Source organism: Myxine glutinosa, chromosome 8 (assembly GCF_964187855.1).
Source record: "Myxine glutinosa chromosome 8, kmMyxGlut1.1, whole genome shotgun sequence".
In the NCBI taxonomy this organism is placed as follows: Eukaryota; Metazoa; Chordata; class Myxini; order Myxiniformes; family Myxinidae; genus Myxine; species Myxine glutinosa.
The window spans coordinates 102,878,820-103,022,998 of NC_136268.1; the positions used below are offsets into that span (position 1 = coordinate 102,878,820).

The window sequence follows — 144,179 nt, forward strand, 5'->3', positions numbered from 1 at the left end:
TCTTAAGGTTGATTCTAAAGGTTGATTCGAAAGGGTAATACTGAAGGTTGATTCTAAAGGGTAATTCTGAAGGGTAATTCTAAAGGGTGATTCTAAAGGGTGATTCTAAACTGTGATTCTAAAGGGTAATTCTGAAGGGTGATTCCAAAGGTTGATTCTAAAGGGTAATTCTAAAGGGTAATTCTAAAGGTTGATTCTGAAGGTTGATTCTAAAGGGTAATTCTGAAGGGTAATTCTAAAGGGTGATTCTAAAGGGTGATTCGAAAGGGTGATTCTAAAGGGTAATTCTAAAGGGTAATTCCAAAGGCTAATTCTAAGGGGCGATTCCAAAGGGTAATTCGAAAGCGTGATTCTAATGGGTAATTCTAAAGGGTAATTCTAAAGGGTAATTCTTAAGGGTAATTCTAAGGGGCGATTCTAAAGGGTGATTCCAAAGGGTAATTCGAAAGGGTGATTCTAAAGGGTAATTCTAAAGGGTAATTCGAAAGGCTAATTCTAAGGGGCGATTCTAAAGGGTGATTCCAAAGGGTAATTCGAAAGGGTGATTCTAATGGGTAATTCTAAAGGGTAATTCTAAAGGCTAATTCTAAGGGGCGATTCTAAAGGGTGATTCCAAAGGGTAATTCGAAAGGGCGATTCTAATGGGTAATTCTAAAGGGTGATTCTGAAGGGTATTTCCAAAGGGTAATTCTAAAGGGTAATTCTGAAGGGTATTTCCAAAGGGTAATTCTAAAGCGTAATTCTAAAGGGTAATTCTAAAGGGTATTTCTGAAGGGCAATTCTGAAGGGTAAGTTTAAAGGGTAATTCTGAAGGGTGATTCTAAAGGGTAATTCTGAAGGGTAATTCTGAAGGGTGATTCTAAAGGGTAATTCTGAAGGGTAATTCTAAAGGGTAATTATAAAGGGTGATTCTAAAGGGTAATTCTAAAGGGTAATTCTAAAGGCTAATTCTAAGGGGCGATTCTAAAGGGTGATTCCAAAGGGTAATTCTAAAGGGTAATTCTGAAGGGTAATTCTGAAGGGTAATTCCAAAGGGTGATTCTAAAGGGTGATTCTAAAGGGTAATTGTAAAGGGCGATTCTAAAGGGTAATTCTAAGCGGTGATTATAAAGTGTGATTCTAAAGGGTAATTCAAAAGGGTATTTCTTAAGGGTGATTCTAAAGGGTAATTCCAAAGGGTGATTCTAAAGGGTAATTCTAAAGGGTAATTCCAAAGGTTAATTCTAAGGGGCGATTCTAAAGGGTGATTCTGAAGGGTGATTCGAAAGGTTGATTCGAAAGGTTGATTCTAAAGGTTGATTCTAAAGGGTAATTCTAAAGGGTGATTCTAAAGGGTGATTCTAAAGGTTGATTCTAAAGGGTAATTCTAAAGGGTGATTCTAAAGGGTAATTCTAAAGGTTGATTCTAAAGGTTGATTCAAAAGGGTGATTCTAAAGGTTGAATCTAAAGGGTGATTCTAAAGGGTAATTCTAAAGGTTGATTCTAAAGGGTGATTCTAAAGGGTAATTCTAAAGGTTGATTCTAAAGGGTGATTCTAAAGGTTGATTCTAAAGGGTGATTCTAAAGGGTGATTGTAAAGGGTAGTTCTAAAGGGTGATTCTAAAGGGTAATTCTAAAGGTTGATTCTAAAGGGTGATTATAAAGGGTGATTCTAAAGGGTAATTCTAAAGGTTGATTCTAAAGGGTAATTCTAAAGGTTGATTCAAAAGGGTAATTCTAAAGGGTGATTCTAAAGGGTAATTCTAAAGGTTGATTCTAAAGGGTAATTCTAAAGGTTTATTCTAAAGGGTAATTCTAAAGGGTGATTCTAAAGGGTGATTCTAAAGGGTAATTCTAAAGGGTGATTCTAATGGGTGATTCTAAAGGGTAATTCTGAAGGTTGATTCTGAAGGGTAATTCTAAAGGGTAATTCTAAAGGGTGATTCTAATGGGTGATTCTAAAGGGTAATTCTAAAGGTTGATTCTAAAGGGTAATTCTAAAGGTTGATTCTAAAGGGTAATTCTAAAGGGTGATTCTAAAGGGTGATTCTAAAGGGTAATTCTAAAGGGTGATTCTAATGGGTGATTCTAAAGGGTAATTCTGAAGGTTGATTCTGAAGGGTAATTCTAAAGGGTAATTCTAAAGGGTGATTCTAATGGGTGATTCTAAAGGGTAATTCTAAAGGTTGATTCTAAAGGGTAATTCTAAAGGTTGATTCTAAAGGGTGATTATAAAGGGTGATTCTAAAGGGTAATTCTAAAGGTTGATTCTAAAGGGTAATTCTAAAGGGGCGATTCCAAAGGGTAATTCGAAAGCGTGATTCTAATGGGTAATTCTAAAGGGTAATTCTAAAGGGTAATTCTTAAGGGTAATTCTAAGGGGCGATTCTAAAGGGTGATTCCAAAGGGTAATTCGAAAGGGTGATTCTAAAGGGTAATTCTAAAGGGTAATTCGAAAGGCTAATTCTAAGGGGCGATTCTAAAGGGTGATTCCAAAGGGTAATTCGAAAGGGTGATTCTAATGGGTAATTCTAAAGGGTAATTCTAAAGGCTAATTCTAAGGGGCGATTCTAAAGGGTGATTCCAAAGGGTAATTCGAAAGGGCGATTCTAATGGGTAATTCTAAAGGGTGATTCTGAAGGGTATTTCCAAAGGGTAATTCTAAAGGGTAATTCTGAAGGGTATTTCCAAAGGGTAATTCTAAAGCGTAATTCTAAAGGGTAATTCTAAAGGGTATTTCTGAAGGGCAATTCTGAAGGGTAAGTTTAAAGGGTAATTCTGAAGGGTGATTCTAAAGGGTAATTCTGAAGGGTAATTCTGAAGGGTGATTCTAAAGGGTAATTCTGAAGGGTAATTCTAAAGGGTAATTCCAAGGGGCGATTCTAAAGGGTGATTCCAAAGGGTAATTCTAAAGGGTAATTCTGAAGGGTAATTCTGAAGGGTAATTCCAAAGGGTGATTCTAAAGGGTGATTCTAAAGGGTAATTGTAAAGGGCGATTCTAAAGGGTAATTCTAAGCGGTGATTATAAAGTGTGATTCTAAAGGGTAATTCCAAAGGGTATTTCTTAAGGGTGATTCTAAAGGGTGATTCTAAAGGGTAATTCCAAAGGGTGATTCTAAAGGGTAATTCTAAAGGGTAATTCCAAAGGTTAATTCTAAGGGGCGATTCTAAAGGGTGATTCTGAAGGGTGATTCGAAAGGTTGATTCCAAAGGTTGATTCTAAAGGTTGATTCTAAAGGGTAATTCTAAAGGGTGATTCTAAAGGGTGATTCTAAAGGTTGATTCTAAAGGGTAATTCTAAAGGGTGATTCTAAAGGGTAATTCTAAAGGTTGATTCTAAAGGTTGATTCGAAAGGGTGATTCTAAAGGTTGAATCTAAAGGGTGATTCTAAAGGGTAATTCTAAAGGTTGATTCTAAAGGGTGATTCTAAAGGGTAATTCTAAAGGGTGATTCTAAAGGGTGATTCTAAAGGGTAATTCTAAAGGTTGATTCTAAAGGGTGATTCTAAAGGTTGATTCTAAAGGGTGATTGTAAAGGGTAATTCTAAAGGGTGATTCTAAAGGGTAATTCTAAAGGTTGATTCTAAAGGGTGATTATAAAGGGTGATTCTAAAGGGTAATTCTAAAGGTTGATTCTAAAGGGTAATTCTAAAGGTTGATTCAAAAGGGTAATTCTAAAGGGTGATTCTAAAGGGTAATTCTAAAGGTTGATTCTAAAGGGTAATTCTAAAGGTTTATTCTAAAGGGTAATTCTAAAGGGTGATTCTAAAGGGTGATTCTAAAGGGTAATTCTAAAGGGTGATTCTAATGGGTGATTCTAAAGGGTAATTCTGAAGGTTGATTCTAAAGGGTAATTCTGAAGGGTAATTCCAAAGGGTGATTCTAAAGGGTGATTCTAAAGGGTGATTCTAAAGGATAATTCTAAAGGTTGATTCTAAAGGGTAATTCTGAAGGTTGATTCTAAAGGGTAATTCTGAAGGGTAATTCTAAAGGGTGATTCTCAAGGTTGATTCTAAAGGGTAATTCTGAAGGTTGATTCTAAAGGGTAATTCTAAAGGGTAATTCTAAAGGTTGATTCTGAAGGGTAATTCTGAAGGGTAATTCTAAAGGGTGATTCTAAAGGGTGATTCTAAACGGTAATTCTAAAGGGTAATTCTGAAGGGTGATTCTAAAGGTTGATTCTAAAGGGTAATTCTGAAGGGTAATTCTTAAGGTTGATTCTAAAGGTTGATTCTAAAGGGTAATTATAAAGGGTGATTCTAAAGGGTAATTCTAAAGGGTAATTCTAAAGGCTAATTCTAATGGGCGATTCTAAAGGGTGATTCCAAAGGGTGATTCTAAAGGGTGATTCGAAAGGGTGATTCTAAAGGGTAATTCTAAAGGGTAATTCCAAAGGCTAATTCTAAGGGGCGATTCCAAAGGGTAATTCGAAAGCGTGATTCTAATGGGTAATTCTAAAGGGTAATTCTCAGGGGCGATTCTAAAGGGTGATTCCAAAGGGTAATTCGAAAGGGTGCTTCTAATGGGGAATTCTAAAGGGTAATTCTAAAGGCTAATTCTAAGGGGCGATTCTAAAGGGTGATTCCAAAGGGTAATTCGAAAGGGTGCTTCTAATGGGGAATTCTAAAGGGTAATTCTAAAGGCTAATTCTAAGGGGCGATTCTAAAGGGTGATTCCAAAGGGTAATTCGAAAGGGCGATTCTAATGGGTAATTCTAAAGGGTGATTCTGAAGGGTATTTCCAAAGGGTAATTCTAAAGGGTAATTCTGAAGGGTATTTCCAAAGGGTAATTCTAAAGGGTAATTCTAAAGGGTAATTCTAAAGGGTATTTCTGAAGGGCAATTCTGAAGGGTAAGTTTAAAGAGTAATTCTGAAGGGTGATTCTAAAGGGTAATTCTGAAGGGTAATTCTGAAGGGTGATTCTAAAGGGTAATTCTGAAGGGTAATTCTAAAGGGTAATTATAAAGGGTGATTCTAAAGGGTAATTCTAAAGGGCGATTCTAAAGGGTGATTCCAAAGGGTAATTCTAAAGGGTAATTCTGAAGGGTAATTCTGAAGGGTAATTCCAAAGGGTGATTCTAAAGGGTGATTCTAAAGGGTAATTGTAAAGGGCGATTCTAAAGGGTAATTCTTTAGCGGTGATTATAAAGTGTGATTCTAAAGGGTAATTCCAAAGGGTATTTCTTAAGGGTGATTCTAAAGGGTGATTCTAAAGGGTAATTCCAAAGGGTGATTCTAAAGGGTAATTCTAAAGGGTAATTCCAAAGGTTAATTCTAAGGGGCGATTCTAAAGGGTGATTCTGAAGGGTGATTCGAAAGGTTGATTCTAAAGGTTGATTCTAAAGGTTGATTCTAAAGGGTAATTCTAAAGGGTGATTCTAAAGGGTGATTCTAAAGGTTGATTCTAAAGGGTAATTCTAAAGGGTGATTCTAAAGGGTGATTTTAAAGGGCAATTCTAAGGGTTAATTCTGAAGGGTAATTCTAAAGGGTGATTCTAAAGGGTGATTCTAAAGGGTAATTGTAAAGGGCGATTCTAAAGGGTAATTCTAAGGGGTGATTATAAAGTGTGATTCTAAAGGGTAATTCCAAAGGGTATTTCTCAAGGGTGATTCTACATGAATCGTACACTTTTCAAAATCCAATCTCACCCCTCCCCTCCAAATCCTCCCCATCACCCATCCCTTTAAAATCTCCCCCCTTGCCCCTTCCCTCCCCTCCCTCCTAAACTCCCCCCACACCCCTCCCCTCCGAGACTCTCCCTCGCTCCTCCCCTCCTAGACTCCCCTCTCACCCCTCCTCCTCAAAGCATCCTCCCTGCTTCTTCCCCCTTCCAACTTTCACCTTCATCTCCCCCAACCTTCTGCCTCGCTCTTCCCCCTCCTCAAATAACACCTCACTGTGCCTCACCCAATCTCCATCAAACCTTTTGTCCGCCCCATTCTTCCCTTTCTCCAAGCTATTCTGAAATCTCTGACACACCTTCAACAGCTCTCCCTACCTCTTCCTCCTCTTCCACATCTTACCCTACCCCCCTCCTGTTCTGGACCCGATGCTCCCCCTTCCTCTTCATTAACGGTATGGACCTCAAACATCCGGGGCCTTCACTCAAACGTGACTGACCTCTCCATACAGGTTGCTTCTGACAAACCAGATATGATCTGCTTAACAGAAACTTTCCTCCTTCATGATGTCTCTGATGCCTTGGTATCCCAGGTTACTCCCTCCTCCGGTATGATAGACCTGAGCCTCGTCCTGGAGGTGGGGTTGCTATCTTTATAAAAAAACTCTCTTCCTCACTCGCCCTCCACTGCCCTCTCTCCACCTCACCCCCAGGAATACCTTTGGCTACGGCTTCCCCTTCGCTCCCACCTTTTGTTCATATGTGTGTTGTACCGTCCACCAAACAGCGATGACTCCATCTACATCTCGCTGTCCGATAATATGGACCAACTTCTATCTACCCATCCCAACTCTCTCTTCCTCATATGTGGTGATTTCAATTGTCACCATGCCAGTTGGCTGGGTGTGGGTACCTCTCTCACCAGCCATGGCTCTTCAGCAAAGGACCTCTGCGACTCACTGGGACTGACACAATCTGTCAATTTCCCGACCCGGATCTCAGTCAACGGAGCATCTTCTCTTCTGGATTTGGTTATGCCAAACTTCCCTGAAAATGTCTGCTGCTCTTCTTCTGCTCCAATCGGCTCATCTGATCATGTGCTTGTCAAAGTGGACATCTCTCTGACCATTCTCAGAGAGCCTCCTCAGCGTCGACGAGTCTGGAATTTCACTCAGGCCAACTGGCACGGTCTTCAAGCAGCCATCAATCATCTGGACTGGTCTCCCATCTCTACCGCCTCTGACATCAACTCATCCTGGGAATTCTTTCAAAGTAAATTGCTCTCTCTCATGCACAGATTTATCCCATCTCGTCTTCAGTTGTCATACCCTTCCTCCCGTCCATGGTACACGGAATCTTGTGGTAAGGCTGTTACCCTGAAACAACTTGCTTTCGTCTCCTGGAAAGCAAATCCAACGGAAGGAAATCTCATTTCCTTTCACAAAGCCCGAAACAAGTGTGTGTCCACCCTCAGGAGAGCCAGGAAACAATATCTCACCGTTCTCAAGACCGAACTCTCTTATCTGTCTCCCTCTTCCAAATCCTGGTGGCGTCTGGTCAAATCTGTTTCTGGTGTTTGTTCCCCCTCCATCCCCTCCCTCACCTCAAACGGCTTAACGGCTGACTCCGCACGTGAAAAAGCTGAATGCCTCAACTCTGTGTTTGCCTCTAAATCTTGTGTCCCAAACCCATCCCTCTCTGTACGCACCGTACCCAGCTGCTCCTGGACTCTGTGTCCTTTCCTCCTGACAAGGTGGAAAAGTTTCTGTCAACCCTCGACTCTGATTCTGCACCTGGTTCTGACGGCATCAGCCCACGGGTCGTAAAATCATGTTCTTCCGCTCTTTCACTCCCTCTTTCTGTTCTCTTCACCCTCTCTTTTGCTCAAGGTCATCTGCCATCTGCTTGGAAATCGGCCAACATCACCGCTTTGCACAAAAAGGTGCTGACAAATGTGCCTGTATCCAGAAGGCTAGTCAACCAACGACTGGTTCAAGCAGGCTATCGTGCCAGGCGTCCCCTGAGAAAGCCACGCCTGACCAGACAACACCGCCAGCGCCGATTGCAGTGGGCCAGAGAGCACCGTCAATGGCAGCCAGGACACTGGAATCACATGTTCAGTGACGAGTCTAGATTTCTGGTCTATCGTCAAGATGGCCGCGTCCGAGTGCGCAGACAAGTGCATGAAGCCTACAACAAAGATTGTATAGTGCCAAGAGTCCAAGCTGGAGGTGGTGGGGTGACCGTCTGGGCTGCTTTTCATGCAGGGGGCAAAACTGACCTGGTTGTTCTGAATGGAAACCTGAACCAGTTCAAGTACAGGGCCATTCTGGAAGAAACATTGCTTCCATTTGCTCGTGCAGCCTTTCGAGGAAACTTTGTCTTCCAAGATGACAATGCTTGGCCTCATCGTGCTCGCATGATCCAACACTTTCTTGCTGACCGTGGTGTAGAGCATATGGAGTGGCCTGCCATGTCCCCTGATATGAATCCGATCGAGAACTTGTGGGCAGAATTAACGTGTCAAATCGACCACTTGGACCAGCAGCCAACCTCTGTGCATGAATTGCAGCAGGCTATTGTCACTGCATGGAAAGCGATTCCTGTCCAAACCTTGGCAAATCTCGTGAACAGCATGCCTCATCGTGTAAGTGCTCTCCTGAATGCTCGTGGGGGTTACACGAAGTACTGAACTGTAATTTTACTGTCCATAATCCCAGTCGTAATTTAACTTTTGTTTTTGTTAAAAAAATATTTGGCTAACGTGCAAAACAAAGAGATACTTCTGGAAAACGTACAGAAGTTTAACACAGTACTGTCCATGAATTGAGTTCGATATCAGTTTACATCACTTTCAAGGATCAATTTATTTGTTTCGAAATGTCAAATGTGGTTTTTGTTTCTTTCTTCTTTTTTTTTCTTTTTTTTTGTATACTGAATCGAGGCTCGTGAAAGAGCTAACATTTATTTCACAAACAAATCAACCAGACAAACAAAATATACAAAAAGAGGGAGCGGAAGACAAGATGGGGAGAGAAGGGGAAGCACACAACCACAACATTTGAGAGCAGGGAGAAGTGTGGGAGGGAGAGGGCTTGGCGGCAGGAGGCGTGGGAGGGGGGGCGGGGGGGGGGGGGAGAGGTATAAAACACAAGGGGACCGAAATTAGCGGGGGTAGAAAAGATCAAGGTTTTGGATGGGGGAGGATAAGAGATGGTGGTGAACAGCTGTTTTAAAGACCTGGAGGGTGGAGTGGGATTGAAGAGAGTGAGGGAGTTTGTTCCAGAGGTGGGAGAAAAGAGGAATGAAGGAGTGAAGGTGAGCAGAAAGTCTTGATTTTGGCAGTTTAACCATAAGAGGGTTGCAGGCAGATCTTGTGCGACCTGTAGGAATATTTGGGGGACAGAGCCCAGAGAGGGCTGGGGGGGCAAGGCCAGAGAGGAGTCGGTAGAAGACGGAAAGACCACCAACCTGCCTGCGGTGAGTGAGTGAAAGGCCCTTGGAGTTAGCTTCATCGTGGGAGATTCCAATGATTCTGAACGCTTTCGTTTCAACAGCGTGAAGACGGGCTAGGTGTGAGGCAGGAGCACCAGACCAGAGGGGAGAGCAGTATTCCATAGAGCTGCAGATGAAAGCCTTGTATGTGGTGAGGAGCTCAGGTGTGCCAAGGAAGGACTTTGCACGACGGAGGATGCCCAGTCGGCGACTGGCTTTGGAGGCCAGATTTGAAATGTGCTTTTCCCAGGAAAGATCATGGCAAATAGTGAGACCCAAAAGCTTGAGTGAAAGAACTTCTTGGAGAGGATTATTCAGAAAGTGGATGGGAGGGTTTTCCAGTCGGTCTTTTCGGAGAGACATCGTAAGAGTGTGAGATTTATCAGGATTGAAAGACATGTTCCATTTGTTTGCCCAGTCTGTGATTTTGTCCAGGTCTGCAGAGAGTGAGGAGGCTGCAGACTGCCGATCTGAGGGATGAGGAATGGAGCGGCAGATAGTGGAGTCATCAGCAAAGAGATAGAGAGGATTTTCCAGAGAGTCAGAGAGATCATTGATGAAGACCAGAAAAAGCACAGGGCCCAGAACACTACCTTGTGGAACTCCAGCCTGAACAGGAAGAGGAGATGAGAGAAACCCATTCAGGGCCACACGTTGACTACGACCAGAGAGGAAGTCCGCCAGCCATGCGTGGAGAATTCCATGGATACCAAAGGAGGAGAGTTTGGTGAGCAGAGCAGGGTGCCAGACCGTATCGAAGGCACGTGAAATGTCAAGGGAGACAGTTCTAATTTCCTGTTTGGCGTTGAGGACCTCCATCCATTGTTGAGAAAGCAGAAGCAGCATGTCCAGAGTAGAGTGACCAGGTCTGAAACCAAATTGATGAAACCAAATTGATCAGAGATCAAGCCATTGGAGAAGAGGAAAGATTTCATATCTGAAGCAATGATGGATTCCATGACTTTGCTGATAATTGGGAGAAGGCTGATTGGTCTGTAGTTGCTGGGATCTGTTTTTGCACCTTTTTTGTGCAAAGCGGTGATGTTGGCTGATTTCCAAGCAGGTGGCAGATGACCTTGAGCAAAAGAGAGGGTGAAGAGAACAGAGAGAGGGAGTGAAAGAGCGGAAGAACAGGATTTTACGACCCGTGGCCTGATGCCGTCAGGACCAGTTGCAGAATCAGAGTCGAGGGTTGGCAGAAACTTTTCCACCTTGTCAGGAGGAAAGGACACAGAGTCCAGGAGCAGCTGGGTATGACTGGGTACGGTGGGTACAGAGAGGGATGGGTTTGGGACACAAGATTTAGAGGCAAACACAGAGTTGTGGCATTCAGCTTTTTCATGTGCGGAGTCAGCCGTGTAGCTGTTTGAGGTGAGGGAGGGGATGGAGGGGGAACAAACACCAGAAACAGATTTGACCAGATGCCACCAGGATTTGGAAGAGGGAGACAGATAAGAGAGTTCGGTCTTGAGAACGGAGAGATATTGTTTCCTGGCTCTCCTGAGGGTGGACACACACTTGTTTCGGGCTTTGTGAAAGGAAATGGGATTTCTTTCCGTTGGATTTGCTTTCCAGGAGACGAAAGCAAGTTGTTTCTGGGCAACAGCCTCACCACAAGATTCCGTGTACCATGGACGGGAGGAAGGGTATGACAACTGAAGACGAGATGGGATAAATCTGTGCATGAGAGAGAGCAATTTACTTTGGAAGAATTCCCAGGATGAGTTGATGTCAGAGGCGGTAGAGATGGCAGACCAGTCCAGATGATTGATGGCTGCTTGAAGACCGTGCCAGTTGGCCTGAGTGAAATGCCAGACTCGTCGACGCTGAGGAGGCTCTCTGAGAATGGTCAGAGAGATGTCCACTTTAACAAGCACATGATCAGATGAGCCGATTGGAGCAGAAGAAGAGCAGCAGACATTTTCAGGGAAGTTAGTCATAACCAAGTCCAGAAGAGAAGATGCTCCGTTGACTGAGATCCGGGTCGGGAAATTGACAGATTGTGTCAGTCCCAGTGAGTCGCAGAAGTCCTTTGCTGAAGAGCCATGGCTGGAGAGAGAGGTACCCACACCCAGCCAACTGGCATGGTGACAATTGAAATCATCACATATGAGGAAGAGAGAGTTGGGATGGGTAGATAGAAGTTGGTCCATATTATCAGACAGCGAGATGTAGATGGAGTCATCACTGTTTGGTGGACGGTAGAACACACATATGAACAAAAGATGGGAGCGAAGGGGAAGCCGTAGCCAAAGGTATTCCTGGGGGTGAGGTGGAGAGAGGGCAGTGCAGGGCGAGTGAGGAAGAGATTTTTTAAAATAAAGATAGCAACCCCACCTCCAGGACGAGGTTCAGGTCTATCATACCGGAGGAGGGAGTAACCTGGGAGAGATACGAAGAAATCAGAGACATCATGAAGGAGGAAAGTTTCTGTTAAGCAGATCACGTCTGGTTTGTCAGAAGCAACCTGTATGGAGAGAGCAGTCAAGTTTGAGCGAAGGCCCCGGATGTTTGAGGTCCATACCGTTAATGAAGAGGAAGGGGGAGCATCGGATACAGAACAGTGGGGGGAGGGGTAGGGTAAGATGTGGAAGAGGAGGAAGAGGTCGGGAGAGCTGTTGAAGGTGTGTCAGAGATTTCAGAATAGCTTGGAGAAAGGGAAGAATGGGGCGGACAAAAGGTTTGATGGTGATTGGGCGAGGCACAGTGAGGTGTTATTTGAGGAGGGGGAAGAGCGAGGCAGAAGGTTGGGGGAGATGAAGGTGAAAGTTGGAAGGGGGAAGAAGTGGGGAGGACGCTTTGAGGAGGAGGGGTGAGAGGGGAGTCTCGGAGGGGAGGAGCGAGGGAGAGTCTCGGAGGGGAGGGGTGTGGGGGGAGTTTAGGAGGGAAGGGGCAAGGGGGGAGATTTGAAAGGGATGGGTGATGGGGAAGATTTGGAGGGGAGGGGCAATGGGGAAGATTTGAAAGAGATGGGTGATGGGGAAGATATGGAGGGGAGGGGCAAGGGGGTAGATTTGGAGGGGAGGAGTGATGGGGAAGTTTTGGAGGGGAGGGGTGATGGGGAAGTTTTGGAGGGAAGGGGTGATGGGGAAGATTTGGAAGGGAGGGGCAAGGGGGAAGATTTGAAGGGGATGGGTGATGGGGAAGATTTGGAGGGGAGGGGCAAGGGGAATATTTGAAAGAGAAGGGTGATGGGGAAGATTTGGAGGGGAGGGGCAAGGGGTTGGATTTGGAGGGTAGGGGTGATGGGGAAGTTTTTGAGGGGAGGGGTGATGGGGAAGTTTTGGAGGGAAGGGGTGATGGGGAAGATTTGGAGGGAAGGGGCGATGGGGAAGATTTGGAGGGGAGGGGCAAGGGGTTGGATTTGGAGGGTAGGGGTGATGGGGAAGTTTTTGAGGGGAGGGGTGATGGGGAAGTTTTGGAGGGAAGGGGTGATGGGGAAGATTTGGAGGGAAGGGGCGATGGGGAAGATTTGGAGGGGAGGGGCAAGGGGTTGGATTTGGAGGGTAGGGGTGATGGGGAAGTTTTTGAGGGGAGGGGTGATGGGGAAGTTTTGGAGGGAAGGGGTGATGGGGAAGATTTGGAGGGAAGGGGCGATGGGGAAGATTTGGAGGGGAGGGGCAAGGGGTTGGATTTGGAGGGTAGGGGTGATGGGGAAGTTTTTGAGGGGAGGGGTGATGGGGAAGTTTTGGAGGGAAGGGGTGATGGGGAAGATTTGGAGGGGAGGGGTGAGATTGGATTTTGAAAAGTGTACGATTAATGGGAAACGAAAATTTATTGCAAAATGAGTTTCTTGAGACCTTCGAGTCAAAAATACGTTTGAGGACGATGAAGGAGGGGTGGAGTGCAGGAGAGTTTCGGGAATGTAGAAAAAAGGAACTGTAAGAGATGGAATTTTTAGATGTAAGAGATGGAACTTATATTATAATTTGATATATATATATATATATATATATATATATATATATATATATATATATATATATATACACTGTACAAATATAAATTTGTCAGTGAGTTACTTTATCAAAAATATCCCATACAATTTACTCCCAACACATGGGGTTGGGAGGGTCACAAAAATGGTTCTTGTACCCCCACCTAAAGCTTTCACAGACTGAATTTCTGTAGCTATGAAAACAAGCCATTTGAGTGGGAAAACGTAAAAAGTTTAAAAACATACAATTCACAAAAACGTTTATTCATAAAAGACTATCTTTTCGAGCACAAGGAGACCAATGCAGTTTGTGGATTCGGTCCATAAACCCATATTACGCCACATCCATCAAGCTTCCCAATAAATACAAGCACCTCGAATCCACGCACACCAAGATGGCACACAAACAACAGCAACGCACAATGAATGACTATAGGCCTGGTCACTGGATAGACACGAGTGTCCAAGTCATATGAATCATCAGGTGGAATAAGAGCAAGTTACAAACCACAAAATAGACAAAAACACTTGCATTAGCACTTTACGTCGAAATGAAAAGCGCTCCAAGGAATCGAACGATTGAATTGCATTCAGTCAAACTAAATAAATATTTTCTTGTCATGTGTGCAATACTGACGGACAAGCATTTAAGCTCTTATACGCGTGTAGACCTGGGCTCACATCTGCCAAGAAGGTTGGACTGTATATTATTTATTTATTTACACCGATTCAAGTCCTCACAAGACCTCGATGACCCTGCTAATCAGCGATGGTGCTTTGTCCGGGATAGATAGTGTCCTGCCATTTTCTTTACAAAAACAGCACATCGTTATTTTTTTTGGGTTTACATATCTATTCTTTTCTTCCTCTTCGTAGTACTTGTCCCTCCACGTCCACTTCCTTCCTAGGCATACGAGAGAGCCGAGGGAATGGGTGCTTCGTCGGAGCGGAAGCCATAGGCCGTGGCTGGCCGTGGAGGTCCAGGTGACATCATGTAATTGTTCACAGATATGCTGCAATAGGTCACAGGGGCATGCGCAAAGTCATCACTCACAGGAAGTAGGAGCAGCAGCAAAAAAAAAAAAAAAAAAAAAATCAATCTTGTGTATCGGCAAATCTATTTCAAGATAACTTTATGAAGGACAAAACTTTGAAACACTTCCCCGTTATTTTCCCCAATTTTCAAACCACATTGCAGATGGAAACAGACAATACGCACGACTTCCTACTGCGTCTGTAAGCTACAAAGAGTTTCTCTTCAAAGGCCAAAAGAATTGTGACACTGAAATACCAAATACGTCAATAAATGTATCATGACCAGGTAAGAACCATACCTATACTTTCCTTACAACATTGGGTGGACCTCATACATCATGCACCAAGCAAGGGAGAAATTAATACTCTGCCCAGTGACACTACATACCCTCCCGAGTGCTGCTTGAGCACATCTCCATTCTGCAGGTAGTCGTCAAAGTAGCTTGGGCTGATGGAGGCCTCAGAAGGGACCAGGCCTTCTACAGCAAACATGCCAAGAAAGATATAACAATTATAACCCAAAATGGTGCATCGATTCCCAAGAGATGTTAACAAAATCGTTATTTGATGTTATATAGGCAACGTGCATACTTAGCTTTGGGTGTTACAAAACACTCCGAAAGTGCAATAAGTTTTGAAAATGTAAATTATTCCAAGAACGTAAATATATACACAAAGAATTAAGTTAAGCACCCCCCCCGTTTTTTTACAACCTCGCACATTACAAGTTTGTTGTCGTCAAAACAGTGTAATATACCCATGATATTGCTATATTTTCTGGAGAAGTGATATTATGGTCACATAAAAACATAACAATCATGCCGTTTTCAATATTTTATTCTGAATAATTTAAGGTGAAATTTTTTAGGAATTTTAGGCATATTTTCACCTCAATTTAAGTATGGAGCTATAGGTCCATCACGGACAGTGTGGATGACGTTTATGTTTTCTAACGTACAGTCATTGTTCTGAGAAGACCTCTAGCGATCTTTGCGTCAATAACGTGTGTAGGACCCAAGTGATCGGATCACTGACTCAACCCTACGTCTCATAGACCCTGTAAGCCGTCGTATGTGTTGCTGTGGCAGGTTGAACCCCCTCGAGCACGTTTGGGACATGTTGGGACGACAAATTGCGAAGATGGTCCCTCCAATAGCCAATCTGGATGAATTGGAACGTGCATTACATCGGGAATGGAACAACCTGCCACAGCAACGCATACGACGGCTTACAGGGTCTATGAGACGTAGGGTTGAGTCAGTGATCCGATCACGTGGGTCCTACACACGTTATTGACGCAAAGATCGCTAGAGGTCTTCTCAGAACAATGACTGTACGTTAGAAAACATAAACGTCATCCACACTGTCCGTGATGGACCTATAGCTCCATACTTAAATTGAGGTGAAAATATGCCTAAAATTCCCAAAAAATTTCACCTTAAATTATTCAGAATAAAATATTGAAAACGGCATGATTGTTATGTTTTTATGTGACCATAATATCACTTCTCCAGAAAATATAGCAATATCATGGGTATATTACACTGTTTTGACGACAACAAACTTGTAATGTGCGAGGTTGTAAAAAAACGGGGGGGGTGCTTAACTTAATTCTTTGTGTATATTTGTACCAAATGTCCCCCAATATTTGTACCAATTGTCCCCCCATATTTGTACCAATTGTCCCACATATTTGTACCAATTGTCCCCCAATATTTGTACCAATTGTCCCCCCATATTTGTACCAATTGTCCCCCCATATTTGTACCAATTGTCCCCCCCATATTTGTACCAATTATCCCCCCATATTTGTACCAATTGTCCCCCCATATTTGTACCAATTGTCCCCCCATATTTGTAACAATTGTCCCCCCCATATTTGTACCAATTGTCCCCCCATATTTGTACGAATTGTCCCCCCCATATTTGTACCAATTGTCCCCCCATATTTGTACGAATTGCCCCCCAATATTTGTACCAATTGTCCACCAATATTTGTACCAATTGTCCCCCATATTTGTACCAATTGTCCCCCCATATTTGTACCAATTGTCCCCCATATTTGTACCAATTGTCCCCCCATATTTGTACCAATTGTCCCCCCCATATTTGTACCAATTGTCCCCCCCATATTTGTACCAATTGTCCCCCCATATTTGTACGAATTGTCCCCCCATATTTGTACCAATTGTCCCCCCATATTTGTACCAATTGTCCCCCCCATATTTGTACCAATTATCCCCCCCTATTTGTACCAATTGTCCCCCCATATTTGTACCAATTGTCCCCCCATATTTGTACCAATTGTCCCCCCATATTTGTACCAATTGTCCCCCCATATTTGTACGAATTGTCCCCCCCATATTTGTACCAATTGTCCCCCAATATTTGTACCAATTGTCCCCCATATTTGTAACAATTGTCGCCCCATATTTGTACCAATTGTCCCCCATATTTGTACCAATTGTCCCCCCATATTTGTACGAATTGTCCCCCCATATTTGTACGAATTGTCCCCCCCCCATATTTGTACGAATTGTCCCCCCCATATTTGTACGAATTGTCCCCCCCATATTTGTACGAATGTTCCCCCAATATTTGTACCAATTGTCCCCCATATTTGTACCAATTGTCCCCCCATATTTGTACCAACTGTCCCCCATATTTGTACCAATTGTCCCCCCATATTTGTACCAATTGTCCCCCCATATTTGTACCAATTGTCCCCCATATTTGTACCAATTGTCCCCCATATTTGTACCAATTGTCCCCCATATTTGTACCAATTGTCCCCATATTTGTACCAATTGTCCCCCCATATTTGTACCAATTGTCCCCCATATTTGTACCAATTGTCCCCCATATTTGTACCAATTGTCCCCATATTTGTACCAATTGTCCCCCCCTATTTGTACCAATTGTCCCCCATATTTGGACCAATTGTCCCCCAATATTTGTACCAATTGTCCCCCCATATTTGTACCAATTGTCCCCCCATATTTGTACCAATTGTCCCCCCCATATTTGTACCAATTATCCCCCCATATTTGTACCAATTGTCCCCCCATATTTGTACCAATTGTCCCCCAATATTTGTAACAATTGTCCCCCCCATATTTGTACCAATTGTCCCCCCATATTTGTACGAATTGTCCCCCCCATATTTGTACCAATTGTCCCCCCATATTTGTACGAATTGCCCCCCCCATATTTGTACGAATTGTCCCCCAATATTTGTACCAATTGTCCCCCATATTTGTACCAATTGTCCCCCCCATATTTGTACCAATTGTCCCCCCCATATTTCTACCAATTGTCCCCCCATATTGTACGAATTGTCCCCCCATATTTGTACCAATTGTCCCCCAATATTTGTACCAATTGTCCCCCCCATATTTGTACCAATTATCCCCCCATATTTGTACCAATTGTCCCCCCATATTTGTACCAATTGTCCCCCAATATTTGTAACAATTGTCCCCCCCATATTTGTACCAATTGTCCCCCCATATTTGTACGAATTGTCCCCCCCATATTTGTACCAATTGTCCCCCCATATTTGTACGAATTGCCCCCCCCCATATTTGTACGAATTGTCCCCCAATATTTGTACCAATTGTCCCCCATATTTGTACCAATTGTCCCCCCCATATTTGTACCAATTGTCCCCCCCATATTTCTACCAATTGTCCCCCCATATTGTACGAATTGTCCCCCCATATTTGTACCAATTGTCCCCCAATATTTGTACCAATTGTCCCCCATATTTGTACCAATTGTCCCCCATATTTGTACCAATTGTCCCCCATATTTGTACCAATTGTCCCCATATTTGTACCAATTGTCCCCCCATATTTGTACCAATTGTCCCCCATATTTGTACCAATTGTCCCCCATATTTGTACCAATTGTCCCCATATTTGTACCAATTGTCCCCCCATATTTGTACCAATTGTCCCCCAATATTTGTACCAATTGTCCACCCCATATTTGTACCAATTATCCCCCCATATTTGTACCAATTGTCCCCCCATATTTGTACCAATTGTCCCCCCATATTTGTACCAACTGTCCCCCCATATTTGTACCAATTGTCCCCCCATATCTGTACGAATTGTCCCCCACATGTTTGTACCAATTGTCCCCCCATATTTGTACCAATTGTTCCCCCATATTTGTACCAATTGTCCCCCCATATTTGTACCAATTGTCCCCCCATATTTGTACCAATTGTCCCCCATATTTGTACCAATTGTCCCCCCCATATTTGTACCAATTGTCCCCCATATTTGTACCAATTGTCCCCCATATTTGTACCAATTGTCCCCATATTTGTACCAATTGTCCCCCCATATTTGTACCAATTGTCCCCCATATTTGGACCAATTGTCCCCCATATTTGTACCAATTGTCCCCCATATTTGAAGTCCTTTCTCACCAGTGCCATAGAAGAGCTGCGAGTGGCCCTGCAGATAAGGGTCCAGATAGTCATCGGCATGCAGGGCTGCATCTCCTTCAGAGGCAAGACTCTCTACCATCTCCAGCCAATGAGAGTTGTGCCAACGGAACTTCTCCCCCTGGATCTTCCGTGCCCACTCCTCATCATATTCCTATGACGGTGCACAAGAGTGAGCAACCCTCACAATATGACTGACTCACTTCCCCTAATTCGCCAGCTGCCTTCCTTTAAGCCGCACGATCTCAGCTAACTCAAAACAAAACGACCACATATTGGTGATCATCACAAGATCGTACAGGATTCAAGGGACCTCGATCACTGGTTCTGGCAATTTCTCACCGCAATGATGTCCAATGTGCTGTCACACACTTTCCGAATAGCCGCATTCTTGTCATGCATCAGGTCAATCAAATATGCAGGAGCTTCTGAGAATCTAGTCAAGGGCGACCATATGATTGGTTGGTTGTGCAGGACTGCACAAAATACTCTTCCAATACAAAATTGCGGTTTATTTTCCATAAAGTATAAAATATGTCTGCATGCATGCCCTCTCATTCATCCATTTGTCCCGACATGTTCAGAATTAAAACCACACAGGTCTATTACAACAAGCTCACATTGCTGGCTATCGTTTGGCCCAATTGCTATAAATTCCACGAATCACACAAATCCAAATCTAATCTAATCCGAACCTAATCCAAATAATCTAATCTAATATCCGCTTATCCCACATCCCCAATTCCACTCGTTAGCAATTCCAGGCACATACATGCATACCTCTACTCCCACACCCCAGGCACATACATGCATACCTCTACTCCCACACCCCAGGAACATACATGCATACCTCTACTCCCACACCCCAGGCACATACATGCATACCTCTACTCCCACACCCCAGGCACATACATGCATACCTCTACTCCCACACCCCAGGCACATACATGCATACCTCTACTCCCACACCCCAGGCACATACATGCATACCTCTACTCCCACACCCCAGGCACAAACATGCATACCTCTACTCCCACACCCCAGGCACATACATGCATACCTCTAATCCCACACACCAGGCACATACATGCATACCTCTAATCGCACACCTCCTCCACCTACATGCATACCTCTAATCCCACACCTCCTCCACATGCATGCATACCTCTAATCCCACACCTCCTCCACCTACATGCATACCTCTACTCCCACACCCCAGGCACATACATGCATACCTCTACTCCCACACCCCAGGCACATACATGCATACCTCTACTCCCACAACCCAGGCACATACATGCATACCTCTACTCCCACACCCCAGGCACATACATGCATACCTCTACTCCCACACCCCAGGCACATACATGCATACCTCTACTCCCACAACCCAGGCACATACATGCACCCCTCTAATCCCACACACCAGGCACATACATGCATACCTCTAATCGCACACCTCCTCCACCTACATGCATACCTCTAATCCCACAACCCAGGCACATACATGCACCCCTCTAATCCCACACACCAGCTACATCCACACTAATCCCACACCTATTCTGCTAATCCCACACCACCTATTCCCCAGCTGTTTCCATAATTATATTCTGAGTACACAGTTGAGGCTCATCAAAAAGAAGAGAAGCAAGAGAGGACGGCGAGTTACTTTGAGTTACCGCAGACTCAAGGAACTTGTACAGATATCTCATGCAGGACAAGTACTTAAAATTTCCATGAATTACAAGGCCGAAAGTAGGTAAGGGACAAATTACCACAGTATGTGGGGTTTCATCCTGGAATCCCAGCATCTTGATCTGCATGCTCAAATACGTTTTAAGGAAATAACATCTCCATTAATCACACACTCATGCATGAGTAACACTGGGATGGACATGTTCACAAGTCCTCCATCAAAAATCTGATCGCAGTACAACACGTAAGGTAAGCAGCTCGTAATGGATGAAATCAATAGGACGTTGAATAAGGTATGCTAACTGCCATGGCAAGCAAGGGGAAGCTGATGTTTTGGGCATTAACCCTTCGTTGGAGAAAAATGGACACTGGCCTTCACTAGCAAGACTAGTTCTTCATTCCCCATAGTCCAGGATGAGGCTCTTATCTTAATTCGCTTCTCAATGATGATAATGAGGACTAGAAGATGACATGTGGCATGTGGATGGCACCATCAGTCCAGTAGGTAAAGCCCAGGTGCTGCACTGTACATGCGTGTGCATATATAAATGACAGTGCCAGAGAGAGCAGGGGGAGCAAGGCCGGAGAGGAGTCGATAGAAGACAGAAAGACCACCAACCTGCCTGCAGTGAGAGAGAGAAAGGCCCTCAGAGATAGCTTCATCGCAGAAGATTCCAATGATTCTGAAAGCTTTGGTATCAACAGCGTGAAGCCGAGCTAGGTGTGAGGCAGGAGCACCAGCCCAGAAGGGAGAGCAGTATTCCATTGAGCTGCGGATGAAAGCCTTGTATGTGGTGAGTTCATCATCTTCATCATCAAGTTCATCACATCACATCACAAAGTTCATCATCTTCAGCGAGTTTTATTGAAGCTTGAATGGGAAGGTTTCTTTCATGAGTGTTGCATCACCAGCCTTTTGGGTAGCACTGCACAGATCTTCCGTTGTCCCTGTTCTCTGCTATTGTACTTGTGTGCTTCCCTCTCTCTCCCCATCTTGTCTCCCACTCCCTTTATCAGTTTATTGTATGTTTTGTGTGTCCGTTTTTTTTTTGTGATTGATGTATGTTTATTGTACGTTAGCTCTTACACGAGCCTCGATCTTGTATTAAACAAGAGAAAATTGACCACAGTGTGGTCACCAGCCGCGACGTGTAGAATCATGAGGATATCCGTTGCAATATGCGCTACCAAATTCGACCAGTCATTAAATTATACGCATGCACTAGCGTCGTTTTGTCTTTCAGCTAAATTTATTCTGGTTTCTTCAAACAAATCGCGATTTTAGTCCGCCATGTTCTTACCTCATACCAACGCACGTCCGAGTGTATGCGCATGCGCTATTCAATGATTACACCTAATTTGAGTCAAGTTCTGTGAAACGTGATTGATATGAAAACATTCATGTTGTCTTTGTTGCTAAATTTATTCTGGTTTCTTCAAACAAATCGCGATTTTAGTCCACGATGTTCTTACCTCATACCAACGCACGTCCGAGTGTATGCGCATGCGCTATTCAAAAAGGCACCCCAACAACAAGAACAACAACGCGGTCCTCTGATAGAGCTGCTCGTCGCAGCTAAAAAAAAAACCTAAAAAAAACCCAGCCCTCGATAACGAACATGGACTTCTCGATGTAATGCTCAAATTGTCGCTTCCTTTCAGGTAATGCAAGACTTTCAAAATAGCATTTTTAATGCTAACGAGGCCTTTTGCACATGCACTGCGTGTGTTTTCAGTGACTCGGTTCTGCTCACCGGGCATTTTTAACCTGCCGTTTCTAGAATGAAATCTGTACTTCAAATAGTCTTTTAAACATAATTTTCAGAATTTAGATGAAAGAGTGGCATTTTCATGGCGGTTATCCATAACTATCGTGTTCCTGAATGTAAATCGGACTCACGGAAATACCCATGGATGAGATGTGTTGAGTTGCCACCATTTCCTGTTAATGCAAGCTCGCAGTGGCAGTGGATCGGGGTTAATGCACATGCTCGCTGAGCATTCTGGGGCGGATCATGTCATTTTGAAAGTCCCGCATTTCTGATTGATCTAGTCATTAAATTGTCCCACACCCATTCTGATGGTCAACATGACATAATTGTATCCTTTTGAGGTTCTCATGTTGTTTGTGATGCAAGAATACAGGGAAAGGATACGAGTGTCTTTAATCAGAACGTCACGGGTTGCCTGATGAAAGATCATCTGGTAGAACACATAAATGATCTGGCAAACGATCTCATCATCTTCTTGTTTGGCTGTCGGGTGGGGGAGGATATCGTGGAAAGCGTTAGAAGAATATTCCGTCATTAGATCATTTATTGAGAAAACAAGGACATGCATAAATAATCCTCATGCTCACGCCAAGTAAATATCCACATATCGTTCATGTTTGTTGAGATCCATTTCTGTTTGAAATCGAGCTCTAGCCCTTCACAATGCCAAAGGCCACACTTGGTCACAGCAGAATAAATTTAAGTAAATCTGTCAAATGTTTTGCTCGTAATATTTTATTTCCCTTTCCATGCTCTGCTCACCAAGGACAACACATGATGTCACCTTCACCCTTTGTGCTATCTATACTGAAATACAAGATGGCAGAATTACAATGTTGGGCTATGGCTCAATATAGTACCATTGAGAAGATTGATGAGTAGGGGTACGATGCCCGCTCGTGCTAAGAGGGTAGCACATGCATCATCTGTGGCCAGGGTTCCTGTCAGGATGACTACCTCCAACACCAAGTCATCCTCAGCTTTTCCTACAAAACCACAAGGAACACAACCGAGTGATGCAGAGGAGAGTGTACCACCTCGAGTGCAACAAGACAAGGCTAAGTAGGATGTATGTACCAACGGAGCTGAGTCCGAGCCTCTCTTGCACAAACTCCAGGAGGTTGTATTCAGTTGCCAGCAGCTCAAAGTCTAAATCAGGAATGGTGAGGTTTGCCAGTGTGCCCACACACTCCAGCAGGAAATCTTCATTCCCAGACGACTTGACTTGAGCTGCTAAATCTCCCACAAAGTCCTAACAACAACACACACACCAGTATTACTAGTTGTTTACATACAAGGAGTGGAATGCAAGTATAACAAGAAAAAGAGCAATCAGAGATTGCAAACACAAGATCTGCCTGCAACCCTCTTATGGTTAAACTGCCAAAATCAAGACTCTCTGCTCACCTTCGCTCCTTCATTCCTCTTTTCTCCCGCCTCTGGAACAAACTCCCTCACTCTCTTCAATCCCACTCCACCCTCCAGGTCTTTAAAACAGCTGTTCACCACCATCTCTTATCTTCCCCCATCCAAAACCTTGATCTTTTCTATCCCCGATAATTTCACCCCAATTCCACTTTTTGAAATACCAACTTCTGACCTGGAAGTCCTTGGTGTCCTTGTGTTTTATACTTCTCCCACCCCCCACCCCCCACCCCTTCCCACGCCTCCTCCCCCCGAGCCCTCTCCCTCCCACACATCTCCCTGCTCTCAAATGTTGTGTGCTCTCAAGTGTTTGTGTGCTTCCCATTCTCTTGTCTTCCGCTCCCTCTTTTTATATATTTTGTTTGTCTGGTTGATTTGTTTGTGAAGTAAATGTCAGCTCTTTCACGAGCCTCGATTCAGTATACAAAAAAACAAACAAAAACAAACACAAAAAAAACCTTCGCCAGGATGTATTTTCAATGGTTTTTAAGGCTTTTGTGTTAAAACAAATATGGCGGCCGAACCACGTGACCGATGACGTCATCTTTTTTTTTTACTAAACTAATTTATTCCTAGATTATGCTCAAGAAATTTCATCTTGATCGGATGAAGTTTTGTACTTGTCGAATTATGACGTCATAATGGAGGCACTTATGACATCACTATTAACATTTTATTCCCCATGGAGAGTTCTTTACAATGAGCCATGTCTCAATTTTTTATATTCAGCGCTTTCGGAGATATAGAGGTGCAATGTTTTGGGTTTTTTTTCCAAGATGGCGGCCGAACCACGTGACCTATGACGTCATAATTATTAAAACATTATACAGGTGGAGTTGCACCCATGGTGAAAATTTCCTGTCGATTGGACCAACGGTTGTAGAGAAAATCATATTTATTCTGTGCGGACAAACAGACAAACAGACAAACGGACTCAAATGGCGAGGTGGTCTAAGAGGTAGAACACTCGCCTTTGAGCTGTCCAGCTTAGGTTCAAATCCCAATCCAGCTACAAATTCCAACACTGTGTTTCGCAGGCAGGGGCAGGCAAAGAGTGTGCCGTCCATCAGATGGATGCTAAACTGGGCACCTTGTCTGCAAACATCAGTTGGTGGAGGTTAAAAATTCCATGGTGTCCTTCACCAAGCGTGTGAAAGTTATCTCTGGCACCCTGAACAAATTCCAAATTCCTACTCTAACCTATAGGGGGCACTACATCAGCAGCACAGATGCCCTCCGAGGAAGTGATGGAAAACCGCAGCCAAGGTCTACACACTATAGAAGAAGAAGAAGCAGTGTATATTATTCCTTTACAATGGCATCTCAACTTGTCCCCAGTGCTTTGTCTGGGTGTGCGATGTTAGACTGCGTGCTGGAGTTCTCTTCCACTGAAAAACCCACCAGGAAAAGCTGCTTTGTTGGGCCATCATGCGCAGAGATGTTACGAATCATCTTCATCAGCAAAGGGTCCTTGAACCTCAAAGCTCTTTTCATCAACACCTTTAACCTGTTACCTGCATACCCAGAGCACTTTAAAAATCGGAGGCTAAATTACCAAGTGGCCAAGGCGTTAAACAAGGTGGAATGAATCCATTGGCATTTCATGCAAGGAGACCAAACATTCTGATCCGGGAGAACACTCACCCTCACAGACGACCTGAGCATTTCGTTTGTTCGCCGCGATGTTTATGCAAAGTGTAATGATCCGCAAGTCCACTTTGTCCTCCAAAGTCTCAAACATGATCTTAATGAGCTGCGGGAAAGTTATTATTTAACACTTGAGTTTCTAACTAGCCATTTCAGGGTGATCAAGTCGTTAAACAGAAAATACCTGCGTGGTCATGACATCACAATGCTCCAGCAACATAGCCAGTAGCAAAATTATATCTGTTTTGATTAAGGGTCTTGATCAGTTTAACCAAAGTCCCTGGATCCGCTCCTCCACACCCAGGTGAATAGGAATCATAAACATACCTGTGGGATGCAGTTGGTGAAGGCAAATAATGGTTTTGTCTGGTCATCCATGCTCAGATGGTACAACAAGCATAACACAACGAGTCGATGTGCATGACCTGAAACAAACACACAGGTACACAAAAATGTTTGTCCATCTTGGGCTCGACATTGGACAACTCAACTGTAGGATTAAGGGGGCTTTTAACTAGCCTACTCATTCAAAATTCAGTATTTTATTTGTTAGTTATTATTAGATTTTATTATTAGTTACAAATTATGAAATTTTACGAAATTATTAATTAATATTAAATTATTTTTATTTTTATGTTTTGCAAACAGACTGTGATAAAAATGTGAAGAAAAGCAAAAAGATTATGTGAGGGCAAAGGCTGGATGATGTAAAGAGAGAAAAACGTTGCGTCTCCTTCACTCCAGATTATACGAGAGGGAAAATGAAGCTCATCATGAAATGTGAAATGTAGCTAAATTAATACTTTCATAAAAGTACTTATTTAAATTAAAAAATAAACAAGAAGGCGTAATGCAGAGCACGATACTTGCAAAATCCACCCCCTTCCCCCAAAAAAGGTTGCCATTGATCCATCAAATTGTCCATTTCATCAAGGTTAAAATTGACGATCTTGATCAAAGCTTGGGTTAACAAGACAAGGGAAAACCAACTATTTTTGAGATCAAAAGGTCAAAGGCCAACTCTAGGTGAAAATTCTAAAATCATCAATTTTCATCTGAAAGGATGAAAAGTGATGATTTTTCAGATGAAAATTGATGATTTTAGAAGTTTGACCTAAAGTTGACCTTTGACCTTTTCATCTCAAAAATAGTTGGTTTCCCATTTCAGTGAGGCACTATGCAAATGCTGTTAAATTTTCAAGTCAATCAGATGAAAATTGATGGTTTTTCAGATGAAAAGTGATGATTTTTCAGATGAAAATTGATGATTTTAGAAGTTTGACCTAGAGTTGACCTTTAACCTTTTCATCTCAAAAATAGTTGGTTTCCCATTTCAGTGAGGCACTATGCAAATGCTATTAAATTTTCAAGTCAATCAGATGAAATTTGATGGTTTTTCAGATGAAAAGTGATGATTTTTCAGATGAAAATCGATTTTAGAAGTTTGACCTAGAGTTGACCTTTGACCTTTTGATCTCAAAAGTAGTTGGTTTCCCAATTTATTGACTCAATATACAAATGCTGTTCTATTTTCAAGTCAATCGGATGAAAAATGACCACTTTTTTGAAATACCAACTTCTGTCCTGGAAGTCCTTGGTGTCCTTGTGTTTTATACTTCTCCCACCCCCCCCCCCCCCTTCCCACGCCTCCCCCCCCCCAAGCCCTCTCCCTCCCACACATCTCCCTGCTCTCAAATGTTCTGTTTGTGTGCTTCCCCTTCTCTCCCCATCTTGTCTTCCGCTCCCTCTTTTTATATATTTTGTTTGTCTGGTTGATTTGTTTGTGAAATAAATGTCAGCTCTTTCACGAGCCTCGATTCAGTATACAAATAAAAATAAAAATGGCGATTTTAGAAATTTGACCTGCAGATGCCCTTCGACCTCAAAATCAATAGGCTTCTCAAATGTGACGACCTTTACAACTTGGTGAAGTTTCATGACGATCGGTTTAGAATGTGACCTGCAGGTAAGTGACAAACAGACAGACAGACAGAATAACAAACGCAACCGACCAATATACGTGAAAAATCTTCGATTTTGCAAGTAATAACGTTATTAAATACTGTATAGGTAATAGGATAAGTACCATTCTATAACCGGATGTCTGTCCATCAAGCTAAGGAGCCGAGCAGAATCTTTACCTACAGCTCACCTAAAAGGTCGCAGAGTTTGGGGAGGAGGGCAGCCTGAACCATCCTCGCACGAAGCTTCACGTCAAACGAGAGGTTGAGCAGCAAGCGCAGCGTGAGGTTCAGTAGATCTTCATGGTCACAAGGCACCAAATGCACCAACTTTTCCACCAAGCCCATCTCAGCCTGTCGTAGGGAGAGGATGGGATCCAGGCTAGGTTACGCTCCAGCACGAACCCTTACATTCTCGAAGTCAACTTGACTCGATTTCCTGTTTGTTTCACAGCAATTTAATCAAATAGTGGCACGCACGCATCACCTGCATAGCATAACAGTTGTACGAGTACTGTTAATGCACCACCAGACAAGTCAATAAGGTGTACTATGAGTCTTCAGTAAAAATTCCCTCGCGGTCCCCCTGTGCTGTCTTTCCGTCGCGGTCCCCCTGTGCTGTCTTTCCCTCGTGGTCCCCCTGTGCTGTCTTTCCCTCGTGGTCCCCCTGTGCTGTCTTTCCCTCGTGGTCCCCCTGTGCTGTCTTTCCGTCGTGGTCCCCCTGTGCTGTCTTTCCCTCGTGGTCCCCCTGTGCTGTCTTCCCCTCGCGGTTGTCAGCTCTTTCACGAGCCTCGATTCAGTATACAAAAATAATAATAATAATAATAAAATGTTATTGTATTTCCTGTTGAAAGAGTTTGACAGTTATTACAATGAGAATTTAATGGCAAAACAAAAAATATCTCCCACGGACAAAATGAGCCGAATACGAATTACTGAAGATCAATAAGGATGACCTTCATACTGTATGTAGTTGCAGCTTTTCCAGAAAGGGCCAGACTGTCGATCAATGAAAATTTCCTTATTCCTCATTTCTTCACTTATCTCACCACTGATGGTTTCCCCCGAAGTTCTTGATATTATTTATTTTACACAGGTATCGAGAATCATACATGGAAGAGCAGAACAACAAATGACCAATTATGTGATCGACAGATAAAAGGAGACAGAGTGGAACAACAAATGGACGCACCACGGCACGAGGAGAGGAAGTGCAGAAGGGAGAAGGTTTCAGCAGGTGTAGTAAACTGTGCTTCAAATGTCACCTGATACATTGCACATCGACCCAATGCATTTCAAATGCTTTTGTTGTACACATAGTCGAGGCTCATGGAAGAGCTAGTACAATTAATGGATCAGGACGTAATAAACAAGAATAGGATGCAAAACAAGCATACGTGGGGTGCACAGGATACACACAACAACATGCATTTTAAAGGCCATTTTCCCTGCTAGAGCGGGGGTTAGGATGTATACAGATAATGCATGGGGTGGACAAGATGAATGAATGAATGAATGGCATTGGGTGGACAAGATGGATACAGAAAAATTCTAAGAAGGGAAAATTGGAAAGCAGAGGGGTTTGCATTGGGTTAACGAGGGTAGAAAAGATCATGGTTTTGGATTGGGGACTATCTGAGATGGTGGTGAACAGCTGTCTTGAAGACCTGGAGGGAAGAATGAGATTGAAGAGGATGTGGAAGTTGATTCCATACGGTAGGAAAATAAAAAAAGAGGAACAAATGAGTGTAGGTGAGCAGAGATCCTAGACTTATGTAGTTGCCCCAGAAGGGGGTTGATGGTGAGCAATAAATAAACTTGGGTGAGTGGGAGGGGGGTTAAGCGGAGGAGAGGGGGGGGGGGGGGGAGAAACGGCACAGAAAGAGCAGAGAGTGCAGGACCAGAAAGGAAGCAATATAAGAGAGATCATTGACCTGTCTGAGATGGTGAAGTGATAAGCTCACAGACTCAGGTTCACCATGAGAGATTCCAATAATCTTAAGTTGAGCGAAATGTGCGGGAGAGGAGTACTCCCTCAAGCTGCGGATGAAGGCCTTGTCGGTGGATATGAGTTCAGGTGTGCCAAATAAGGACTTTGTACGATGGAGGATGCCCAGTCGGCAGCTGGCTTTGGAGGCCAACTTTGATCGGTGGGTTGCCCAAGAAATATCATGGCTGATAGTGAGACCCAGGAGTTTGAATGAATGAACTTCGTCAAGAGGATTAAAAGAGAGTAGATAGGAGTGTTTCCGAAACGGTCCTTTCGGAGTGAGTGAGAGTGTGAGATTTGTCAAGATTGAAACACATTCCAAGTGTTTGACCAGTTTGTGATTTTTTTTCAAGGTCTGAAGAGAGGGAAGAGGATGCAGCATGTCTGCCTGAAGGATGAGGGATGTCACCGCACACGGTGTAGTCATCAACAAATCGATAAAGGGTATTTTCCAGAGAGTCAGTGAGATCGCTGATGAAGATCAGGAATAGGACTTGGCACAGAACACTGCCTTTAGATACTCCAGCGTTGACAGGGAGAGGAGATGAAAGGATTCCATTGAATTCCACACGTTGGCTGTGAGAGTGAGGAAGTCGGTAAGCCATGTGTCGAGTTGGCCTTTGATGCGATAGGCAGAGAGTTTGGAGAGCAAGGCGGGATGCCAGACTGTATCAAAAGCACAAGATATGTCCAAAGAGACAGCCCTGATCTCATTTCTGCCATGGAGGGCCTCCATCCATTGTTGGGTGAGTATGAGCAGCATGTCCAAGGTGACCTGGTTTGAAACCAAATTGGTGATCGGAGACGAGGTTGTTGGAGAAAAGCTAGGACATCATATAAACTGTGATGATGGATTCCATGACTTTGCTGATGATGGGAAACAAGCTGACAGGTCTGTAGTTAAGGGGATCAGTTTTTGCACCTTTTTATGTGTTGTAGTGATGTTGGCGGATTTCCAAGCAAATGGAAGATGACCTCGTGCAAATGATAGGGTGAAAAGGGCAGGGAGAGGATGTGCAAGAATAGCAGAGCAGGATTTTCGGACACGCAAGCTGATGCCATTCATTCCAATAGCAAAGTCAGTCAAGAGTTGAAAAAAAACCTTCTCAGGTGCAAAAGACAGTCCATGAGCAATTGTGTATGACAGGGATGATGACTACTGAGAGCAAGGGGTTGGGGACGAGATTTGGAAGCAAACACAGAATTGAGGCATTCGGCCTTCTCACGAGCGGAATTGGCTGTGGTGCCATTTTAAGCGGGGGAACGTATGGAAGGGGAGCATACTCCGGAGATGGACTTAACAAGGTGTCATCAGGTTTTAGAGGAGGGAGACGAGTTTGAAAGTTCATTCTTAAGGTTGGACAGATGTTATTTTCTGGCTTTCCTGAGAGTGGACACACACTTGCTGTGGACATTTTTGAATGCACTGAGATTGCATTCAGTCAGATTTGCCTTCCAGGATGAGAAGGTAAGTTGTCTCAGAGCAACTGCCTCACCACAGGATTCAGTGTATCATGGGCAGGCAGAAGGGTGGGATACCTGAAGACGGAGACGGGGTGAACCTGTGCATAAGAGAGAGCAGATTTCTGTGCAAGAATTCTCTGTGGAAGAAATTTGTGTGACCGAGTTCCCCCTGCCAAGTTTTGGTTGAGATCGGAGATGAGTAATGAACGAATGTATCGTGATCAGAAAGACACCAAACTGCATATTTTAGCATGATATATGTATTATATATATATATATATATATATATATATATATATAGATATATAGATATATATATACAAATAAAATATATAAAATCGGGATTTTAAATTTTCATAAAAATATATATGAGATACCACGTGTACAACGTATCCAGCAGAACATAGCAAATTCGATTTCTTGCATCACAAGCCTCACCATGTCATTCTTGTTTTCCATAAAAATGCTCAGCTTCTTGAGGAAAGACACGACCAGGACGAGCAACTCTGGGTTGTCTCTGTCCATTGTGCGAACTAATAGATGCACAACGTTCTTGTTCCGCATCTTCAGTTCTGTGCGAGTGTCCTCGGCCAGATTTAGCAGCAAGTAGAATCCCACTGCTCAGCACACATACATGTTAGAAGCATGTCACACCATATTTCAGACACACAATCCCTCCCATGCTTGGCATTCATCCTTCGTGTGTCTCCTCTTATTCCATCACATGACATGACATAACATAACCAGGCTGAACAGTTTTTTTGTATCCCAATGATAGGCCGGATCTGGATTTGGACCTGAACCAAAATCGAACCGGCATGTTCTTGTCACACACCCAATCGGTCCACCAAGTTTCATCCAAATCCGTCCATAACTTTTTGAGATATCGTGCTATGTATCGGTTTTAGCGCTATCACTCAATGGTGAAGAATCACTCAAAATTTAATAATTCTCATATCCAAATCCATATTCAGATCTGCACCAAAATCGAATCGATTAGTCCAAATCCGTCCACAACGTTTTGAGATATCCTGCTATATATATTTTTGGCCCCACTCCCAATGGTGAAGAATCACTTAAAAAATTATACTAGCCGGATCCGAATCTTCACCAAAATCTAATCATTTCATCCATGTCACATACACTACCTATCTGCCAAATTTCGTCTGAATCAGTCCACAACTTTTGGAGATATCTTGTTCACAAACAGACAAATGAAAAATCATTCATAGAGCAACACTTGGCAAAACAGAACAAAGTAGAATGGCACTCAGTAGAGCATCCTTTTGACCTGAAAAATAATTTGTGGTTGGTTTCAGTAATTTGATATGCAAATCCTATTCAGTTTTCAAGTCAATCAGATGAAAATTGAGTATTTTCGATATTTGAAATGGTTGTTGACCTTTGGCCTATGTTGACATTTTGGCCTATTCTGATCTCAAAAATAGTTGGTGGTTGAATTCAGTTCGCTGAAATGAAAATTCCATTCAAATTCCAAGTCAATTGGATGAAAATTGAGGATTTCAGAAATTTGAAATTGTTGTTGACCTTTGGCCTATGTTGACATTTTGGCCTATTCTGATCTTTAAAATAGTTGTTGGTTGAATTCAGTTCGCTGATATGTAAATCCTATTCAAATTTCAAGTCGATCGGATGAAAATTGAGGATTTTAGAAATCTGAAAAAAGTGGTTGACCTTTCGCCTTTTGACCTCAAAAATATATACGATTTTGTCGGAGCACAAACTCTACCATTTGGTGGAGTTTCGTGAAGATTGGATTAAAATTGCGACCTGTAGGCAAGTATAAGTGAGCTAAAAGACAAAAACACACACACAAACAAACAAACACACACACAAACAAACAAACACACAAACCAGAGTGATCAACATACTTGTCCAAAAACATTTTTTGGCTAAGTAACAAACAGACAGACAGGGGTGAAAACATAACCTCCATCCACCTTTGGTGGTGGAGGTAACAACACAAATGTAACCCACCTCTTAGCAACTGCTCCTGCTTAGTGATGAGGCCCTGGTACTTCTTCACGTTTTTTTCATAATCTTTCCTCAACCCTTCGATTTCTGGTTCTTCTTCTGGTGCAAGGTGGTCAAGGTCCTGACACTCAACTAAATGATGTCTGAAAGTTGCAAAATAACCTTACCGCAAAAGACAATGTTGCCATTGGTTGATCTTGAAGAACACACAACACCCAGTACTAGACCGAAACAAAGGATATCGGCCTTGCGCTTCTTATTCAGCTCCTCACTCCACGAGTCAAAGCGCTTGAGTTCATGCTCGATGATGCTCATGCATAGGGCACCAATCTTGTAATGGGTCACAAGACCGTGGAACTGAGAAAAGCTGTTAAAGGACAATCAGAGATGATCATTTTACCCTCGCATTATCAGCTTTCACAGACTGCAATTCATGCAAAGCTCCACCATTAACCTAGTTAATCAAGAAGACAAAGTTTCTGAAACGAGATATTTTGCCGGTTGTGGACCTCAGCATAAAGGAATCAAAAGAGCCCCCACTTGAAACCCATGGCACATGATGAAATAATGCACTGTAACTAAAGGAGGGGTAACTTTACATGTCAGTTTCACCTGGAGAAACAGAAGAAGATGTAGATTATATTGGTGGCCAAGTCTAAACTCTTCTTGCAGTCCTCCCGAAGCACGCGCGCCAGAGCCCCCAGTGCCGTTTCTGTGTGGGAGTGAGGAACCTGCGCTCTGGTTGTTGTTCACCCTCTCAAACCCTATAGCCAATCAGGAAGGCCACTGCACAAGGTGAGTTGTGAATATGTACAAACCGTTTTGCAGAAGTTCCTCCAAGTTGTCCGGGTTCCTCGCCAGCTGAAGGATGAGGGCAGAGCCTCTGACCTTCTCCGGAATGTCCTCGTACAGAAACTCAACATACTCCTCGAGGTCATTCAAGTTGGCTACCTCGTCAATCTGTGCGAAATCCACTTCCCTCATCAAAAACAAGAATAGTCGCTCAAACTCACAAATTGGGCACTATATATTGGTATATATTGGTATATATTGGTATATATTGGTATATACTGGTATATATTGGTATATTGGTATATATTGGCATATTGGTATATATTGGTATATATTGGTATATTGGTATATATTGGTATATATTGGTATATATTGGTATATATTGGTATATTGGCACTATATTTAAATATCAGCAACAGAACTGCAAAGAATAAAACAAACTACATGTACAGTTGGTGCCTGGAGCCCTGACAGGATGGTGCAGAGGTAGCGCACCTACCTTTCAGTGGTCCAAACTGGTTTAGATTCCTGATCAATTTATAAACTTAAATTGTTGCTTCACAGGCAGGGTGCTGCATCAATGAGTACACCATTCGTTCCAATCGGTGGAAGTTAAGCCGTGGATCCATCTGCCGGCATGGTGGACGTTAAACATCACACTGCAAGTCTACAGGGGGAACTGCATCAGCAGCACGTGTGCGTTCCTTAGCAACAATGCATGCAACCAGAAGTCACGTGCTGCTCAATTTTAAAGAACCATTGCGGCTGGAGAGACAACCCACCTCGAGGCCCTCACAAGCTTGAGGGACCTTTGGCTTCATTGGAATTTTTTCTTTTTCTGAAAGGGAAACGGATAAAAACACAATGCAGGTACAGGTAAGACCCGTAATGCAGGTACAGGTAAGAAAGGTTCCACAAAGCAAGCAAAAATATATAAAGGCCAACCAAATAACGAAACTATTTTGTGAATTGTCCCGATTTGTTGTAGATTTCTGACATGCTTAACGTAGAACATCTCACTATAATTCACCAAATGTCTGTCTGTCTGTCTGTCTGTCTGTCTGTCCCCAGGTACCGCAAAAACGGCTCAACCGATCGCAACGATATTTTGGGTGGGGAATCCTGGGACCTCCTGGAGTAAAATAGGCTATATTGTTTTTCCAAATTTTTTTTCCCAATTTTCTAGTTTTTCCAAACACGATGGAATAATATTTACCGAAATGAACAGTGATGTGACATTTATTGAAATTCTACAAATACTGTTTAGATTTTGATGATTTGCGTGTGATATGATTCAACGGATGTTTATATGAATCGTTTAAAATAAAAAAGCCTTCAATTTCTGATATTTTACCTTTTCATTTGGGCCTCCCAATTGAAGCCCCGCCCATGGGGCGGGTACCGTTGCTAGTCCAAATAGTTCACAAAGAGCACAAAACCATAGACTTGCAAGAGTGACTGCAATGCGTGAGGGTTGATGAAGCATTTCGAATTTCCAGGTGAGGTGTATCTCACCTTTGGTTGCGGGTACCTCTCGACGGTTCTGTAGGTAGTACAGCAGCTGCTCAACCTCGGCGAGCTTGGTGGGGGGAATGAGTCGACATTCCTCCACCACTTTGACCGCGAGGGATGCCACGTCCGTGTTTGCATTCAGGCTCTTTAGCCGAATCCTTGAGGAACAGGGATGTACGAGGGGTTATTTATTAAACGTACATCCAATTTGTTAGGGTGTGGTTGTTTGTGTGTACAAGGTCCGTTCTTTGGGGCAAAAGAAGCATACATGATTGAACAGTCCTTCATACATGTATGTGTATGTGTATGTACGTACACCTTCTGGCATTCCTTCCGCTCGCCAAGCACTGGGTCTCCAAGCTCCCCCAGGATGGTTGCTTCAACCTCATAATGCACAATCAGCGCCTTCTCGGTTGGATGCACATCGATGTTCCCACCTTTGACCCTCCTGCATAGACACTCTAACACCTGACATGCTGCATCTAACGCAACACACCAAACAAAACACAACAAAGGAACTGTATATCAGACAACCACCACCAACACTACCACCCTGGTGTGGAATCATATACCCACATACCCATGACCACCACCATGGTGTATATCACACACCCACCCCTCTGTATGCATAATACACCAACTTCCTTCCCTCATCAACCAGTAGGGATTACCCCCCCACCCATCCCCCAATAAGCATCACCACACAACCCCCAGAATCAATCACTCCCCCCTACACCTTTAATCCATCACTCCCCGGTACACCCAGAATTAATCACTCCATCCAACCCCCAGAATCCAACACTCCCTCCAACCCCCAGAATCAATCACTCCCCCCTACGCCTTTAATCCATCACTCCCCAGTACACCCAGAATTAATCACTCCATCCAACCCCCAGAATCCATCACTCCCTCCAACCCCCAGATTCATCACTGCCCCGTACACCCAGAATTCATCACTCCCTCCAACCCCCAGAATCCAACACTCCCTCCAACCCCAAGAATCAATCACTCCCTCCAACCCCCAGAATCAATCACTCCCCCCTACGCCTTTAATCCATCACTCCCCAGTACACCCAGAATTAATCACTCCATCCAACCCCCAGAATCCATCACTCCCTCCAACCCCCAGATTCATCACTGCCCCGTACACCCAGAATTCATCACTCCCTCCAACCCCCAGAATCAATCACTCCTCCCTACGCCTTTAATCCATCACTCCCCGGTGCACCCAGAATTAATCACTCCATTCAACCTCCAGAATCCATCACTCCGTCCAACCCCCAGAATCAATCACTCCCCCCTACGCCTTTAATCCATCACTTCCCCATACACCCAGAATCAATCACTCCCCCCTTCACTTTAATCCATCACTCCCCGGTGCACCCAGAATTAATCACTCCATCCAACCCCCAGAATCCATCACTCCCTCCAACCCCCAGAATCAATCACTCCCCCCTATGCCTTTTAACCATCACTCCCCCATACACCTTTAATCCATCACTCCCCCCTACGCCTTTAATCCATCACTGCCCCATACACCCAGAATCAATCACTCCCCCCTTCACTTTAATCCATCACTCCCCGGTGCACCCAGAATTAATCACTCCATCCAACGCCCAGAATCCATCACTCCCTCCAACCCCCAGAATCAATCACTCCCCCCTATGCCTTTAATCCATCACTCCCCCATACGCCTTTAATCCATCACTCCCCCCTACGCCTTTAATCCATCACTGCCCCATACACCCAGAATCAATCACTCCCCCCTTCACTTTAATCCATCACTCCCCGGTGCACCCAGAATTAATCACTCAATTCAACCCCCAGAATCCATCACTCCGTCCAACCCCCAGAATCAATCACTCCCCCCTACGCCTTTAATCCATCACTCCCCCATACACCCAGAATCAATCACTCCCCGGTGCACCCAGAATTAATCACTCCATCCAACCCCCAGAATCCATCACTCCCTCCAACCCCCAGAATCAATCACTCCCCCCTATGCCTTTTAACCATCACTCCCCCATACACCTTTAATCCATCACTCCCCCCTACGCCTTTAATTCATCACTGCCCCATACACCCAGAATCAATCACTCCCCCCTTCACTTTAATCCATCACTCCCCGATGCACCCAGAATTAATCACTCCATCCAACGCCCAGAATCCATCACTCCCTCCAACCCCCAGAATCAATCACTCCCCCCTATGCCTTTAATCCATCACTCCCCCATACGCCTTTAATCCATCACTCCCCCCTACGCCTTTAATCCATCACTGCCCCATACACCCAGAATCAATCACTCCCCCCTTCACTTTAATCCATCACTCCCCGGTGCACCCAGAATTAATCACTCCATCCAACGCCCAGAATCCATCACTCCCTCCAACCCCCAGAATCAATCACTCCCCCCATGCCTTTAATCCATCACTCCCCCCTACGCCTTTAATCCATCACTCCACCCTACGCCTTTAATCCATCACTCCCCCATACACCCAGAATCAATCACTCCCCCCTACACCTTTAATCCATCACTCCCCGGTACACCCAGAATTAATCACTCCATCCAACCCCCAGAATCCATCACTCCCTCCAACCCCCAGAATCCATCACTCCCCCGTACACCCAGAATTCATCACCCACTCAACCCCCAGAATCGATCACTCCCCCAACCCCCAGAATCCATCACCTCCCCCAACCCCCAGAAACCATCACCTCCCCCAACCCCCAGCATCAATCACTCCCCCCTACACATTTAATCCATCACTCCCCCATACACCCAGAATCCATCACTCCCCGGTACACCCAGAATTAATCACTCCATCCAACCCCCAGAATCCAGCACTCCCTCCAACCCCCAGAATCCAGCACTCCCTCAAACCCCCAGAATCAATCACTCCCCCCTACGCCTTTAATCCATCACTCCCCCATACACCCAGAATCAATCACTCCCCCCTACACCTTTAATCCATCACTCCCCGGTACACCCAGAATTAATCACTCCATCCAACCCCCAGAATCCATCACTCCCTCCAACCCCCAGATTCATCACTCCCCCGTACACCCAGAATTCATCACTCCCTCCAACCCCCAGAATCAATCACTCCTCCCTACGCCTTTAATCCATCACTCCCCGGTGCACCCAGAATTAATCACTCCATTCAACCCCCAGAATCCATCACTCCCCCCTACACTTTTAATCCATCACTCCCCCATACACCCAGAATCAATCACTCCCCCTTTCACTTTAATCCATTACTCCCCGGTGCACCCAGAATTAATCACTCCATCCAACCCCCAGAATCCATCACTCCCTCCAACCCCCAGAATCAATCACTCCCTCCAACCCCCAGAATCAATCACTCCCCCTACGCCTTTAATCCATCACTCCACCCTACGCCTTTAATCCATCACTCCCCCCTACGCCTTTAATCCATCACTGCCCCATACACCCAGAATAAATCACTCCCCCCTTCACTTTAATCCATCACTCCCAGGTGCACCCAGAATTAATCACTCCATCCAACCCCCAGAATCCATCACTCCCTCCAACCCCCAGAATCAATCACTCCCCCCTACGCCTTTAATCCATCACTCCCCCATACACCCAGAATCAATCACTCCCCCCTACACCTTTAATTCATCACTCCCTGGTACACCCAGAATCAATCACTCCCCCCTACGCCTTTAATCCATCACTCCCCCATACACCCAGAATCAATCACTCCCCCCTACACCTTTAATCCATCACTCCCCCATACACCCAGAATCAATCACTCCCCCCTCCGCCTTTAATCCATCACTCCCCCATACACCCAGAATCAATCACTCCCCCCTACACCTTTAATTCATCACTCCCCGGTACACCCAGAATCAATCACTCCCCCCTACGCCTTTAATCCATCACTCCCCATACACCCAGAATCAATCACTCCCCCCTATGCCTTTAATCCATCACTCCCCCATACACCCAGAATCAATCACTCCCCCCTACACCTTTAATCCATCACTCCCCCATACACCCAGAATCAATCACTCCCCCCTACGCCTTTAATCCATCACTCCCCCATACACCCAGAATCAATCACTCCCCCCTACGCCTTTAATCCATCACTCCCCCATACACCCAGAATCAATCACTCCCCCCTACACCTTTAATTCATCACTCGCCCATACACCCAGAATCAATCACTCCCCCCTTCACCTTTAATCCATCACTCCCCGGTACACCCAGAATCAATCACTCCCCCCTACACGTTTAATCCATCACTCCCCCATACACCCAGAATCAATCACTCCCCCCTACACCTTTAATCCATCACTCCCCGGTACACCCAGAATCAATCACTCCCCCCTACACCTTTAATCCATCACTCCCCCATACACCCAGAATCAATCACTCCCCCCTACACCTTTAATCCATCACTCCCCGGTACACCCAGAATCAATCACTCCCCCCTACGCCTTTAATCCATCACTCCCCCATACACCCAGAATCAATCACTCCCCCCTACGCCTTTAATCCATCACTCCCCGGTACACCCAGAATCAATCACTCCCCCCTACGCCTTTAATCCATCACTCCCCGGTACACCCAGAATCAATCACTCCCCCCTACGCCTTTAATCCATCACTCCCCCATACACCCAGAATCAATCACTCCCCCCTACACCTTTAATCCATCACTCCCCGGTACACCCAGAATCAATCACTCCCCCCTACGCCTTTAATCCATCACTCCCCCATACACCCAGAATCAATCACTCCCCCCTACGCCTTTAATCCATCACTCCCCCATACACCCAGAATCAATCACTCCCCCCTACGCCTTTAATCCATCACTCCCCCATACACCCAGAATCAATCACTACCCCCTACACCTTTAATCCATCACTCCCCGGTACACCCAGAATTAATCACTCCATCCAACCCCCAGAATCCATCACTCCCTCCAACCCCCAGATTCATCACTCCCCCGTACACCCAGAATTCATCACCCACTCAACCCCCAGAATCGATCACTCCCCCAACCCCCAGAATCCACCACCTCCCCCAACCCCCAGAATCCATCACCTCCCCCAACCCCCAGAATCCATCACCTCCCCTCAACCCCCAGAATCCATCAACTCCCCCAACCCCCAGAATCCACCACCTCCCCCAACACCCAGAATCCATCACCTCCCCCAACCCCCAGAATCCATCACCTCCCCTCAACCCCCAGAATGCATCACCTCCCCCCCAACCCCATTCCCGAGTATACGTCGAGCTCCCACCCCTCGTTGTGCGCATCCCACCCGGGCGAGTGTACGGAACATCCGTTCGGAAGACATCACGAAGAGGGAGGGCTCCACATGTTCCTCCACATTATTATTGTATAAACTCTGAGGGGAGATAAACAGCGGACAAAATCCGGACGCTTACACTCTTTGTTAATTTGACTTCCCTCACCGTTTCAGGAATTTCGCTTCCTCGGCCTGCATAGTGAGAAGCCGAGCACAAGGGGTTCTCTCCAGGCTCCCTCCGCCGGCTCTTCCAGGCTCGGCCGCTTCCCATACACGGGCTCCCCCTACCGGCTCTTCCACGCTCGGCCGCTACTTATCTCGCATCGACGGGCTCCCCCTGCCGGCGCCGCAAGGCTCGGCCGCTACCCTGCTACAGGCTCCCACTACCGGATCTTCCAGGCTCGGCCGCTACCCTGCTACAGGCTCCCGCTACTGGCGCTGCCAGGCTCGGCCGCCACCCTGCTACAGGCTCCCTCTACCGGCGCTGCCAGGCTCGGCCGCTACCCTGCTACAGGCTCCCGCTACTGGTGCTGCCAGGCTCGGCCGCTACCCTGCTACAGGCTCCCTCTACCGGATCTTCCAGGCTCGGCCGCTACCCTTCTACAGGCTCCCGCTACTGGCGCTGCCAGGCTCGGCCGCCACCCTGCTACAGGCTCCCTCTACCGGCGCTGCCAGGCTCGGCCGCTACCCTGCTACAGGCTCCCGCTACTGGTGCTGCCAGGCTCGGCCGCTACCCTGCTACAGGCTCCCTCTACCGGCGCTGCCAGGCTCGGCCGCTACCCTGCTACAGGCTCCCTCTACCGGCTCTTCCAGGCTCGACCGCTATCCTGCTACAGGCTCCCTCGACCGGCGCTGCCAGGCTCGGCCACTATCCTGCTACAGGCTCCCTCTACCGGCGCTGCCAGGCTCAGCCGCTACCCTGCTATGGGCTCCCTCTGCCGGCGCCGCCAGGCTTGGCCGCTATCCTACGACAGGCTCCCTCTACCGGCGCTGCCAGGCTCGGCCGCTATCCTGCTACAGGCTCCCTCTACCGGCGCTGCTAGGCTTGGCCGCTATCCTGCTACAGGCTCCCTCTGCCGGCACCGCCAGGCTCGGCCGCTACCCTGCTACAGGCTCGCGCTACCGGTGCTGCCAGGCTCGGCCGCTACCCTGCTATGGGCTCCCTCTACCAGCTCTTCCAGGCTCGACAGACACCCTGCTACAGGCTCCCGCTACCGTCGCTGCCAGGCTCGACCGCTACCCTGCTACAGGCTCCCTCTCCCGGCGCTGCCAGGCTCGGCCGCTACCCTGCTACAGGCTCCCGCTACCGGCTCTTCCAGGCTCAGCCGCTACCCTGCTACAGGCTCCCTCTCCCGGCGCTGCCAGGCTCGACCTCTATCCTGCTACAGACTCCCTCTACCGGCGCTGCCAGGCTCGGCCGCTATCCTGCTATAGGCTCCCTCTACCGACGCTGCTAGGCTCAGCCGCTTTCCTGCTACAGGCTCCCTCTGCCGGCGCCACCAGGCTCGGCCGCTACCCTGCTACAGGCTCGCGCTACCGGCGCTGCCAGGCTCGGCCGCTACCCTGCTACAGGCTCCCTCTCCCAGTGCTGCCAGGCTCGACCGCTACCCTGCTACAGCTACAGGCTCCCGCTACTGGTGCTGCCAGGCTCGGCCGCTACCCTGCTACAGGCTCCCTCTACCGGCGCTGCCAGGCTCGGCCGCGACCTTGCTATGGGCTCCCTCAACCGGATCTTCCAGGCTCGACCGACACCCTGCTACAGGCTCCCTCTACCGTCGCTGCCAGGCTCGACCGCTACCCTGCTACAGGCTCCCTCTCCCGGTGCTGCCAGGCTCGCCCGCCACCCTGCTACAGGCTCCCGCTACCGGCTCTTCCAGGCTCGGCCGCTACCCTGCTACAGGCTCCCTCTCCCGGCACTTCCAGGCTCGGCCGCTACCCTGCTACAGGCTCCCGCTACCGGCTCTTCCAGGCTCGCCCGCTACCCTGCTACAGCTACAGGCTCCCGCTACCGGCGCTGCCAGGCTCGGCCGCTATCCTGCTACAGGCTCCCTCTACCGGCACTGCTAGGCTCGGCCGCTATCCTGCTACAGGCTCCCCACTGCCGGCGCAGCCAGGCTCGACCTCTACCCTGCTACAGGCTCCCTCTACCGTCGCTGCCAGGCTCGGCCGCCACCCTGCTACAGGCTCCCTATCCCGGTGCTGCCAGGCTCGGCCGCCACCCTGCTACAGGCTCCCTATCCCGGTGCTGCCAGGCTCGACCTCTACCCTGCTACAGGCTCCCTATCCCGGTGCTGCCAGGCTCGGCCGCCACCCTGCTACAGGCTCCCTCTACCGGCGCTTCCAGGCTCGGCCGCTACCCTGCCACAGGCTCCCTCTACCGGTGCTGCCAGGCTCGGCCGCCACCCTGCTACAGGCTCCCTATCCCGGTGCTGCCAGGCTCGACCGCTACCCTGCTACAGGCTCCCTATCCCGGTGCTGCCAGGCTCGGCCGCCACCCTGCTACAGGCTCCCTCTACCGGCGCTTCCAGGCTCGGCCGCTACCCTGCTACAGGCTCCCTATCCCGGTGCTGCCAGGCTCGGCCGCCACCCTGCTACAGGCTCCCTATCCCGTCGCTGCCAGGCTCGACCTCTACCCTGCTACAGGCTCCCTATCCCGGTGCTGCCAGGCTCGGCCGCCACCCTGCTACAGGCTCCCTCTACCGGCGCTTCCAGGCTCGGCCGCTACCCTGCTACAGGCTCCCTCTACCGGCTCTTCCATGCTCGACCCCTACCCTGCTATTGGCTCCCTCTACCGGCCCTTCCAGGCTTGACCGCTACTTATCGAGCTCGCATAGACAGTCTCTCTCTACCGGCCCTTCAAACGTCTCCATTAGTCTTTATTTATATTTTAAAGGCCCATGAATGGGTGTTTTATTACCATAGCCCTTGCTCATTGTCATTGGTTATACAAACTGATTACTCATTGACCTCTTGTGGCGATTTGTGATCACTGAAACGGACAAGTTTCACATGTGCCGATCACAGTTATTTTGCAGGAATGTGCAGTGTGTGCGATATGTCCCTGGAATGTACTGGAAACCTTTATTCCAATACGTTTACTACGAGTACCCGACTGCAAAGCCGCAATGAGCCGGCGAAGCCAAAGCCTCTTGCCACTATTTTACCCATCACTATGGCATCAGTAGGTTAGGTAGTTGGTAGTAGGTAGGTGTAGTAGGTACCGTATCTGGTAAGACTTGGTAAAAGAGAAGAGCAGACAGTCCTCCCCAATACCTGCATACAATAAATATCACAAGAAGCTTAAGGAAGTAACTATACGATGTGCTAGCTTAAGGCCTATTTTAAGAAATTTTAACTGGGCTTAACATACGTTTTCACAGTATGTGTGTAGTCTTCTAACTTCAGTCGCTGTCAGGGCTGGTTCTCTCCGGGCACTGCGGCTTCCTCCACCAGAAGAAGTTAGCTTGCAGTAAGATCAGTGCCGACAGATCAGACGATAGCGCCGATTCAACGGCAATGTGTGACTGTCGTTAATCAAACTGAGCTTTCTTTCTTTATGTAAACCGCTTATACCGGTAGGTGCAGGACAACATCATAAATCAGACAAACCTACTGAGCATGGGAGCATGGGATTGAAGCCTAATTCGGCTTTTCAGGTCTACCACGAAAGAAGAGAAAAATTTCGAAAATGGCCCAGAGTGGTTTATTTTCCAATTACGTTTCGTGAGAACATTGTTTTTTATCGCGAAAAGAAGCTGATAGACGCTGATCGTGACCTGTAAGTACTCTTGAACATCCTCAACAACACATATATGCTGGTGCGAGCACTCAAAGGTCTTTACACGCTTTAGAGAAATTTAGCAGTGTACAGTTAAAGTGTAGACTTAAACTGGTAATTGAAACAGTGTAGATTGTAACCTGGTGAATGAGCAGGAGTCACATGACACTTTCTCACGAATTAGCTTGGGTACCCAAGACTTGGGTACATTTATGTCGTGGTTAAGCATAAACGTCGTCCTTCATGCCACATCTGATAGGTCAGTGTGGCGATGAAGAATGGAGGCGAAACATTGTTCCTCGTTTTTGCTTTGACCGAGTGACATGGCGTTTTGCAGAATCGAGTCGAAAAACACGTTGTTCAAGTGCTCGTACTTTTTCGCTGTGCAGTAAGTGAGTGACTTGATACGTTTCACAGTGCCCAAAGCAATGACGATTTAGCTTAGGAAATTTGAGCATATGATGAGAATTATTTCGAGCAGCATATGCTTACGCGTGATTCGGTTGTTTTGCACCAACCTCGTTCCCGGCGTCGCAGACGACGCCCTGGTAAGATGTCCTGTGTCGAAGGCGCTGATTGGCTGACCTAAGCTGATCGCTGATTGGTTAGCTCACAAAATTTCGAAAATTCAGACCTAAAATGACACAATTTGCATTCAGGATGAGATTAAAATTGATAAAATTTACTTCTTGATTAATTCGGTGAATTCTGTCTCAACTTCGGATATTTCCGGCCGTGAAAAACTATCCGTATTTCTAAACTAAATATGTAAACCACTTATACCATATTTCTGGCCGTGAAAAACTATCCCCGACGGCCACGAGATTTCTAAAAAATATTTCTTCGTCAATTTTAGAATATTGACGCCGTTTTCAGTGTCCGAAACGCGTAATAAGCTTTAAAAAAAATATTTTTTCAAATGCTCGAATCTCTGGTTCTGGTGTTTGGTGACGATTTTCGTTGAAGATAATGAGGTTGGTCTTAACGTATTTTAATGACAAATTAGAGGTGCATTAGATTGTGAATCAAAGAACGACAGGTGAAACAAACTCCTATTGAACTTTTTCGCAATTGTTTTATGCAAACTTCCGCATCCGGTCGATGGCGGCCTCCATTGCGTGATTTCATTTTAGAAATATTTTTTCAAATGCTCGACTCATTGGGTCCGGTGTTTGGTGACGCATTTCGTTGAAGATAACCAGGCCCGTGCAGGCCGAGGTTGGTCTTAAAGTATTTTAATAATAAATTGGAGGTGCATAAGATTGTGAATCAAACAATGACGGGTGAAAGAAACTCCCATTGAACGTTTTCAATTTGTTATGCATACTTCCGCATCCGCAAGATGGCGGCCTCCATTGCGCTTCGGAATTCTCAAGCCAAGGCATAATCAGGTTTTCAACATAATACGTACGCGTTCATTGACAACACCGGCTTCGCCGGCTATTAATACACTCGTGAAGTGCCGGGGATTGAATCGCTGTCGTCAAACAGGGAAAACGGCTCAACCATTTTCCTGATAGGAGGAGTTTGTTAGACGCTCATACACCGCCTCGAATGCGGGAACTGGTCACATGACTCTGCGTCAACAAAACACTACAACAACAACAACATGCATTTTAAGGCCATTTTCCCTGCTAGAGCGGGGGTTAGCCTTGCGGTCCCCATGACAATCTTCTCCATTTTGCCCTATTTTCTGCATCTCTCCTTGTTAACCCCCTTGCCCGCATTTCTTCTTCCACCATCTTTAGCCAAGTCTTTCTCGGTCTTCCCCGTCCTCTACTTCCTTCTACATTAACTTCCATCACTCTTCTCAACCAGTCACTTTCATCCTTCCTCAACACATGACCAAACCATCTCAACCTGTTCCTCTTCACAGCATCAATCACAGGCAATATTCCCATCATCTTTCGCAATTCATCATTTGTCTTCCTCTCTCTCAACGATACTCCGCACATCCATCGAACCATTCGCATTTCCACCCTTTCCAGCCTTCGTTGCTGCTCTACGTTCATTACACATGTTTCGCTCCCATAAATCATAACACTTCTCACACATGCAGCATACACCTTTCCCTTCAGCTTCAGCGACACTCTCCTCCTCATCAGCACGCCACTCAGTTCCCGCAACTTCTTCCATGCACATCTCACTCGAGCAACCGTTGCCGAGTCTGATACACCTTCTCCATTCAGCATGTCTCTGAGGTAGCAAAACACTGATACCAGTATATTGCAATCGCCTTATCGACTTAATGTAGCTTAGTTTGGATTCCACTTATCTCTTAGATTCACAATCGATAATGTGAATTCTCTTACAAAGAACTTCCTACACCCAGGAGGAGGAATATCGTGACTCTGCGGGGTTCGAACCGTCAGCCTCTTAAACTTAAAGTTAAAGGCAAAGCAGATGCTGTAACCATATTATGCGTCTACTCATGTAGAATTGGCGTTCCTGACGGTCTTAGGGGGACTACAGTAGACTCTTTCTGTAGACGTTTGTGTGGTGTGCGTGTAAAGGCATCAACCGTGTCTACACACCTAAATGGTCAAGGGTATCGAAGGGGTGTAAAGGTGTAAAGGGTTGAAGTGGTCCAAACGGTGCATAGGAGTCTATAGGGTTCTAAGAGGTTGAAAGCGGTCGAAATATCTATAAACATTCTAAAGGGTATCTTCTAATAGTAGTTATACGTTCTAAAGGGTCTAATGAGTCTAAAGGAGTCTAAATAGGGTCTAATGGGTATAACAGTCTAAAAAAGTTGAAGTTTCATGAAACTTATCACAATAGTTCTCAAACTTGTTCTGTAACTTATTGTTACGGATCCGTCACTTCTGCCTTTATTGTTATTATATACTGTTAGTGTTAGGATTTTTAGTTTCAGGTAATATTGTTGTTAAGATTTTTGTGTGATATGGAGATGACTTTATTAAAAGGTAAAAATAAGTTTGTGGAGGGGAAAAAAACGCGGCAAAGAACCGGGAGGAGGAGGTGGAAGGGGCGGAGGTGGAAGGGGAGGAGGTGGAAGGGGAGGAGGTGGAAGGGGAGGAGGTGGAAGGGGAGGAAGTGGGGGAGGAGGAGGAGACGACAGAGACGGAGACGATGGAGACGGAGACGACGGAGATGGAGACGGAGACGACAGAGACGGAGACGACAGAGACGGAGACGACGGAGACGACAGAGACGGAGACGACAGAGACGGAGACGACAGAGACGGAGACGACAGAGACGGAGACGACAAAGACGGAGACGACAGAGACGCAGACGACAGAGACGGAGACGACAGAGACGGAGACGACAGAGACGGATACGACAGAGACGGAGACGACAGAGACGGAGACAACGACGGAGACAACAATGGAGATGGAGACGACAGAGACCGAGATGACAGAGACGGAGACGATGATGGAGACAACAATGGAGACGGAGACGACAGAGACGGAGATGACAGAGACGGAGACGACGACGGAGACAACGATGGAGACGGAGATGGAGACGTAGACGATGGAGACAATGGAGACGACGACGGAGATGGAGACGACGACGACGATGACGGAGATGGAGACGGCCACAGCCTGGAGAGAGATACAGCCGTGAATCGTGTCGAGGCTGGGAGCGGACCTTTTTGATATTGGTCACGAATGAGTTGAGGCTTCCCAGGAAAGGGATTGTCCGCGACATCATCATATATTGCGAGTGCAATTAAACCTGCATCTCATGTTTTATCACCAAGTGTGAGGTATTGGTGGAGAGAAATCAAGCACCTACATTACAGGCTATATGCCATTTTGTCCTCGAAGAAGAAGAGGCTGTCCACTTGGTGCATCTTGTTTTGCCATTGGGATTTCCATATCGACCTCATCGTGTTGATTGCCGTTGGCTTACCTATCGGTTCAATTCCCATATCGACCTCTCACCTCGTAACTCCTCATTCGCCATCATGCCGATACCTGCCTGTTCTCGTCGTTCTGCAAGGCTTCAACCAGCGTGGGGATTCGTGCATGGACTTTGGGAAATGTTACCTTCTACTCACGATTGGCGGGCATATCGTGAGTTCATTGCTTTGAGACCATTGGGGGAATGATGGTACCATCATATGTATTGTTGCGGTTTTGAGTTTGTACAGTGAGTATAATAAAGGTTAAAATTTCCCCATCATAATTAGTCACACAAGCAACATGTAGCCTCGCGATAGTGTAGTTATTTCTTAGTATTTGTGAGCTTATTCCTTTTCCTATGTTAGTTCTGCGTTGAGTAGAGTCAGGAGAATAGGCCCTACTGCTACCGACTTTCCAGCCTCCCTAGCCTCATGCCCCTTTGCGCTAACTTTGGTTCATTTTGGGCGAATTAACACGAGGCAGGCCTAGGAGGGTCGGGGCGGAGCCGAATGAGGAGCCGGCAGAGGCGCTGACGGTAAGTACGAGCCGCCAATCAGGGCTCAGAGGTGGTGGCGGCAGCACTGTGTCACAGGGCGTGGTAAGAAGGTTCGAGAAGGTTCGGGGGCACATCTATATAACCCGTTGCGCAAAGCCCCCGAGAGGACTTGCAACAAAATAACTTGCCCCCGAGAGAACTGCTGCCCAGGGAGAACTCTCGCGCACTGACCAACCCGGAGGAATCGTTGATGAGCAGGAGTGAGAGCGTCCAAGAACTGTGAGAGATACGCGGGTGAAGAAAGACGCGAATAAACCGGAATACGCGCTATTATAAAACGACGCTCGGTTGAGTTGGACGCCGATCCATATACAGTGCTTTAAGTCACGCGAGTGATAATGGCTGTGTAATCGCCAGCCGCGCTGAGAGACCCGCATTTCCCGTTCCACCTCATCGGCTGCCTTTGTTCGGGAGACGCACTACGAGGTTCCTTCCACCACCTGCTGCCATCTACGCGGGACGTGCTGGGACCGTGGAGAGCCGGACGGGGCCGTTCCTGGACAACCACATCGACGCGCCTGGCTGGGATATCAATCCATCTGCAATTCCCTGTGTGAGTGTGACGGGCCCAAGTCCGGGGGATAAGATAAGACTGACTAAGTGCTGCTCTGTGTCTCTGCGTCCCGATCACTGTATATACGTGTGGGAATAATTAAACCTGTGTTCTTCCTTTTTCCATTCGATCGTTCCTGTGGTTTCCCCATTGGCTAAGCGTGGTACGAATACAACCGCTCGAATCGGGTTCCACTACCTAAATTGCACAGACCACGTGGTACTCAATCTGCTCGGCGTAACCAAACCACACGTGGCTCGTGTGAGGCTTGCTTCCTCGCTTCCGTGGCGGCGCAGGGAATTAGTTTCGAGCGAGACTTGGTCCCGAAACCCTACTTTGCGTTTGCCCGGAAGGGACGTTTCAAGTCTCGGTTCTGTCAAGCCCAGAAAGAACAAGGGGATTAATCCCCCCTTGGTAAGGGGAAGAAGGGTGGCGGAGAACCGTAAAAATAGGTGTCAGGAGTGGGATTTGGAACCCTAACCAATTTTTTTTGGACGAATTGGCTCCAAATTACGAGTGACCGAAATTTAGCTATTAAGATCAAATTTAATTCGTACCATGGCTAGTCAAGACGGTCGAATGCCGGTGGGGGTAGAAGATGTGGTAGATGAGGAGGTAGAATCGATAGCCCAGGACCCACAGGAAGAGTTGGGAGAAGAGGAGGACATTGATGAGGGGCCGGCAGCAGGGGTAGAAAATGGCGGCGCCTTGCACGTGGCGGCGAGAGCCGAGCCCGCGGCGCCAAGAGATATGGGCCTATTTATGACACAAATGATGGCCTTTATGGTCAAGAAGGGTGAAGAAATGGAAAAGATGAATGGGACAATGGGTGCCCAAAAGGATGAACTTCGCGGGATAAATAATAACATGAAGAACGAAATAAAAGAAATGGGGGAGGACATAAGGCGCGGGCTGAGTGAGGAGGTCGCATTGGGATGCAATGAGATAATGCGGTGTGAGGAACGCGTAGGGAGCGAGCTTGGGCAGAGCGCAGCCAAGTTGACCGAGGGGATATAAATCGCGACATGGGGTGTAGAAAAGCCGACGGCCGCCAAATTGGACAGAAAAATTTTATGCGCGCTGGTGGTCGTCGAAGAAATAAAATAAATGATTGAAATTGGGGCCGTAGAGACGGCAGAGTTAGAAAATGAATCACGGGAGAAGGAAATGGAATGCACTCAAAGTCTGTGTTTGCACCGTGATGTCGGGCTTGCTAACCAAATGAAAGGTTTGCAGGTGCTGCTGGCAGGAAAGAAGGCCCCCAAGGTGAGATATAATGGCGCGAATGTGTTTGGCGGGAAAAGGGTTTTGGCGCGCTTGGGATCGAGACGAAACCCGGGCGGTCGTGGAAGGTCCATTGTGCGGTGTGCGAGGGCGACTGGTGCGCGTGTGTGAGAAAAGTGTGCACTGGAGCACGTGTGTGTGAGAAAAGTGTGTTACAGAGTGTGAGGGAGAATGCACATGTGTGTGGGAAGAGTGTGTTGGAGAAGAGTGTGTTACAGAGTGTGTAACAGGAGAGGGTGTTACAGAGAGTGTGCAGGAGTGCACACCAGAGCATGTGATTGGGTGTGTACCAGGAGAGTGCACACCCGTGGGCGTTACGGAGTACGTAGCGAGAGAGTGTGTAACGGATTGTGTGGAAGGTATGAGTGCGCCTAGGTGTGCAGGTGCGAGTACGGTGTGCGAGGGAGAATGCACAGCAGCGGACATGAGAGGAGAGTGTGCTGCAACAAAATGTATGGAGTGTATGGGAGGCGCTGGGACGCCTCGGTGTGCGAGTGCGGAGTGGGTCGCGAGGTGTGGTGAGAACGCGGCTCAAGCATCGACACAGACCGGGGTAGCGTTTAGCGCGATGGATAGCCGACGTGAGCCCTCGGTGAGTTGTGTGCGGCGGGGATCGATGCCACAACCGTGTCACAAAGACCGATGTGCACGATTCGTGCCGGCCCCCGCCCTGTATGGTTGGTGCCGCGCCGTGGCGGTAAAGGCGAACAGCAAGGTTCAAGGGGAGGTTGGAGAGTTCGGAGCCGCGCCCCCTGGCGGGTGCGGTGCTCCAACCGTGGGCGGTTGGACCATCGTGCGTGGGACCGCGAGGCCCCGCGCAGAGATGGAGCTCTGAACCTCGGCCCATCCATGCCTCCTCCCCTGGATCGAAAATGCCAGACGGACCCAACCTACAGTAGACCAACCACCTGCACGGATTGCTCGGCCTCTCGAGGTCGAGCCGTAATGGCGATGTATTTCCGCACAAAGAGGCTCGAGTGTACTGGACGAATGGAAATAGTGTACCCTGCGTGGAGGAGTGGTAGTTTTACCATTCCTCAATTTCGGGCCCATGAGCATTAGATTAGGGGGATGGCAGTGACATGCACATGGGGGACCCACGATTGTTACCTCCATGGGGCACCGAAGCTAGCCGAGGGAGGGCTCGGATAATTATTGTTAGGAAATTAGATGACTGTAGAGACATGAGATTTAAGTAATGACTTTTGTACTGTAGAGGGGACGTAGAGAGTTTAGATGGTTGTTAATGACGATGTGAGTGCTTAGTTTAATGGGATGACGGGGAAGCACGAGTTTTAGGGGAAAAGCAGCTAGCTAGATGATGCTGTGTGTTTGAGGAATTGTATGAAAATAAAAGAAATTGTGTTTGAAGTGTATGGAAAGTAGTGTGTGAGAGAAGTAGTGTGTGAGCACAACAGGTGTGTGAGAACAAAAGGTGTGTGAATCAGTAGTGTGGAATACTTGTGGTGTGGAATGCTTGGTGTGGGATAAAAGGTGTGGAATGCATGGTGCGAAGGACTGAATGGGGGAAGAGTGGAACGCATTCGCGAAAGCCTGGGGGGGGGGGGGGTAGTGTAAACCCAGGTAGAGGGCTTACCCAAAATTTGTAGGGATATTGACACCTGTGGTGCGGGTAGTGGCAAGGTAGTGCTTTGGTTGGGTGCATGAGTCAGTGAATGGCTGGGCGTGTGGCTTAATTGGTGCATATGGTTATTGGAGCACTCCGCCACTGGTAGTTTGTCGGCCAGGTGAGGCCGCAGGTGGGCTCTGGGAGCCAGTTAGAGTAGTTGTGAGTTGTTCAGTGGGGCCCGAGGATCCAAGGGAAGGACCCGGGTTGCCCAATGCCAAGGAGGGAATCAGAGGGGTAAAGAGCCAGGAGGGGCCTTCCCCAGTTTAGGTAGTCGCAGGAGCAGGTAAGCTCGGGTGGCGACTTAAGTGGCGGAGGTGCGTAGGTAGTTGGATATGCTAGTGGAGCCACATGACCCAGCCCCGAAATTGTGCAAGGGCACAGTATGAAAAATTGGGGAATGAGATCCAAATTCGTAGGGCACCGCAGAGTGGTCAATGGGGATTCGGTTTTTAGAACCACATAGTTTAAAGATGGCCGATTGGCAGGGCATGACCCCGGGTAGTGTAAAAGTAAGTGTCAGTAGTGTAGTTAGGAAGAGAAGTCCCCTTCGCGCCATCCATATCCATTCACCAAGGAGGACGAAGCTCTGCACCAAGGCCAAGAGAACTGATTTGAGTGAGTAAGACGCATCATGACGTAATGGGACATTAAGTTTGTTCCATTCCTTCCTTCCTGGGAGGGATTGGGAGACGAATTTGGATTAGAGGGGGATATGGGAGACAAGATGTAAAGTCGAATTTGAATTTCTAAATACCAGGAAGGGCTAGGGTAATGTAAGCTGACGTTGGGGGGTATGAACGGTTAGGGACGAGCTTGCTCTGCTCGCTCCTCTGCGCCCCTCACGCTGCATTACCTTGTATTGCTGTGTACCTTTGTGCCCTTTCCGCTTTGCTGGTCGTGCTTTGTCTCTCCCCCCACCCCAGGACCATTGTGGAGGTGGAACTGTGCAGCACCATCGAACTGTGCAGCATCCCTGCTGCACTTTGTTACATTTGTGCAGCTGAACTGAGTGGCACTTTGCTGCCGTATCCTTTGGTTATAACTTTGTTGCACCTGTGCAGCACTTTGCTGCCACAAACACTTTGCTGCACATTACATACACTTATGGACCACAAGTTTTGTGGCCTTACACCTCACCTGTGCAGCACTTTGCTGCAAATTCACCTTGCATCTTCGGACCACTTGTTTGAGTGGTATCAATGTCACGCAGTCTGACCACATAGGGTTGGCCCTGCTGGCAAATAAATAAACACCGTTTTTTTTTGTTTGTTTTTTTGTTTTTTTGTATACTGAATCGAGGCTCGTGAAAGAGCTAACATTTATTTCACAAACAAATCAACCAGACAAATAAAATATATAAAAAGAGGGAGCGGAAGACAAGATGGGGAGAGAAGGGGAAGCACACAAACATAACATTTGAGAGCAGGGAGATGTGTGGGAGGGAGAGGGCTTGGGGGGAGGAGGCGTGGGAAGGGGGGGTGGGGTGGGAGAAGTATAAAACACAAGGACACCAAGGACTTCCAGGACAGAAGTTGGTATTTCAAAGAAGTGGATTGGGGTGAAATTAGTGGGGGTGGAACAGATCAAGGTTTTGGATGGGGGAAGATAAGAGATGGTGGTGAACAGCTGTTTTAAAGACCTGGAGGGTGGAGTGGGATTGAAGAGAGTGAGGGAGTTTGTTCCAGAGGCGGGAGAAAAGAGGAATGAAGGAGTGAAGGTGAGCAGAGAGTCTTGATTTTGGCAGTTTAACCATAAGAGGGTTGCAGGCAGATCTTGTGCGACCTGTAGGAATATTTGGGGGACAGAGCCCAGAGAGAGCTGGGAGGGCAAGGCCAGAGAGGAGTCGGTAGAAGATGGAAAGACCACCAACCTGCCTGCTGTGAGTGAGTGAAAGGCCGTTGGAGTTAGCTTCATCGCGGGAGATTCCAATGATTCTGAACGCTTTGGTTTCAACAGCGTGAAGACGAGCTAGGTGTGAGGCAGGAGCACCAGCCCAGAGGGGAGAGCAGTATTCCATTGAGTATTCCAGTATTCCAGCAGTATTCCAGTTTTTGTGTATCTTTAGTATTGTGTGCTAGGGACGAGAAGAACTGTATGTTAATTTTGCCCTGAAGAGCAGGAATGGCCTGTATGCCGGTCCGGGGGCTTGCCGGTTTGATATGTGCACACAGAAGATGCAAGATGCAAGAAGCGAGGAGCAAAAATGTGACTTTTGAATGTGTTTTTGTGCTTTGCTGTGCTTTCTTTCCCCTCCAATCTTCTTTCCAAAAAGGACAGGTCCTGGGTCATAGAACTGTAAATAAGAGTAGGTTTTGTGCTTGTATATAAAAATGCTGCCCACCGGCGCTATGTTTAGTTTGAAAACAATTCCGCAATTCGGTTAATTGTGGACGTGATTCTGTTAGAGTAGCTACTCAACGCAGTAGGTGGGACATATTTAGTGTTTTAAAACTGTCGCACCCACGGGTTAGAGTAAATGGTAGGGGGAACCACATCTATATGTCACATGTAGCAGTAAAAGTTAGTCCCAGATCTTTCTCAAAACCGATCGTTTCAATTTTTGTAGGTTCGACTCGGGGACGAGTCTGACGAGGGAGAGGGGTAATGTTGCGGTTTTGAGTTTGTACAGCGAGTATAATAAAGGTTAAAATTTCCCCCTCATAGTTAGTCACACAAGCAACATGTAGCCTCACGATAGTGTAGTTATTTCTTAGTATTTGTGAGCTTAGTCCTTTTCCTATTTTAGTTCTGCGTTGAGTAGAGTCAGGAGAATAGGCCCTACTTCTACCGACTTTCCAGCCTCCCTAGCCTCATGCCCCTTTGCGCTAACTTCGGTTCATTTTGGGCGAATTAGCACAAGGCAGGCCTAGGAGGGTCGGGGCGGAGCCGAATGAGGAGCCGGCAGAGGCGCTGACGGTAAGCATGAGCCGCCAATCAGGGCTCAGAGGTGGTGGCGGCAGCACTGCATCACAGGACATGGTAAGACGCTTCGAGGGGGTTCGAGAAGGTTCGGGGGCGCATCAATATAACCCGTTGCGCAAAGCCCCCGAGAGGACTTGCAGCAAAATAACTTGCCCCCGAGAGAACTGCTGCCCAGGGAGAACTCGCGCGCACTGACCAACCCAGAGGAATCGTTGACGAGCAGGAGTGAGAGCGTCCAATAACTGTGAGAGATACGCGGGTGAAGAAAGCCGCGAATAAACCGAAATACGTGCTATTATAAAGCGATGCTCGGTTGAGTTGGAGGCCCATCCATATACAGTGCATTAAGTCGCGCGAGTGAGAACGGCTGTGTAATCGCCAGCTGCACTGAGAGTCCCGCATTTGCCGTCACACCTCATCGGCTGCCTTTGTTCGGGAGACGCGCTACGAGGTTCCTTCCACCACTTGCTGCCATCTTCGCGGGACGTTCTGGGACCGTGGAGAGCTGGACGGGGCCGTTCCTGGACGACCACGTCGATGCGTCTGGCTGGAACATCCATCCATCTGCAATTCCCTGTGTGAGTGTGACGGGCCCGTGTCCGGGGGATAATATAAGACTGACTAAGTGCTGCTCTGTGTCTCTGCGTCCTGATCACTGTATATACATGTGGGAATAATTAAACCTGTGTTCTTCCTTTTTCCTTTCAATCGTTCCTGTGGTTTCCTCATTGGCTAAGCGTGGTACGAATAGAACCGCTCGAATCGGGTTCCACTACCTAAACTGCATGGACCACTTGGTACTCAATCTGCTCGATTGAGTACCACATGGTACTCAATCCGGTACTCAATCTGCCATTCCCCCCTCCCCTTCCCCCCTCCCTTCCCCCCTCCACTCCCCCCTCCACTCCTTCTCCCCCCTCCCCTTCTCCCCATCCCCTCCTCTTCCTCCCCTCCCCTTTAAGAGAGAAATTCTCTGTAAAAGAGCTTCCACTTCTGACTGCTCCTCTTCCTCCTCTCCCCACCCTTTTCCCCCTCCCCTCCCCTTTAAGATATAAATTCTCCATGAAGGAGCTTCCACTTCTGACTGCTCCCCTTCCCCCCTCCCTTTCTCCTCCTCCTCCCCCCTCCCATCCTCCACATCCTCCTCTCCTACTCCTCCTCACCTCCTCCCCTCCTCCCCCTCCTCCCCCGCCTCCCCCCTCTCCTCCTCCCCCCTCCCGTCTTCCCCCCTCCCCTCCTCCGCCTCCTCCTCCTCCCCCTCCCCTCCTCCTCCTTCCCCCTCCCCTCTTCCTCCCCCTCCCCTCCTCCTCCTCCTCACCTCCTCCTCCTCCTCCTCCTCCTCCTCCCCTCCTCCTCCTCCTCCTCCTCATCTCCTTCCCTCCACCCCATTCCCCTCCCCTTCCCGTTCCTCCCCCGCCTCCCCCACCCGGCAACGCCGGGTACTTCTGCTAGTATATTGTTACGGACCGCGGATAAGATGTTCATTTGCCGAGCGGATGGCGCCGCGGCCCGAACTGTTTTTACAATGACTAAGACCTGATTCCTTAAACGTGGGCCAAATCGTGCCACAGATATTCAATGGGGAAAAGACAAAGGCAACACGGATGTGAAGAAGAAGACGACAAAGAGGGTTTGAAATACGAATATAATTTATTACTATTTACAGGACCAAAGAAACCAAGGAGAAGGAAGGATAATAAAATAAAGACAGACAGAGGGATGGACCAGAAGGACACAGTGAAACTTAGCTTACCTATGCAGTCTTACTTAACCCAGGACAGAACAAACAAAGACGGACTCACACGAATGGGGAATGGAGGCAGGAACGATTGGCTGGACCAGGAGGAAGGTTCAGCTCGGACCAGAGGATGGCCGGGAGGGAGCAGCCGCCACCCTTCCTCAACAGCAACCTGCCGTCAACGCTCAAGCTGCGGCGGTCAAAGCTGCGATGGTTCAAAGCTGCTGTGGTTCAAGCTCCGGTGGTTCAGGCTGCTGTGGTTCAAGCTCCGGTGGTTCAAACTGCTGCCGTGGGGACGTCGTGTGCTTTCTCAGGACTCCTTTTCATCACTCCTCGCGCACTTGTGTCAAAGGCTTCCCCCGCGCTTCTGTCAACGGCTTCCGCGCGTGCTTTTTATAACGCCGCGGGCAAATCAAGCCGCCGGCCGCTAGAACACGCCCATCGGTGAGCTCGCCTCGGCCCTGATTGGTCGGCACGGCCCTCTGGCTCCACCCTTGATGACGATGGGCGGGCACGCCCAGGATTCGGCAGCTCCTCCCCCTTCTTCTCCAAGCCTACCTCGTGGCTTATGGAGTCGCGGTGAAAACAACCCACAGCTGCAGCAAATGCGGTTTTATTAATTGAAAATGAAAGGGGATCTATCTATTTGAATTCGGTGCAATGGAGTGTCAATTAATGGAAAACAAATCCTTAGCCTACTACACAGAATAAGGAAATAACTGTCAACAAGGGGGAAATCTATTATTGGCTACGTGGGTGCTTATGAAATAACTACGGAACGACCTTTGACCTTTATACACAGACTGGAGGCAGGAGGGTCCAGAATAAAGCAATAAAAAAAACACAATCCTCATATCCACAACAATATATACAGGGTGAGTCAAAAGTAGCGCCCAATTTCTGTTTATATATATATATATATATTTCTGTCAGTTGATTGTTTCTTTGCCATTTGTATTACAGTGTACAAGAAGGTAGAAATAAATGAATGACATGTTTATCTAACCATTTATTCGGGGGAAAATTATTACGGAAGTGTACCAAGCTGTTTTACTTGCAATTTTCAAAGTGCCCTCCCTCGTGATCGATGCACAATTGCAGCTGAGCAGGCACAGAGTGGCACACACGCTTGCAGAGTTCGATATCAATTTCCTCAAACTTTGCAGTGACTTGAGCCTTCAATTCCTGAATGGTACGAGGCTTTTCACGATAAACAAGGTCTTTCATGAGCCCCCAAAGAAATAAATCTGGAGGTGTAAGGTCTGGGGAGCGTGCCGGCCACTCGATCGGACCGCGGCGGCCGATCCACTTTCCGGGAAAGTTTTCATCAAGCCACTGACGAACATGACGTCCACAATGAGGTGGAGCTCCATCTTGCTGGAAATAACAGTCCTGATCTTGTACCCTGGGCCAAAAGAAGGTTTGCAGCATATCCAGGTAAATTTCTGCAGTGACAGATCCCTCAAAGAAAAAGGGTCCAATTATCCCTAATGGAGATATGGCTTCCCAAACTGTCACGCCAGGTAAATTTACCTCCTTCTCAACTGTCACTCTTGGGTTCTCCGCAGCCCAGTAGACACAATTGTGTCTGTTAATTGTGCCGTTAAGCTTAAAACATGCCTCATCTGACCACCAGATGTTGTCTAGCATTGTGTCCTCTTCGTCAAGTTTAGCTAAGAACTCTTCGCAAAATTGAAGACGGCAGTCGTCATCTCCATCATGTAGGGCATGCAGTAAGCGTGGAACGTAAGATTTCCAGTTTTTCTGGTGAAAGATATGGATAACACTTGATTGGCTCACTTCCAACTCTGCAGATAAATGGCGAGTTGACTTTTGCGGACTTTGTTCCAGTCTCCTGATGGCTTCTTCAGCCTTAGCTACATTCGTTGCCGTTTTCGGACGACCGGACTTCTTTGCAGTGGCTACCGACCCTGTTGCTTCAGATTTCTCGACAATCAATCGTATGTTTCTTCCCTGGGGTGGGTTAATATCGAATTCCTGTGCCAAACGGCGTGCCGCCATCGTTGGTTGTTCATTACATTTGTGGTAATGTTTCACGGCCGCAATGCATTGGCATGCAGGATGCCAACAGGATGCGTTGGCATGCAGGATTATTGAAAGGTAATTCATGGTTCAATTTGGTGCAAATTCAGTAACTTTCCAAACTCTCAGCAATAACCTGCAAAACAAAAAACAAAAATAAATAAATTAAGAAAATTAATAATCTGCAAGACAATTATTAACAACATGACATCCCAGAAGGAATCTGACAGCCGAAAAAACAGAAATCGGGCGCGGGCACCTACTTTTGATTCACCCTGTATATAATGGGGTCGGGGTGTATTGGATATTTCGAGCACTCCCTCATTCCACAGCATCCTGCATGCCACCCCACCTCGTCCCTTCCTCCCACCCTATAGCCCGTTCTTTTCGTGCTCTCTGCCTCGTGCCAGAACCAAGACCCGCGATCGCTGTCTGTCTCGCATCCATTTCGTCTGCGTGACCTTCCTTTACAGTTTACATAGACTGCTGTATGATTGCGGTTGCTGAGTGATCCCACAACACAAACAGAGGAACGCAAACGGTGCGAAGACTGAACAGATTGCTTCCAATAAGCAAAGTTAAGAATTCAGAATCGAAGTAGAAAAAGACGAATATGCTGAGTGCGCTCCATGTGTTGGTGCTGGTGGTGCTGATGGTGCTGTCGGTGAGGAAGCTGCTGGGAGTTATTCGGTCCCACAACCAGAGACCCGCACCTGAGCCTCCAGGTCCTCGTCCTTTACCTGTGCTCGGTAATCTTCTGGCCGTGCGTGGGGGTCAGAGACATGAAGCATTCATGCAGGTATCTGATCGATAGCTCTCGAGTTATTGATTCGTAAACACACACAATATGGCCGTTTGTATGCAGTTACGTCTCTTTGCGTGTGGTGGTTGTTCTCACATGTGGATCTGGAACTTGGAGCAAAATGGTGTGTGTGTGTGTGTGTGTGTGTGTGTATATGTGTATGTTTGTGCATGCATGTGTGTGTGTGTTTGTGTATGTGTGTTTGTGCATGCATGTGTGTGTTTGTGTATGTGTGTGTTTGTGCATGCATGCATGTGTGTGTGTATGTGTGTGTTTGTGTATGTGTGTGTGTGTGTGTGTGTGTGTGTGTGTGTGTGTGTGTATGTGTGTGTGTGTGTGTTTGTGTGTGTGTGTGGATGTGTTTGTGTATGGCTGTGTGAATTTGTCTGTTTGTGTATGTCTGTGTGTGTTTGTTTGTGTGTGTGTTTGTCTGTTTGTGTGTGTTTGTGTATGTGTGTGTGTGTGTGTGGGTTTGTGTGTGTTTGTGTATGTGTGTGTTTGTGCATGCATGTGTGTGTGTATGTGTGTGTTTGTGTATGTGTGTGTGTTTGTGTGTGTGGGTTTGTGTGGGTTTGTCTGTCTGTTTGTGTATGTGTGTATGTCTGTGTGTGTGTTTGTGTGTGTATGTGTTTGTTTGTGTGTGTGTGTGTGTGTGTGTGTGTGTGTGTGTGTGTGTGTGTGTGTGTGTGTGTGTGTGTGTGTGTGTGATATTTACATGGCAGAGCTATGGGTTAGTGCGCTCGGATCAGGTGATTGTGTACACCAATGGTTGATAGTATGACTGTTTGCATATGACACTGTAAGTGAAGCTGCGCGTATAACTATGTCTGTGTGTGCAACTGTGTTTCTGTGTCTGTGCACATGAAACATGTTCAACCATGTTTGTGCATGCTCTCGAGTGTGGTTTTGAGTGACTGTGTGTGTGTGTGTATGCGCTGGTGTATTTTTGTATGTTGACACTACTTACGTATTGAAAAATAAACAAAACTTAGTGTTTCTTGGACTATTGTGAGTTCTACGTTGAAATAACTTTTTGACATCACTCGTACTTTTTCTTCAAGAACATTTTACAATTGGAAAAATGCGCTCTTGTCAGAAAAATAATCCCATAAAATGTCAAACTTGGTTAACTGGATCACAAACAAAAAGCTAAGTTGCATTTTCTGTAGCTAAACAGTGTGCATCCATATTACCTCCACAACCCCTGCAGCCCACGTGCTCCGCAGCCTCATCTGCACATTTTTGTTACGTCGTCTCAATTCAAGCGTTTTTCCACAGCAAGTCTCCTCGAAAGCCTACAGCACAAAATAATGAAAAATATTTTTCTGATGCGACGTCAAAGTATTATAAGATAAGCATGTTTGTGCAAAGGAGTAACGAGAACAGCACTCATAGAGCTCATAGTCTCGCCTCACGTGCTCATTCTGAAAAAAATTCGGGAAAACACGCTACTATTATGGCCTGCATACCCGTATCATCCATGCACCCTATTACGTCATATAAATTGCCATTATCCGTAGCTTCATTGAAATTAGATTGATTATTAGGATATTTAACGACCACTTTGTGCACATTAAGGCTAAATTGTATCAATGAAGATGAATATGAAAAACAATTCAAACTATATTCACCATAGCTAGTTGATCATACACATGAAGTTTCGCATCGATCTTTCAAGCGGTTGTGGAGAGGTTATTTTTACGTTTTTATTTCCAATCCAATATGGCCACCAGACCACGGGACTAATGATGTCATAAATTTAATTCGTCACACATCACATTGTAGATCAGATACATTAAGTTTCAGATTTTTCAGATAAGGATTTCATCCAACCAATAACAGCTGGAATACCACTTCATCGATGACATAATCGTTATTAAACTATATACCCCATGGGGAGTTGATGACTTATGCCAAGTTTCAATTTTTTGTTGTTGAGCGGTTTCAGAGAAGTTGTCCAATTTTTTTCCTTTAATTCAATATGACCAGCATACAATGTGACCTATGTCGTCAGAATTGTCAATAAAATATTCTCCATGGGGAGTCCCTCCTATGTTTAAAGTTTTGCATCGATTGGACAAGCAGTTACAGAAAAAAAAAGTGAAAGCGAAAATATATAGACAGGGACACACACAGACAGACAGATAGACAGACAGACAACGGACGGAGGCATTACAACAGTCTCACAACCCCTTCGGGACGAGACTAGCAAAATGAAATACCAATAAGCAGAAAAGCAGGTTTCCTTCTGCTCGTTATGCACATTCCGAAGTCACAACTTGCACCAACAAGAACAAAGAGAGGAATTAATGCATGGTGTGTTGGCGGCTCCTCCACTTGGGCAACTCCATCTGTGGGGTTATAGGCAAAGGCTTTTGAGAACGGCCTTGCTCTAGAACAGTGTTTCTCAAACTGCACGGGTCATGACCACCAAGGGGGTCGTCCGTGAGTGGGTTACCATGTGGGTCACGAGCTGTCTGTGTCTGCGCTAAGTAGTTAAACAAGTCCTGGTGATGTTCCCAACGACTCACCGATGTGAACTTGCATCCTCAAGCTTAGTAGTGATCAAACCTAAAGCCAGAAACACGCCGATCGATGTCAAGAGCAAGTTACGATGTTCGTTGAGTAAGACCAGTCCCCAAATTGACATGTTGTGTGCAAAAAGGAAATAAATATGGCCCAGATTCCAGGCTTTTTGTTATTCCGGGAAGTCAGGGTTGGCACTAATTGGCCCAGCCCAATTTTACCCACCTCGGTTAAAAAAAAAAACCACACGTGAATAAACTCAGTATTTTGCCAGTAAAATGTTTGTTTTTTTCAAAATCACCATTCCTGTCTTTTGTTTTTCAACCCTTGCAGGGAATAACATGGGATAGTGACGACCAAATACCAGGACGGGTGGGTCGTCTGGTAAACCCGGCTGAGAAACACTGCTCTAGAAGGAAGGTCTATCTGTATAGATGAAAATCTCAGCGGTCCTGAATTGATGAAAAACATTCCATTAGTTTTTGTCCAGTGAAAGAACCCTTGAACCCCTTTCTTTCTTTTTTAAATACAACGTCTAAGGCTCGTAATGGAGCTGCCGCTCACACACACATGGACATACCGATGAGACGAACACTTAACGCAGCCACTGAGCTTGGAGGAAGTCTTGTCACTTCCCGGGATACTCTGGGTACCAGCGACGTCACAACAATGGTGCTGCCTTTCTCAACACACTCAGCAGGACATTTCCTCAGGAGGAATTTCCTCCTCTCATGGATGCCAACCAATAGAGATTGTCCGTGCTCTGTCCTTTTAAATGTTGAGCATCAAGCAAGGAAGCAGCACATGCCATTTTTAATGTCTTTGGAATGCCTCGGCCGGCTTTAAACCATTGACCTCCCAGACTCGGAGCGGATGCTCTAAGTCTAACCATTACACCACATCGTCTGGTTTTGGCCCTAAAGGGGTGTAGAGGGTCTAAGGGTCGAAAGTAGTCCAAATATTTAAAAGGTGGAATGGTCCAAAGGAGGCCAAAGTGTCTAAAGCTCTAAAGTGTCGAGTGGTGTGTGTGTGTGTGTGTGTGTGTGTGTGTGTGTGTGTGTGTGTGTGTGTGTGTGTGTGTGTGTGTCTGTGTCTGTGTCTGTGTCCGCCACAATATATTTCCGCTTTAAAAATGGGTTTCTCTGCAACCGCTTCTCCGATCAATGAGAAACTTTAAACATAGGAGGGACTCCCCATGGAGAATATGATATTGCATGTGATGTCATTAGTCACATGGTGTGGCAGTCATATTGGATTAAAGAAAAAAATTGCACATAATTTTCTCTGAAACCTCTCAAAGAAAATATTGAAACGGCATATGTCATCAACTCCCCATAAGGTATATAAGCTGAGAACAATGATATCATCATTGAAGTGGTATTCCAGACACAATTGGCTAAATTGAAATATTTATCCGCAAAATTCGAAACTTCATATATATGATATATGACCCGATTTGATTGGAGAATTAAATGTACTAGTGAGATACCCGTGCTATGCATGCGTGGGAGGCCAGAAGCAAACAGACAATGCAGAAACGGCGAATGCTAAAGCCTGAAACCAATGAATTCCACATTCCTGTAGCACCTTCAGTCGCACGTCAGACATGGAGAGCAAGTTCGTGAAGGGCTTCCATGAAAAACGTACCCGTTCGCAAACAAACGGGTACGTTCACGTATAGAACATCGATCGTGGGACTGTGGCGAATCTGCATTTGGCGATCCGCGAATTTCACGTTTAGAAAGTAGAACCCATCACGGCATGTCGTCATTCACTTGAACTCGATATCTCTTTTTTCATTCCAAACAACATAACTCCAATCACAAATTAAATAGCATTAATATAAAAAATAAACTTTGAACAACATTGTTAATGTTTCCTTCATTGTAAAAACTACCAAGTCAACAGTTAAAAGGATTTTGAGCCAATAGGTGTTACGGCCTTGGAAAGATCGATGGAGACAGCGATCTGTTAGCTTATACACTGCCCAAATAGCTATGTGGAATTCTCTCATGTAGAGATTAAACTCACGTCGTTTGAACTGGCCGAGGTCATTATTTACTTTTAATGATGTTTATATATGAATCAAAAAGAAGATAATTGGTTTTGGGTCGTCCTTTCCGCATATCTCATGGGATTGTGAGTTGGAGAGACGGCCGTGATGGCGGAGAGGAGGTGGCATTCTCTCAAGCAGGGATTCAACCCATGTCCTTATAAATGGTCTTTGTCCGAGGTAATTATTTTTAACTGTGTGTTTCCATTCGTCAGGTTGCGATCGTTGCAGCCGTTTGTGCGGTACCCAGGGAAATAACGTTATGCGGGAGTCCAAACCTGAAAATGCTGGAGACCAAAGCTGAAATTGGAAAAACAATATAGCCTATTTTGCTCCAGGGGGTCCAAGAATTACCCACCCAAAATATCGTTGCGATTGGTTCAGCCGTTTTTGCGGTACCTGGGGACAGACAGACAGACAGACAGACAGACATTTGGTGAATTATAGTAAGAATGATGTTCCTAACCTATGCCAATAAACTATGTGGCATAATAGGGTGCATGGATGTTACGGGTAGTCGGGTATATAGACAACAAGTGAATCCTCTTGGATTGCGCTGAGGTTCGGGCATGGAATTTCGAGCCTCGATCATGGTTCGAGCCTCGATCTTGTATACAAAAATAATAATAAAATAATAATAAGAACCTTGGGCCGAATCTCGCGCTTCACCAGTGCGCGTGCGCGAATTTACGTCACGTCGGCAGCGAGAAGGGGTTCCCCAACACGAACCAATCAGGAACTGCCACGTCACACTTATATGATCTCAGAATTCCTGTGACAGGAATTCGCGTTACACTGGCTGGAAGTCATTCGCTAGAGGCGCTTCCTCAGCGCTAATAATAGTAGCGTGATCTGTTAACGATGCTTAAGTTAACGGTTTTTGTTCAGAATGAACGGGTGATGTGCGACTCTGCTATGAGTGCCGTTTCAGTTCTAAAGGCTTCTTGCTGTTGTAAGATAATAAAACTGTTACCGTTGGAAACGCTACATGAAGCTCCCAATTTTGCTTCTTCTTCCTCATCCTCACAGAACTACGGGCTTTTAACGGGCATTTTTGAAACTAAACGGACAATAATTTTTGTTCAAAGTAAATGGATCATTAGCTTTCCTACAAAGGAAATAGATTATGAGCTTTCCAACGATACGTTTTTAAAATAATACTTTAAAAAGATTTCCGACAGAAGTTTATTAATTTGTTTATTTGTTTTTTTGTTTGTTTATGTATGCATCAAAAACGAAAAAAAACACTGAACCAAATCCAACAAAATTTTGCATGTTGTGTAAGGGTACCATGTAAGTATGGTTTACCATGTGATCTATGACATCAGAGCAAGCAATAAGAGTCCCTCCTATATTTAACGTTTTGCATCGATAGGATAAGCAGTTCCAGAGAAACAGTTTTTAAAGCGAAAATATATGGATGAGGATACACACACACACACACACACACACACACACACACACACACACACACACACACACACACACACACACACACACACACACACACACACACACACACACACACACACACACACACAGACGTTATAATAATCTCGCACCCCCTTCGGGCAAGACTACCAAAGGAATGGGATTACAAAACAAAGGCTAAGAGCAAGATGAACAGATATAACCCTTAACCAAGAGATATGTTTTAACAAGCACTCATTTAAGATCTAGTAAGACTTCGCATAGCAGATGTACCAAATTCACTACAGTCCCACAACTAATGTGAGTAGATGGCACACCCATATGATAATAAGGTCCATCCATGGGATGAGAAACTTTGAAATGCAACACCCGTCCTGCTAATCACCAATCCGACAGCCTATAGTCGGGTTGGGATTCAAATACAGACAAGACTGCTGAAAGGAGTACATGGACGTTGGCAGTATTACTAGGTAGCTTAGGTGTGGATGGGATATTGTGATGTACGTGAGAGGCTTTCATCGAAAGATGATTGCACTATTGGTGTTTGTTCATTCCTCACCAACGCTATTCATTCTTTCCCACCCTGTGCCTGCCCCACTGTTCGCTTTCCCCACTCCTTCTCTAACTCACCCTGCCCCACCCCTTCAATGAAATTGGATAAATGCTAAAGATTTAGTTAATATTACAGATAATAACAAGAAAGAGCAATCAGAGATTGCAGACCCTCACCAGTCGGTGTTTTCGTGGTATTTTAAGGCTTATGTGTTGAAACAAATATGGCGGCCGAACCACGTGATTTATATACTTGTCGAATTCGTGTACTTGATTCGAGTTTGTCGAAGCTCAACAAATTTCATTTTGATTGGATGAAGTTTTGTTCTTGTCGAATTATGACGTCATAATGGAGGCACCGATGACATTATCATTAACATATGTTATTCCCCATGAAGAGTTCTTTACAATGAGCCATTTCTTAATTTTTTTCTATGCAGTGCTTTCGGAGAAAATAGAGGTGCAAAATTATTTGGTTTTTCCAAGGTGGCGGCCGAAGCACGTGACCGATTACATCATCATTTTTTTTTCTCCACCACTTTATCCCTAGATGACGCACAAGAAATTTCATCTTGATCGGATGAAGTTTTGTGATTGTCGAATTATGACGTATAATGGAGGCACCTATGACATATGACATCCTCATTAACATATGTTATTTCCCAGGAAGAGTTCTTTACAATGAGCCATGTCTCAATTTTGTCTGTGCAGCACTTTCAGAGATATAGAGGTGCAAAAATTTTCGGTTTTTCCAAGATGGCGTCCATAACACGTGACCTATAACGTCATAATTATCATTAAATAAATTATACAGGTGGAGTTGCACCCATGGTGAAAATTTCTTGTCAATCGGACCAACGGTTGCAGAGAAAATCATATTTATTCTGTGTGGACAAACAGACAGACAAACAGAGACAAATGCACTCAAATGCAACACCCTCTCCTCTTGCGAGGGTAATAATAACAAGAAGATGTCGTGCAGAGCATGATACTTGGAAAATATACCTCTCCCCCCCAAAAAAGTTGCCATGGATACATCAAATTGTCCATTTCATTAAGATTGAAATTGACGATCCTAATCAAAGCTCGGGTCAATCGGATTAAAAGTGACAATTTTTCAGGAATAAATTGATGATTTCAGAAGTTTGACCTTGAGTTGACCTTTGACCTCAAAAAGAGTTGGTTTCCCAATTTAGTGGCTCAATATGCAAATGCTGTGCAAGTTTCAAGTCATTCAGATAAAAAATAGCAATTTTAGAAATTTGACCTCAAGATGACCTTTGACCTCAAAATCAATAGGCTTCTTCCTTATGACCAACTATACAATCTGGTTAAGTTTCATGAAGATCACTTTAAAATTGTGACCTGAAGGCGATTGACAGACAGACAGACAAACAGACAGACAGACACAGACAGAATTACACACAAGACCAACCAACATACTTGCAAAATCGAATAAAAATAGGACCACTGGAACTGTAGCTTATCTGGGCCTTGGCCTAACGCTGTAACCCAAATTTGGTAGCATTCTGACTGGTGGGCCTGGTGAAGAAGAAGTTTGAAGGAATTTACACGTTTTTCCCAAAAAGTTACAAAGTCCACCATTTTGACACATTTCCGGTCACGTGGTTGGCATGACCTCCATGATCTAACATCCCTACCCTGGCCTAATGTTGCAATCCAGTTGTGGTAGCATTCTGACTGGTGGGTCTGGAGAAGATGATTTTTAAGGAATTTACTAAGTCCGCCATTTTGACCTATTTAAAGACAAGTGACCACAATGAACTTTGCAATCCCCGTTACCAGTCAGGAGCGGAATGTTGCTGCCAAATTTCAACCGGAACAGCCCAGCGGTTTGGCCGGAGAAGTCGACGGATGGATGATGCAAGATGATAATACCTTATCTGGATTTCCAATTGCAGATAAGTTAATAATAAAATGATGCGTTGAATTCATGGGATGTGGATGAAGCACAGGCACGGTGGACCGAATGGCCTCTTCCTGCATCAAAGTCCATCGTGTATCGTTGTGCGTATCCGAGTCATTATGAGACGATGATAAAAACCGATCTTTAAGGATATGCTGTCAATGGTTCCTTGTGTGTGTGCAGCTCGCAGAGCGATTTGGACCTGTGTACACACTGTGGTTCGGACGCCTGCATGTTGTGCTCCTCTGCGGTTACGATGTGGTGTTGGAAGCGTTGGTGAAGCGTGGAGAGGAATTTTCCGCACGACCATCCCGGCCGCTCTATTCTGCACTCATGAGAAACTCAGGTGTCTCTCGTCTTAAATTATCTCCTCTTTAACATATCCTTTCATTGTTCCTTTCCTCTATTCCATTTTTCATCGCCATTATTAGCCAAGGCCCAGGCCTGGCAGGATGGCCGACAGGTACGCACACTCATCTCTAAATATTGCCTATCCTGGGTTTGCATCCCTACTCGTCTATAAAGTATCATCCTGGTGTTTCACGGACAGGGCGATTCATCGATGTGTGCGCCGTCCCTCGCATGGACGTTAAACGTGTGTACCGTCTGCCAACATTAGATGGTGGACGTTAAAGACTCCACAGTTTTCTTCAAAAAGAGCAAGTGACTTATGCACCATGAACAAATTCCAAATTCCTGCCCTAACCATCAGAGGGCATTGCATCAGCGGTACAACCAATCCCTCAGCCAATGATGCTACTCCGCAGCCTTGCGCTGCATATGAAAGAGGAAGAAGAAGAAGAAGAAGAAGAAGAGAGAAGAAGAATCCCAGTCGTTTTCTTTTTCTTTCTTCCATTGCTTCCCCTTCTCTTTGTTTACCCGCTTCATTATTTAGTTATTGTCCTCTTTAATTTCCTTTCTCATCAATCGATTCTGGTTTAATTTTGGAATACCACCATTTTGTTTTTGTCTTTTTATTGTACAAATGATGGCATGAGAGGAATTGAAAAGCATTGAGGGTTGTGTACCCGATGCAGGTATCGTGTTGGCCAATGGTGCAAAGTGGTGTGCACAACGCCGCTTGGCAGAGCTGGTCCTGAGGAAGGATAAAGGAGGAGGGTCGATGTTTGAGTGGAGTACATGTCATGAAACAGCGCAACTTATCCAAGAAATGGACGGCTATGACGGTGAAGAGGGCCTAATCAAACAGGCTTTTGTATATATAGTCGAGGCTCGTGGAAGAGCTAAGATCACTGAACTGGAAAATATATAGAATGACCATTCGTCATTTGGACATTGGTTGGACTTAATTTTTCTAAAGTTACAGATTCTGATGGAACTGTGGTGGTTTAGGTATTCTATCAGCCAATTGATTAATTATTTAAATATTTTACGATTACTATTTAATTATTTTCATTATTAATCATTTATTTATTTTCTTTCTCATCTGGGCCAGTGTGGTTGACTCAGCCCGTCGTCCTTCCGAGGTCGGCAAATTGAGTACCAGGTCACTGGTAATTCCCTGTGTGTCGCAAGAGGCGACCAACAGGGTTGGCGGCAGGAAGGGCATCCGGCTAAAAAACATCGCTTCAAAAAGGGGACCGCGGTGCCCCAAAAAGGTCAACCCCTGCTCTGCGGGGGGAAATGGCCTCTAAAGGTGGTTGGTTGGACCATTGCCATTCACACCACACAGGTGGAGATGTAGCTACCGGGCGCCATCTTGGTTGGCACTCGATGCTGGGCGATGGTCATTTCCGTCATGCGTTTGCACGTAATTCAGAGCGAAAAGCGATTGCGTTTTTTCACCTTTTGTGCGATCGTTTTTCAATAGGAAACCTATCACAGTTACTACAACACTTTCCTTTGTCCTTTCCTTTTCACAAAAAAAATTTCGACAACAAATATTGTTAATTTGGGAGCGTGAAGAACTCGGGACATTTTCATGAAACTTGCGAAGAGTCTGTCCGAATTATTTCACAACTAGGGCATGCCCGTACGTGGGTGCAATGCCCGTACGTGGGTACGTGGGTACGTGGGTGCGAGTACGGTGACAATCCCCCCCCCCCTCTATTTACATGAAATGGTTTGGTTCATGAAATGTTTTGGTCCATTCGCAACGCCAAAGCGAACGGCGAACGGCTTGCGAGTACAGTGACAATCCCCCCCTCTATTTACATGAAATGGTTTGGTCCATTCGCAACGACCACAGAACCCCCCCCCCCCCCCCTCTATTTACATGAAATGGTTTGGTCCATTCGCAACGCCAAAGCGAACGGCGAACGGCTAAATCGCCATAGCTCGGTAACTACTTGTCCGATTAATATGAAACCTTGAAAAGGCACATCCTCGGGTCCCCAGCAATATACCTGGCAAGTTTCAAGTATATCGGACCGGTAGTTGTCGAGAAACAGCGGTCACAGACAAACATACATACATACATACATACAAACATACAAACATACAAACATACACACAGAGATTACTGGAATTATAGATAGACTAGGGCATGCCCGTACTATATATATATCTAAAAGTATATCCCCCCCCTCTATTTACATGCAATGGTTTGGTCCAAAGCGAACGGCTTGCGAGTACGGTGACAATCCCCCCCCCTCTATTTACATGAAATGGTTTGGTCCAAAGCGAACGGCTTGCGAGTACGGTGACATTCCCCCCCCTCTATTTACATGAAATGGTTTGGTCCAAAGCGAACGGCTTGCGAGTACGGTGACAATCCCCCCCCTCTATTTACATGAAATGGTTTGGTCCAAAGCGAACGGCTTGCGGAGTTTGGTAAAGAAATCGCCATAGCTCGGTAACTACTTGTCCGATTAATATGAAACCTTGAAAAGGCACATCCTCGGGTCCCCAGCAATATACCTGGCAAGTTTAAAGTATATCGGACCGGTAGTTGTCGAGAAACAGCGGTCACAGACAAACATACATACATACATACATACAAACATACAAACATACACACAGAGATTACTGGAATTATAGATAGACTAGGGCATGCCCGTACTATATATAAGCTAGGACGTGCCCGTACGTGGGTGGGTGCCCGTTCCTTGCCAAAAAAAAAAAAAAAAAAAATTTGTGTAGGGGGGTGTGTGTGTGTAAACATCCTAGGGCGTGCCCGTACGTGGGTGCAAAAAAACATGCGTGCAAACAACAACAACAAAAAAAAACTTTGAAACCACGTGGCAGTAACGACCACAGAACCCCCCCCCCCTCTATTTACATGAATGGTTTGGTCCATTCGCAACGACCACAGAACCCCCCCCCTCTATTTACATGCAATGGTTTGGTCCAAAGCGAACGGCTTGCGGTGTTTGGTAAAGAAATCGCCATAGCTCGGTAACTACTTGTCCGATTAATTTCAAACCTTGAAAAGGCACATCCTCGGGTCCCCAGCAATATACCTGGCAAGTTGCAAGTATATCGGACCCGTGGTTGTCGAGAAACAGCGGTCACAGACAAACATACACACACACATACACACATACAAACACACAGAGATTACTGGAATTATAGATAGACTAGGGCATTGCCCGTACGTGGGTGCCCGTTCCTTGCCAAAAAAAAAAAAAAACGCTACCCGTACGCTCTACCCCGCCCGTACGCCCGTAAACAAAAAATAACAACGCTCTTCGCTTCCGCCCTTCGCTCTGACTGAATTGGGAGAAATAATGCGCATAAGAAATCGAATTACGTACCGTAATGGCGGTCAGCTCGTAACGCGCACACTGTCCGGAAGTTCGCATATCGCATATCTATCTATCTATCTATTAATGCCCATTTATTCAATTATCGCCAACGTATTTTGGCTTTTTGCAATTTAATCGCAAGGAAAAGTAGAAAGAGAAGAGGGAAAAAAAGAAAAGCCTTGCCTTGCTGCAAACAGCTGCTGCAAACAACAACAACATGGAAGGCTGCACTGTCCGGAAGTTGGCATATCGCAGTTACGATTATTTTAGTGTTAATGGCCAATTATTCAATTAGCGCCAACGTATTTTGGCTGTTTGCAATTTAATCGCAAGGAAAAGTAGAAAGAGAAGAGGGAAAAAAAGAAAAGCCTTGCATTAACGCATTAACGCTTGCATTGCATTAACGGTTCGGCACACGTGATAGCTCGCTGCTCTCTGATTGGTTGAAGCGTTTTTTGGACATAGCTCGGTAAGTAATTGTCCGATTAATATGAAACCTTGAAAAGGCACATCCTCGGGTCCCCAGCAATATACCTGGCAAGTTTCAAGTATATCGGACCCGTGGTTGTCGAGAAACAGCGGTCACAGACAAACACACAGACACACAGACACACAGACAGACACACAGAGATTGCTGGAATTATAGATAGATGATTTGTTTTTGGTCAAAATTGAAAACATGAATTTAGCTGTCCTTTTATTACGTATCCAAATAATTCAAACTAAAGTGATGAAATGTAATCAACTTTATTAAGTAGGCCCAAATGGCCAAAACCCAAACTACTTTATGTACTTCCATAGCACTATGGACTATGAATTAAACGTCTTTGAAACAGCTGTGAAACGTCTTTCCACAACGCTTCCGTAACCGATTGGAGCAGTTTATTGCCGCACAAAATGGCATTTTAACAGTTGTCTGGCTTTTAAAATCTGGGACACGTTCAAAACAAACGAGATCCGCGAAGCGAGTTGGTCGAGTCGTGCTGACCAAGATGGCGACACGGCGGCTTCACTTTTCACGGAGTATGAGCGTTCTATATATTTTCAATTCAGTGGCTAAGATACCTCAGGGTATCAGTTCAGCTTATTACCTTGAATGAGCAATTTGGTAACAAAAAACTCGAATTGTTAAATTATTTTATATTTTAGATATAAGAATGGAGGAGTACATGACAAAAGTAACTTGAACGGTACTCGGTAGAGTCCAGAGAGTATACGTCCGCCAGGCTGAACAGTTTATCTTCTGTATCCTACAAATAGGTCAGATCTGGATTCGGACCTGAACCAAAATTGAATTTTTTTTTTTTTTTTTTTTTTGTATACAAGATCGAGGCTCGTGAAAGAGCGAAAATTAATCACACAGAAAGACAAACAGACACATAAAACAAATAACATCGGGAGCGGTAGACAAGATGGGGAGAGAGGGGGAAGGACACAAACACAACATTTGAGAGCAGGGACCGAGAGACATGGAGACATCGAGAGATCTGTGGGAGGGAGAGGGCCTTGGGGGGGAGGCATGTGAAGGGGGGAGGCATGTGAAGGGGGGGAGGCATGTGAAGGGGGGGGGGGGTGGGAGAGGTACAAACACATGGACACTGCCAGGATTTCCAGGAAATAAGTTGGAATTTCAAACAAGGTGGATCTGGGGTGAATTAGTGGGGGTAGAAAAGATCAAGGTTATGGATGGGGGAAGATAAGAGATGGTGGTGAACAGCTGTTTTAAAGACCTGGAGGGAGGAGACGGATTGAAGGGAGTGTGGGAGTTTGTTCCACAGGCGGGAGAAAAGAGGAATGAAAGAGTGAAGGTGAGCAGAGAGCCGAGATTTCGGCAGTTTAACCATCAGAGGGTTGCTGGCAGATCTTGTGCGACCTGTAGGAATATTTGGGGGACAGAGCACGGAGAGAGCTGGGGGAGCAAGGCCGGAGAGGAGTCGGTAGAAGACAGAAAGACCACCTACCTGCCTGCGGTGAGTGAGTGAAAGGCCCTCAGAGATAGCTTCATCGCGGGAGATTCCAATGATTTTGAAAGCTTTGGATTCAACAGCGTGAAGCCGAGCCAGGTGTGAGGCAGGAGCACCAGCCCATAGGGGAGAACAGTATTCCATTGAGCTGCGGATGAAAGCCTTGTATGTGGTGAGGAGCTCAGGTGTGCCGAGGAAGGACTTCGCACGACGGAGGATGCCCAGTCGGCGACTGGCTTTGGAGGCCAGCTTGGAAATGTGGTTTTCCCAAGAAAGATCATGGCAGATAGTGAGACCCAAAAGCTTGAGTGACAGAACTTCTTGGAGAGGATTGTTGAGAAAGTAGATGGGAGGGTTGTCCAGACGATCTTTCCGGAGAGACATAGTAAGAGAGTGAGATTTGGCAGGATTGAAAGACATGTTCCACTTGTTTGACCAGTCTGTGATTTTGTCCAGGTCTTCAGAGAGTGAGGAGGCTGCAGACTGCCTATCTGAGGGAAGAGGAATGGAGCGGCAGAGAGTGGAGTCATCAGCAAAGAGATAGAGAGGATTTTCCAGAGAGTCAGAGACATCATTGATAAAGACCAGAAAAAGCACAGGGCCCAGCACACTTCCTTGGGGAACTCCAGCCTGAACAGGAAGGGGAGATGAGAGAAATCCATTCAGGGCCACACGTTGACTACGACCAGAGAGGAAGTCCGCAAGCCATGCATGGAGATTTCCATGGATACCATAGGAGGAGAGTTTGGTGAGCAGAGCTGGGTGCCAGACCGTATCAAAAGCCCTTGATATGTCAAGGGAGACAGCTCTGATTTCCTGTTTGGCATTCAGGACCTCCATCCATTGTTGAGACAGCAGAAGCAGCATGTCCAGAGTAGAGTGACCTGGTCTGAAACCAAATTGATGATCAGAGATCAAGCCATTGGAGAAGAGGAAAGATTTCATATCCGAAGCAATGATGGATTCCATGACTTTGCTGATAATTGGGAGCAGGCTGATTGGTCTGTAGTTGCAAGGATCTGTTTTTGCACCTTTTTTGTGTAAAGCGGTAATGTTAGCTGATTTCCAGGATGCTGGCAGATGACCTTGAGCAAAAGATAGGGTGAAAAGAACAGAGAGAGGGTGAGATAGAGCGGCAGAGCAGGATTTTAGGACCCGTGGGCTGATGCCGTCTGGTCCAGTTGCAGAATCAGAGTCGAGGTTTGACAAAAACTCCTCCACCTTGTCAGGAGAGAAGGACACAGAGTCCAGGAGCATTTGGGTTCGACTGGGAAAGGTGGGAACAGAGAGAGATGGGTTTGGGACTAAGGATTTCGAGGCGAACACAGAGTTGAGGCATTCGGCTTTGTCACGTGCGATGTCAACTGTGTGGCCATTTGAGGTAAGGGAGGGGATGGAGGGGGAACAAACACCAGAAACGGATTTGACCAGATGCCACCAGGATTTGGAGGAAGGAGACAGGTTTGAGAGTTCATTCTTGAGTGAGGAGAGATAGTGCTTCCTGGCACTCCTGAGGGTAGACACACACTTGTTCCGAGCTTGGTGGAAGGAACTGAGATTTCCTTCAGTTGGATTAGCCTTCCAAGAGGCAAAGGCAAGTTGTTTCAGGGCAACAGCCTCACCACAAGATTCAGTGTACCATGGACGGGAGGAAGGGTAAGACAATTGAAGGCGAGATGGGATAAATCTGTGCATGAGAGAGATCAGTTTGCTTTGGAAGAATTCCCAGGAAGAATTGATGTCAGAGGCAGTGGAGATGGGAGACCAATCCAGACGATTGATGGCTGCTTGAAGACCGTCCCAGTCGGCCTGAGTGAAATGCCAGACTCGTCGATGCTGAGGAGGCTCTCTGAGAATGGCCAGAGAGATGTCCACTTTGACAAGCACATGATCAGAAGAACCGATTGGAGCAGAAGAAGAGCAGCAGACATTAGCAGGGAAGTTTGTCATAACCAAGTCTAGAAGAGAAGATACTCCATTGGCTGAGATCCGGGTCGGGAAATTGACAGATTGTGTCAATCCCAGTGAGTCACAGAAGTCCTTTGCTGAGGTGCCATGACTAGTGAGAGAGGAACCCACACCCAACCAGGTGGCATGATGACAGTTGAAGTCACCACATATGAGGAAGAGAGAGTTGGGATGAGTGGATAGAAGTTGGTCCATGTTGTCAGACATTGAAATGTAGATGGAGTCATCACTGTTTGGGGGACGGTACAGAACACATATGAACAAAAGGTGGGAGCGGAGAGGAAGCCGTAACCAGAGGTACTCCTGCGGGTGAGGAGGAAAGAGAGCAGTGCAAGGAGAGTGAGGAAGAGAGTTTTTGACAAAGATAGCCACCCCACCACCAGGCCGAGGCTCAGGTCTATCATACCGGAGGAGGGAGTAACCAGGAAGAGATATTAAGGAATCAGAGACATCTTGAAGGAGGAAAGTCTCTGTTAAGCAGATCAAGTCTGGATTGTCAGAAGCAACCTGTATGGAGAGATCAGTCAGGTTTGAGCGAAGGCCCCGGATGTTTGAGGTCCATACCGTTAATGAAGAGAGAGGGGGAGCATCGGGTACAGGACAGGGGAGGGGAGGAGTAGGGTAAGATGAAGGATGAGAGGGGGAGGTAGGGAGAGCAGTTGATAGTGTTTCAGATGTTGCAGAAGAGTTCCAAGAAAGGGAAGGATGAGGAGGATGAAAGGTTTGCTGGTGAAGGGATGCGGCACAGTGAGGGGTTGTTTGAGGGGGGGCAGAGGAAAGTAGAAGGTTTGGGGGGGTGGAGGTATGAGATAGAAGGGAGACGAAGTGGGGAGGAGGCAGCTTGTAGGAGGAGGGGGGAGGAGAGAGAATTGGAGAGGAATGGTATGGGGGGAGAATTGAATGGGAGGGATTGGGGGGGAGTTTTGAAGGGGAGGAGTGAGGGGGTAGTTTAGGAGGGGAGGGGCAAGGGGGGAGTTTTGGAGGGAAGGGGAAAGGGGGGAGATCAGGAGTGGAGGGGCAAGGGGGGGGATTAGGAGGGGAGGGGCAAAGGGGAAGTTTAGGAGGGGAAGGGCAAGGGGTGAGTTCAGGAGTGGAGGGGCAAGGGGGGAGTTTAAGAGTGGAGGGGCAAGGGGGAAGTCCTCCACCTTGTCAGGAGAGAAGGACACAGAGTCCAGGAGCATTTGGGTTCGACTGGGAAAGGTGGGAACAGAGAGAGATGGGTTTGGGACTAAGGATTTCGAGGCGAACACAGAGTTGAGGCATTCGGCTTTGTCACGTGCGATGTCAACTGTGTGGCCATTTGAGCCAATTAGCCAACTGTGTGGCCAATTAGCGTCGTCTTGTCGCGTAACCAACTCGTAAACCTAGTTGTGTCATAACTCATCCATAACTTTTAGAAATATTGTGCTATATATATATGTTGGAACCCATCTGTGGATCGGTCCCATCGGCCGATGGGTCTGACCCGTTTGCGGAGCCGCAGATGGGCGACCCATCTGTGGATCCGCAAACGGGTCAGACCCATCGCTGAGGGCCTCATAGAATCACATAGGGCCTCATAGAATCACACTGAGGGCCTCATAGAATCACATAATGCGTTATTGTGTTTATATAATTGACAATGCCCCGATTACGAAGCCACATCTTCATCTTTAGCTTTGGGGTGATTAAGGCATGCCAGGAATTGCTATATAAACAATGGAGAGCTGAGTCTGCATCTTCGTGCCACCAGCGAAGTAGACCAGAAGTAGAAGTACACCAGCGAAGTAGCGAAGTAGACCAGACCAGAAGTAGACCAGTAGACCAGCGATGGGTCTGCATTGTCATTTCTCGTGCATCCACAGATGGGTCGCCCATCTGCGGGTCCGCAAACGGGTCAGACCCATCGGCCGATGGGACCGATCCACAGATGGGTTCCAACATATATATACACAAAGAATTAAGTTAAGCACCCCCCCCCGTTTTTTTACAACCTCGCACATTACAAGTTTGTTGTCGTCAAAACAGTGTAATATACCCATGATATTGCTATATTTTCTGGAGAAGTGATATTATGGTCACATAAAAACATAACAATCATGCCGTTTTCAATATTTTATTCTGAATAATTTAAGGTGAAATTTTCTGGGAATTTTAGGCATATTTTCACCTCAATTTAAGTATGGAGCTATAGGTCCATCACGGACAGTGTGGATGACGTTTATGTTTTCTAACGTACAGTCATTGTTCTGAGAAGACCTCTAGCGATCTTTGCGTCAATAACGTGTGTAGGACCCACGTGATCGGATCACTGACTCAACCAATCACTTTTTTTCACTTTGATCACTCAATTTCATCAATGGATAATTGCTAATGTCATACCAATCATTATTTGATCTCACATACCTTAGAATATATGCCAATGTATACATATACACAAAGAATATATATTAGGGGGTGCTTAACTTAATTCTTTGTGTATATATAGTTTTTTGCCCTATCTCTCGATAGTGAAGAATCACTTTAAAATTTTCGGATCCAGATCCGGATCAGGACCTTCACCAAAATTGAATCAATTCTTCCTTGTCAAACACCCAAACTCTCCACCACATTTCTTCCGAATCCGTCCGCAACTTTTTGAGATATCCTGTTGACAAACAGACCAGGAGACAAACAAACAGGGGTGAAGTAATTTATTTTTTTTACCATCTGAGCATCAAATTTTTAGCAAAGTTTTATTATGAGAATATGGAGAAGACAAATGAATAATTTGGTCAAAAGGTCAAAGGTCAGTATCACCTAAAATCATCAATTTTCATCCAATTGACCTGAATTTTTAATTTACCATTTGAGCTTTGTCATCAAATTTTTAACATGCCTTTATTATGACAACATGGAGAAGACAAATTAATAATTTGGTCAAAAGGTCAAAGGTCAAGGTTGAATTAAATCGTCAATTTTCATCCATTTGACCTGAAATTTTAAGAATTTGCATATTGGGTCATTGAATTAGCTCAGCAATCAAAAGCTAGAAGCCGAGTTTTTTTTTTTTAAGATCAAAAGGTCAAAGGTCAATGTTACATAAAAGTCAATTTTCATCAGATTCACTTGAAATTTGAGCAGGGTTTGCATTTTGGGTCAATGAAGCCTGCTTTTGAGGTCACAAGGTCAAGGTCGCCTAAAATCGTCAATATTTTGTATTTTTAAAGCGGTTTTCGTCATGTTTAGCTTACGGAAGAAGAAGAAGTCTGAATACAAAGTGGACACGGACGGGCTTTGCATTTTCAGATGCTTTCTAGTTGCCTGTTGTCTTCCATGGGCCTCCATACTGTATATAAAACAAATGAAAAAGTCAAGATTGGATTCAGGTTAGAGTTAGGGTTATAGTTTGTATTGGGGTTACATTTTGCATTGAAGTTTCAGTTTGCATTAGGATTACAGTTTGTTTTGGCGTTACATTTTGCATTGAAGTTTAGGGTTTGTTTCAGAGTCCTATGATGTACAAACCACATCACCTTGTATTGGGATCCACAAGCATCGTGAACAGCAGCATTCTCTATCACGTCATTCATTTCATGATGTCGAATGGCTGCCCCCTCTTCCCCCCCCCCCCCCCCCAATATGATGGTATCTACCATCATATTGGGGGCGGGGGGATATGGTAGCTGTGATGGTAGGAACTCCCCTCCCTCAATACCTCCCTACACTCCCCAGCGAATGGGTAATGATCAGTCTCTCCACTTTTGACATTACGTAATGGTGACCTTTTAATCAAATTAAATATAATTTTGTCATATTTTCATTAATATAAACCCGTGCCTTGTGCACTAAGGCCTTCACCAGTGTTTCTAAAACAGGTATATACCCTTTAAGAAGAGCATTAAGCTGGTTGTTCATGCTTGCATGTCACAGTGTGTTTCAAAGAGATATTTATCCATTGCTTTCATACAGGCAAACCATTCAACCCTCAGCCGTTGATCCGACTCACGACCGCGAATCTGATCAGTGTCCTCCTGTTGGGACATAGGTTTGAGACAACTGACCTGACATTCCAGCGGCTCCTGCAGCAGCTCGATGCAGCGACACAGCTTGCTGCTGGACACTGGGGCCAGGTGCAAATCGAATCTGTCATGTGTACATTATATGGTTCTGCTATGTTTATGATATGTTCAGAAATTGGGATTTTTATAAATGAGGCCACACACAAGAACAGTACTCACACTATATGCAACACGCTGTGCACACTTTATGATAATTAGCAATTTATTTCACAAGTAACTCATCATCGTACTCTTCAAACTTTATTCAGAGTACTGGCGATAACTCACCTCTACATAAAAGACACCGAGGGATAGTTAACATCCATCAACGACGAATGGGTGAATATCAAATTGCGGTAGATTTTGGATATTTAAAATCCCCAAAAAAAATATGTTAAATTAAGAAAAAAAAATTCTTATAATGATGCAAAAATGATTAAGAAGAAACACTATACCCATGCGAAAACTGTTTGAAGTAAATTTATTAAATGCCAGAGATAATAAGAAGCAATGCGCAATACATTTTGTCCCCTCTGTTACGGTCAAGGGTGATATTGCAACTTATACTAAAATACTTGCTCATTTCTACAATTGTGCACAAACATGAGGCAATAAGTCCTCTTATCATATGTGGAACTTTTCGTTGTAATAATCATTGATGGTGGTGTATAATATTGCAATTAATATCTAGCGTATCCTGTCTGTACCACACAGTGCTAGCTATATTCAAAATTTGGTCCTTAAATACAAGAACAGTTTTAATTATGTGAATACATCCAAAACTTGTATAGTTGCAGGAGTGGAATAGAACAGATGCAATGGTAGAAATGAGTGCAGGTTCAGAAATATATCCATTTTTGCATGCAGTAACAGAGGGGACACCAAGTAACAGTGGGGACCAACAGTAACAGAAGGGACATCAAATTGATCCACATGACAATAGAAAGAAATGAAATGCATAATGTGGACAAGAATCATTATTGTAGTTGATGGAACTCTTCATGAGAAGTGGCATTGAATTGCATGCCAAATTGAGGGATTGATTTGGAGATGTCTGAGGGTCACTTTTTCCGGTGGTGGTATTTCACATATGAAGTTATCCTTATTGTACCAACATATATCATCCAACATGGGCCAAAAAAATCTGTTCTTGCCGACTTTATGCATGCATTTCACTTCAAGATCTTCATGGTCTTCATCAATGACAATTCCAGGATATGGTCGACCATCATAGCTCACCACAACATACTTGTTAAGTAGTGAGATATCAGTTGAATCAGTAAGACTCTTCAGCACACCATCTGGCACACTCTCTGATTCAGGATCTGGCACACTCTCTGATTCAGGATCTGGCACACTCTCTGATTCAGGATCTGGCACACTCTCTGATTCAGGATCTGGCACACTCTCTGATTCAGGATCTGGCATCCGCTCTGGTTCAGGATCTGGTACATCATCTTCCATGGCACATTGCAGTTGGTTCGGGAAAGTGAATGTTTTTGGTTTAAAACATAGACATATTTCTCCTTTGGTGCACAAGCAACTGAGATCTCGAAACTGTATGCATCCATGTTTTGTTGTTAAGATTTGATGGATTTTCATTGTGCCTGGGACACTCGGAAGGTGCAGTTTTGCTGATTTGGTCACTGCAGAGTCAATATCCTTTACGTCTACCAAGTGCAGCTCAATGCGACAGTGTGCCTCCTCTAACAGATTAATCATTGTCACCGCATCTGGGCAATCTTTCCCTCTCTGTACCAGGTTGTCGGCCATTCGTTTCACAGTTGCGCCAACTCCATCAGGTGCCCCCTTCCCATGGCCTGCCTCATGGAAATTCCATGTCCCTGTAAAACAACATTCCAAAAAATTATTGATGAAATGATTGGTTAAGGGTCATCCATAATTCCTCTCCCTGTAGTACAAGCATCTAAAACATAATCTAAATAGTCAGATGGAAGGGATTGTAATAAATCATATGTACATGTGCTGTTTGAGGACAGCTAAAATTGTATACAGATTATTTGACATGGTTATTTATGAGATCACCATAGCTTACCAAAAGTAACCTTCCTTTGTGCCAGTTCTTTGGTGAACAGAAAGAAATTTAATTTCTGCCTGTACTGGGTCGTGGGCCCATCACTGAAGAAGTGCATGGTGTCCACTTCGTGCTTCTCCTGCAAGCTGTTGAGAATTGGCTTCAGGTGCTCCCATATGGCTGCTGGACCATGGTACAAGTTTTCTGAGATTGTGCAGAATGGTGCAGGGTTTGCATTTGGACCTACATAATACACACCAGTGTGTAAGCTGAGTTGTTTCTTTGATGCACCAAAGTGCATGCTCTGAATTTCACTGGACAATTTGCAGACATGGTTCTCCGCAAAATCTATGTGAATCAAACATTCGTTGGCAGACAATTTTTGTCTCAACTCTCGATAGAACTTGTATTGATGATTAATGTTCAGGTAATGACGCTTAAACTGCTGGAGCTGACTGGTGCATTGGTCAATGAGATCACTGACAGGTCCACTGATGGTTGTCTTCACAGTTGTTGTCACAGATTTGGAAGCTTCTTTGATAACACGTGTTTCTTTTATAGTCTTCCACTGCAGCCAAGTTGTTTGCTCATTTGGATCATCCATAACAAATTCTAGGTTCTTGCATGTTCTGCACTCTCCATACATGCAGCTCTGAGATTCTGTGTTGCAGGATATGCTATGAACAATAGTGTCCATGTTATCTGTTGAGAGAATCTTCAGAGTTTTCAGCTTAGACAAGGTAAGTTGTGTATTTTCATGTATCTTGCACAGACATGTTTGCCTATCCTTTTCAGTAGGTGTGACTATCCAGTATGGTTTTAGTCTGCAAAAGAGAGAATAACTGATGGATGAAGTTGGGTTCTCTGCGAGAAATCTCGAATGAATATTCTTTCTGGTGTCATTGAGTAGGCGCTTTTGGAGCTTCTTCTTCTTTCTGGTGACAGTGTTTTTCTTGCCAGTTGTCATCCTACTGTTGTAATCCAGGGCATAGAAATCTTCAACTTTCTTCTTGTACAGGACAGCAACAGTTGCACTTCTGCACCTATGGAAGCTGCTATCATTTTGGTCATTTTGAGGTTTTGGCCACCGTTTGGCAGAGAATCCAAGTTGTTGCTGCATATAGCTGCGAAGGCGGTACTTCTTTGCCACAGCTCCTGTAAACAACCGACAGTAAGCTTGCTTCAGTCTCTCTTGTTTTGTTGATTTGTATTTCCGTCGTATTTCGTCCACCAGCACGTTATGGAAAATCAGGGTCTTTTTCACAGCTGATGTGCTTGCCATTCTTAATAGGCACATTGCCTTTGCTCTTGGAGACTCAACGGTTATTTTTCGCCTGAGTCGCTCCCATCTTTTTCTGTATTTGTCAGCTTGTCGAGTCTGGTATTCAAGTTTGTCGGCCATTTCATCCATTTCTTTCAGTATCTTTTCTTTATTTCGTCTTCGTCTTCGCTCTCCAGTTGATCGTTGTGAGGAAGTCACACCCTCTATGATTTCTGTAGGTGAACCTGGCGGAGTTACCAGCTTGTCCAAAGTTCGTGCTCGTTCCTTCTCTAATTTTCTGTTCTTTGCTCGCCTCAACTTCCATTCTCTCCTTAACTTCCGAGCAGCCCTGTCACTCAACTCACTCACCAACTTAACCTTCCCCGTCTCCTTCCTCTTCTGCCATTGTAGCTTTTCCTTCTTCAAGTATTCTTCTCTCCTCACAGGATCACGATCTCTTCTCTGCCGGTACTGCCTCTGCTTCTCAGCTGCGCTTAGTGGCATACCTGAAACAAATAATGTATTTATGATGAGCACTTAGTGGCGTGTGAACATTCTCTTGAGTTTAGGAAGTGACACGGCACTGTGACGGAAGTGGGCGTGGTCAGAGTTCCACATGTCAATATTTAGGTGAGTAAAATACTGACGGCATACAGTATAATGCAATAAGGTGAAACTATTAAGATTAAGAAAACAAAAATAATTGTACAAGACAGTAACCCTAATAAAATATAGTTACATTCATATACATATGAGACAGCTGCCGTCCCTTCATTGGGCGGTGTATATGAAACAGCTACCATTCCTTCATTGGGATGTATATTGTATATATATTACATTCTCGGGAAATATTACAATCATGAGCTTGCAAAATCATTAATTACTTAATTATGTCCCCACTGTTAGGCTTGGTCCCCCCCGTTACCGAAAATCAAGTAACAGAGAGGACAGTAACAGCGGAGACATTTCATGCACACAAATCTCACTGATTCCATTATTAATTCCCAAATTATCGCCCAATCACTCCCATGCCTCAATGAACTATTCTGTAATATAGTTGCGTGATTAGTGTTTTCGAATGTTTTATATTTATAAATGATGAATGTATAACAGTGTGGACAATTTCTGTTTGACGTGCAATACTCACCAACTTATTATTGAAAAAAATTTCCTCAATCACTTCTTTGTTCAACTTTTTTCTTCCATGCTGGAAATGAGAACTTATATGCTGCAAACTGTACTGGACACATTAATGAAATATAGTAAAATCAGACACAGGCTGGCTTTATTGGACAGGGTAACAGGGGGGACTTCAACTCAGGGACATGTGCATTTCGGTTCAGTGATGAATATAAGGAGGTCACAAATTAGCTTATTTCGTCAGCACATTGTACAATACAAATCACTTGATGAAACAGGGGCTTAATATTTTCTCAACACATTGTTTACTGCGGATAAATGAAGTAACTTTCTGAAAATGTTCGTCTCGGACAGAGATATTTCATAGGTACACACTCCACAGACTTTGAAATTTTTTTTCACACAAAAAATTAAATCCCAGATGTGAATTTCAACCATCATATCGTTAACTAATGTTTAATTAACCTGTACACAACAAAAAATAAGGACAATATTATCAGTAACAGCATTTAAACGGAAGATTAGTCCTTCGGACACAAAATCTACCGCAATTTGATAATCACCCACGAATACCGGCAGACGCGTCGTCCATTTAACATCCATCCGAAGGACGGTGCACTTTGTGATGCAACATCCTGCCTGCGAAACAGCGATCAGATAGGTTATCCAGTCAGGTCGACAATCAAACCCAGCCTAGACAGCTCAAAGATAAGTGTGTTATCTCTGAGCTATCCTGCCAGGCCATCTGGGTTACGATATCATTTATATGTATATATATATATACAGTATATATATATATATATATATATATATATATATATATATATATATATATATATATATATATATATATATATATATATATATATATATATATATATATATATATATATATATATATATATATATATATATATATATTGTCGCGATCCCGTCTGTGGAATGTATCCCAGCACGGAATACGGACGTAAAAGTCCGGGCTTCAAGTAATCCACGTAGTGAACCAAAAGAGACGCAATAAACACAATTGTGTTTTAATCGGCCTTCTAGGGGTAAGGCACGATTATTTATTGGCTCGATCACAAAAACCATGAAAGGTAACAAAAGGTAATATGCTGCACAAGCCGGCAGGAACTGTCGGCAACAGACGCTCCAACAGGACGCAGGTAAGATCACTCGCGGCTCCAATCGACGGGCTCTGGGACTCGGAGGATACCAGGATGGAATACCGCACAAGGCCGCCAGGAACGGTCGGCCAGTAGCTCCAACACGAAGCCGGGAATCACTCGTTCTCTTCTGGAGTTACTCGCTCGTAAAATACAGAACGGTATTCGACCAGCCCAACTCGGCTGTCCGGAGGCTTCAAGGAAAACCCTTTTATGATATTTTCCACTCGGAGCCTTCGAGCCGTGTGCGTCGCAGAAGATGGCGACCGCGCTCTCTGACCCTCCACCTCCACCAATCACGTGCCGAATCGCCTCCCGATCGCGTGAGGCTCCCCGGAGGCCACGTCACGCGGTGGGCGGGGCACCAATTCTGGGTGAGAACAGGTGGTTTCACCGGTGGTTTCTCACAATATATATATATATATATATATATATATATATATATATATATATATATATACAAGCAGAAGTACCCGGCGTTGCCGGGTGGGGGAGGGGGGGAGAGTAATGAGGGGGAAGGAGGATGGGGGGGGGAAGGGTATGGGGATGGGAAGGGGAGTAAGGGCGGGGAAGGGGAGGAAGAGGGGGGGGGGTAATGGGGAATAGGGGAGAGGGAGGAAGGGGAGAGGGGGGGGAGGGGGTTAGGAAGGGGGTTCATCACCCCTTCGTTAAATATATGCTGGTAAATGTGGCGTTCATCCTCTTTCTGCGTTAAGTGTGATGCCGAACAGGAAGAAGAAGAAGCCATACTTCGCACTTCGTACACTTCCGGAATGGTTTGATTTATTTGTGTTCAAATGTCTGGTGATTGTTTTGTATTTATTTATGCAAATGTGTTATTGTATATAACTGTCATTATTTTTAAAAACCTTAGGCACCATCGAGCGATTTTTTTTTTTTTACTCCAAAAAAACGAACTTTTTTTTTTCAAATGTTTAATTGTTTTGCCTAAAACACTCCCAGGCACTCACTGATGAACGTCTGAAAGTTTGACGAAGATCCGTTCAGCCATCTCTGAGAAAAATGGTGACACACAGACAGACAGACAGACATCTCTCTTCATTTCCTTTCTTCAGACATCTTTCTTTCTTTCTTTCTTCATTTTCTATCATGCATCAGGCCCATGGAGGAGCTTGTACATAAATTACATGCAGGACAAGGACATTGGGAGACAGACAGACATATAGCAGATATTATATAGCAGATATTATATTGTAGATATAATATAATATAATATATATATATATATATATATATATATATATATATATATATATATATATATATATATATATATATATAGATCTATATTGTAATGTTTGTGGGGTGTAGGCAATGAAATACCTTCGTCCCAGGTAGAAGTGTATCGGTTACCATGCTCCGAATGTCGCGATGAAGAAGAAGAACCCCCATGCCCCATAAGTAGGGAATCCGTTAGACCGGATGTCGTGTCAGTGTATCTTTGTCCCCATGATGAGGGGTGGAGTTATGTTAATTAGTGAGGGATTAATGGTAAATCCCCTGTATGTAAATGGCCTCTGATATTTTCCTCTGTTCCTTATGCAGCACACACACACAGCCTAGTCAAGCAATCGTGCATTAAAACATTAAATAAAAACAACCGGAACAGGACATTGAACAATAACGCCACCTGCCACATCGCAAAATCAAGCAGGCAGGTCCGTGAGGCCACGCCCTGAAGAGCAGTGATTGGTCCAGTATGATAGAGCAATGAGATGGGACTCGCTGATTGGATGACGTAAGAGCCTTGAGAAGAAAAGATTGTGTTCCGACATTTTCTGCCTCTCTTGGGTCCTGGCATTGGTGACGAATGGTCGCAGCTACAGTCTCTTGCGTTAGGATTTTATCACAAACAGTCGTGTCCTGACATTTTGTCTTGTGGTCCCTGGCTTTCATCGGTTCGAGCGACCACATTGTCCTTTCCTTGGCTCGTCGGTACCGGCTGTGCGCCATCTGGATGCTATGTGGAGCAGATGGCGAGTGGACGGGCGCGGCCTGCTCGCTTCACTCTTGGCCGCTAGAGGAGCGAACTGTGCGCCAAGGCCTGTCCCCATGAACGGACTTCGTGCCAGGGTGTGCATTTCCCGCATCAGGACGCGGGACCTTCGCCTGCCACGAATGGTCACTGACGCCAGGCGGAGTGCAGGCAAACGCACCTCACAAACACTACACATTATTTTCACCTTTATTTTTCCCCTTGTGTTGTATATGAGTCTGTATGGAGGTATGTATATATATGTATATATGTATTATTACGAGTTCGACCCAATGGATGTAGTCTTCCTTTAAACAAACCACAACAACCCTCTTATTGCTCACTACCAGAGATTTGATTACATGGACAAGATAAAATATTTCCTTTCGGAGATATTGATGAAACAATGCTTCTGTGCGGGCATGATGACGTCATTTGCTGGTGATGTCCTTCCAATGATTGTTAGGAATTTCCCTTTTAGCTTGGAAGATCTTATATATTGAGATATGCTCAAAATGAAGTTACCGTTTAATTTTTCCTTTGCTGCCCTAACCAATTCTCTTTCGCATGTTCACTATACAGCTTTACGATGCATTTCCCAGCCTGATGCACTATCTACCAGGCCCACATCAATCTCTTTTCAGAACGTGGGAGTCTCTCAGGCAGTTTGTACGCAAGGAGATTGCTTCATGTCATGCCAACCATCACAAAGACACATCACAAAGCTACATCGAGCTCTGCCTCTCTGAGATGCAGTCGGTATACCTCTTGCTTTCTTCATTTTCTATCATGCATCAGGCCCATGGAGGAGCTTGTACATAAATTACATGCAGGAGAAGGACATTGGGAGACATCATTGCAGTTTTACTTTAATTCTGGTTCGATGTACTGTACTTCGTGCTAGAGAGTGTTGGTTGTACTGAAGTAGCTTCTTGGACAGGGGTCCTGCTGGGTGTTTTTTTTTGTTGTTTTTTGTATACAAGGTCGAGGCTCGTGAAAGAGCTAACATTAATCACACAAAAAATCAAACAGACACATAAAACATGTAATAAGGGTAGTGGTAGACAAGATGGGGAGAGAGGGGGAAGCACACAAACACAAGCACAACATTTGAGAGCAGGGGCATCGGGAGATCTGTGGGATGTAGAGGGCTTGGGGGGAGGGGGAGACCATCCATCCCTCTCCCAGCCATCCATCCCTCCCAGGTTTGCCGTAGTTAGGGTAGGAATTTGGAATTTGTTCAGGGTGCGGGTGATAGCTCACCTACTCATTGTGTAGCTCAATGTGCGATCTCTAGCGTCTACCAAGTAATGCCGACAAACGGGATGCCCAGTTTCACGTCCATCTGAGGGACGGCATACACATTGATGTGAAACACCAGGATGACAGTTTATAGCTGCGTCGGGATTCAATTCCAGGCCCGATGGTTCATAGGCAAGTGTGCATACCTCTCGGCCATCCTGTCAGCCATTCACTTGAATTACAAGGACATTAATAGAAAAGGACATAGCAACACAGTGTATGGGATTTGAGGGTAAGATTCCAGCATTGTGAGCTAAGTCCTCAGATAAGAACAGAGAACAGGCAAAAACCCTAAGTTTTCTCCATAATTTAACTATATCGAGGATTCAAGAAGTTTGGATCGCAGCTCCTAAAGTTACTCTTCTTCCTACCTGTAAGCGGTCGCACAATCTCATTACAGTACCTGTATGTTCTGATCGGTAGGTGTGACTAGTGGCTTTCACAACAACCGTTGTGTACTCATTGCATTGCATTACATTGTCGTTTAATTCCCTTCATCAGATGTCCTTTTCCAGCAGACTCCAGGGCCCGACGCAGCTCAGTCGGATGAAGACGACCTTATTCATTCCACTTTGGACCTTTTCATGGCTGGCATGGACACCTCCTCGGCCACTCTCACCTGGGCACTTCTGTACATGGTAACACACCCTGATGTACAAGGTACGTGACCGAATGGCTGCAAGCCTCAAATAATATGGTTATATGACTAAACCATTTTGATAGCTTGTACATGAGTTGTGCAACATCGTTTATAGGATATTGTGATAAAATGCCCACAGTACATGATGTACACGTCAGTTAAAAGAAAATTGTACACAGGAGGTAATTTGGCCCATCATGCCTGCACTTCATCCACATGTCATCAGTTCAATCTAATCGTGTATTAATTGTCTATGATACTAACCTAACTGACAATTTACCCAGTTATTTTGGAAAAGGTGGGAGGGAGGAGTGCGTGAGGAGAAGAGTGGGACAGGAGCAGGAACATCACCAGAGTTTGTTTAAAGTATGTGTGTATGTGGATGTGTGTGTGTGTGTGTAGGAGCTCAGGCACGAGAGTTCAGCCATCGTGCGGAAGAAAGGTTCTATATCTCTGTCTTGTAATTCCCGTTGCCATTAGTACTTGTTTAGCGTAAGCGTACGTTATTGATGTGGGAACGATGGGGAACATGTAGAAGAATGTATTGGAAGCTGATAATGGTGATTCCTCTCTCCCTCGATATGTGTCTAAACCCCCACTCTCCTGTTCCCCCTCCCCTTCTTGACCTCTTAGATCAAGGTTGGGCAACCAATTGTTTTTCCTGACAATGGATGTAGATGTAGCCAGCAAATCACAGAAATGGACACACCATTAATAAAACAGAAACGTTTTGCTAAATAAATTTATTTCAGGATTCTAATGACAGTCAAGGTCAATTATAAACACAACACAAAAGTACAAAAAAACGTTTTTCAAAATTACAAAAGCGTGGTATTTCATTGAGAGATTTGACATTCTTTTCTCTCATCAATTCAAGAAACTGCGGCTCAAAATTTGAACAAAACGCGCATCTCAGTTCTGCTTCCAGATTCATATCAACGAGGCGAGATCGGTTCTTTGACTCTATCTGTGTCACAGAAGAAAACATTGACTCGCACAGCCACGTGGACCCGAACATCGAGAACAATATGGGAACGACAGCTTTCAGGGAAGGATACTGTTCATCTTCCAAGAGGTTTTGCCACATTTCAGCCATTCATTGGGCATTCATATCCTGAGCCAGCTTCTCCGAAAATCGATCTCTTCAGTCTTTTCCAGATAGCTTTCCAGGTATGTAACGGGGGAGGGAGGTAAGGAGGGGACGGGGAGGGGGGTTAGGGGGTGAGAAGGGTAGGTGGGGAGGGGGGAGGGGATAAAATCTTGTTTCTGGACTTGTACCGGCGGCAGATTGAGTTTTTATTTGAACTCTCCAATGAGCTTGATCGCAAATGAGTTTTACTTTTCCCTGCAGTTTCTTGTTCAGCTCATTCAAGTGACCAATTACATCAGTCAAAAACTGCAAATCGCATTGCTATCCTATCGATGATTCTACGAGTTGGCCATACTTGGCCACTGGCCAATGGGTTGCCCACACATGCCTTGGATCATTCCTTCATTATCTGTCCATATGTGTTTTCCTTTATCGAACTGCCGACAGGCGCTCCATTGAGGGCGAGTAGTTCCCATCCTGGTATGACTAGGACATTCCAAGGTTGTACACTGAGGGGAGGATTCACATGGCATCATGGCAATAGTGGGCGTGTCACGGCATGAGTTGGTTCGTGCAGAGAACCAATCAGCGCACGATCATGAGATGATCATAGCCAAGGGATGGAGTCAATGGAGAGCTGGTCAATATGATGGACGTGATCATTAACAGTAGGATTTTCCGTCCAGCCCTGGAAGGCGAGTCAGAGTTGCTGTGGGGGTTGCGGAAAGGCAGTGTTGTGGAAGTTCGGACAGGACTCACTACGTGTGAGAGATAGCAGCTGGAGCATGGGGTATTGGGGTATCTTGTGGGGGTCCAACGACAAGGGATGACGACGAGGGGAGGCAGCCATCTCACTTGCCCTCAGAAAAGTCCACCATCTTTGTGTCTTGTCCTTCCCTCTGTCATACTCTCTGTGGTATGAAAGTGTAAGGTAACAGCTAAGCCAAACAAATTATCGTGTGCGCAAGGGGTATGATAGTTGACTGTTGAATTAATGTGATAGGTGTTCTTTCGCTCTCTGTGTGTCTCTCTCTCTCTGTCTCCTTCTCTCTCCCCTTCTTTTTCCATTCCACCTCCCCCCTCTCTCATTATTAAAACATGTAACCAACACTGTTATGAGTTGCTTGTACACTGTTCATCTGCATGCCATTATTGCCCTGGCACGCATTAAATGCATGACCATTGGGAGTTTGGTGTCAACCGCATTAGGAGTCCCTCTTATATCTACAGCCGGTTCATCTTTGGTTCAATTACCTGGTCCATCTCATACGACTGACGACTAGTTGGAGCGACAAATCCTCGTTTTACAAAATAGTTAAAAATGAAATACAGGAAATATGTAATTCACAAAAGTATTCAACGCCCTGCGTCAATACTTCGTAGAAGTGCCTTTGGTAGTGATTTTTGATTCAAGTCTTCTTGGGTATATCTGTGTCAGCTTTGCACATCTGGATTTGGGGAGTTTCTCCTGTTCTTCTTTGCAGATTTGCTCAAGCTCTGTCAAGTGCAATGGGGAGTGTCGGTAAACAGTAATGTTCAAGCATTTTCACAGATTCTCAATGGGATTCAAGTCTGGGCTTTGGCTGGGCCACTCAAGGACTTTCACGTTCTTGTTTTGAAACTATTGCAGTGTTGCTTTGGTTGTATGCTTGGGGTCATTGTCCTGTTGGAACATAAATCTTTGCTGCAGTATAAGGTCTTTTGCACTCCGAGGCAGGTTCTCCTCAAGGATTAGCTTGAATTTGGCACCATTCATTGTTCCCTCTATCCTTACAATTCTCACTGTCCCTGCCGCTGACAAGCATCCCCATAGCATGATGCTGCCATCACCATGCTTCAAGATAGGAATGGTAGTTGATGGGCGATAAGCTGTGCTCGGTTTCCACCAGACGTAGCGCTTTGCATTCAGGCCAAAGAGTTCAATTTTCATCTCATCAGACCATATAATCGTTTGCCTCATGCTAACAGTTTTTCACGTGCCTTTTTGCAAACTCCAGGCGTGTTGTCATGTGCCTTTTTCTCAGGAGTGGCTTTCGTCTGGCCACTATCCCATCAAGCCTAGATTTGTGAAGGGCTGCAGAGACTGTTGTCTTTCAGGCAAGTTCTCCCATCTCAGCCAAGGAACTCTGTAGTTCTGTCAGAGTTTTCATTGTGTTATTAGTCATCTCCCTCACCAAGGTCCTTCTTGCCCGATTGCTCAGTTTGGTCAGACGGCCAGCTCTAGGAAGAGTTTGGGTAGTTTCCTATTCTTTCCATTTCATAATGATGGAGCTCACTGTGCTCTTGGGAACTTTCAACACTCTAGAAATTGTTTTATACCCTTCCCCAGATCTATGCCTCCTCACAACTCTATCTCGGAGTTCTACGGACAGTTCCTTGGACTTCATGGTTGAGTTTCTGCTCTGACATGTACTGTCAACTCTGGGACCTTGTATAGAAAGGTGTGTTTCTTTCTAAATCATGTTCATTCAATTGACTTGGCTACAGGTGAACTTCAATCAAGTTGTAGAAAAATCTCAACGATGATCCTTGGAAATTTGATGCACCTGAACTCAATTTGGAGTGTCATAGCAAAGGCGTTGAATACTTATTTACACATGACATTTCAGTTTTTCATTTTGAATTATTTTGTAAAAATTTCCCCAAAAAAAATTCCACTTTGACATTATGGGGTATTATGTGTAGATCAGTGACAAAAATCTCAACTTAATCCATTTCATATTCAGGCTGTAACAACAAAATGTGAAAAAGTTAATGGGTGTGAATACTTTCTGAAGGTACGGTATGTTAATACATAGATACATACAGTACATACATACACTCACAGTGTTAGTGTGATAAATCTCTGAGGATATCTTGGAGACTCAATAGCTCAGTGGGCTGCCACCACGTAAGTGATGAGGTCTGTGGGTTTGAGTCCCGGGTTGAGTCAGAATTTTTTTCACACTAGCCCCATGCAGGAATTTACTTCCAGTTTATTAAACATATATATATATATATATATATATATATATATATAATTATATACTTCGCTGAAATGCGCTGAGGTAAATATGAATAAAAAATACGGGTTGCGTCAGAATTTTTTCACACTAGCTCCACGCAGGAATTTACTTCCAGTTTATTAAATATATGTATATATAATATATATATATATATATATATATATATATATATATATATATAGTATGTGAGCTAAAGTACCCAGCATTTCCCAGGGAAATTCAATGAAATATGTATTTAAATAATTTCTGCATGACAATCACAACAAAACATATTACTTGATCACTTTTGGGAAAAACGCAGGCAGGGTATAAGAACATACTCACTCGAGGCCAGAACACGGAGGTGTTATAATAAACCTGTGTAAAGTAATATTTTTTTAAATAACAATGGCACCTGAAAGGCTATAATAATGAAATTTTTGTTGTTGCCAACAAATCACTGCAACCTCAACATACAATCTTCACAAACTGCAACCTCAACATACAATCTTCACAAAACACATTACTCAATCGCTCCTGGGAAAATCCCAGGCAGGGTAAAAGAACAGTCTCACTCGAGGCTTGAACATGGAAGTTTCATAATAAACCTGTGTAAGGCAATCCTTTTTTAATAACAGGCACATGTGAAACGTTATGATTAAATATGATTGTGTTGTTGACAACAAATCACGAAAACCTCAACATATAATTCTTCACAAGACATATTACTTTATTACTCCTGGATTTAAATTTATTTGAATATTTATATTTTAAAAAATCCAAACATAGCCCTCAACCTTCCTGTGGATGAAAAATGAGGCCACACAAAGTTTGGTTGCACTGGTTCGTGCAGGCTACGAATGCATAAACGAATAAACAAGCACACTAACTTTCTTCTTTATATATTAGATATACCAGACTTTGTGGCATAATTGTTGCAGTGTCTGGACTGAGTCTGAGAGGTCGGTGATTCAAATCCTAGCCGAGTCATTCCATCGACTTTAAACATGGTACGTGCTGCTTCCTTGCTTGGCACTCAGCATTTAAAAGGACAAACAATCCAAGGAAAGCGATGTCAAACAACCATTCTAACCGTTGTCAAGAAAGTGCTTCGGCAGCACCATCGCTCTGCAAAAAGTATGGTACATCAAAATCAAATACAGAGTACGGGTGGAAAGGGTTGTCGGGGAAGGAATGAACACAGACAACCCATTCACATTTTAACAAGACCTCTCACAATCACTCATCCATACGCAAGATACCAATTCTGCCAAGGTCCATGTGCCAGTTTAAACCGATCTACTGATTCTGCTGCCACTACCTTTCCCGAGAGACCATTCCATGCATTAACTAAACTTTGAGTGAAATACCCATGTCTTACTCCCATCCTCACTCTCATTGTCTTTACTGGGATGATTCCTAACACTTTTTTTTTTTTTTTTTTGGTATACTGAATCGAGGCTCGTGAAAGAGCTGACATTTACTTCACAAACAAATCAACCAGACAAACAAAATATATAAAAAGAGGGAGCAGAAGACAAGATGGGGAGAGAAGGGGAAGCACACAAACACAACATTTGAGAGCAGGGAGATGTGTGGAAGGGAGAGGGCTTGGGGGGAGGAGGCGTGGGAAAGGGGGGGGGGGGGTGGGAGAAGTATAAAACACAAGGACACCAAGGACTTCCAGGACAGAAGTCCTGGAGTCCACTCTTACTTTAGTTAATTTAATATTTATTCCACTTTAGTTTGTCTCAAAGTTCTCTCAAAATGTATTCTCGACCATCCCAATACTGTTCTCTCAAAATGTATTCTCGACCATCCCAATACTTTAGAATCATTTTTGATTTAAGATACTATGAGATCATTTCTAAATGTGCACTTGCATTTTCCACACGTGATAAAATAGCTGTTTTTCACTGCAACAACTGGTTAGCAATTTGACTCAGCAATTCTATGAGCCTGGACATTTGTACACAGATGATGGTTCAAGACTAAATTTGTCATTTTTGGAGGAACAAAGAATCGATGTTTGTGGCAGGTTTTTAAAAATAAAAAAACTGCATTTTCCTTTCGGACAAGTCGATCAATATAGCTCGAAAGGTGTTCCTTCATTCTACCTGCTTTTATTTTAGATGTACTAGGGGGAATTGAAAAACAATGGAAAAATAGCTTTCGTAAAGGTGTCTGTCGGTCTGGATTGGCGGACAGGTAGAACAATGGATAGAATCAATAGAACGTTGATCGAGTTATTGAAGCTGCCATGGAGTGATTCTCCTCGTGGGTTAGCATGCCTCAATCATGGAGGTCTTCTTCTTCTGTCATTTACAGCACAAGGATGTGGGGTAGCATCATTGGCTGAGGGTGCAACTGTTGCCCCTGATGCGCTCACACCCTCTGTCGGTTAGGGCAAGAATTTGTAATTTGGCCAGGGTACCGGTGATAGCTTACCTACTCTTACCGAAGAACACCTTGGGATCTTTAATGACCATCAACTAATGCCGGCAGATGGGACACCCAGTTTAATGTCCATCCGAGGGACGGCACACACATTGATGAATCATGCCGCCTGTGAAACATCAGGATGACAACTTATAGCTGGGCAGAGATTCGAACCCAGGCTGGACAAGCTGAAAGGCGAGTGAGTGTACCTGTAGGTCATCCCTCCAGGTTGGGAATCAAACCCAGACTAGACAGCTTAAAGGTAAGTGCATTCTGTCAGACCGACAATGTAACGACTTAGCGCTTTAAAAACAAATTCAAAATCATTAACAACACTATCAAATGAGCAATGTTTGTGGGAGCTCGGATGTTTTGTTCTGTAATATCGTCGTATGACCTCACTGCATGTTCATGTGATATGTAGCATGTGTACAGACGGAGTTGGATGGAGTGTTAGGCTGTGGCAGGGGAAAACGCAGCCCAACATTGGAAGACATCTCCCGTTTGCATTATACACGTGCCACGATCGGCGAGGTTCAGCGCCTCGGGAATGTGATCCCAAACAACCTTCCACGCCAAGCCACGCAGGACATGGTGTTCCGCGGGTATTTCATTGCTAAGGTAAGCGGTGGTGAAAGTGGGTCGTCGCCTTGGCAAGTGTTGCCTCGTTTCCCTGTTAACTCTGTCTCTTTCCAAATACTGCACTCCGCTTCTGGATATTCTATGTGTGAGGTGCTTCTCCAACTGCTGTGGAAAATATTACCCGTGGAATGAACTAAGCTCAGTTAGATCAGAACTTGGTGATCAGTTCCACAAGGCAAATATGTTTGTTTCTCAGTTCTATGATCCAAACAAATTGTCGAGCCCAGGTCCGAAAGGGTGGGTGACGGACTCCTCCGTGCGGGCAGAGTGGTTGAGACAGAAAAAAATGGCCAAGTGCAGAATTCATCATCATAATTTGTTTTATGATGCTGAAGCTAAATAAATGGAGGCAGATCACCACGTGACCTTAGAGGCCACTTTGTATTAGGCCTAAAAGCTGTGCAGATGGTTCTCGCTTCAAACTGATTCTTCTTGAAATATCAAGTCGAGACCTTTCATGTTGACCTCATATACAACTTGTAAAAGTGACCACTTGATTGAACTCATTTTGCATCTGGTACTATTTCTTTGTCAAACATGAAGCTGCGCATGCCTCTTCAACTCCCTCCCTTTTTCTCAAAGGGAACTATGGTGCTGCCCCTGCTTACCGCTGTGCTGCGTGATCCAACTCAGTGGAAGAGTCCATTGGTGTTTAACCCAAAGCGCTTTTTGGATGAGAACGGACATTTTTATAAGCCCAGGGCCTTCATTCCTTTTTCAATTGGTATGTGTTGCGATTTGATTAATGATTTGATCTTATCTCCCATTTGGGGTTTGCTATTCCTACAACATACAAGAGTCCATCAAGGTGATCACAGACCATGACAGGGTTATAGTTTTGTGAGATGGGCAACCCAACATTCAACCTATTCAGGGAATTTCATATCGGGGAGAAGGCCTGCAATTTGCAAAAGATGCCAGGGGATCTTTAGAGTGAGGATGGGACAACCAGCTTAACTCCTTCAACAAAAGATTGAATGTTTCATTACAGTGGCCTGGAAAATATTCACCCCTAACAATAATGCCACATTGAGATGAATTACGAATTACGTAGTAATAATAATTATTCCAAATGAACTATTTTTATTCATAACTGAAGAGATCAAACTAAGCACTTATAGTTGAAGGAAGTTACATGTCAGGAATACCTGCAAAAGATGTGTACAAATCAAAATTCACCATTTACAAAAGTATTCAGTTGCTGAGATCAGCACTTGGTGGAAGCACCTTTTGCAGCAATTACTGTTATGAGTATTTTTGGGAAGGTCTCTACCAGGTTTGCCCAGTGAGATGATGAAATCTTTGCCCATTCTTCACGTGAAAATTGCTCTAGTTCTCCCAAGTTTGATGGGGATCTTCGATGCACTGCAGTCTTCAAGTTTCACCAAAAATGTTTAATTGGGTTAAAGTCAGGACTTGACTGGGCCACTCAAGAACATTTATTTTCTTCTTATTCAGCCACTCCGGTGTGGCTTTAGCCTTGTGCTTCGGATCATTGTCCTGCTGAATTGCGAATCTCCTACCCATTTTCAGATTCAGGGCTGAGTCAAGCAGATTTTCATCAAAGATTCTCCTCTATTTTGCACCATCCATTGTGCCTTCTGTCCTGACCAGCTTGCCAGTCTGTGATGATGAAAAGCAGCCCCATAACATGATGCTGCCACTACCATACTTGACAGAAAGGATGGTGTTGACTGGGTAATGTGCAGTGTTTGGGTTGCGCCAGATGTACAGACTTGGCATTTAATATGGAATATTTTTTTCGTGGGGGTGAACTTACTTTTCAAGATGACTTAGAACCAAAAGCTCATTGGAATTATGTTGAAATTATTCTAGATTTTGTTAATGTGACCTTTAAAAGAAACAAAAACCACATTTGACATTTCTAAGCAAATAAATTGATCCTTGAAAGTGATGTAAACTGATATCGAACTCAATTCACGGACAGTACTGTGTTAAACTTTTGTACGTTTTCCAGAAGTATCTCTTTATTTTGCACATTAGCCAAAAAAAATTTCAACAAAAACAAAAGCTAAATTATGACTGGGATTACGGACAGTAAAATTACAGTTCAGTACTTCGTGTAACCCCCATGAGCATTCAGGAGAGCACGTACACATCGACGCATGCTGTTCACGAGATTTGCCAAGGTTTGGACAGGAATCGCTTGCCATGCAGAGAAAATAGTCTGCTGCAATTCACACACAGAGGTAGGCAGCTGGTCCAAGTTGTCGATTTGACACGTTAATTCTGCCTACAAGTTCTCTATCGGATTCATATCCGGGGATATGGCAGGCCACTCCATATCCTCTACACCACGGTCAGCAAGAAAGTGTTGGATCATGCGAGCACGATGAGGCCGTGCATTGTCATCTTGGAAGACAAAGTTTCCCCGAAAGGCTGCACGAGCAAATGGAAGCAATGTTTCTTCCAGAATGACCCTGTACTTGAACTGGTTCAGGTTTCCATTCAGAACAACCAGGTCAGTTTTGCCCCCTGCATGAAAAGCAGCCCAAACGGTCACCCCACCACCTCCAGCTTGGACTCTTGGCACTATACAATCTTCGTTGTGGGCTTCATGCACTTGTCTGCGCACTCGGACGCAGCCATCTTGACGATAGACCAGAAATCTAGACTCGTCACTGAAGGTCACGTGATTCCAGTGTCCTGGCTGCCATTGATGGTGCTCTCTGGCCCACTGCAATCGGCGCTGGCTGTGTTGTCTGGTCAGGCATGGCTTTCTCAGGGGACGCCTGGCACGATAGCCTGCTTGAACCAGTCGTTGGTTGACTAGCCTTCTGGATACAGGCACATTTGTCAGTTGCTGCCACTCAGCCCTAAGCTGATTAGCTGACTTGGTACGGCCATTGCAGACTAACCGGTGCAGCTGGCGATCATCTCTCCTTGTGGTTCTGCGTGGACGTCCTGGTCTCGGTATTGGAGTAGGGACACCCCTCTGAGCATTTCTTTTCAGGATCTTTGACACCTGACCATGAGTGATGCCATACTGCCGAGCAATAGCATGCTGTTTCATGCCAGAATTTCGTAAAGCCACCACTCCATGACAAACAGCATTGTCAAGTTGATGGACCATCTCCAGAGGAAGCAGCAATAACTTTTGTAGACGTGCAGCAGTTGTTTTCCACTAATACCAAACGCAACAACCCTTATATACCCGATTGTGAAGCCAATCGTCAAATGTACCACCTGTCCTTACATTTTGTCACGCCACCTGTGATATAATCCTGTTTTTGACTTCTTGCTGCGAAAGACAATCAGTGACATGGTTCTTTCAACAAAGACATCACCGAAGGGTAAAATAAACTCACCAGATTGATATACTGAGTTCAGAAAGTAAACCCAGGTCAAGAAAAAAAAAAATTCCATATTAAATGCCAAGTCTGTATTTCAACGAGAAGGTCCATTTTTGTCTTGTCTGACCACAAAACATTAAGGTGGTTTTACACAAATTACATACAAGCTTTTAAGACGCATATTTTTCAATCATGCCTTCTTTCTTGCCACCTGTCCATTGAGGACAGCCTTGTGAAGGTAATAGGATATTGTTGATTGATGAACACTGACTCCCATCTCAGAAATAGAGCCTTGCAGATCTTTCAGTCATTGTTGGATTTACAGTGACATCCTGAACCAGATTCCTGCTTGCTCGGCTGCTGAGTTTGGATGGGCGACCTGATCTGTCGAGTCTGTGTGGTATGATACGTCTTGCACTTCTTAATGATGGGTTTCACGGTACTCAAAGGGATAATGAGCGACTTTGAAATATTCTTATAACCCTCTCCTGAACGGTGTTTCTCCACCACTTTATGTCTGACTTCTTTGGAAAACTCCTTGTTCTTCATGTTTGCCTTGTTGGGTGACCAAGTGAGTTACACCATAAAGCTCCTTAGATAAGCAGGCAAGCTTAATTTTTAAGCTAAACCACTGATTAGGTACCTACAGGTGAAACCTATTACACTTATTTTGTAACCTTTCAAACAAATAATTTGCTCTTGAAGTGATTTAGGGTTAATTAGGCAAAGGGTTTGAATACTTATGCAATTGAGAATAATCTGATTTTCTCTGTTTATCTAACTTATTCACATTTTATCTGTATTTGTTAGCTTTATCACTTTGGAGGAGTTTGTGAAGACTTCTTACATTAAGTTTGATTTGGTAGCATCATGAAATAAGCTCAGGTGGCATCATAATGTGAAAACTTTTGAGAGGGGTGAATACTTTTGCAGGCCGCTGTATGTCGTGGTTTATGTATCTGGGGATTTCATCGTTTAATCATTCTTGCTACAACTCCGTAATATTGAGGTGTCTTGCCATGCTTTCCATGCAGGTTGTCGTGCCTGCCCTGGTGAGGACTTTGCTTTTGAACAGATGTTTCTGGTATTCACTTTTCTCCTGCATCACTTCTGGTTCTCATCACCATCTGGCACCTCTCCACCCAGCCTCAAACCACGGACCTCAACTGTATTGGCCCCCCTACCTTTCCAGCTCTGTGCCTTACCCCGCATCACCAAGGACTTATAATTCCCTGGAACCATCTCACCATGCCATGTCAAAACTTCTGACTTGGCTTTGTGTGTCGTGGATAGAGGGTGGCGTTGTCCTGTATTATTATTAATTAAATATGCGACAGATGATGATGATGATGATGATGATGATGATGACGATCATTTAATGTTATTGCTTACTTCAAATTCCAACTTGAAGTTTGCTGGAAATGATCTACCACTGAGTTTGCTTAATTTGTCAACCATTCCAGAATTGCTCCCAGCTGGTTGTGGTGTCCTATTGTCTCTGCTTATGTGAGTTTTGTTTATTAGCCTGTTCCTCACCCAGCGGGAGACGGAGTTTTGCAATCCCGTGTGTGTGTGTGTGTGTGTGTGTGTGTGTGTGTGTGTGTGTGTGTGTGTGTGTGTGTGTGTGTGTGTGTGTCCGTTCCATAACTTCTTTTTTTTACCATTTGAACTTTTGTCATCAAACTTTCAACAAAGCTTTATCATGAGACAATGGATAAGTCAAATTAATAATTTTGTCATTAGGTCAAAGGTCATCACCTAAAATCATTAGTTTTCATCCAATTGACCTGAAATTTTATGAATTTGCATATTTAGGTCACTGGATTGATTCACCTATCAAAAGCTAGAAGCCGATTGTTTTTGTTTTTTTAGAACAAATATCAAAGGTCAAGGTTGCATAAAATCATCCATTTTCATCCAATTGACTTGAAATTGAGCAGAGTTGGCATATTGGGTTAATGGAGCCTACCAGTATTGCTTTTGACGTCAAACGGTTAAGGTCGCCTAAAATCGTCAATTCTTTTGTATTTTTTTTTCATGTTCTTGTCATGTTAAGCATATGGAAGAAGAAGAAGAAGAAGAAGTCTAAATAGAAAGTGGGCGCGGACACCCTTTGCATTTTCAGATGCTTTCCTGATTATTATTGTTATGAGGTCATCTCATCTCAATTCTCAAAGAGATGAACTTGTAAAATGGGTCGTGATTTCCAGATGTCTGTCTATCTGTCCAGTCGTCCGTCTGTTAACGTTTTTAAAAATTTTTGCTACTCCTCCCTTATCATCCGGCTGATTGTTCTGATTTGACACATGAATGCAGGATAACTGCCCGCACAATCACTCGGACTTCGATTTTTCGATTTTGGATCATGGGGGTGGGGGTTACCCCCAAACTTCAGATCCCTTCTCATCCCTTATTTACCAACAGATTGCTTTAAAACCCCATACAGCCCTTATACTCCATGGCCCTCACAATCACTCAGGCCTTGATTCTTGGATTTCGGATCATGAGAGCTACTGATAGGGTGGGGTGGAGGGGGGAGGAGGAGGGAACGCCCCCTGAAACTCAGAATCCCGACTCATACCTTATTAGTCCCCTACCGGTGTACACCGGAGGAGACTATAGGTTTGCACGCCGTCCCTCCGTCTGTCCGTCCGTCAGTCTGTCAGTCTGTCAGTCCGTCACGCAAAGAACAGTTTTCCGGACTTTTTTTTCTAAACTCTTAATGCTAATGATTTCAAACTTGGTACATGGTTTCCTCATAAGTTACAGATCAAGTTCGAACTTCCGACGTTTCGATCATTTTTGACAAAGTTATGGCACTTTGTTTATTCTAGAGTTCTCTTCAAGTCGCACCGCGCGCCCTCAGCCTCGTCTCGCGAACGTCAACAGCGCGACAGCGCGCGCTTTCCGGAGGGGCGGAGCCAAGCCGAGCAACATATATATATATACATCGATCATTGATCGTGAACCGGAAAATATAATAAATTACTGATATTTAGCGACTCGAAAGGTTCTTTATCAACAACTTATTTTCTCGTGCTTCTGCTGACCTGTCTGCAAGGTGTATAAATCGAAGTCTCGAGTGCAAATCACAGGTGAGCCCGTCCTGAGGTAATTAGCGATTGTGAACGATTCATAACCTGTGGGTGAATAACCCTTTGGGAATTTCCCCAACAGTTTTCTGGACGACAGACTGCCGGTAGGGGACATGTACTCAGAATGCTTGTTATTATTGTCACACTGATTATATTGTAACTTGTAAAGGACGTTCCACTTTAAGCTTTTCACCACTTTCCCTTCATTTTGATGTCAAGGTTTTCTTTTACTTTGTTTGTATCAAATCCCTTGGGGACTTAAATCCAGACTATTATACAATTTTGATCATGACCATTTTTACTCGTAATATCAACTTTTTTGTTCAGCAGTGGAGTTACTCTTCGCTATTCGAATCTCATTCCTTTTTTCATGGCCACTCTAAAGGTTCTACCAAGAGGGTGGTATTGTGATATCATTGTTCATGATTTGCTCTGTGGTGTGTTTCATTCCGTGCACTGGGAGTTGGATGTTTTCACAGTTGTACCTTACTGCATACACATTGTTATACTCTGTGTACATCTCCCAGCACAGTGAATCTCTTCCAAACTTTCTGCTGTGCTATTATTTTTTAATATAAATCTGTATTCTCCATTATTTGGCTTAATTTCACCATTTTATAATTAATAGTCATTACTTGTTAAGTATTCATTTAACATCGACTTTTTATTTACAAGAGAGAGGTGATGGAGATTAAAATGGCAATTAACATAGTCAGCGGGGCAACAGTTGGACCAATCACGCAAGGGAATGAATGAAAAGGTATAAGAATGACCGCACTGTGGTCACAACCTGCCACAAAATCCGGTAACGGGCTGATTGGGAAACACATTTAAAGCGCTCCTAAAAAATAACTCGACACCTCTTATCCATGTGCCCCTCCCCATAGTTATATCAGAACGAGCTGATTCGTCACACGGTCACGGATTGCTTAAACCAAATATGGGAATGTTCAAAAATTACGAAACAATTTTTAAGCAGTGAATCCACTTCAATATTTGGCTATTTCCTTCCTTTTATTTGTCCATCCGTCTGTCAGAAATTAGAAGAACATTTCTAACCCACCGTGCTTAATTCTAAATGATTCTAAAGTGTAATTCTAGAGGGTTCCAAAGGGTGATTTTAAAGGGTTCTCAAGTGTAATTCTAAAAGGTTCGAAAGTGTAATTCCATATGGTTCCACAGGATAATTCTAAAGGATTATAAAGTGTGATTCCAAAGGGTTTTAAAGGTAATTATAAACTGCTGTTGCAGTACCCCATTGCAATTAAGCTAGTACTTATTTTGCTGACCTCAGAAGGATGACAGGCTTATTCAACCCACCTGGTGTTATTTTACGGTACAACAGGGGCTCAAACTCAAGACCTGAAGATCTTAAGCCAGTCACCTTAATCGTTAAGCTTACACCAGGCCTATGTCTTTCCAATTGCAGACTCCATAAAATAAATCACCAAGCGTACCATGTTCACATGAGGTAATCCCCCAAGGTTTACATGAGGTAATCCAACAGACCCCTCCGGAGCCACATAGCCTATGTTACCCTTCCCCCCAACCCCATCCCCTCCCCTCCACTCAGAGTTGTATTTGTGCCCCGAGTTTGCATTATGTGACTTAAAAGATGTGGCCATGCATAGAATACTATACAAACAGAGAGAAATACATTTTTGCCTTTTATTGGTGTAGATATACGACAACGATGACCACACCTTTTGCATCTTCAGATGCATATGGCTGCCAAAGCAGTTTCCTGGCTATTGGGCAAAATCCTGGATGGGTCGCCACTCCGATGCAGGATAATCGAATGGCTTATTCATCCCAGAAAGCTTGTACTTATGTTTCCAACCTTGGAAGAATGACAGGCTAAGTCAACTAACCCTGATGATGATTGACAGGCTTGTGTGTGTGTATATATACAATATATATATATTGTTACGGACCGCGGATAAGATGTTAATTTGCCGAGCGGATGGCGCCGCGGCCCGAACCGTTTTTACAATGACTAGACCCGATCCTGAAACGTTGGCCAAATCGTGCCACAGATATTCAATGAGGAAAAGACAAAGACGACACGGATGTGAAGAAGAAGAAGAAGACAAAAAGGGTTTGCAATACGAATATAATTTATTACTATGTACAGGACCAAAGAAACCAAGGAAGAAGGAAAGATAATAAAATAATTTACAGAAGAAATCAAGGAGACAGTGCAATGCTAGCTTACCTACAGTCTTAATTAACCCAGGACAAGACACACAAAACGGACGACAATCAAACTCACACGAATGGGGAAATGGCAGGCAGGAATGGAAGGACTGGTAGGAGAGGAAGGTCCAACGGGAACCGGAGCTGGAGCTTGATCCTGCACGGGACGTCGGGCGGGACCTCGACGGCCACCGATGCCACCGCAATCTGGCCCCCGCGTCGCAGCGGGTCGAAACTGCGTGGTCTCAAAGCTGGTGGTGGTGGACTCCAAGCTGGTGGTGGTGGTGGTGGACTCTAAGCTCATCTGCCGTCCATGGGGCAACTCCTTTCGCACTTCTGGACTTGGCCTCCTCTGCCGTCCGTGGCGCACTTCTGGTTTCGCACTTCTGGACTTGGACTCCTCTGCCGTCTCTGGCGCACTTCTGGTTTCGCACTTGTGGACTTGGACTCCTCTGCCATCTCTGGCGCACTTCTGGTTTCGCACTTGTGGACTTGGACTCCTCTGCCGTCTCTGGCGCACTTCTCCTTTCGCACTTCTGGACTTGGGCTCCTCTGCCGTCTCTGGCGCACTTCTCGTTTCGCACTTGTGTCAAAGGCTTCCCCCGCGCTTCTGTCAACGGCTTCTGCGCGCACTTTTTATATCCCTGCCGGCGATCAAGCCGCCGGCCTCTAGAACACGCCCATCAGTGAGCTCGCCTCGGCCCTGATTGGTCGGCCCGGGCCCTCTGGCTCCACCCTTGATGACGATGGGTGGGCACGCCCAGGATTCAGCAGCTCCTCCCCCTTATTCTCCAAGCCTACCTCGTGGCTAATGGAGTCGCGGTGAATGCAGTTGGCAATTGAGGCTTTATTAAACGAAAATGAAAGGGGATCTATCTATTTGAATTCGGTGCAATGGAGTGTCAATTAATGGAAGACAAATCCTTAGCCTACTACACAGAATAAGGAAATAACTGTCAACAAGGAGGAAATCTATTATTGGCTACGTGGGTGCTCGTGAAATAACTACGGAACGACCTTTGACCTTTATACACAGACTGGAGGCAGGAGGGTCCACAATAAAACAATAAAAAAACACAATCCTCATATCCACAACAATATATATATATATATATATATATATATATATATATATATATATATATATATATATATATATATATATATATATACATATATATATACATATATATATATATATATATATATATATATATATATATATATATATATATATATATATATATATATATATATATATATATATATATCTATATCTATATATATATATATATGTATATATATATATATATATATATATATATATGTATATATATATATATATATATATATATATATATATATATATATATATATATATATATATATATATATATATATATATACTGTATATATATATATATATATTGTTGCGGATTCCGGGGTCGGCGCTCCCCTTATCAAGGGGGGGTTAATCCCCTTGTCTTTTAAGCTGGCCGTCCCCCAATCCTGGAAATTATGATGTTACTTCCGGTCGGTGGTAAGTAGGGATGTAAGCCCAATTAGTCTTATTACCTAAGTATTACCACCGGCCGTAAGCGGGGAGATAACTCTCACCCGAGCCGCAGCGGTAATGGATATGCCGAGCGAAGTGAGCCGCGACTCGGGCCGTTAACCATAGACTAAACCGGATTAAAGCGGTTCCTATCGTGCCACAGGTACTCAATTGAGAAAAGACGCAAACGATCGAATAAGAGGAAACCCAGAAAATAAGAAGAACAAAGAGTGGGTTTATTAATTATATACAAAAACCCGAAGAGGAAATGAAAGGAATATACAAGAGCAAAAGGACACAGGGCAAGCTTATCTAAACAGTCTTACTTACCACCCCAGGACAAACAGACAGACTCACACGGGATGGTAGCCGTAGGAGGAGAAGGTCCAAGCAGACGGTTCAGGCGTTGAGGTCCGGCTCCAGGTGTCGACTCGTACCATGGCGAAAACCAGGGCAGGCAGCTAGCGCGTATCATTGGCGCGCGACCGGACCTTCCATATGGCGGGGGTAGGGGGGGGGGGGTCCTTCGTAAGTCCGTATGCGCAGTTCCTATGAATTCATGAGATAGGAGTTCCCCAGCGCAGCTCGTTCCAATGCAGCTCTGTCCGTGCCCTCTCTGCTAGCACGGCTCTCCTACTCACTCTGCTCGTGAACTCCTTTCTCAGCTTCTCTCCCTCCTCTCTTCTTGGTGTTCTCTCACAGCAACGGTCCCATGCGCAGTCGTTTTAGCAGTCCTCGTGCTTGCGCTTATATAACGCACTGTGAAATCACTCCGCGCTCTGCCAGGCCACGCCCGTCGGTCAGATTACATCAGCCCTGGTTGGCTGGTGGGGGCTTACTGGCCACGCCCTGGTGGTGAGTTGACGTGGCTACATCTCGTTCTTGGCGTTCCGCCCCCTTCTTCTCCAAGCTTGACCGCGTGCGTAATGGCGTTTGGAGCGAGCGCTAAGGCAGCGATGACGGCTCAATGCAGCGAACGCTGCTAACCCAGCCACGTGATAATTTGGAGAGAGAGAGTGCAAAATGAACGGAATTAATCTTATTTAATTAATGCAACGCAGATGCAACTATTGGGAACACAGCCTTATCTGAAACACATACTAAGGAAATAACTGAAAGTCCTATGGTGTCCTACGTGTTGCTTATGGACTAGCTATGGGTGCGACCTTATTAAATGCTGGGATATTTACAAGAGTTATTATTTACAAGTATTTACAAGTGAGGGGTTCTCAAAACCGCAACAATATATATACTGTATAATATATATATATATATATATATATATATACGTATATATTGTTACTGACACGACTTTGATGTTAAAGTGGGCCGAGCGGAATGGCCGTCGTGTCCGCACAAATTACCCGACTATACTCGACGTTGACGAAGTCGCGCGATGCTGGCTCAATAAGAAAAAGAAGACACCCGGCTGGATTACAATAACACAATACGACACCAGGGGTTCAGTTCTCAAGACCTCCGGAGGAGGTTATATTAAGGCGGAAGGTTAGATTACAACTACAAGAGGGACAGCATAGAAAGACAAGCACTTAGACACAATCTTATATTATTCCCAACAGACGACAGATAAACGGGACAAAGCTGACTCACACGGGGATTGATGGAAAGGACAGGCGGGTAGCGATGGCTCCAGGTGCACCTGGGCTCAAAGGTCAGAATCGACTCGGTCCGGTCCAGAGATGCGGGGAGGTCGCAGCGCTCGGATGGCGTCTTGTCTGCTCAAGCTGGGGGCGCATCTCTCGTCACATCCGGCGCGTGGCCGCGTATATCCGGCGGGGAGTGACACGCCCTCGGCTCGTTAGCTCCGCCTCGTGGAATCGGCACGTTGCTTCTCATTGGGTGCGTGCGGGGGGTTTACCAGGCTCCGCCCTTGACGAGGAGCTGACAAGGAGCCCCTTCGTGGTAACCCCGTGGAGCGCATGGTCTGGAGCTAATCGAGCCGGTGTGAGGACGCATCCTCCCCCGCTCCGCCGCCATCTCCTCTGTTGTTGTTGTAATTGTTGGGGAAGAAGATGGAAGGAGGTATGGGAAAGGTCCTAAACTCACTACTGATGCCATATAATCACATTCTGGTGCAACGAAGAGTCATAATTAATGGAGACGAGGCCTTAACTGACATAGAATAAGAATAACTAGGAAGATGTCCGAAAGTTGTCTACGTGTGGTGCGGTGGACCTGGGCACGACATTTAATGGGGGAATAAGGGGAAGGTCGGCTCTACTGATTGTTATTTACATGCAATGGGACTAGGGAATGGGGGATCGGGGAAAGTTGGGGAGTATTGGAGAAAATAGGGAAATATTTACAAGCGGATATGGAGGCCAAATTCCATATTCGCAACATTGCACCCTTCTCTACCCTCGGGGCGTCCCGACCCGATAAATTTTTACCTACTTTAGTGTGGCACGCAATGTAGTTCCCTCTACTATTAACTCTACCCTGAGTGCGACAGTTTTACAGATATTCACAAATGAGTAAATATGTCCCCCTGCGACGTTGCACCCTTCTCCTCACAGAAACACACCCACAGGATAACCGAATCCGGAAAGAATTCGCAAACTAAACATACAGCCGGTAGGGAGCATTATTTACAAGACTACGCTGCTATTTACACTACGATCCAGGACCTGTCTTTGGAGGAACACATGCAGATGTTATGCATAGAGAGAGCGCGCTTGCCAGCATCGATACACCAACCCACGAGTGCTCTGTGGCCGACGGCCTTTAATAACGTGCAGAGCACCCTTCCCGAGCATCAAAAGCACCACCCCACCACCAATCGGGGCAGTCACCATTGTTCATTGGAATAAAAATAAATTCGACAACCCCTAACCCTGCAGGTGTCTCTTGCTCTTCTTGTGGTGCACTTGGTGTTAACTAAAAGTGGTTCACCTGTATGGCATAGGTGCCACGTTGACCCATAGGTCCATCCCCGGGTGGTGCTTGGCCGCAACCGAACTGCGGTCCATTGTGGGTGGCCACAAACATTGCGGTCCATATGGTGTATCGATCCCGGCAGCAAACAGCGAAAGTGCAGGCCCACAACTGCGCAGCCAGCACCTCTCTCTCCTCTCTCTCTACCCCAAAGCCAGATCCTCGGAGGTGGGAGACAAAAGAAGAAACAAGTGAGTAAGGTGGTAAGGGCGCAAAAGTGCACGCAATGTAAGGTGATGCACACTGGGGGCACATGGGAACCAGGTGAGACAGGTACGTTCCTATCGTACGCCCCCCCCCCCACCAGGTAACCTACATGGCCCCTCCCTTACCCCTTACTGTATCCACACAACACAACACTACCCATAAACATCTACTTTACAAATCAACAAACATCCCTACTGTCTTCCCCGTTCCTCCCATATACCAAATTCGTCTTCTCTCCCTCCTAACCAATCAAATTTGCCATTTTCAACTCTCATCAAAATTTGCCATCTCCAACTCAACATCATAATTTGCCATTACCAATTCATCATCAGTCCCTCCTAGGGAGGGAGAGATGGAATCACCCCAATGTCTCATCCACGTCGTGATGCGTCTCACAAATCCACACAGCGATTCATCTCCTGCAACAAAACAAAGAAAACACAGGTGTGGAGTCATCATCATCACCACAGGTAAGTGGCTGCGTATGGTGCGACAGGTTCATCAATCCTAACTATCTCCTAAATGACTTTAACAACTTTACACTACCCGGGGTCTTTCTCCGGCCAAACCATTGGCCCTCTTACACTATGGGTTCTAAAAACCAATTCCCATTGGCCAAACTGTGGTGCTCTTCAATTTGGGGTCTCACTCCCCCGATTCATCTCCCGGTGCCCTCGTACAATTTCTGGGCTGCGACGTGTACCTCTCCCAGTGGGTCTACCCACCTGCACACCTCCACCACTGCAGTTGCCTCCGAGCTTACCTGCTCCTTACCCTAACCTAACTACCAGGGGAAGGCCCTCTGGCACTCTCCCCACTCGGTGCCCTCTCTGGCACTGGGCTACCCGGGTCCATCCTCCGGATCCTCGGGCCCCATCCACAACTCTACCGGCTCCCAGAGCCCACCTGCGGCCTCACCTGGCCGACATCCTCACAGTGGTGGAGTGCCCAACCAACTACACACACTAACAGGCTACACGCCCAGCCATTTCCACAACACTAATGCACCCATCCACAACACCATTCTGCAACCGCACCACAGATGCCAATATCCAACCACAACTTACCTATACCCTCTACCTAACACTTACACTACCCGCCCCGGGTATTCGTGAAAGGGGTCCACTCTTCCCCCATCCACACCTTCGCACCATGCACACCACTCCGTACCACTTACTCCAACTCTCTCCACACACCTGTACTTGCACACCTGTGCTCTCACACTTGGTGCCACCTGCACCCTTCTCTCCCCAAGCGCATTCGCGCTGATCCACACACTCACTACTCATACACTGCTCCACACACCTGTCCAATTGCACACCTGTGCAATCACACCTGTTCAATTCTCACACACACACGGCATCATCTCAGCTAACTACTCCCTTCTGAAACTTGCGCTTCCCAGTCGTCCCTTTAAACTATTGCGCTCCCCCATCATTATCATCCATACTAATCTACCTGCGTCCCCACTACAGGTATCAGTCACTAACTAAACTTAACGTCACCTAAGGTCATCTTCTCTAGATCCCTATCAATATAACCTAACCCACCCGGGCTAGTTTTCACTGCCATACACCCCATAAACTATTGCTCCTTTGCCCCCCTCATGGGAAGGGTGGCAGGGATGCCATCCCACCACATCGGGGGTCTCTCACTACCAATTTTGCACATCAAATTTCAACAAATCAAAAATTTGCCAATCACTGCCCATCATCTGCCAATCACTACTGCCAATCCTTTGCCAATCATCAAATTTTGTTTTTCTCTAATTTTGGGTCCAAAACACTAACCTCATCACCCGTCTACTCACTAATACCTCTCGGTGCGCCAATTCCCGTCCAAAGCCCGGCTTCGTAAAGCCAAGCAATGGATGCTGGTTGTTCTGTGCCAGTGGCTGGCTGCATCCTGCCTTCGGTGCAGGGAAGGAGGTTTACCCGGCCCGAGATCCCACGCACCATCTCGGCACGGAGCCATCCAATGCCCCGATCTCGACCTGCCGGCACGTCTCACCAAAAAGTGGTCGCCATGACGACCCTTTCTATCGGGCTGCCAGCTCCGCCTAGTGGAGCCTGGACGCGGCCGTTCAAAGCGAGGCCCGGCACGCACCGAGGGCCTGCTTCGGCTAAAAGTCGCTCTAACCTCTAACCCGTGTAACGTCGATGCTTCACCTGCATGCTTACATCCCGCAGCCCGTTCCTTGCTCACACATCCAGCCGTGCCCATGCTCCTCGTACCTTTCCTTACACACCCAGGTACCCTCATTCCACTCACAGCCTTGGTCACACACCTGACCACCGAACACTTTGGCACACATTCGTTGCTCGCACACCTCACCAATACACCGCTTCGCACCCCCTCCTCGGTCACCTCCTCTGTGACAATCACAGGTGTGCCCTCATTCGCACACCCAACCACGTGCCTCACCACCAACTCCAGCGTGCATTCCCACTCACGCTCTACCATTCCAGGTGTGCATCCTTCCATCCCAGGTGTACATCCTCGCTCACCTGTCACAACTAACTCACTCTCCTTGTCACTCTCAATACTCTCACCACCACTCTTGACAACGCACTCACCCTTACTCTTGACAGCGCACTCTTTCCTCGTGCACCTGTCCGTCACACACCTTTCTCGCGCACACTCTCCCGTTACACCCTCTGTAACACTCACCACAGGTGGACACTCTTCCTTACTTCTGACAGCGCACTCTTTCCTCATGCACCTGTCCGTCACACACCTTTCTCGCGCACACTCCTGCGCACACTCTCCCGTCACACCCTCTGCAACACTCACCACACCGCGCTTCCACGTGCTCCCTCGCACACACGCTACGACCGACTCACTCTCGCCAGCACACTCACTCCTTGGCACGCACTTTTTCCTCACACACCCCAGAGTCGGACTTTCTTGCACACCTCCTCTTTCGCACACCAGACCTGTCGCACACTTCACCAACGGCCTCTCACGAACACCCGGGTCCATCTCGACCCCCAAGCTTCTTAAATCCCCTGGCGCATCATACGCACGACCATATTGGTCACCACTTACACCGGGTCCTCTTCCTCTTCGCTTCTCCTCCATCACCTGCGAATCCCTCATTCGGTTAATGAGCACATCATCACGATCCAAACACAGACTTTGGACCAATTCTTTTATCTCCTCTTTTATTTCTTTCTTATCCCCTCTCCGTCGCTTCTTAATTTCGCTCATCCCTTCTTCCACTTCTTCTAGTTTCTGCTTCACCTCTTTCATTCCCCGGTACGTCTCCTCAAGCTCGTCCTCCAAGGCTACCTTGACCGTTTCCAGGTGCGTCCTCACCTGCCGGTCCTTCGTCTCCATTACCTCTATCACCTCGTCCAACCTCGTTGTCAGTCCCTCACGTACCATCTGACACTGCCTCTTTGTCGCTATCAAGTCGTTTTTTATGTCGTTTTGTGTCGCTTTTAACCCTCCTAATACCGCAGTGTTCCTTTGAACCTGCTCCACTAACTCCGTTTGTCCCACCGTCAGCTGCTCCACCTCCTGCGTCAGGTCCTCTATGCCCCCTTGTAACTTTACAGTCCCCTTTCTCACCTCCTTCTCCATGTGCTCCTTACAGTGCCTCACCTCCTCGCGCACTCCTCCGACCTCCTCACTCACTCCTCTTCTGATCTCCTCTCCCATCACTTGCATCTCCTGCCCAGATGCCACCCTCATCTGCTCCATTTCCTCCCTGTGAGCATTTAGTTTGGTTTCTACCCCCATTCTGACCCCCTCTATCTGCTGCTCCATTTGTTTAACTTCCCTTTCCGCTTGGTCCCTCATGTCCCTCAATTTGCCTTCCATACTGTTTTCTAACCCCTCTAACCCATTTTTCACTCCCTCTATCTGATTCTCCTGGGCAGCCATTCTATTTTCTACCCCCATTAACCCATTTTTCACTTCTTTTATCCCGTTGTCTAACCCCTCAAAATTATTGTCTAACTTCCCAATTTTCTTGTCTAACTCCTCAAAATTATTGTCTAACTTCCCAATTTTCTTGTCTAACTCCTCAAAATTATTGTCTAACTTCTCACCGGTACCCCTCGCTTCGTCCCTCATTACCCCCATTTGGTTTCCCATTACCCCCATTTGGCCCTCCATTCGCCCACTATCAACCCTCATTTGCTCACTCTGAGCATCCATCCGGTTCCCCAATTGGTTACTCTGCAGTTTGAGGGACGCCTGCATTTGCGCCATAAATTGCTCCATGAGGACCTGCATCTGGGCCATCCCTCCCACTTGTGCAGCGGGTGCGGCCGCCGTAGCTATGTGCGAGGCGCCATTTCGCGCGTCTGCTACCCCCGCTGTTTCGCTCTCCTCATGTCCCTCATGTCCCTCAATTTGGTCCTGGACCGACCCTGCTTCACTCTCCCCTACCGGACCCCAGCCGTCTTGATCCGCCATAGCGCGACTTGCAAAATTCGAGTTTCGTAAAACAAAACAAATTTCGGCCGCTCCAAATTTTGACCAAATTTTTTTTTTCCTCTATTCGTTTTTTTTTTTTTTTTTTCAAAATTTGGTCGGGCCTCGAATCTCACTCCCGACACCAATTGTTACTGACACGACTTTGATGTTAAAGTGGGCCGAGCGGAATGGCCGTCGTGTCCGCACAAATTACCCGACTATACTCGACGTTGACGAAGTCGCGCGATGCTGGCTCAATAAGAAAAAGAAGACACCCGGCTGGATTACAATAACACAATACGACACCAGGGGTTCAGTTCTCAAGACCTCCGGAGGAGGTTATATTAAGGCGGAAGGTTAGATTACAACTACAAGAGGGACAGCATAGAAAGACAAGCACTTAGACACAATCTTATATTATTCCCAACAGACGACAGATAAACGGGACAAAGCTGACTCACACGGGGATTGATGGAAAGGACAGGCGGGTAGCGATGGCTCCAGGTGCACCTGGGCTCAAAGGTCAGAATCGACTCGGTCCGGTCCAGAGATGCGGGGAGGTCGCAGCGCTCGGATGGCGTCTTGTCTGCTCAAGCTGGGGGCGCATCTCTCGTCACATCCGGCGCGTGGCCGCGTATATCCGGCGGGGAGTGACACGCCCTCGGCTCGTTAGCTCCGCCTCGTGGAATCGGCACGTTGCTTCTCATTGGGTGCGTGCGGGGGGTTTACCAGGCTCCGCCCTTGACGAGGAGCTGACAAGGAGCCCCTTCGTGGTAACCCCGTGGAGCGCATGGTCTGGAGCTAATCGAGCCGGTGTGAGGACGCATCCTCCCCCGCTCCGCCGCCATCTCCTCTGTTGTTGTTGTAATTGTTGGGGAAGAAGATGGAAGGAGGTATGGGAAAGGTCCTAAACTCACTACTGATGCCATATAATCACATTCTGGTGCAACGAAGAGTCATAATTAATGGAGACGAGGCCTTAACTGACATAGAATAAGAATAACTAGGAAGATGTCCGAAAGTTGTCTACGTGTGGTGCGGTGGACCTGGGCACGACATTTAATGGGGGAATAAGGGGAAGGTCGGCTCTACTGATTGTTATTTACATGCAATGGGACTAGGGAATGGGGGATCGGGGAAAGTTGGGGAGTATTGGAGAAAATAGGGAAATATTTACAAGCGGATATGGAGGCCAAATTCCATATTCGCAACAATATATATATATATATATATATATATATATATATATATATATATATATATATATATATATATATTGTTACGGACACGACTTAGATGTTATGATGGGCCGAGCGGAATGGCCGCCGTGTTCGCACAGTTTACCCGATTACACTCGAACGTTGGCCGAATCGCGCTACGCTAGATCAATGAAGGAAAGGACACAACGGCTGGGATTAAATGACACGACACAAGGGGTACAGTTCTCAAGACCTCCGGAGGAGGATATAATATTGGTTATGCAGAACGGTTAGATTACATGGCAAGAGGTACAGCACAGAAAGATGGGCACTTAGACACGGTCTTATCTTAGCCCCGACAGACCACAGACAAACGGGACAAGACTGACTCACACAGGGATTGATGGCAAGGAAGGGCAGGCAGTCGATAGCTCAAGGTGCACCTTGGCTCAGGGGCAGAATCGACCCGGTCCGGTCCAAAGATGCGGGTAGGTATCGTCGCGCTGGAGGTGGCGTCCGTTTCTCTTCAAGCTGAGGCGCATCTGACGTCACCTCCGTCTTCCTGCGCATGTCCAGCGGGGAGTGACACGCCCTCGGCTCGTTAGCTCCGCCCCAGATGGAATCGGTCCGCCGCTTCTTATTGGGTGCGGGGGGTTACCGGGCTCCGCCCTTGACGAGGAGCTGACAGTGAGCCCCTGCGTGGTAACCCCGTCGGAGCACATGTTCAATGGCGGCTAACCAAGCCGGAGTGAGGACGCACACTCCCCGCGCCGCCGCCGCGCCGCTGTTGTTGTTGTTGGTGTTGTTGTTCCATGAGGAAGAGATGCGGGGAGGTATTGGGAGGTCCTAAACTTAGGAGGCAATGGAGACAAAGGACCGGGAAGTGAGGACGCAAATAGAAACGGTCAAGGTGGCCTTAGAGGACGAAATCGAGGAGACGCACCGGGAAATAAAAGAGGTGAAGCAAAAGTTAGAGGAAGTGGAAGAGGGGGTGAGTGAAATTAAGAAGAGACGGAGGGAAACTAAGAGGGAGATAAAGGAGGAGGTGATGGATTATGTACAAGGTCTGTGCTCAAATCATAATGATGTACTTGCTGACCAAATAAAAAGTTTGCAGATGGCAGAGGAGGAACGGAGACGAGGTGCCAAGGTGAGTGGCGATATAATCGGCAATGTATATGGTGTGAGGGGAGCTTCAGTCGGCTTGGGGGTTGGTTTGGATCCGGGTGTTCGTGAGAGGCCGCTGGTAAAGTGTGCGACAGGTACAGAGTGTGACGGAGGAGGTGTGCGAAGAGGTCCGACTATGGGGTGTGTGAGGAAAAAGTGCGCGCCGAGGAGTGAGTGTGCTGTCGAGAGTGAGTTGGTCGTAGCGCGTGTGCGGGGGGGCACATGGAAGCGCGTCGTGGGGAGTGTTACAAGGGATGTGACGGAAGCATGCACACCTGTGGTGAGTGTTACGGAGGGTGTAACGGGAGAGTGTGCGCAAGAGGATGCGCGAGAAAGGTGTGTAACGGACGGGTGCATGAGGACAGAGTGCGCGGTCGAGGGTAAGGGTGAATGCATGACCGAGTGTGGTGGTAAGAGTAGTAAGAGTGAGACGGAGCGTGAGTTGGTTGTGGCAGGTGAGAGGATGTACACCTGGAATGGAAGGATGCACACCTGGAATGGTAGAGCGCGTATGGGAATGCACACTGGAGTTGGTAGTGAGGCACGTGGTTGGGTGTGCAAGTGAGAGCACACCTGTGGTTGTCACAGAGGAGGTGACCGAGGAGGGGGCGTGAAGAGGTGTGTTGGTGAGGTGTGCGAACGACGAGTGTGTGCAAAGGTGTGCGGTGGTCAGGTGTGTGACCAAGTCTGTGAGCGGAATGAGTGTACCTGGGTGTGTAAGAGAAGGTGCAATGACAAATAGCATGGAGACAGCTGGATGTGTGAGCAAGGAACGGGCTGCGGGGTGTAAGCATGCGAGTGGAGCATCGACGCTAACCGGGTTAGCGGTTAGAGCGACTTATAGCAGAAGCGGGCCTTCGGTGCGTGCCGGGCAGCTAGGTGTGCCGCGGGGACCCGCGGCGGTTTCGAAAGAACCGCCGTGCGGGATCCACGCCGGGCCGCGCTCTGAACGGCCGCGTCCGTGCTCCGCTAGGCGGAACGGGCGGCCCGGTAGGAAGGGTCGTCATGGCGACCCCTTTTTGTTGAGGCATTCCGGCAGGGCGAGATCGGGCCATTGGACGGCTCCGTGCCGAGATGGTGCATGGGATCTCGGCCTGGGTAAGCGTCCTTCCCTGCACCGAGTGCCGGACGCATCCATCCGCCGGCACCAAGCAACCCGCATTCATTGCTCGGCTTTGCGAAGCCGGGCTTTGGAAATGAATGGGCGCACCGAGAGGCTCAAGTGAGTAGACGTGTGATGAGGATAGTGTTTTGGACCCGAAATTAGAAAAACAAAATTTGATGATTGGCAAGGATTGGCAGAATGATGATTGGCAGATGATTGGTAGTGTCGAGGAAGTGTTGTGAGACTCAAGACTCCAATGATGTCACAGGTTTACAAAAGATCACAACTTTATTAACTGGTTGTTCACTTCATTCCAATACCAAATAACTACCGTTTAACTCAATGGACCAGGTAACTCTATCCGCATAGTCCCTCTTTCGTGGCTGATGTCTTCTCTGCAGCGCCGTACTCGTGGTATGCGTTCATTCCGTCGGGCAGGGCTTCTGAGGATGAGTGCTCCTGAGTCAAGGAGGTGTTCACTCTTTTATGGGCACCGCAGTATTAATCCTTCCTCCGCTAATCCTAATCCGTTCTCCGCAAACGTTACTCGGTCGCCTCACTGGCACCAGCTCGCTCCCCTCCTGCTGCGAGTTCCATTTACCAAACAATAGGGGGGTGCTCCAGCCTGGGGCTGTGACCAGGTGGACAAGAGATTACCATGTTCGTGCACATTCCTGACATTCATTTACGAAATCGTCTATCTGCTTCGTTACCAGTCCCAATCAATGAGTTACCAGTCCCAATCAATGAGTTACATTTCCACAGTAGGATTGGCAAATTTTTAATTGGCTGAAATTTGATGTGCCAAATTGGTAGTGGGAGGTGCCCGATGTAGAGGAGTGGCAACACTGCCATCCCTCACAGCGGGGGCAAAGGAGCACTAGGTTTATGGGGTTTGGCAGTGAAAACTAGCCCGGGAGGGTTAGGATATAGTGTGTAGGGATCTAGAGAAGATGACAATAGGTAACGCTAAGGTTAGGTAGTGACAATGATACCTGTAGTGGGGATGCAGGTAGGTTAGTTGGATGATAATGACGAGGGAGCGCAATAGTTTAAAGGGGCGACTGGGAAGCGCAAGTTCCAGAGGGGAGTAGTTAGATGAGATGATGCCGTGTGTGTGAGGATCGAAAGTGTATTGAGCAGGGTATGAGTAAATGATTGTGATTGTGAGTTGTATTGAGATTGCACAGGTGTGCAACTGAACAGGTGTATGGAGCAGTGTATGAGGGAGTGATGGTGATGTGTGTTGTGTTGACCCAAATGGTCCAGGGAGGAAGGAGGGTGCAGGTGGCACCAGGTGTGATTGCACAGGTGTGCAACTACAGGAGGTATGGAGAATGGTTGTGTGGAATACATGGAGTGTGGAATATATGGAGTATGGAATGGATGGAGTATGGAATGGATGGTCGTGGAGTGAGTATGGTGGAAACTGTGGAGTGGAGTGGATGGTGCGAAGGTGTGGATGGGGGAAAGGAGGATGGACCCCATCACGAATACCTGGGGAGGATAGTGTAAGAGTTAGGTAGAGGGTACAGGTAAATTGTGGTTGGATATTGGCATCTGTGGTGCGGGTGGAAGAATGATGGTTGAATGGGTGCATTAGTGTTGTGGAAATGGCTGGGCGTGTAGCCTGTTAGTGCGTGTAGTTGGTTGGGCACTCCACCACTGTGAGGATGTCGGCCAGGTGAGGCCGCAGGTGGGCTCTGGGAGCAGGTAGAGTTGTTGTGGATGGGGCCCGAGGATCCGGAGGACGGACCCGGGTAGCCCAGTGCCAGAGGGCACCGAGGGGTGACAGAGCCGGGAGGGGCCTTCCCCAGTGAGATAGGTTAGGGTGAGGAGCTAGGTAAGCTCGGGTGGCAACTACAGTGGTGGAGGTGTGCAGGTGGGTAGACCTGCTGGGAGAGCTACACGACTCAGCCCGGAAATTGTGCAAGGGCACCGGGAGATGAATCGGGGGAGTGAGACCCCAAATTGAGAAGCACCACAGTTCGGTCAATGGGAATTGGTTTTTAGAACCCATAGTGTAAGTTGGCCAATGGATTGGCAGGGAAAGACCCCGGGTAGTGTAAAGTGTGTTAATGTCATTTAGAAGATAGTTAGGATTAAGAATCTCCTCGCACCATCTGCATCCACTCACCTGAGATGACGTACCTCCACACCATGCCAAGTTGTTTTTATTATTTTTATTGTGCAAATGTTTGGAATGTGAGACGCATCATGACGTGGGTGTGACATTGTGCTGATGTTCCATCTCTCCCTCCTTATGAGGATTGATGATGAATTGGTGATGGCAAATTTGGTTAGAGGGATTGTGGGAACGAATTTGGTATAGGGGAAAAATGGGGAAGACGTGACGATAGTGACGAATTTGTAATGTGTAGATTTTGTACATATGGGGTAAGGGCAAGGGTAGAGTAGGTGACAGGGGGGGTGACGTACGGTAGGGACGAGCTTTTCTCCGCTCCGTCTCCATACGCACCTCGCCTTGCATTGCCTTGTTTGATGTGTACCCTTGAGACCTTACCCCTCGCTCATCTGTCTTCCCCCCCCCCCCCCCCTTTGTCTCCCACATGAGGACTGTGCGCCACTGGGCGCCGAAGGGAGCATGCATGGGTCCGCCATTGTGCACCCGAAACTCCCGGAACCAGCTGTCTGCATCGATGCACCACCTTATGGACCACATGTCTGTGGCTGAGCACCACTTATGGACCCCATGGGTTGGGGCATGGCCCCTCTGCTGGAACCGGCCATGAAGGCCCGAGATCTTGCTGGCGGACCTTGGTCACAGGGCACCGATGCCCCACAGGTGAACTACACATAGTCGGCCCTGTGGGCCATAAATAAAAACGGACACGTTTGGTGCATTTTATTTTAGGACAAATAGGCTGCCAGCAAAGAAGATGACATCAGGAAGATAACAATAGCCAGCAGAGGGAGCCGAAGAGGAAGACCAGCACCAGGGTTTGTTGTTTTTATTTTTATTGAACAGTGATGACTGTGCACTGATTGGTGCTTGAGGGTGTATTGGTGCGTTTTTGGGTGCTTCATGGTGCGTCGATGCAGAGCAGACTGTCTCCCCCCCCCCCCCCAAAAAGAACAATCACAGGTCCTGGGTTAGTTTTGTAAATAAAATAGCGTCATTGTAAATAATGCGCCCCCACCATAAGTGTTTTAGTTTGAAGACCATTCCGCAATTCGGTTAGTTGTGGGCGTGAATCTGTTAGGCAGGGTGCAATGGAGCAGCGGGACATATTTATTTATGTTTTAAAACTGTCGCACTCAGGGTCAGGTTAAATGTAGAGGGAACTACACCTACGTGCCACACTAAATGTAAAAGTAATAGGCCCGGGACGTGCCTAAGAGGGGGAGGGTGCAGTGTTGTGGATATGAGAATTGTGTTTCTTTTATTGTTGTGTAAATTGTTGTAAAAATATCACCCTCCTTCCTCCAGTTGTGTATAAAGGTCAAAGTGCGTCCCGTAATTAGGTCATAAACAATCACGTTTAGCCAATCATAGATTTCCTCCTTGTTGGTAGTTATATCCCTATTCTGTGTATTAGGCTAAGGATTTGTCTTCCATTAATTAATACTCCATTGCATCGAATTCAGACAAGGTAGATTCCCTGCACATTCCCCTTTCCTCAATTGCCAACTGCATTGAGCGGTTTGCTGAATTCTGCTGCAGCTGTGGGTTGTTGTTTTCGCTCCAAGACTTCATTAGCCACGAGGTCGTCTCGGAGCCAAAGGTGGGAAGAGTCGGCCCAGTGCCAGGGACAAGGCGTGGTCTAGCCAACGCCCCCTCTAAGGGCGGGGTCGGTGAGCCTTCGCGACCAATCAGGGCCGGGGCGAGCTCACCGATGGGCGTGTCCTAGCAGCCGGCGGCTTGATCGCCAGGGGGCGATATAAAAAGTGCGTGCGCATGCGTCAGGACGGTGGTTAGTAGTTGGTTGTTGGTGGCTAAAAGAAGAGACAGCAAGCCTTTTGAGAGAGGGGTTGGTGGTTAGTGGCAAAAAGTACCGTTGCTGCTGAAGGAGGAAGGGTTGATGAAGAAAGAGAGTGGCGTTGGAGGAGGACGAGTTGAGTGTGGCGTTAAGTGGCATTGAAGTGGAGCTGAAGAGCCCGGAGTCCAGCACGACGCGCCCATCCGCTCGCGGTGAACGATACGCGCCGCTGCACACCAAGGCTCTCCCGCCAAGAACGCGGGTGGACTCCTGGAGCGGGACCTCGATGCCTGCAGTGGCCTGGGCCTTCCCATGCCTCCTTCCAGCCAATCCACTCTGCAATTCCCCGCGTGAGTCTGTCTTTTGTTTGTTCTGTCCTGGGTTAATTAAGACTGTAGGTAAGCTAGCATTGCACTGTGTCTCCTTGATTCCTTCTGTCTTTATTTTATTATCTTTCCTTCTCCTTGGTTTCTTTTGGTTGTAAATAGCAAATAAATCATATTCGTATTTCAAACCCTTTTTGTCTTCTTCTTCGTCACATCCGTGTCGTCTTTGTCTTTTCCAAATTGAATATCTGTGGCACGATTTGGCCAACGTTCAGAATCGGGTCTAGTCATTGTTAACGGTTCGGTTAACAGTATATATATATATATACTGAAACGCAAAAGAAACTTACCACCTTTGAAACCTTTAAATATCAACAATAACACTGCGTGTAGTAAATGTGTGAACTTATTTGTGGACAATAGTTTTTTGTTTTTTTTTTGTTTTTTTTTTGCATACAAGATCGAGGCTCGTGAAAGAGCGAACATTAATCACACAGAAAGACAAACCGACACATAAAACATATAACATAGGGAGCGGTAGACAAGATGGGGAGAGAGGGGGAAGGACACAAACACAACATTTGAGAGCAGGGACCGAGAGACATGGAGACATCGAGAGATCTGAGAGAGGGCGAGGGCTTTGGGGGGGGGGGGGCGTGGGAAGGGGGCGGTGGGAGAGGTATAAAACATATGGACACTGCCAGGACTTCCAGGAAAGAAGTTGGAATTTAAAACTGTGGCACGTAGTGTCCTCACTGTCAGACAAAACAGTCACGGATGGTCACTTGAACCTTCAATGGTCACTTCATAGCACAGCTGTTGAACAGCCGTTTTGACTGTCAGTGATTAGCCAAGGGGTATGGGATGATGTTAATGAGCTGCACGTGATGTCTTGATATTGGCTTTAAAAAGGCCAGTACAAAATGGGCATTTCAATCAACATGCCACGATTGTCAAGGGATAAACGGCAGCGTGCCCTGGGCATGCTGCAAGGCGGACTGAGCTACCGTGAGGTGGCACGTCGCCTTGGCTGTTCACACCAGACGATATCGGCCCTGGTGGACAGAGACACCCTCCACAACTCTGCAGATGACAGACCTCGATCAGGGAGGCCAAGAGTCACCACTGCAAGGCAGGACAGGCAGATGGTCCGAAGTCACCTGCGGGATCGATTCCGTCCAGCATCCCGCACTGCGGCAGAAACTCCGGGGCATGCAAACCACGGATCTCCAATGATACTGCACGAAGACGACTGCATGACTATGGTCTGACTGCCAGAAGACCATACAGAGGCCCTGTGATGATGGCTGCCCATCGCCGCAACTGACAGAGATGGTGCCAGCAGCATCAGCGGTGGACCTTGGCGCAGTGGAACAAGGTCGCTTTCAGCGATGAGTCAAGGTTCTGTGTGGACAGTCCTGATGGGCGTGAGCGTGTCTGGAGAAGAACTGGCGAGCGATATGCCGATTGTTGCGTGCGTCAAGCCAACAGGTGGGGTGGCCCAAGTGTGATGGTGTGGGCCGCCATATCAGGCCGGTACAGGACGCCACTGGTGGTTGTGGATGGGAATCTTAACACCCAGCGGTATGTGGATAACATCCTGCGACCTCAGCTGCTGCCATTCCTGCTAGACCACCCAGAACTGAGAACCTTTCAGCATGACAACGCTCGTCCCCATGCTGCTCGCTTTATCACTGCATTTCTCCAAGGCGAGAACATCAACACCATGCAGTGGCCTGCGTTCTCCCCTGACCTGAATCCCATAGAGCACCTGTGGGATGAGCTTGGGAGATGCGTAGTTGGCAGGGCCAGGACATGGGCAGAGCTGCTTTAGACATTGAGGACTGAGTGGGACAGAATCCAGCAGCAATCCATCCAAAGACTGGTAGGCAGTATACGCCGACGATGCACTGCCTGTATCCAAAACAATGGTGGCCACACACGCTATTGAAAGGGGACTGACATTGCACCCTGTGCTGTTCTGTACTGTAGAACAAACTGATGAGATGGTGTATCTTGGTCAAAAACTTGACATGTCATCAATAAAATGCCAATGTTTCAATTAGCAATTGTTGGTTTGTTTTATTTTGAACTGTTACAATTTTATTACATTTCAAACAAGTGATAAGTTTCTTTTGCGTTTTCGGTCTTTTTGAAGTTGGTCAAAATGGTCAAATTTTTTGGTCAAAATGTCCATTTTGCACTGGCCTTTTTAAAGCCAATATCAAGACATCACGTGCAGCTCATTAAAATCATCCCGTACCCCTTGGCTAATCACTGACAGTCAAAACGGCTGTTCAACAGCTGTGCTATGAAGTGACCATTGAAGGTTCAAGTGACCATCCATGACCGTTTTGTCTGACAGTGAGGACACTATTGTCCACAAATAAGTTCACACATTTACTACATGCAGTGTTATTGTTGATATTTAAAGGTTTCAAAGGTGGTAAGTTTCTTTTGCGTTTCAGTATATATAGATATATAGATATATATAGATATATATATTGTTACGGATCTCGGTCGTCGGCTCTCCCCTTATCAAGGGGGAGTTAATCCCCTTGTCCTTTTATCTGGCCGACGCGAGTCCTGGAAGTCATACGTTCCTTCCGTTTGGTATTAGGTAGGGTTATTGGTCGACTTAGTCCTAATACCTAAGTACTAACACCGACCGTGAAGCAAGGAAATAACTCCCGCCCGAACCACGGCATTAGTGGACACGCCGAGCAAAGCGAGCCGCGATTCGGGCCGTTAACAAGGACTAAACCCGATTATGGCGGTTCTGATCATGCCACGTTTACCCAATGGAGGAAAGACTAATGCGATCGGATGGAGAGGAAACCAAGAAAATAGGAAGAACAAAGCAATTTATTACAATTTACAGAAAGAAGAGGAAACGAAAGAAGTGTACAAGATAGAAAGAGGAAGAAGAAGCACACAGGGCAGCCTTAAACAGTCTTATCTTATTCCCTGGACTCGGGCCCGTTCGCTCTCTGACTCGGTCGCAGACACAGACTCACGCGGGGATGGAGATGATCGGTTGAGGGTCCGGCGATGGCGTCCACCTCGTCCGGTCCCCGACTCGTACCGAGCAGATGGATGAAGAACAGCAAGCAGGCTCCACGCGGCGTTGGCGCGAGCGGACAATTATAATGCGGGCGAATGGTAGGACTGGGCTCTGGCAGTTACACTGGCGGCTGCGTATGTAATCAGAATAGGTGCTAACAATGCGCGTTTCTCATACGAGTCCTTTCAGCTGCGCTCTCCCCCTCAAGTTCTTTGGTTCAACACTCCGGTTTATAACTCAAGTCCTATAACAATGCCAACGCTGCAGACCTCCGGTAAGTCCTGTCAATACCACTCTTTCTCATAAGTCCTTTCAATGCGCTCTCTCCCAAAAAGTCCTGTAAAAGGGCTTTGCGTTCGCGCATTTATAACTCAAGCAAGCAATCGCTCCGCCAGCCCAAAAGCCACGCCTATCAGGCGATCTTACTTCAGCCCTGGTTGGCTGGTCATCGCTTACTGGCCCCGCCCTGATGGTGGGTTGACGTGGCCACACCTCCATTCTTGTGCTCCGCCCCCTTTTTCCGGGCCTCACCTCGTGGCTTATGGCGGTGTTGAGAAATCTCACGGGCAGCGAAGGCTGCTACTGCTGGCCGAGGAGTGTACCAAATTGGGAGGGCCATGGGGCACAGACAGGAGGGCGCGCTTAATGGCGTCGCTTGGACAGGGAGGCTGCCAAAATGGATGGAATGGGGCCTACTCCTTATTTGATTGACACAACGCAGATTCAACTATTGGAAACATGGCTTTATCTACACACAAACTAATGAAATAACTGAAGTCCTATGGTGACCTACGTGTTGCTTGTGGCCTAACTATGGTTTGCTACCTTTAACCTTTAATGATGTAATATTTACAAGAGTGTGGGTTCTCAAAACCGCAACAATATATATATAGACAGACTTGGCATTTAATATGGAATATATTTTTTTTCTTGACTTGGGTTTACTTTCTTAACTCAGTATATCAATCTGGTGAGTTTCTTTTACACTTTGGTGATTTATTTGTTAAAAGACCCAGGTCACTGATTGTCTGTCGCAGCAAGAAGTCAACAACAGGATTATATCACAGGTAGCGTGACAAAATGTACGGACAGGTACATTTGATGATTGGCTACACAGTCGGGTATATAAGGGTTGTTGCGTTCTGTATTAGTGGAAAACAAATGCTGCACGTCTCCAAAAGTTATTGCCGCTTCCTCTGGAGATGGTCCGTCAACTCGACAATGCTGTTCGTCATGGAGTGGTGGCTTTACGAAATTCCGGCATGAAACAGCATGCTATTGCTCGGCAGTATGGCATCACTCAAGGTCAGGTGTCAAAGATCCTGAAACGAAATGCTCAGAGGGGTGTCCCTACTCCAATACCGAGGCCAGGACGTCCACGAAGAACCACAAGGAGAGATGATCGCCAGCTGCACCGGTTAGTCTGCAATGGCCGTACCAAGTCAGATAATCGGCTAGGGCTGAGTGGCAGCAACTGACAAATGTGCCTGTATCCAGAAGGCTAGTCAACCAACGACTGGTTCAAGCAGGCTATCGTGCCAGGCGTCCCCTGAGAAAGCCACGCCTGACCAGACAACACAGCCAGCGCCGATTGCAGTGGGCCAGAGAGCACCGTCAATGGCAGCCTGGAATCACTGGAATCACTGGAATCACGTGACCTTCAGTGACGAGTCTAGATTTCTGGTCTTTCGTCAAGATGGCCGCGTCCGAGTGCACAGACAAGTGCATGAAGCCCACAACGAAGATTGTACAGTGCCAAGAGGCCAAGCTGGAGGTGGTGGGGGTGACCGTTTGGGCTGCTTTTCATGCAGGGGGCAAAACTGACCTGGTTGTTCTGAATGGAAACCTGAAACAGTTCAAGTACAGGGTCATTCTGGAAGAAACATTGCTTCCATTTGCTCATGCAGCCTTTCGAGGAAACTTTGTCTTCCAAGATGACAATGCACGGCCTCATCATGCTCGCATGATCCAACACTTTCTTGCTGACCGTGGTGCAGAGCATATGGAGTGGCCTGCCATGTCCCCAGATATGAATCGGATAGAGAACTTGTGGGCAGAATTAATGCGTCAAATCGACAACTTGGACCAGCAGCACCTCTGTGCGTGAATTGCAGCAGACTATTGTCACTGCATGGCAAGCGATTCCTGTCCAAACCTTGGCAAATCTCGTGAACAGCATGCCTCGATGTGTACGTGCTCTCGTGAATGCTCGTGGCGGTTACACGAAGTACTGAACTGTAATTTTACTGTCCGTAATCCCAGTCATGATTTAGCTTTTGTTTTTGTTGAAATTTTTTTTGGCTAATGTGCAAAATATAGAGATACTTCTGGAAAACGTACAGAAGTTTTACACAGTAATGTCCATGAATTGAGTTCGATATCAGTTTACATCACTTTCAAGGATCAATTTATTTGTTTCGAAATGTCAAATGTGGTTTTTGTTTCTTTTAAAGGTCACATTAACAAAATCTAGAATAATTTCAACATAATTCCAATGAACTTTTGGTTCTAAGTCATCTTGAAAAGTAAGTTCACCCCCACAAAAAACATATTCCATATTAAATGCCAAGTCTGTATATATATATATATATATATATATATATATATATATATATATATACAACCACGCTTCGAAGAGAAGCGACGCAGCACCGACCCGCGCCAGGCCTCGCATCCAACAAAGCGCACCACGCTCCGTGTGCTCGCATCGGCTATCCGTCGCCCTAAACGCTGCCCCGTTTAACGTCGATGCCTTACTCGCATGCTCGCACGCATACGCGACCCTTTTCACACTCACAAAACCCGGCGTCTCGGCACCTCCAGTGCATCCCACACACTCCGTCCATTCCACCACCGCACTCCCTGTTACACACCACACCTCTCGCGCACACTTGCCGTTCGCACACTTTCTTAACACACCTCGCGCACCATCTTGCGCACTCTCCCTCGGTACGTACTCCGTACCACTCATGGGGGTGCACTCTTGCATCCACCCACTCACGCGCTTCAATGGGCTCTCCCACACCCGCGCCACAACCAGCTCAGGTGTGCGTTCTCGTACACTCTCAACCATTCCAAGCATGCATTCTCGCACCCGCTCCTCCACCAACTCATTCTCTGGGTCACTCTCACCCTCGCACGTACACTCCGTATCGCTCTCACTCTCTGTGTCACACTCCGTACACTCCGACGTGAATTCCCGCTCGCACACGGTTTTACTGCCACACTTTATAACACACTCACTCGCCGACGCACACTTTTTCCTCACACGAGTGCCATTCTCTCTCACACCACGCCCCACGGACCTTCCACAAACGCCCGGGTGCCATATCGACCTCAATCGCGCGACAATTCTCTTCGCGCCAAACACTCTGCCGAAAAACCTATTAGCACCATATACAGCCCGTCTCACCTTCGGGGTTCTTCTTCCTCCCTGCTCCAACACCTGCAAATCTTTATTGGGGTTATTAAGCACAGCATCGTGATGTGAGCAGGGACTTTGCACATTATCCATTCCTTCCTCCAATTCCCGGGCTACCTCCGTCGTCTTTTCAATTTCAACTATACGCATTATTTCTTTGTTCACCTCGACGACCGTTGGCTTTAATAAAATTCCGTCTACCTCAGCAGTCGCCGGCTTTTCCATACCCCGGGTCGCGATGTCTACCCTGGTCATTTTACCCGCGCTTTGCTCCGCCTCGCTCAACCAGCACTTCTCGACCCGTTTTACCTCGTCATGCACCTGTTGGAGAATGTGTTAAGACTCAGGAGACTCCAATATGACCGAAACAGCTTTATAAAGTAAGGATTTATTATCATTTGGTAAGTCACTTGTTTCAATTCAATAATCACTACAATAGCTAAACGGATTGTTAATTCAAGTCGTTGGTTCTTCTTCTTCGGCCGGTCCTCTCTCAGCGCTGCTCACAGGGTTCCGTTCCGTTCCGTAGGTCAGAGCTTCTGGTCACAAGTCTCCTGACTCATCGTTTGCTCTGGTTTTTATCGGCCTTGTCGCGCTAATCCTTTCTCCGCTAATGCCCAGAGGTCATGCATGCACCGAGTCCTGGCATCAGCTCGCTCCCCTCCTGCTGCGAGTTCCGTTTACCAAACGATAGGGGAGTGCTCCAGCCTGGGGCTGTGACCAGGTGGACAAGAGATTACCATGTTCGTGCACATTCTTGGCATCCATTTACGAAATCGTTACCAGTCTTTAATCAATGAGTTACCAGTGCCAATCAATAAGTTACACTGAGTTACACTTCCACAATTCCCTCATCTTTTTGTTTTTGTTTATATTAACCATTAATCTAAACATCAATATAAGTAAACAGTCAATCACTACAAGTAAACATCATTACAAGTATAAGTAAATAATCAATCACTGCAAGTAAACATCATTACAAGTATAAGTAAATAATCATAACTTTGGTAATCAAATTCCCTTAGGCATACACCGTCATCCTGCAAGAATCACAAAACATTTCATTGGTCATTGACTCCTTCCATATTGTTCAATCTATTGCATTTGCATCACAAATATATTTTCAAAACAACACTTCACCATCACCAAGATACAACAATTTCACTTCATTTTCAAGTTTTGTAAAGCATCTGCACCATCTGGCAAAAACGTTTGCCTCCACACAAATGTTGACTTTGTTTGAAAGGAAGGGCTGATCACTTGTGTTTGAATCCAGGTATGAAACATTTTCTCCTAATGTCTTCATAGCTCCTGCACTACTTCGTGTAGGATTTCGCTGTTGTGGTAACATTGCGGAGTCATAGACTGACCCTGCTCTCCTTGTAGCATTCTTGCCACTTTTTGCTGTAAACAATTGTAATTCCTGAACAAGGCCTTCACCCAGTTGTAGTCGACTTGCCTCCTCCCTCATTGTGAGTGGGCAGCAAGTATTGGTGTGACGTTGATTGGCCAGCAAGATGTGGAACAGGGATGCCGGATGCATCCACAATGATGTTGGGACCATGGTGTTCAGGTCATCCATGGTCCATACCAGGAGTGGCCCGCAGAATCGCGCACAGCTGTTGTGAAAAGGCACAGCCATTGGTTTGCAGCTCCATGCTGGCTCCCCGGAAGTTGGTGAAGTACTAACATATGTCCCCGCATTTCACAGAGGTTGCGGGTAAAATGTCGTTGTCCTGCAACTTCTGATGTGATGAATGTTCGAAGCCTTCGAACAAGAGTAAGTGATCGCCTTTCTTTCATATGTTGCAGTGTGATCCAGGCAAATGGTCACATAAATTTCCTTGGTGAAGGTAAGCATTCATCTCCAAGTTACACGGGAGAATGTCTTCATCATTCTTTGAGAAAGAGGGTGTATGCCATGATTAACTTCATTTTTTAGCCACAAATTTTCTTTCTCGAACTTCTTCCCAATTCCGTTAGCACTCCCTTCAAAATGTGATCTCGTCTTATCCTTATGCTCAGTCACATCTGAATCTGCTTTCCGCACACACTGAATCAGATAGGGTACATCTTACCATGAAATCAGCATAATCATGTATATCTTCCGACAGTTTCACATTCAACAATTTGTTGTTTTTCCTTAACACAAAAAGTTATATTCATTTATATGCGTCACACAAATAATATTCAATCAGGTATGTATTTTATTACTAAACTAAGAATAGCATCCACAATTGCTTTCAGGTTAATATAGTTCAAAAATTAACTCATGCAGGTATTTTAGCACTACTCTAAGAAAATAAATTGTATATGATTACAATCACAAACGGGAACAACAATTTTCCCAAACCAACAAATTAAGCATAATGTATTATTACCATAATTCCTCTCCACTTTTTTTCTTTTCCCTCTTTTTTTTTTTTTTTTTTTTTTTTTTTCCTAACAGTGTGTCACTCGTGGTGATATGAGTTCACTGATATTGTAATTGACACAACTCATAACATTGTCGTTATGCCATTATCTTAATTCTACTGTATTCATTTGCAACATCACTTGATTTAATCTTTTAATCTCATTATTTATGTCGCCATAAAAGTCTTCCTTTTCTGGTTCCACATTTCTTTCCTCATTTGTCACTTCATGCGTTATCATCGTGTTGTTGGTTACCTTATTCAAACACACCGTCACTAAGGCTTTCAAGCAAGCCACCACTAAAACAATTGCCTATATAACTACTAAACCAACAAACAAATATTGGAGTATCTTAGCTACCACCCCTCCAAATGTGTTTCCCAACCATGCAAAGGCACCCCCTTTTATATAATCGTGGTATCTTGCTCCCTCTTGTCTGATTGTATCGGCTATGTTATAAATTTCTTCTGACTCATCAGGTATGTACGTACAGCAATCTGTACCAATGACTGCACATGTACCTCCTTTTTCTGCTAACAGCATATCTAATGCCATACGATTTTGTAATGCCATCGTTCTTGTTGCTGCCAGCTCTCTTGTAAGTTTTTCCAATCCACTTGCTGTTTTATTTGCCAACTTCTCCATAGCCAATGCCATGTGCCTGAGTTCTCGCCCTGCCTTCCAGGTTCCATAAAATGGAAATATTACCATTCCAATCCATTCCCCCATGCTAATAGTTCTTTTCTGCCTAGAATGCAGGATATGCGTTGGTGACTTTGTTAACAGGCGCATGTGTGGAAGCACAAACCCCAGAAAACATGTTCCAAACCATCCCGACGGAAGATACGGATATGCCTTGTGTCCACATATAAAATATGTATTATTATATGTCCATGTGCTATCCATTCCCCAAGTGCCTTCCCAATACAAAGTTAAACCCTTCGTGCCATTTGGTCCTAGTGGGACAGGCATTCTCATCCAGCCTTCTTCGCGACCATAACCGCGGCATTTGGAGGTTCCCATAAACTTGTCATGCCTAGGCGTTTGGCGTCTGGTGATACACATTAATCCTTTCGTTTGTTGTTGAATAGTCATGTAAGAGGGCATTTTGTTCTTATCATATGTAGGTCTATAACTGTCCTCAAATTGGTAACAATTATATCCTCCTCTTTGCCATCCTATTTTCCCTGACATTGAGCCTTCAAAATCTGCTGCTATCAGGGTGTCTGGGAAACGGCTACATAACTCTGCCCAACCAAAAGGAACTGCCTCCAATGGTACTCCGATCTCACTAGAATGCGGCATTTGTGTACATATCCAACAATTACTTTCATTTGCTATAGCAGCCCTTGTATGGGCTAAATGTAAAAAAGTATTAATCCCGTGTAATCCATCGGGTTCTAAAGGTGTGTCTTTATCCTTCATCAAACTTCTCTTCTGCTTTTGTCGTTCCGCATGATCATATATCTGTATATCATTTGCTGGTGTTGCGTTTTGTTCCCTCATTACCCCCAAAATAATCCATACAACACAGAGTCCCCACTACTAGAGAACCCATTCCTAGGATAAATATCACCATTTTCAAGGAGTATCTGAAGTAGAAGTCTCTGGTTTCCCTTGATTGGTCGGCTTGTCTTGATAAGGTGTTTCCCTTTGTCCCACCTGTATCCATCTGTAAAACATGTGAGCTACCCCTTGTATATGTCCGTACCTATAACATAATTACATGTCAATAAAATTCAACATCGTAACTAACAAACTTCCTAGCGGGTTAATGAAAGAAAATCCCTAAAAATTCCTTATTATTTAACATAAATCTGATTATTTGCCTTTCCCTGATTCCCTTATATCCCGGGGTCCACCTAACTCCCTTGATCATGAGTGTAATTGTGCTACATTATCACTGATGCTGTACTAATATCAGTAGGTAATTGTATGTCATGTAGGCAAATAAATGTCACTATCTCAAGTAGGACTACTACATGATGAAATAATCAATCACTACAAGGGGCGTTAAAATGTAATTCAAATGAATGTAAATCACGAGTATCATTTATCCGCCACTGAATGTTCTGCTGGGCTGCTAGGTGCAGCCTCATTTTCTGTGGGGCCATCCACTTTAGCACCATGTGCTCGCTTGCAATGAGAGGCATGAATCCAACTTGGTCTGCCTTGGCATTTTACTGCAGTATGCGTTGTCAACAGCACCTGATGTGGTCCTGACCATCGTGGTGTCAACGCAGTTTTTCGTTTGAAAATTTTGATGTACACATAATCTCCAGGTTGAAAAGAATGACACTCATTCTCTGCAGGTTCTGGTAAAGCTTCCTTCACCTGGGAATGAAACATCTTCACGATTTTGGTCAATTCAATACAGAAAGAGTACATCAAATCATCCATCTGGTGAATATCCATCTCCTTGATCATCAGGGGAGGTGAATGAGGTACCCGCATTGGTCTCCCCATCAAGATTTCATGCGGGGATAATCCCGTTCTCCTATTGGGAGTAGCCCTCATTGCGAGGAGTGCAAGTGGAATGGCATCTGGCCATTTCAAGTTAGTGTCCGCACAGATTTTGGCCAGCTTGTTCTTTATTACTCCGTTATGTCGTTCCACTGCTCCCGCCGATTGGGGGTGATAAGGACAGTGAAGATGAAGGTTTATCTGCATTGTCTTACCCAATTCCTTAATAACATCTGCTGTGAAATGCGTACCCTGATCAGAAGAAATCCTGCAAGGAACTCCAAAGCGACATATGAAGTCCTTCAACAGAATCTTCACCACTGTTTTGGCATCTGCATGTCGACAAGGGTAAGCTTCTACCCATTTTGTAAACATGTCTACAATCACTAAGACAAACTGAAATCCAGCGCACTTTTCCATTTGGATAAAATCCATCTGTAAATGTACAAACGGACCTGACGGTGCGGGATGAGCTCCTGGTGTAGTCTTGTCACCTTTGCCTGGATTATACGTCTGACACACCTGACATGTAGCACAACATTGCTCTGCCACAAGTGTAAACCCAGGTGCATACCATTGTTTTAACACTGATGCACACATTCCTCCTTTACCTGTATGACTCACTCCATGAGCCAGACGAGCAATCCATGGCAACAATTGGCGAGGGGCGACAACACGTCCATCAGGAGTAGTCCATAATTTAGATTCTTTGTCAAATGTGCATCCAGTCTGTACCCACACCTCTTTTTCCCGGTCTTCCACCACTTCTTGCATAGCGCTGATGTCTTGCAGCGTCGGGGTATTTTCAGGAACCCTTACAGGTCCCTGTATGATCACCGGGTCTTGTTCCAAATGTGCCGCAAGCTTCGCTGCTTCATCCGCCCTTGCATTTCCCTGTGAGACCTCATCTCTTCCTTGTGTATGGGCCTCACATTTTACCACTGCAATGGCCGATGGTAGAAGGATTGCTTCCAAGAGGCTAGCAATCAACCTCCCGTTTTTTATTTGGCTTCCCGAAGATGTCAAAAATCCTCTCTGTTTCCAGAGAGCACCATAATCATGAACGACCCCATGCGCATACCTGGAGTCTGTATAAATGGTTACTCTCTGGCTTTCCGCTAAATGACAGGCTCTAGTTAATGCATACAGTTCTGCCTGTTGAGCCGAGTAAGTGTTTGGTAATTTCCCACTCTCCCATGTCTCAGCATCTGTGCATACTGCATATCCCGTCAGTAGTGTACCGTCCAATGCTCTTGATGATGATCCGTCAACATACAGTACCAGATCTGCGTCTGGGATGGGAATGTCCTTCAAGTCAATGCGAGGCACTAGTGCATGTGCCAATACCTCTGCACAATCATGGGGCTCACCATCTTCCTCTGTTGGCAACATAGATGCTGGGTTCAGCGTTGGGCAACGCTGAATGGTGAGGTTTGACGGTGCCAACAATCCTAGTTCATACGTTGTAGCATTTGATGCTGAAAGGTGCTGTGTTCCTGCCTTCAGCAAAACCGTCGCCACGGCATGCTCAACAAGGAGAATTAAGGGGCACCCCAGGACTATTGTAGCTGTGGCTTCTACTGCATACGATGCTGCTGCCACTGCTCGCAAGCACTGTGGAAACCCTCGTGCTACTGGATCCAATCGAGTGCTGTGATACGCTATAGGGCGCAGTTTTCCCCCATGTTTTTGCGCCAACACCGATTGGGCAAATCCTCCTTTCTCATGTGAGTAGAGAAAGAAATTTTTTTCATAATCCGGCAGTCCTAAAGCAGGAGCTGATGCTAAGGTATCTTTCAATGTCGTAAAAGCTCGTTCAGCCTCCGGGGTCCATTTCAAAGGAATTGGACTGTTTGGTAAGCTGATGTCCAGCAGAGGGCGAGTCAGTGATGCATAATCAGCAATCCACTGATGGCAAAACCCTGTTGTCCCCAGGAAAGATTTCATCTGCTTGACAGTTGTAGGTTTTGGGAGTGCCCTGATCGCCTTTACACGTTCAGGGCAAAGTCGTCTCGTATCTCCTTTCAGAATATGTCCTAAGTATTTCACCTCTTCCTTACAGAATTGCAACTTATCTCTCGAGGCCTTGTGGCCTTTGTCTGCTAATGCTGTCAGTAGCACAACAGTGTCCTGTTTACATGCTTCCTTTGAAGTCGAGCATATGAGAAGGTCGTCAACATATTGTACCATCACTGAGCCTCCAGGAAACTCAATGTCGCTGAGGTCTTCATGTAGAGCACGTGAAAACAAAGTTGGGCTCTCTGTGTACCCTTGTGGTAGAACAGTCCAAGTGAACTGTGAGCCTTCGTACGTGAACGCGAACAAATAACGCGAATCCTCATGAATGGGTACGCTAAAGAACGCCGAACATAAGTCCACCATGGAGTAGAACTTTGTATTGCTTGGAATACTTGACAGTACAGTGATGGGATTAGGGACCACCGGATAGGCTGGGATGACACAATCATTAATTGCTCGAAGATCCTGTACAAATCTCCAGGTAGTCTTGCCTGGCTTCTTCACAGGTAAAATAGGAGTGTTGCACATGCTCACGGTGCGAACTATAACTCCCTGATCTGCCAATGATCGAATCACTGGTGCAATACCAGCTTTTGCCTCTGGTCTCAATGGATATTGGCGCTTTCTAGGCAGTGGCTTAGAATCATCTACTGTGATCCTTACCGGTGCCACACTCTTGATCCGTCCCACATCATTCGGATGCGTTGTCCACAAGCATGTTGGTATTTGATCGAGTGGGTCCGGATCCCCGTTGGTGTCGGAGCTGAGTAGGTATAGCCCAACATTTTTAGTGTTAATTGGTTCATCAATCATGATGAAGGTTGAAGAAAGCGCCTGCTCTACAAGCTGCCAGCAAAATCCTTCTCCATCTAAGTCATAAAGTGGGGCTTGTTGAATTTCTCCCATGTATCTCATGTTTTTGCAATCTTTCAAAGTTGCAATCATTGTTCCAACATCTTTTGCTTCATATCCTTGTGCCACCGCTAAGGTGACGTGTGGGGTTGTTGTTTCTGGTTGATTCCACAGGAGTTGTTGATCTGGCGTCAAAGACACTGACATGCCAATTCCCTGTTCTCCTACCCACAGTGATGTTATATGTACATCATACCTTGTGTCCAGGTATCTAGAAACCTTCTCTGCATAGGACACCTCCTTCCCTATAGGGTCATGACATGTCGTACAGTGAAGATCAGTCTGCCATTTCAGAGAGTCCATCAAGTAGCTGTCTACCCACTCCTGTACTTTGGGCATTGCAACCTTCAATGTCATAAAACTATCGTACAAAAGTTCTGCCATTTGTGTATCATTGATTTCCCATCGATGTGTTCTTGGTTCTATTGCGCTTTGTAGCATATCAATGACGAAGTCGTGGGAATGTTCTGGCATTTCTAGATACACTCCGTTTTTCTTACATATGACAGTACAGTTCAATTTGCACAATAAATCTCTTCCCATCAAATTTACTGGAACGCCAGATGCCACAGGAAAGGCATGTTGTGCAGTCAACGGGCCAAGTTGGACACGTAATTCCTTTGTGACAGGCGTATGTATGGGAACCCCTGATACTCCTACCACCGTCGTATAGTGTTTTGACAATGGTATATTGGGAAAGTCTGCTCGTCGCAACGTGGAACGCGTGGCCCCCGTATCGACTAAGAAAGGAGCCTTGCATCCGCCTACTGTCAGATTAACATTTGGTTCCTGTGCCGCCGACCTTGAAATTAAAGGAAGTGCTGCCACTTGGTCATTCTGATCTAGTCAGAAGGGCGTTGCAGACCATTTATTCTGCTGAGGTCCTCCCTTAATTGGGGCGTTCCTCAATGGGGCCCTATATGTTGGCTGAGGTGGTGGTAGTTGGTAGTATCCCTGTCCTTGGTTTCTCTGTCGAAATTGTCTTCTGTTGAGGTATGGGCATGCCCTTTTCCAATGTCCCATCTTCCTACAATTGAAACACCGGTTTCTGTCGTTACCTGGTATGTCCACTTGTTGACTTGTCTTGCTGGGTTGCATGTCTGGGTCTCTGGGTTGCCATTCTGACCTCTGGTTTTCTCCTGATTCATAGTTGTTGTCTGTTGCATTGTTACGTTGTTGCATAGAAAACCTATTGCGTTGGTTCGTAGTCATCAGGGCTTGTGTCTGTAGTTGCATCAATTTTTCGGCATTTATAGCACTGTTCCTGGCCTGAATTCGCTGATGATGCAAAGCATAATTCAATATTTCTTGCATCGGCTTGCCTTCCCAAGCAATACACTGTCTTTCCACTTCACTCTTCAATTTCGGCAACAGACCATTAATAAAAAGGGGTTTTAGGGCATTGTCGATTTGTGCCCGGTCTATTCCCGAATATAGTCTAAAAACATCTCGCAATCTGTCTAAATAATCACTAGCATCCTCTCCTGTTCTCTGTTTGCACGTAACCACTTTATTCCAATCAGTCACGGGCGGCAATTTTTGTATGGCCTCTATTAATTTATTTATCTGTGTCATTTTAGCCTCCGTGGGTATGTCTAATTCTCCATTTACTGCATGTACCCAGTTTGCCTCACTCATTAATGTCTTCAAAGTGGTGGTATTAGGAATTACCCACTTTAAGAGTATTTCCATGTCTCTTACAGTCGGCAATTGCGTCTCCACAATCAATCGTAGCTCTTCTGCGAATTGAAGTGGATCTGTTTTGATTGATGGCATACCACTCTGTAATGCCTTCAATTGGTGTATTTGCCAAGGTCTATACATCAAATCTGGGCGTTCCTCATTTGCCCCTGGAAATTGCCGTTGCGGGAAATTCATAACGCCACATTGTTCAAAACCTCCCTGTGGGAGAGTCAAGTTTTGAATGTTCATTGGCAGATCATATTGATCGTTGGATAGATTGGCATTCATCACAGAACCCTTACTCCTTGTATGGTGGTATGGGACGTATGTTGAAGTTGTTGCAGCTGGTTGTATTGCTTGCCCACTTTGAGTCGGTTCCTGTCCTCCAGTTGCACCCTCTGGGGTAGTTACCTCAACTGGGGCACTGCTTTCACCTGTCTTCTGTCGGCTAGAGCCAATCGTTTCACTCTGTACTGGCCCTTCGGCAGGTAGAGGTACAGGTACCTGTACTTCCTGTGGCTGATATACAATATTTCGCCGATAGGGTGGAGGAGTTTCCTCTTCTAGTTCATTTATCTCATATGACCTTGCGTCTGGGTACAATCTGGACTGGGATCGCTTTCCATTGCTAACTTCAAGAGGCATTTGAGTGGATACCTTTTCCAACCTATGTTGTATCTGCTTCATTTCTTTCTTCACACCCCCCATTTTCGTTTTGGTCTCCCTGTCTCTAGACTCGATGTCCCAGTAATAAAATGGTTTCCAATCCACCTTCAACTTCTGTCTGTCTCTTGCTTCTAATTCTTCTCTGAGTGTTTCCAATGTGTTCCTGTCAAACGTGCCATCCTTGGGGAATTCCTTCTTTCTCCCTTTTGTCCATTCATGCCAAGATTCCAAATCTTTAAGTGAATGTGGACCATATTGCTGATACATGTGGTTGACGCAAGCACCTCTTTGGGACAAGTCCAGCTGACCTTGTTTACCCTTGCAGACTCCATTTCCCATTTTGCCTGTATGTGAATAACACTCAATATTCACTCAATGTACCAGGTAGATTACTAGGATCTGCGCTTTGGAATGCACCTGTACACACCTGTACTATATGTCCTATAAATAAAATCTACTGGAGTTTGTTCCACCTTTTATCAAAGTAGCGTTGGATGCGTTGTAGCTTGCTCCAGGTTCCTCCAAAGCTTCACTCGTACTTCCAGGAAGGATCTCTCCACCTGTTCACACGGTGATTTCCAGAGAATCTCTCTCACCTGTGGCTTTTGCACAATCCAATCTCACAGATCAGTATTTGCAGATGAGCCAAAGGGTCAGTATGAAATGGGTGACTCCTCAGGTGTCCGCTCTGTTGAAGGGGAAATCATACAATGGTAACCGCACATATATATCTATATATAAACTCACCACCTTGCTCAATTTTCTCAGGTTGTCTTCACATTGATAATATCTCACAAAGATATTAAAGCTTCTTTCTTGAGACCGCATTTTCATCAATCAAACGATCAATATATTCAATTTAATTTATTCAATTCAATTTATCCAGTTAAATTTATTCAATTAAATTCAATCAATTAGATTCAATCAATCAACAATTCAATCAATTATTCAATTTCAATTAATTCATCAATATTCATCAATAAATCAAATTAATCATTTTGGATGACTCCTTGCATAAGCCCTTTCCCCAATGATGTCAGGACAGGTCCATCCATTGACTGAGATCGAATCTCATCGGTCGTCACCTCTGGTTCATACCTCATGTCAATTGATGAATCACCGTCCTGTCCTAGGGTCATATCTGACATATTTCCCCATTTTGCCACATCTGACACATATCTGACATATTCCCACCCAAAATCTCTTGGCAATATAAATTTCGTAAAACTCCTGAAATAAGACTGTAAAATTCCTTCAATCATGCTAAATTTTGAAACTCCATCGCTTGTAACACCCAATTTATCCCATAGGGCTTGAAAGTTCTTTCCCAAGTTCATGCAATCATTCTGCATTTGAACCCTATGATATCATTCATAATAATCATCATGATTTTATAGTCATGGTCCTATCACCATCATCTATTTAAAACGAACATTTCCTTTATCACCACAGCTATGTGGTATAATCAACAATAGAATAAGACTGTACATAGCAACAGGCTACCTCATGGCCACTTAGTATACCTATTGACAATAAGTCATAACAATATCGAATAATCATTGAACAATAAAAAAATCGCTTCCACTGCTCCAGCCGCAGCATTCGTCATTTTGTCTGCTCATCCGCGTGACCAAAACGAAATAAAGGGAGCTCAACCATTACACAGCGCTTTTAATGGCGCATGCCATAGGAACTCAACGCAATTTCGACTCGGCCAGAAAACGAGCAAATTTTGCAGGATGTTAACTGGAATTAGCCGTGAAAATATATCCAAAATACACAAAAATACCCACCCACAAAATAAACAACAAAACCCAAACAAACCCAAGGTCGACCATATTACACAATTAAATTACACATTCAATTACTCATTAAATTACTCATTAAATTACTCATTAAATTACTCATTAAATTACTCATTAAATTACTCATTAAATTACTCATTGAATTACTAATTTCAGCATTGTATTGATTGCTGAACTGTTCATGGGTTTATACACACCTTAAAAGAGGTATGCTTTGTGGTGTTTCCCACCTACCACGTTTAATTAAATTAATTGATTGCTGAACTGTTCATGGGTTTATACACACCTTAAAAGAGGTATGCTTTGTGGTGTTGCCCACCTACCACGTTTAATTAAATTACACCATTTCAGCATCGTATTGATTGCTGAAATGTTCATGGGTTTATACACACCTTAAAAGATGTATGCTTTGTGGTGTTGCCCACCTACCACGTTGAATTAAATTACATCATTTCAGCATCGTGTTGATTGCTGAAATGTTCATGGGTTTGAACACACCTTAAAAGAGGTATGCTTTGTGGTGTTGCCCACCTACCACGTTTAATTAAATTAATTGATTTCAATTAAAACATCGCTTCTACTGCTCCAGCCGCAGCATTCGTCACTTTGTCTGCTCATCCGCGTGACCAAAACGAAATAAAGGGAGCTCAACCATTACACAGCGCTTTTAATGGCGCATGCCATAGGAACTCAACGCAATTTCGACTCGGCCAGCAAACGAGCAAATTTTGCAGGATGTTAACTGGAATTAGCCGTGAAAATATATCCAAAATACACAAAAATACACACCCACAAAAATAAAAAATAAACAACATTTATTCCGTTCAACAGAACAAACATTTCCTACATCATGACATGCATGTCTTCAAAATTATATGACCAAGAGAAAAAAGTAAAACTAATTAACACTGCGGGCAGTGATGATCCGGGGACCATACCGCTCCATCCTGATTGGACGAGTGCGTGCTAGAGTCGTTAACAACGACAGTCCAGATCCGATTGTTCAAAATTTCAACTCAATCGATCGAAAAATGAACGCAGGGATGCATTTTAAAGGTGCAGTGGCACTAACTGAGTTGCCACGAATATGGCCACGAAATTGCCAATATGGCCATCACAAAATATTTTCCTTAATCAATTGGCTCATAGCATAACCAATCTGCAAGTATCTCATCCGAAGATGTATCTCTGAGGAATTTTAATTAAATAAGTCATTTATAAATCAACGAGTTAATTTATTAAATGATTAATCAATAAATCAAAATTTTTCTTGACAGCCACATCACTTGGTCAGTGTCATGTCCAAATATCAGCTTCCTTACTCAAAAGGTGCCTGAGTTAATGTAATGTAATTACTGTAATAAGATTACTGCAATTACTGTAATGATTACTGTAATTACTGTAATTACCGGAACTGTAATTACTGTAATTACCTCAGGTAATTACTGTAATGTAATTACTGTAATGTAATACGAAATGTAATTAATTAAATAAGTACTTCCTTAATCGCTAATAATTAAATAACTCGTGAATTCTTATCCGATTTACTTAACATTTGAGTGTCCCCAAAACGTTGGAGCAAAACGTTGCAACAACGAAAGTGAAACGTTGTAGCGACGTTGTGGAAACGTCAGCAAAACCCAACATTTGAATGTTCCCAAAACGTTGGAGCAAAACGTTGCAACAACGAAAGTGAAACATTGTGGCGACGTTGTGGAAACGTCAGCAAAACCCAACATTTAAATGTTCCCAAAACGTTGGAGCAAAACGTTGCAACAACGAAAGTGAAACGTTGTGGCGACGTTGTGGAAACGTCAGCAAAACCCAACATTTAAATGTTCCCAAAACATTGGAGCAAAACGTTGCAACAACGAAAGTGAAACGTTGTGGCGACGTTGTGGAAACGTCAGCAAAACCCAACATTTAAATGTTCCCAAAACGTTGGAGCAAAAGGTTGCAACAACGAAAGTGAAACGTTGTGGCGACGTTGTGGAAACGTCAGCAAAACCCAACATTTAAATGTTCCCAAAACGTTGGAGCAAAACGTTGCAACAACGAAAGTGAAACGTTGTGGCGACGTTGTGGAAACGTCAGCAAAACCCAACATTTAAATGTTCCCAAAACGTTGGAGCAAAAGGTTGCAACAACGAAAGTGAAACGTTGTGGCGACGTTGTGGAAACGTCAGCAAAACCCAACATTTAAATGTTCCCAAAACGTTGGAGCAAAACGTTGCAACAACGAAAGTGAAACATTGTGATGACCTCTAAACATTCCTAAACCAATAAGCTAGTCTGGCGATGCCAAATACCCCACACCCCTGTCATCCCAGAAGTCACTGTTTGCCACAACCATTATTTGGAAGTCTTTTGCTGTCAAAACTCAATTTCTCTGCTGTCAAAGGCCCAAAACCCGGCCTCTGTGACTTCTTTGCCAATTGTCACTTTTCTCTTGACAAAAACAAACATCTTCTATATTTATCCCATTAAAATCCCATTAAAATCCCATTAAAATCCCATTAAAATCCCATATCTTGTCACCCTTTGCATTGTTGAAAGCAATTAATTCCATAACTCAATATTACCTCAATATATATATATAAATATAACTCCATTTCCCGGCTCCCTGTCGCACGCCGAGCAAGTCGCGTGCTTTGAGCAAGTGCAAAAAAAAACAAAAAAAAAAACTACTTTACACGTGTACGGGTGTGTAAACGAGTGTACCGGCCTTACACGACCTGGAAGCAGATGGTCTCATGGTGCACTCACGGGCCATCCGCTCCCAGTTCACAGCCAGGCCCTTAATAACCAGCGTATTCGCGTGACTATGCACTTAATCTTCGCAAAGACGCAGTCTCAATCACACAGGCGAATGCAGGCAGACATTCGTTCGCTTCGCGCACATCAGTGGCGCGTGTCAGAAAAATTACGCAGCGCAGGAAAAATACGTATTTTACAGAAATCATGAGAAAAACACGAATAATAGCTACAATCGTTTAAAACGTTCCATCTTAATCATACAAAAAATGGTTCTTTGGGTAGTGGCCACAGCACCCGGGAGTACCAGCTCAGCAATGGTTCTTTGTGATCCACTACCCAGCACCCTAGACCAACTCAAATGGATCTCTGTGTCGCGAGCACATCACCGGAGCCAAAAGGTCTCATCTATATCTTCCTTCTGAGGGCTCTCCTGCCCCAATAGTGCGTGGAGAAGCCCAAACACCACTTTCTCCATATACTGTACATACAAAATAACTATACACAGGTTCGTATATCATAATGGTCAATCCACAAGAAGCCATGCTTACCTTGGCGACCTTGTCGATGTCCACTTGATCCACGTACGGTAGCCACCAAGTTGTTGGAGAATGTGTTAAGACTCAGGAGACTCCAATATGACCGAAACAGCTTTATAAAGTAAGGATTTATTATCATTTGGTAAGTCACTTGTTTCAATTCAATAATCACTACAATAGCTAAACGGATTGTTAATTCAAGTCGTTGGTTCTTCTTCTTCGGCCGGTCCTCTCTCAGCGCTGCTCACAGGGTTCCGTTCCGTTCCGTAGGTCAGAGCTTCTGGTCACAAGTCTCCTGACTCATCGTTTGCTCTGGTTTTTATCGGCCTTGTCGCGCTAATCCTTTCTCCGCTAATGCCCCGAGGTCATGCATGCACCGAGTCCTGGCATCAGCTCGCTCCCCTCCTGCTGCGAGTTCCGTTTACCAAACGATAGGGGGGTGCTCCAGCCTGGGGCTGTGACCAGGTGGACAAGAGATTACCATGTTCGTGCACATTCTTGGCATCCATTTACGAAATCGTTACCAGTCTTTAATCAATGAGTTACCAGTGCCAATCAATAAGTTACACTGAGTTACACTTCCACACACCCGTGTGCCCCTCCCGCTCAACCTGTGGTCAACCTCCCTCTCGGCTTCCCTCACCTCATATGCGGCTTGCCCCCTCACCAACCCCTCATTAATTTCTTTGGCTTGGCCAATTATGCCCCCAGTTTGTCCCCTAATCTGCTTCCGAATCCCTCAAATTTGCTTCCGAGTCCCTCCAATTCGCTTCCGAGTCCCTCCAGTTTGCTTCTGAGTCCCTCCAATTTGCTTCCTAAGTTATTGGTGTTGGCCCTTACTTCTTCCCACATTGGCATTGCATCCATTTTTGCAC

The 144,179-nt window shown here is 45.6% G+C and overlaps 3 protein-coding genes and 1 long non-coding RNA gene across 6 annotated transcripts; 1 reads left to right on the forward strand and 3 right to left on the reverse strand.

The window, feature by feature from the left end:
• Positions 1-13,282: 13,282 nt before the first annotated feature.
• On the reverse strand, positions 13,283-42,743 carry KIFAP3 (kinesin associated protein 3). 2 transcript variants are annotated; one of them, XM_068125006.2, is made up of 20 exons: positions 40,228-42,743; positions 35,095-35,226; positions 34,782-34,936; positions 34,049-34,104; positions 33,293-33,434; positions 33,087-33,186; positions 32,717-32,841; positions 32,478-32,576; positions 30,918-31,096; positions 27,217-27,379; positions 25,392-25,489; positions 25,062-25,170; positions 24,819-24,931; positions 23,070-23,244; positions 22,853-22,978; positions 22,377-22,475; positions 18,868-18,950; positions 18,508-18,679; positions 14,458-14,548; positions 13,283-14,047 (listed from the first exon to the last, which is right to left on the reverse strand). In XM_068125006.2, the coding sequence occupies exons 1-20, from the start codon at positions 40,257-40,259 to the stop codon at positions 13,939-13,941; spliced, it is 2,358 nt and encodes a 785-aa protein (XP_067981107.2). In that variant the 5' UTR covers positions 40,260-42,743; the 3' UTR covers positions 13,283-13,938. The 2 variants fall into 2 exon arrangements, with proteins under 2 accessions (XP_067981107.2, XP_067981106.2); XM_068125005.2 differs by having other exon boundaries at positions 18,868-18,953.
• A 15,966-nt stretch (positions 42,744-58,709) lies between these two features.
• Positions 58,710-103,077, forward strand: LOC137432797 (cytochrome P450 2J5-like). Of its 2 annotated transcripts, none has more exons than XM_068125007.2 (9): positions 58,710-59,233; positions 67,909-68,071; positions 68,763-68,912; positions 79,295-79,455; positions 87,564-87,740; positions 88,799-88,943; positions 95,861-96,057; positions 96,661-96,802; positions 100,427-103,077. In XM_068125007.2, the coding sequence occupies exons 1-9, from the start codon at positions 59,048-59,050 to the stop codon at positions 100,618-100,620; spliced, it is 1,515 nt and encodes a 504-aa protein (XP_067981108.2). In that variant the 5' UTR covers positions 58,710-59,047; the 3' UTR covers positions 100,621-103,077. The 2 variants fall into 2 exon arrangements, with proteins under 2 accessions (XP_067981108.2, XP_067981109.2); XM_068125008.2 differs by having other exon boundaries at positions 88,802-88,943.
• On the reverse strand, positions 79,848-83,925 carry LOC137411557 (uncharacterized). Its single transcript, XM_078783608.1, has 3 exons — positions 83,827-83,925; positions 81,440-83,185; positions 79,848-81,227 (listed from the first exon to the last, which is right to left on the reverse strand). The coding sequence occupies exons 2-3, from the start codon at positions 83,181-83,183 to the stop codon at positions 80,383-80,385; spliced, it is 2,589 nt and encodes an 862-aa protein (XP_078639734.1). The 5' UTR covers positions 83,184-83,185; positions 83,827-83,925; the 3' UTR covers positions 79,848-80,382.
• A 25,343-nt stretch (positions 103,078-128,420) lies between the features above and the next one.
• On the reverse strand, positions 128,421-139,057 carry LOC137412329 (uncharacterized). Its single transcript, XR_010981474.2, has 2 exons — positions 138,680-139,057; positions 128,421-132,135 (listed from the first exon to the last, which is right to left on the reverse strand). It is a non-coding gene; the product is annotated as an uncharacterized LOC137412329 (long non-coding RNA).
• Between the last annotated feature and the right edge of the window lie 5,122 nt (positions 139,058-144,179).

Bases quoted from the DNA above. Each gene is read 5' to 3' on its own strand.
- LOC137432797 (XM_068125007.2), top strand. From the start codon at position 59,048: ATGCTGAGTGCGCTCCATGTGTTGGTGCTGGTGGTGCTGATGGTGCTG. The intron at 59,234-67,908 runs GTATCTGATCGA...GTGTGTGTGCAG, and splicing joins GACATGAAGCATTCATGCAG to CTCGCAGAGCGATTTGGACC. The intron at 87,741-88,798 runs GTATACCTCTTG...GTCCTTTTCCAG, and splicing joins GCCTCTCTGAGATGCAGTCG to CAGACTCCAGGGCCCGACGC.
- LOC137411557 (XM_078783608.1), bottom strand. From the start codon at position 83,183: ATGCCACTAAGCGCAGCTGAGAAGCAGAGGCAGTACCGGCAGAGAAGA. The intron at 81,228-81,439 runs GTAAGCTATGGT...GTTGTTTTACAG, and splicing joins ACAAAGGAAGGTTACTTTTG to GGACATGGAATTTCCATGAG.
- KIFAP3 (XM_068125005.2), bottom strand. From the start codon at position 40,259: ATGCAGGCCGAGGAAGCGAAATTCCTGAAACG. The intron at 27,380-30,917 runs GTGAGGCTTGTG...TCCCTACGACAG, and splicing joins TGGAAAACAAGAATGACATG to GCTGAGATGGGCTTGGTGGA. The intron at 22,476-22,852 runs GTACTATATTGA...CCCACCCGACAG, and splicing joins ACTCATCAATCTTCTCAATG to CCAAACAAGAAGATGATGAG.